Below are 128,721 nucleotides of genomic sequence, written 5' to 3' on the forward strand. Positions count from 1 at the left end.
TTATGGAAGGGCCCCCAAAATTGCTTTGCCCCAGGCCCCCTGAATCCTCTGGGCAGCCCTGGCGCTAGGCATGAGCCGACTAAGACGCTCCCACGCTACATCAGCGCAGCTGCAGCGCATCTCCTGTCGGCGTAATTACTCCGGCGTGAAACTTGCATTGCTGGGGGGGCTTTTCACATCCCTGAGCGAGGTAAGTTAGATCGACTTAAGCGATAGCGCAGACCTGCCCTAAGCAGCTCCAGGGCCCCCCATTTGCTTTTTATTATAAGAACTTGCCTGGTTTAATATTGGGGAGGGGGCAAAGTGTTCCTGCTTAGGGCCACCAATGGGTTAGCCCTGGCTGTGCCCGGCAGCACGTCAGGGGGGCCTCACGGGGGCAGAAGCAGAACCACTCCCTTCTCTAGCGCTTAGGCCACTCCGGTTCTCAGCACCCGTTCCCTTGGTGATGGTTTTCACAGCCTGGCCGCATGTGGCTTCTGGCTAGTGCCCATGTGAAAGCCCCCCGGGAGGACGGCTGGAGGGAAAGGACTTACTTCGTCTGGCTGAGCCGGCTCCCCCAGGGAAGGAAGCCACCGAACGCCGGAGCTCCCGTGCTATTTCCCTAGTTCACCCTTTCGCTCTCCCGTGCCCAGTGCCTCTGCTTTCATTCTGCACAAGCCCCACCCCGAGCCTGGGGGTCACGGCTCACATTGGCGGAGAATCTGAGTGCAGCTGCTGGAGGAGAGAGGGCTTTGTGTGCAAGGCAGCTGTGTCTGGGCTGTCCCATCCCCACTCCAGCATAGGCCAGGGCCTGCTCAGCAGAGGGACAGCTCCCTGCTTGGACTGGAGGAGAGGGACCCGGGGTGAGGCTTGGCTGTGGGGAAGCCAAGGCTATTTGTGTAACTGCCCCGGCAGGATCTGGCCCTAGGCTGGCAGCCGCCAGCAGGACAGAGGGTAACCCACTGGTGAGTGTGTGTTACGGGGGTGCCCCTCGGTGCTGATCCACAGAGGATGGGGGTGCTACAGCCCCCTGCCAAGGGAGGCTTGATTCTTTAGCTCCATTCTTAGGCTCCAGTACACTGCGGAGCTTACAGCGATGCAGCTGCTCATGCAGGCTCTAAGCCAGTCGCTCTCAAACTTTTTTACTGGTGACACCTTTCACACAGCAAGCCTCTGAGTGCGACCCTCCTTATACATTAAAAACACTTTTTGATATATTTTACACCATTATAAATGCTGGAGGCAAAGCGGGCTTTGGGGTGGAGGCTGACAGCTCGTGACCCCCCATATAATAACGTCGTGACCCCTGAGGGATCCCGCCCCCCAGTTTGAGAACCCCTGCTCTAAGCGGACGGGAGAGAGCTCGCCCGTCAACTTCATTACTCCAGCCCCGCGAGCGGCGGTAGCTCTCCTGCCGACATAGCACTGGCTACCCCGGCACTTAGGTCACTGTAACTTGCGTTGCTCAGGGGGGAGGGGGGTTATTCACCCCCCTGAGCGACGGTTATACCACAGTAAGTGGCAGTGTGTACATAGCCTTCAGTCCCTGGTGCGTCGGCCAAGATAGCAGACTTCCTAGGAGCGCAGCTGGGGCCAGCCTCCCCTGATGGCCCCCAGGGACTTGAAAATGCTGATGCGGGTGTGATGGTGACACTCGCTGGAAACCAGCCTGGGATGGCTGCCCTGCTCCCTCGCCTTCAGAGGGCAGCTCCACCAGAGGAGCACTTTGCTGGTACACTCCAGGGGCAAAGCCTGCCTCGTTCAGACACAGCTTATACCAGCAAACCGCACGTAGGGGATAGCTTATTCCAGTCCCCCCTGTATACTAGAGATATGCTGTGTGTATACTAGGGATAGACTGGTATAACTGTGTTTATACTAGGACTTCGGCCAGGTGGGGTCACCCCTCGACACCCCGTACCCGATGCAGCTAGGCCAGCAGCAGGTCATAGCGTAGACCTGAGCTGTCATCCCCTCCCTGGGGGGGGTGCCTGTGGCAGGCTGCTCAGAGCACTGGGCGAGGGGGGCAATGCCTGGCCTGCCCCCCCCGTAAGGATGGACTTTCAAGGTGGCTCAGCACCACAACTGGGGCCAAATTGTCCAGCGAGTTCCGGCCGCAGTGCTCCTTGGACAAGCGGTGTTTGGTGCCTACATGGGAGCTGAGTGCGCTTAAAAACTCTGCCCCTTAAAGGCCAAACACAAATACGAGGCGGCTTCCCCCTCCCACCTAGCGAGGCTCACTTCAGACAAAAGCCAGGGGACAATCTCCCCTCACCCACCAAGTCCCAGACAAACAGAGGGGCCCTGGGCCGCCAGCTCTCCCCTGGCTTTCCAGTGGGGTTGCAGACCAACACTCCCCCCCCCCCCCCCCGCAGCAGCTATTGCTGCTTTGCACTGTCCCCACCGAGGCCAGAAATCAGACTGCAAAGGTGCCTGGCTGCTTAAAGCCACCCCAGTGCCAGCCCCTTGGTGGTGTTCTGTCACCGCCGGCCAGCGGTCTCGCCCTGTTACTGCTGGAAGCTTTGACTCACCCAGAAAGGCTGTGCCGCTGCTCTCACGTTCATCCGACTTTGAACAGTGCACTCAGCATTGGAGCAGTTGCTTTCCCTGCCACTGGGTGGGCTGGAACTTCCTGGATTCAGTTTTTTGTGTGTGTGTGTGTGTGTGTGTGTGTGTGTGTGTGTGTGTGTCCGCTTTCAGTGCAGGACAGCAGCTGAATGTATTTTCACATCTGTGCAGTGCTGCATCTGCTCCTCAGGCCCCGGAGAGACCCCAGCCCGGGGGCTTGGAACATCTCTCCTCAGGAGCCCCAGCCACGGCCCCCTGACTGACCTGAGGGTCATGCCATAGAGTTGCCTCCCTGGAATTTCATAACTGTGGAACTCTGGGAAGGGCTTCTTTCCTGTGGGAAGCAGGTGGCTTCGGGCCCACTGGACCCAGAAGAGCCCCGAGGTGGCCATCTCTGCACGGGGCAGCCCTCCTTCCACACAGCCAGGGCTAGCAACAGTGTTCAATGAACAGCGAAAGCCTGGGGCGCAGTTCAGCAGAGGGTGACTGGCGCGCTGGACTGCAGAAGACACAGAGCCCGGCTTATAATCTGTCAGTAGGGGCTGAGCAAAAGGCAGGCCCACTGGTGCAGGCAGGGCAACTGGATACACAGGTGCAAACTGCCGCTGGCAGGGTTTTACCCTGTCCACACTGCGGGGTCTGCACTGGCGCAGCTATCCCAGTGGCTGAAATGGGGGCAGATCCCCGGTGTGGGCGAGGCCTGAGCCCAGCGTGTAATGTGTGTCACCTGAATCTAACGGAACTGCCGCATCCAGCAAACAGGTGGTTCCCACAAACCCCTTCCAGCTCCCCAGTCCGGGCTGGCTCCAGGCACCAGCGTAGCAAGCAGGTGCCTGGGGCGGCCAATGAAGAGGAGGGTGGCACGTTCGGCCATTTGGTGGTGGGGCCGTCACTCCCTCTCGGAGCAAAGGACCTGCTGCCAAATTGCCGCCGTAGAATGAAGCCGCGGTAGAGCTGCCGCCGATCGCGATCACGGCTTTTCTTTTCTTTTTTTTTCTGCTTGGGGCGGCAAAAAGCTAGAGCCGGCCCTGTCCCCAGTGCTGCTTTTCCTTTCATTGGATTTGGGGGGAGGGACCCAGGAATGGGCATGGCATAGACGCATGTGGGTGAGAGAGCCCCTCTTGAACACTGCCTGATCCTACGGAAATAGAGGCTTTGCATTTCTCTTGCCGTTTTAAAGCCAAGAAATGCCCCAGACCTGGAAGGCCAGAGAGCGAAGCTCTAATCAGGGAGACTCCACTGATGCCATAAAACCTCCAGCCCTTTTAGGGCCCCCATAAGCAGCCAGGAGCCAGCACCATGATGGACACACGGTGTGTGTTTCTAGGGCAAGGCAGTGGAACAAACTCATTTGGCATTGGTATTACTTTACAATGGAGCCATCGGACGACAGGTGGAGAGTGATGGTAACTGGTGTGGATTTCAATTTTAAAGGGACAACAGGCTTCTTTGAGAAGAGCTTTGGGGCCTGCTCCTGCTCTGTTGTGGCCGTGTAAACGCAGAATCATTTCACTGAACTAGGGCTTCACGCTGCTGGGATCCGGCCCGCAGCGCTGTATGGAGGTGCCCTTGGGCGTGCTTTAGCCTGAGCCTGAGTCCTGCTGCTCTCACCCTTCCGACCTGCCAGTTCCGTTCAAGTCACTGAACATCTACACAGGTCCCCTGCCTCTGGGTGACCCGCAAGGGCAGGTAAAGAGTCCCCTGGATTGATGGAGCTGGAATTGCTCCATCATTAGCAACAGTGCGGAGAGCATGGACCCCAGGCAGAGACGGATCCCTGTGCCGGCGGCGCTGGGCAGGAGTCACTGCCCCAATCCAGCATTTGGCTCGAGGGGGAGATTCGCACCACAGGGGGGCAAATCTGATTTCCTCCCCCCGTCCCCGCTAATCGGATGTTTGATTTTTATCCCGTCTTCCTTCGCTTCCTATTTCTCTGCACTGAATCTCCCTTTATAGTTTCTCTCTCACATTTTCCTGGTGAGACAGATGTCTCATCCCGTCCTCTAAAGGCACTGGGAGTTCTCCCCGTACCCTGTGCTAATCCGTCAGTAACTCATCAGTGTTCAGACAAATGCCCACCATGAGAAGGCGTCCTGTCCCTTTAAACGCCAAAGGAAGGCAGACAGACGGCCAAATTCACATTAACTTGTGATCACTAGAACAAAAGCCCAGATCCTCCATGGTATTTAGGTGCCTAACTCCCATTGGTTCCATGGCCATTAGGAGTGCAAATACCTTTGGAGGCTCTGGCCCAAAGGTCCATTAGAGAGAAGCTGTGAAAGTGGCCAGGGAACAGGTGGGTGAGATCAAAGGGAGCAGCTCTTATAACTGAGTTCATGTCTACACAGCAAAAAAGCCCCACAGAAACGTGTCTCACCTGATTCACACTGGTGGGGCTAAAAATAGCAGTCTAGCCGGCTAGATGCTGACACCTGGTGAGCGGGAAGGGTCTCAGGGCCCAGGCTCCAGGCGAAGCCCAACCGTCTACACTGCCGTTCGATCCCGGCTCTGAGCCTTGCTGCAGCAGGCCTGTGCTTGCTGGGTGGCCGTACCCTGCATAGCCCCAGGCGGAGGATGACGCAGGTAGGGTGACCAGACAGCAAGTGTGAAAAATCGGGACGGGGGTTGGGGGTAATAGGAGCCTATATAAGAAAAAGACCCCAAAATCGGGACTGTCCTTATAAAATCGGGACATCTGGTCACCTTAGACACAGGACACCGGAAATGAGATGCGCCGAAGCTGCCTGCCAGTGGGGTCTGATCAGAGATGAGAGATGTGCCAGAGAAGTGTAAGATGATGTTCCGCTAAGGCCATGTATGGAGCTTAGCTAGCTTGGTGTTTACAGCGGGGCAGGGTAGCTGTTACGCAAGCCTTTCTTATCGCCTACCATGACATTCTCCTTCTAGTCAAACATCTTAGTGCTGTTGCTTAATGCCCGACTGCAAGGTGCTCAGGTACCAAGGGCATGCGGGCGGGCTGGAACCCGTGTAGCCTAGCATACTACTGCACCCATTCGCTGGGTAGGATTTCACATAGACCTCCCCAGGGACATGAACCAACCTGCAGCCTCTTCTGAGGGGCAGCCGGAGCCTGCGCAGCTCCAGAATCACGGTCAGAAAAGGCCCGTTCCAGGGACTCCCCCTGTAGGCTGAGCCATTGGCAGGGCGACAGACAGACAGACGCATGGCCATGCTTGGGGACCTCAGCCAAGAACCAGTTTTCAGGGCCGAAGGCAACATTCTCTTCCCTGGTCTCTCAATCCTGCCAGCCGGGCCCAGAACAGACCCCTGGGGGAGCCTTCTCGATTCCACCCCAACTGAGCCACCCAGTGTGAGTGCCTGTGGTTTTCAGGCAGTGTGGTAGTACTGGTGTCTCCACTGGCACTGGAGGTGGCGTTCCCAGCTCAGGCAGACATGCCTGCACTAGCTCTGAGTGCATTAGCGTGCTGAACTAACATTGGAGCCGGGGCAGTGTAAGAGGGGTGGACGGGGCTAGCCGCCCTGCCTACACTCCTGCCCGAGTCCCTAGGTACGTTCCCCAGTGGGTGCAAATTAGACTCACAATTGCGTGCGTCTATTTGCCCACATAACGGTGAGGTGGTTTGAAAATGAGGCCCTTCACCTGTCTGTGCCTCAGTTTCCCCATCTGAAAACAAGGACAGTGGGGTGGCAAGAGCGGCTAGCGGGGGCTACATTTTCACATGCAACGATGGCCGAGCCAATGTAGAGCCACGACCCTACGGGCAGCCCCCCGCGGCTGGGTGTAGGGAAATGCAGGCACAGTTAACCAGCAAGGTGACAGGTGCACTGGGAACGCACTGAGGTCAAAGCCCTTAGAACATGGACTATGCTGTAAGTCTCACCAGTACCTGGCATCTAGCTGGAACCTCTCATGCTTCAAGCATTGTCCAAACACCAGCGAACCCTCCCCGCTGGGAGGGGATTTGCTTTTCCTTTGCCTGGTGACTCATTCGCTCTTCAAAGCTGGACAGGAAGCGGCTCTCGGCTCTCGCAGACTTTGTTCTGAGCCGCCCCTGCTCTCTGTTGCCTTTCCCTGGGCTGTCTCGCCTACCAGGCCCCTGCTGTAGTGGGCCCCGCCATTCCCCATAGCGAGGGGGGAGCTGCTGGATTGCAAGCAGTGGGGCTGCTCTGTAATGCCAGGAATGGATCCCTCCCTCCTGGGACCCCGGCAGCCTCTGTGGAGCCATCCTCGGGCTGAATGCTCTTCTCCAGCTTGCCTGAACCCCCAGAGGTCTCGCACGCAGCTGCCTGTGCGCCCCACATCGGGCTCTCCTCTCTCCCCATGATCATGGAAGCCCAAGCGGGTGCCAGAGCCCGTCGCTCTGTGCTGTGGTGTCGGGGAGTCCTGCCCAGCTCTGCCCAGTGGGCTGAGCCCGGCCCCCACTGGCCTCTCGCTCTCACAGCGCAGGAGCTTGTTCTATTTGAGAGCCTGTGTTAAAGCGCCCAGGGCTCTTCCTGCCCTTGGGGACAGTTCCCTGCGCTTCCTGGGGGGGGTCAGCAAGGCCCAGCGGCTGGGACTGTGAGCGCAGCCTCTCAGCTCCGGGTCTCTGCTTTAACTCCGGCCCAGGTCACCAGGGAGGTACAAGAAGGTTAAAACCCCAGCCCGCCTCAGCCAGCTCCAACCCCAGCCCGGCCGCAGCCAGCTCCAACCCCAGCCCGGCCACAGCCAGCTCCCAACCCAGCCCAACCGCAGCCAGCTCCCAACCCAGCCACATCCCACAAGGCCCCTGCTCCTCCCAGAGGGTCCAGCTGACGTGGGCACAGAACCCAAGCCCTGCGGTCTCTCCCTCCCCCAAGCAATAGGGCAGCAGGCTCAGTCACATTCCCCGACCCTTGCAAAAGCCAGCCATTGGGGTGTGACATGCCAGGGTGCCAGCCAGACCGATGAGTCACCCCTGCCCTGCACCCTGGGGTGCCCTTTGCACTGTATTGCTCCTGTCGCCTCCAACAGGGAGCCTTCAGCGTGGAAATCACTCCCAGCCATGTCTGCATGTGCTGCAGGCAGCCAGCCACACCTGGGCTCTCACAGAGTGACCCCAACACACCCCCTGTCCCACAGTTCCCCCCAGAAATGCATGTCCTGTAGTGCCCAACCCCCTCCTGGCTGGGCAGTACTAATATACTAAGTCCGTTATTCCTTTAAGGGAAGAATATGCACCCGAGTTGTTACCCCAAATGGAGTTACCCAGACACGACTGGAACATGCTGGATTAGATCAAACAAGTGTATTACGTACAAAGAGAGATTCTAAGTGAGTACAAGCAATGAGGCAGAAAAGTCAGACACAGTTACAAGAAAAATAAAGATAAAACGCTTCTGGTGCCCAACTTAACAGTCTATTAGATTCAAAACCAAGTTTTCTCACCACGTGCTTTCCGCAGTCTGACTGACCAACCTCTTCAGGGCGGGACCCCTCCTCCAGATCCAACAAACGCTACCTTCGTCGCTTCAGGTGCAGTGAATGCAATGGGCAGGGAAAGAGAGAGGGGTGCCTGAGGGGGATCTGCCCCTTCCTTTTATAGTCCTGTCCCCCTTTGAGAAGCATTTCCCGCTGGGAGCGAGGCGCCAGGCAGGCTGTGTGGGCGGGAACTTCATGCCGGTTCTTTGCTAAGATGTCGATTTTTTGCCCCTGCTAAAGAATGGCCACTTAGTAGGTAGCGATCCATTGGTCTTGTTTACACCTGGCTGAGGCATCAGCTCGCTCTTTGTTTCCGAGGAACTGGTTCAACCACTCCCCAGACTTCTCTGGACAACATGCTTCTAGCCGTGAGCTCAGCTTGTGTTTAGCAGGTCACAGGTCACACCGCTCCGTGCACGTTGCCATCGGATTATTGATCAGCAAATTATGAGTTGTGAACTGACCCACCACAAGGCGTCCCTTGCACGGACATTAGTACAAAGTGAACACAGCCATTGTATTCTGTCACACCTGGTTAAGGCCAAGGACAGGGAGGTGAGCCCTGGGGCACCCACGCAGAGAGCCCAGCATGGCCCCACAGACCCGGGAGCTGGGCTCCGTCTGCCAGGCAAAGGCCACTCTGCTGTGATCGGGTCAGGGGCAATCAGAGCACGCCCTGGGATCCCAGCAGATGGCACCACTGTGTCCTTCCTCCTCACCCTGCCATACCCCGAGCTCCCCGGGCAGGGGAGAAAAGCTGGGAGGGAAGGGGCACGTCCCAGAGCCAAGCCCTCCCCACAGCCAGGGGCCACGGGGTTGGGGAGATGGGCCCAGAGGGGCTCGGGAACAAGTGCCAGGCTGTGCCCGCCAGGGTGCTTTGGTGGCGAACGGGAGCAGCGAGCCAGCCAAGGCCACTGCAGCCCAGGCGACTTTGTTCTGACCAAAACAAATAAAACCCGATCGCTTCTTGCACCGGCCCGGGATGGGAGCCTGGAATCTCACAAGAGGCCGACAGAGACAGGCAGCAGGGTGCTCCCCAGGCAAAGATCTCGCCCCAGGAGCACCTCCCTGCTCCTGCACCAGGGATAGATCCCAGGGGAGTCTTGGAGAGAGCCTCCTGGGAAAGGGAACCAGAGAAGCCAGGGATCAGTCAGCAGCCCCAGTCCCTGCCCCATGTCCCAGGTGTGCAACACGGAGCACGGGACATGCAGCCTCGGCCACAGCAACCACAGGAAGGGGTTAATGACAGTGTGTGGGCTGGGCCTGTTACCAGGGTTATGTGCTTGGCATTCTTCCCCCGCCTGCAGAGCCCCCCCGCCCCCCGCCTGCTACAGCCCCTCAAAGCACAGACCCCCCCCTGCCTGCTACACCCCAGCTCACTGCACAGCCTCTCCCACCTGCTACACCCCCTCACTGCACAGACCCCCCGCCTACTACACCCCATCTCACTGCACAGCCCCTCCCGCCTGCTACACTCCCTCACTGCACAGCCCCCTCTGCCACTGCACAGCCTCTCCTGCCTGCTACATCCCCTCTCTGCACATCCCCCCGCCTGCTACACCCCCTCACTGCACAGCCCCCTCTGCCACTGCACAGCCTCTCCTGCCTGCTACATCCCCTCACTGCACAGCCCCCCCTCTGCCCACTGCACAGCTCCTCCCACCTGCTACACCCCAGCTCACGGCAGACCCCCCCACCTACTACACCCCATCTCACTGCACAGCCCCTCCCGCCTGCTACACCCCAGCTCACTGCACAGCCCCCTCTGCCACTGCACAGCCTCTCCTGCCTGCTACATCCCCTCACTGCACAGCCCCCTCTGCCACTGCACAGCTCCTCCCACCTGCTACACCCCAGCTCACGGCAGACCCCCCCACCTACTACACCCCATCTCACTGCACAGCCCCTCCCGCCTGCTACACCCCAGCTCACTGCACAGCCCCCTCTGCCACTGCACAGCCTCTCCTGCCTGCTACATCCCACCACTGCACAGCCCCCTCTGCCACTGCACAGCCTCTCCTGCCTGCTACATTCCCTCTCTGCACATCCCCCCGCCTGCTACACCCCCTCACTGCACAGCCCCCTCTGCCACTGCACAGCCTCTCCTGCCTGCTACATCCCCTCACTGCAGATCCCCCCACCTGCTACACCCCATCTCACTGCACAGCCCCCTCTGCCACTGCACAGCCTCTCCTGCCTGCTACATCCCCCCGCCTGCTACACCCCCTCACTGCACAGCCCCCCTCTGCCCACTGCACAGCCCCTCCCACCTGCTACACCCCCTCACTGCACAGCCCCCTGCCCATTACACCCCATCTCACTGCACAGCCCCTCCCACCTGCTACATCCCAGCTCACTGCACAGCCCCCCGCCTGCTACACCCCCTCACTGTACAGCTCCTCCTGCCTCCTACACCCCATCTCACTGCACAGCCCCCTCTACCCTTCCACAGCCCCCTTGTCTGCTACACACCATCTCACTGCACAGCCCCCCTCTGCCCACTGCACACCCCATCCCGCTGAATTGCCCCTTTCCACTGCACACCCCACCCCTGCACAGCAGATCTCCCAGCTATTGGCTAGGCAGCAGCAGCAGATTCCTGGGTGGAGCTTTTGTCTGCACATCATTCCCGGGAACCCCGACCCCTCCCTTCCCCCCTTCTCTGTCCCCCCCACAGCACTCTGCTTGCCTCACCTCCCCCCTCTGCCCTTCCACCCCTCCCTTCATTCGCTCCCTTTCTCTCCCCTTCCTTGTCCCCGCTCCCCTCCCCGCCAGCCCCTAGCACTGTCTGGGTCTCACCAGCCTGCACTGGGTGTGGGAGCTGGCTGAGGGCTTTCATCCTCCCAGGAAATTGAGCTGCTGGCAGAGCAGCAAAGCAAACAGCTTTTCTCTCTCCCAGCTGCCAGCATGTCTCTGCAGGGTTAGCCCTAACGGGAGCTGTGCCGCGGGGGAGCCGGGCACCCTGCCGCGCTGCTGGGGAGAACTTGGCTCCTCAGGCCTCAGCCCGTCCTCTGGATGCCCCTCTGCCGGTCTAGGCCCTTCAGCAGCAGAACGCCACGGAGGAGGTGCAGAGAAAGAGCCAGGTGATGGAGGAGCTGAGTGAGGAAGGAGAATTGTTAGGCGCTAACTACACTGTGTAGGCTTGGCCGAAGGGCCGGGGGGAGGATGGCGACAAGCGGGTGACTGGCCCGGAGCAGAGGGCGGATGGAGGGCAGCCCGAGGGGCAGAGCCAGGAGGCCTGGGGTGGAGCGCAGGAGAGGCGAACGGCTGCTGAATTCCAGGGCAGTTGCTGAATCTGGAATGTAGGGGAGCCCCAGCGGCGGGTACATTGAGTCATGGAGGCTGGGGCCAGCCCACAGGACCCACTGGGATGGGCTAGGAACAAGGCTGGACAGTAGGGCATGGGCAGGGCCAGCCCTATCCCAGCCTGCTGTGGGATGGGGCCCAGCTCTGCAGCCTGTTGTCCACAGCACTCGGCCTTCCTGCCTGCTGTCCTGGCTCAGCATCACAGGGCAGGGCTGGAGCCTTGGACTGGGCAGGGAGCTGAATCTCACAGGTGGCCTCCCAGCGCTGGCCTGGGCGGTGGTGTGACGTTGTGCGGTCTATATGGTTTTATAAACATTTAATAAGTGAATATAATGTAACTGAGAGATGCTTCGTGCAAAAGGTCTCTTGTAAGGTATCATTACAAAGCTTATAATCTACTGAGTGTGATCATCCGATTTGTGTAAATGTACCACTCTTGTATCTGAAACTAGAAATATGAAATATAACTCTGAGGGCCTATTGTAATTATGCAAAGTGTGGGCCATTAATGGTGGTTTGGAATCTTGATGACTCCCATTAACTAGAACCATTGTCCGCAAATGGCTGTGTTTTACCTGTAAGTCTTCCTGTATACCTGTGTGCTGGCAAGTGGGTAATGAAGTCTTGCAGTGACATGTGATCATGTCACCTGAACTGGAATCCATCTTTAACCTGGTGTCTTTCCATTGAGAAGGAGGGGGTGGGAACTCAGAGAGGGACAAAAGGATTCCCGCCTTATGCAAAAGTTATATAAGGGGGTGGAAGAGAGGAAAGAGCCATCATGAGGAATCCCCTAGCTACCACCTGAGCTGGAACAAGAGCTGTACCAGGGGAAAGAATTGTGCCCAGGCCTGGAAGGTGTCCAGTCTGAGGAAAAAACTTACTGAAGCATCTCTGAGGGTGAGATTATCTGTATTCAGTTTGATTAGACATAGATTTGCGCATTTTATTTTATTTTGCTTGGTGACTTACTTTGTTCTGTTACTACTTGGAACTACTTAAATCCTACTTTCTGTATTTAATAAAATCACTTTTTACTTATTAATTAACTCAGAGTATGTATTAATACCTGGGGGAGCAAACAACTGTGCATCTCTCTCTATCAGTGTTCTAGAGGGTGAACAATTTATGAGTTTACCCTGCATTCGCTTTATACAGGGTAAAACGGATTTATTTGGGTTTAGACCCCATTGGGAGTTGGGCATCTGAATGCTAAAGACCAGCACACTTCTGTGAGCTGTTTTCAGGTAAACCTGCAGCTTTGGGGCAAGTAATTCAGACCCTGGGTCTGTGTTGGAGCAGACGGGAGTATCTGGCTCAGCAAGACAGGGTGCTGGGGCCCCGAGCTGGCAGGGAAAACAGGAGCAGAGGTAGTCTTGGCACATCAGTTGGCAGCTCCCAGGAGGGTTTCTGTGATCCAACCCGTCACAGTTGGCACCAGATAAAGTTGCACGTCTTGTTCCTGCTGCTGCCCGGCCGCTCTGCCCTCGTTCAAAGCTGCTGGGCAAACACCGGCTTTTTCCTACAGTTACGTAAATAAACATTAGCGATTCACCAGTCACTGAGCCTAGGTCGAGTCCAGCTCACTAGAGCCTTGTGGCCCCGCAAGGAACATTCCTTTATGTAAATGTTACATGAAATCTGATGGGCAGCTGGACAGAGAAATGGGTGAGAAAAGCCAGGGAGCGGAGCACAAGGGATGCAGCAGCTAGCCCTGGCTGGAGAACTTAGCCTTGACTCTGAACCTAAAGTTGGGCTCATGATCCGAGCACCATCGTCTCCACACGCTGGAGCCAGGCCAGGTGACCGTTCGCAGGGCAGGGGGCTGCTTCGGTAGGAACAGACATGGAAACGGGTTCTGAACGAAACCAGATCAGATCTTTTACTCCAACCAGCGGCTGAGTGTCTTTGCTGCTTCACCTCACACCCTCCTGGGACACAGCCAGCCCAAGGAGCCACACACTGCGCGCCTGCTGCTGCCGCCCCCCCCCCCCCCGCCCCGGTCATTCTGGCCCAGACAGACTCGGAAAGGAGCAACCATCTCATGATGAAACGAAACCTCGCAGGGTGGCCAGGCTGCTGCCGCCGAAGGAGCCCATGGATCGCTCTCGGAGTAAGGCAGCGAGCACTGAGGAAGGGGGCTCTAGGGATGACTCCAAACAAAGACATGAGAACTGTCGCCTCTGTGGGAAAATCTGCAGCGTCAGCATCTAATTCAGTATTTACGTACAGGCTACCAAAATCACCCTCCGGTACAGCGCTTAACGCCCCAGAACACAGCCCGGCAACCGCCGCTAGACTCAGCTGGGAAAGAGCTCTGCTTCAGACCTGGCACGATAGGAACGACAGCTGATGGTAGCAGCAGCAGGTAGGCACCCACTACACGCTGGGAATATGCCCACGAGAGGCAATACCCAGAGCAATATGGTAAATCTCATAGAATCCCAGGACTGGAAGGGACCTCGAGAGGTCATCTAGTCCAGTCGCCTGCCCTCATGGCAGGACTCAGTATTCTCTAGCCCGTCCCGGACAGGGGTTTGTCCGACCTGCTCTTAAAAATCAGAGACACAGAAGAAGAACTGCTCAGCTGGCTGCAGGGGCGGCTCTGTGGTTTTTGCCGCCCCAAGCACGGCAGTCAGGCGGCCGCCGGTGGCGGTCCCGCGGATTCGGCGGCGTTTCTGCGGGTCATCTGCCGGTCCCGCGGCTTCAGCCTACCTGCCGCCGAATTGCTGCCGAAACCGCGGGATCAGCGGAACTCCCGCAGGCATACCGCCGAAGGCCACCTGACTGCCGCCCTCACATCGACCAGCAGGCCGCCCCCTGTGGTGCTGCGAAGGGAATACAGTAGAACTCCGTTTATCCGACCCTCCATTATCCAACCACTCTCCGTATTAACCGAACAACCAGCTCCAGAAGTGGGCGAGCTCTCCTGTGGCCACAAGATGGCGCTGCAGCCTCACACTTTCCCATTCTCTGGATTATCCAAATTTTTGATTATCCGATCCGGCCCCGGTCCCTATTAGATCGGAGGACAAGCTCTCTCTTAAGATGGAGTCCAAGAACCCTCTGCACAACATGAAACCTATATTTTTTACTTCACTTAGGCCTGATCTATAGACAGATTTTGAATTGATACAACTATGTCAATTAGGGATGTGATTTAAAAAAAAAATAGTTACACTGATACAAACCCTAGTTATATTGGGATACAGCTGATGTATCAGTATAGCTTATTCTCCTTCCCCTGCCTCCGATTTTTCCTCAGCTACTTGAGCATGTCCAGAACTGGGAGAATGTTAGCAGGCTATCAATGGCTTGCATTGAAAAATCCAGTGTGCAAACATGAAAACACAGTCTAAGTTTTGCTGGATAGAAAATTTCCAACAAAGTTTTGCTGGAACATACCAATGCATTGAACCCAAAATGTTTTTCAGAAACATCTTGGGTTTGATTAACTTTCCTGGCAGGCTGCTGGAGACCATGCTCCAGGGCAGCACTGCCATGCCAGGGCTTCCAGGATCCCTGCTGCGGACCTGGGAACCTGAAAGCTCCGGGAGCTCCATCTCCATCTCTAATCAGCAAGGAGCCTGGAAGCTCTGTGCAGGGCCGGCTCCAGGCACCAGCCTTCCAAGCAGGTGCTTGGGGCGGCAATCTGCAAGGGGTGGCAGTCCGTGTGTTTTTGCAGCCCCAAGCGGCACGCGGAATTGCTGCCAGAGACGGCGGGGGCAGTCCGTGTGCCATTAGGACGGCACGCGAGTTTCCGCGGTGGTGGCAATTCAGCGGCAGCTTCTATGTTCAGCTGCCTGCGGCGGCAATTTGGTGGCAGCTTCTGTCTTCCGGCTGAAGACAGAAGCTGCCGCCGAATTGCGCCGCCGCGGAAATGTGTGTCCGGCCCTAACGGCACACGGACTGCCCCCGCCGTCCCCAGCGGCAATTCCGCGCGCTGCTTGAGGCAGCAAAAACAGTAGAGCTGGCCCTGGCTCTGTGAACCCCAGCTTCTGAGCTGGCAGCCCTGGGTGCCAGCTGGCCCAGGAGTCTGAAAGCCACAGACCCTGCATCTCTGGCAGCCCCTGCCTGAAACTGACAAGAATCAAGTCAGTTTCACTTAGCTGCTGCTGGGGTCCCAAGGAGCAGATTGTGTGTCCCTGTTTCTTTCAGAATTTCTGAGTTGTGGGAAATTTCAAAAAATTTGGTTTTGCTCCCATTCAGAAGGAAACAAATTCTAAAATACAGAAATTTCCCACAAACTAGAAATCCTGAATTTTGGCCAGCTCTAATCCTAAGCCCCTATAACATTGACACATCACAGCCAGTTTTCCTCCGAGCGCTGAAAGAGTCACTCGGAGGGGCTGGGATACCCATGTGCTATTTCACATCCGAACTACCAACCCTCCATGCCAATCGATGACAAAGCTGGAATGTATGGCCTGGTATCGATCTGCTGAAGATGTTAATTTGGACTACATTATTTTACATACGTAATGCTAGGTCCATTTCTCTTATCCTCACTCCTGGCTGGGGTAAGGCAAGTCCTCTCATTAAACACAGGGAGGTATACCTGCCTCTGGGAAGACATGTAGCGGGACAGCTCCGTGTATGCGCACATGTGCATTATACCTGGAAGATGGCTGATGGGTGCGTTCTCTGTGCTTTGCAGGGAAAGAGGAGAGCCTTGAGGCAATGGACTAGCTCCCTGCGGAAGGCAGTCTGGGTGCATGTTCACAGCTGAGTTGGTCAGTTCCAGCATAGTACCAAAGTGCACTGCAATGTTAATGGCCTTGGAGTAATCTTGTCTCTCTATGTCGTAATGGCAGGTCCTGAGAATAATCTGCGTGACGAACCTGGTGGCGCCCAGATAAGCGAACATCATCGAGACAGTCACAAGGAGGAGGATGGATTTCTTCTTCTGGTACCTGAATTGGGTCCCAGAGTTCATTCGGTGGAGCCCTCCGGCCATCACACAGTGCACTTTGTTGCTGAGGACGATCTGCCTGAGGATTAGGCTGTTCAAGGTGAAGATGATGATATAAGGGACAATGTTGACCAGTGAGGTCTGAAACCAAACCAGCCCCTCAACGTAGGAGTTGGGAAGGTCAGGATTAAACTTGCAGATCGCCCGCCCCGTCCCATTCACCCTTTCTGATCTGTTGGACCAATAATACGGGATAGCCACTAGGTAGCCGCAGATGTGAACCAAGGCGATCGTGTAGAGCATGCGTCTCGGGGAGCACAGCTTTGCCTTCAGCTTGAAGGTGTTGATAGCCACGAAGCGCTCGACGGTGAAGGAGACCACCAGCCAGACGGAGGCATTGACTGCACCATAATTGAAGACATCCCGGAGGGATAGTTCAGTGGTTTGAGCATTGGCCTGCTAAACCCAGTGTTGTGAGTTCAGTCCTTGAGGGGGCCACTTAGGGATCTGGAGCAAAAATCAGTACTTGGTCCTGCTAGTGAAGGCAGGGGGCTGGACTTGATGATCTTTCAAGGTCCCTTCCAGTTCTAGGAGATAGGATATCTCCATTAATTTATTTATTATTATTTATGCCCCCATCTGTTCTCCTGTTCCCTGAGCACCTTTATCTCCTGTTGCACTTAGAAACCCAGGGTTCAGTGTGGAACATGCTCAGAAGTGATCTTCCATTTTATAGCTAGAGCTAGAAAAATCCACCCCCCAACATTCAAAGTTGTTTCCCCAGGTTTGAAATAGTGTCTCCAGGTGTCCACATTTCAAAAAGGAAATTGAAACACTGGAAAGGGCTTAGAAAAAGGTTACTGGAATTAACTTAGGTCTGGAAAACCTGCCTTTCAGTTAGAGATTTCAGAAGCACAGTCTATTTAGGGTAGCAGAGGGAAGATTAAGAAACCACTTGATCAGGGTCTACAGGTACTATACATGAAAATGATTTCTGATAGTAGAGAGCTCTTTAACCTAGCAGACAAAGGCATGACAAAAATCCAGTGGCTGGAAGTTGAAGCTAGACAAATAGAGACTGAATATAAGGCACACCTTTTTGACAGTGAGGGTAACTCACCTAGGGACTTGGTGGATTCTCCATCATTAGAAGTCTTTAAGTCAAGACTGGGTGTGTCTCTCTAAAGCCCTGCTCCAGGGCAACCAGAAGCTATGAGATGGATGCAGGATCACAATTCTTCCTTTCAGCCTTAAAATGTAAGAAGAGGACTATCCAGCCACACCCCTCCTGCCCCGCATACTCACATGGGATCCCAATTATGGCCAGAAGCGGGTAAAACACTTTCTGCAGCGTTATCATCCAATGATCCTGAGTCATTATAGAGGACAGCTCTGCTTTCCCAAGGTCTCAAACAACTGCTAACTAGTTCGCCAGCTCCAGGACAAGGAGCAGGTCGTCTGTCACAGTTTTGTTCTCAGCTTATCTTTCTAATAAGCCCTCTTAAAACAAAATAACTGTCTTTTAATTTACTGCTGTGGCTAGAAACCCCACGTTAATGATTACCTGGCTGGAGAAAGAAAGGGGAACATGAAGAGGCAGATGGAACTGTTAGATCAGTACAAATTAAACAGGACCCATTACAGAGCCAGGCACATGGGCAGTGAGCACAGCCGCCCCCGACCTACCACTGGACGCCTGGGCCATGGTGGCCCCACCTGTACTTCGCCTCTTCCCGTCCCTGCTCTGCCCCTTCCCCAAGGCCCCCATTGGGCCCAGCTGCCTGGCTGAGTCCCTCCTCTCCTCTCCTCCACTCCACCCACCCTCTCCAGAGGTCCCCTCCGCTCCCACGTCCCACCTTTCCTTCACCCCCTCTCCCCTGCAAGCCCCACCACCATCTGCCACTCACCGCTCACTGTGTCCCTGTGGGCAGTGGGGTTCTCGCAGGGGAGGGGGTGGAGGAGAGGCAGGACATGGAGAGCACGAGCAGCGGGGGCTTTGGGGGAAGGGGTTTGTGGAGGAGAGATGCGGGGAGCAGTGGGGTTCTTGCAGGGGAGGGGGGGAGGGACACAGCAAGCGGTGGGGGCCTCACAGGGGTGGGAGGGGGAAGAGGAGGAATGCAGCAAGCAGTGAGGGGGGGGCGTGAGCGGTGGCGGGGTCTGGGGCCGAGTGCGGGCATGGCTGCAGGCAGGAGGGACAGGGAGCTGGCCTCCCCCAGGGGAAGCTTCACCAGCCGCCCATGGCCAGGAATAAGTAACAGTTGGGGTCCAAAGCCATACAGAAACTTCTCTCTCGAACAGCAGCAGAGCAGGAAGTAGGTCGGCCATTCAGACGGTTTTAGGTGCTTTGTGCCCTGGCCGGTACTGAGACAAAACCGGACGTGGTCTTGGCCGGTACCAGCCAGGGTACGCCGACTTGAAGAGTGCATCACTCCACTCCCGCCGGCGGGACCTGGCATGTGCCGTGCATGAGGGCATGCTGGCAGGGGCGGAGCAGGGTACACTTCAAAATGGCGTCCTGATGCAGCAAGCCCACTTGCCGGGAGGGGCAGGGTCACGCTGGCAGGGGTGGCCAGTATTCTGGGAATGCGGGAGTGGCCCCCCTAGCAGGCAGTACGGCCTTGTGCTTGAGAACTAGGGTGGGAGACCTGGCCCTTCACGTCTTGGCCAAAGGCATTTAGGCACCTAGTGGGATTTTCAAAACTGCCTCTGCAGGTCAGGTACCTAACTCCAATTGAGCGCAGAAGGGATTTAGGCACCTAACCTACTTAGTTATCTGTCACCTCAATGCCTCTGAACAGCTGGCCCTTTGTCTCTCCATCCGTAAAACAGGCTCAGTTGTGCTTCCTTCCTCCACCCACCCATTATCTGCATGTGCTCTTGGGGCAGAAATCACCTCTTTTCCCGTGTTCGTACCATGCGGGCAGAATGCTGCTATTGTAATATTAACTCCAGCTCCTGCTGTCATATTAACAGCAAAGTTGGGAAGGGGTGTCGTGGGCCTGGGGAGAGATGGACACCCCAGCTCATACCCTAAAGGGCTGTAGGCCTGGGATTCTTACTGATCTAGCCCACCTGCCCAAGGGGAGCAACTCTTAGGAACATCTTCAGGTTCTCGTCCTCCCACCATTACAGGGATTTTCAGGCAGGCAGTGGGGGGGGAGAGAAATGGAAAAGGGGGTTAGTGGTATAACACTTTGTTTACCAGGAGTGCCCTGATGTGCTAGGCACTGTATGCACTCAGAGGACAGCCCCTGCCCGAGTGCTCACAATCCAAGACACCAGTTCTGCTCCAACAAGCTGTTCAGTGCAAGCTTGTCTAGTGCTCCTTCTCCCCATCAGCCTGTTCTCTGGCATGCACCGACCTCTGCAGGCCAGCACCGTTACTGCCGTTGGGATCTCAAAGCCATTCAGCTCTGACGCATGGGGTAATCTGTCTCCCCCAGAACAGCAGGAAGGGCAACGTCTCTCCAGTCCCAGCACCGAGGGAATCTACTGCAGCAGCAAATGGTTAAGGGTCACCGAACAAATGCACTAAGTGTTCTATGAGAAAGCACCAGCAGGGGGAGGAAGAAGCTCCAGGACTGATGCCCTTGTGAGCACATTACACTGATATTTGGGGGTTTCTTGGCCTATAAACCAATTCCATTCATTTTGAGACCCAGACGAGGGCCACTTCGAGCAAGGAAAGGGGGCTTGGGGACCCATAGGCAGGTTACTGCCCCCTGTAGGGGATCCACGTATTCCCTGGCACAGGGACTCCTGTATCTTCCCTCTACTGTCAGTGCATACAGGGGGAGAGATGGACAACTGCTTTTTCCCCTCTAGCAGCTGGGTAAACCCTTCCACCTCTTCTGCTTCATTCCTCTGAGAGCAAGGGGAGCAGGACAGAGTGAGGGGTGCACAAGGCCTTGTGAGTGGAACACTGGTGGGCCCAGTGTCCCTGCAGCCCCCAGTGGGATGCGGCTGCATGGTCCATTCTTCTCATTGTACATCAAGGTGCTTTTACACACCTTCCTCTGCCTCATGCTGCTGATGGGCGCTCACCTGCCACTAGGGCAGTAGTTGGCATCTCATGTGACTTGGCCGCTGCATGATCCCATTGTGGGTGGATGAGTGCAGAGGAGAACAGAGCCCCAAATGCTGCTGCCTGGCTGTAGCTGCCGGGGGAGGTTTAGTGTCCCCCTAATGCAGTCCTGGCTGGTGGAGGGGGCAGGCTGGACTCCACACTCTGCCCCCTGCTGTTCAACCCTTGCACTTCAGCTGCCCTAGTTTTTAAGCTGTACATACTGCTGCTAATTCTGTGCCCTTCACAACCCGTATCCACTATCCCCGTGACAGGCTACGCAAGCTGGAAACTGAACCTAGAACTCCATTGCAGAGTCACATCTCAGCCCCGCTGTCGCTCCCAAAGAACCTGTCACATCCAAGGACTCGGCTATGCGCACACATTGAAACTATGGGCGATCCATTACGTCTTCCTCTGGTAACCGGTCCGAAGGACAATAGGCGCTGGACTGGCCACTGCTCACCCCTGCACCTCTTCCCAGCACAGCAGTCACACGACAATGATACTGGTTTTTCCTTTTGGTGAGAAAAACGTAACATTCCCATTTTAAGTCAACCCCAAATTAATTGTGAGAGAGTTTTTTTTGGTTTAACAACTGAAACAAAAAAAAAAAAAAAATCAATTATTTGCTCAGCTCTAAATAAACCCTCTTCAACTACCCAGCAGTGCACTGCAGTTTTGCAACCTACTTCCATTTTTCTTGCAATGGGAGCTAGTCCATAAAACTCATGTGCAACAGCCACCAGCCGGTGTTAGATGGGGATGCATCTCCAACTAACGAGAGCGCTTTCTATTTTGAGGACAGAGCTTCAGTCAGCAAGAAACATCTCCTCAATCAGCACGCACTCAGGGCTCTTTACATCTGGAAAGCTGCCATTTGTACCCTGCTAGACCAGCACCAGCTCCCAGGGGATACAGTAAAGAGCTGACAGCTAATAGCCTTTCAGTGAGTAACATCCTGGACAAGTCTCATGTCTTTGGGGAGCATTAATAAAGGAACAGGAAGTATTATCTAGAGAGCTCACAGAATGATAAAACAAACACTCCCCTTAGGAGAGGACACAGGGTGAGTTAGACATGTAGCTTGGCAGGATTCAATTTAAATTTTTAATCACTGGTAAACGTCAGTTTCGCTGACATACAGAAATTGATTAAAAGCTTTCCATTAATAACAGCTGGCAAGCGTTGTCTGCCCCGCACGTAGCACCTGTAGTGAGCTGCTGTCACTGGACCTGGGGCTGCCCGGGGAGCCCTCCGCAGCTCCACTGTCGTGCCCCACTCACTCACCCACTGACCGGGAGCGTGATGGCCATCCCTGGGCAGGAACCATTCAGCAGCGGTTGGCCTCCCTGTCGGCTGGAGGCTCCTCCTCCTCGTGGCCCTGTCCGGGGGTCTCTGCTCCACCAGGCGAGGACCGCAGCCTCCCTTCCACTCTGCGACTGAGTATCTTGGGCCCCTCGGTCGGGCAGGGAGCCCCCTGCAGCCCTGCTGTGGGGACTGCCCTAATTCAACTCCCCATTAATTTCCCACAACTGTGAAAATTAAATAGTTAAAAACTGAGGGGAAAAAAAGCTTAAAAATCTATATTAATTGCCAACATTTTAAAAAAAAGAATCCAATTCTGCCAAGCCTAGATGCGATTTGATGACGGGTCAGAGTGAGGCTCCATTGTCACAGTTACTAGCCTTCTGACTGTTGTTCTTTGAGATGTGTTGCACATGTGCATTCCACTCTCAGTGCGCAGGTGTCCTGCGTACACTCGTTGGAAATTTTCCCTCAGGGGTACCTGCCGGGGCAGCTCAAGTGTCCTCTGCCATGGCACACCACCATGTGCCAGTCTAAAGGGCCCCACTGGCCCAGAGCTCTGTCAGTTCCTTCTTGCTGGACAACTCCAAAACAAAGGAGGGCGGGTCGTAGAAGGAACATGTGCAACACACCTCATCGAATAACCGTTATGGGAGGTTAGTAACAGTTTTTTTTCTTCTTTAAGTGATTTCACATGTGCATTCCACTCGGTGTCTCTCAAGTCACAAAGCAGTGAAGGGATTGGAGTCTCTGTGCACACAGGCTCACACTTCGACACGTAAGTAGACCTGACGGAGGGCTTTCTACTATTTAACAAGACATCCTGAACTTGAGCCGAGCAAGACTCCTCTCTAGGATTTAGCCAGGGAGCCTCCAGGCTGTTAAACAAAGAACCCGCAGGTTTGGATGGAGCAGCTGACCAGGAACCTGTGAAATTACACGTGGGTCCAAAGGAAGCAATATCAGAGGCTCCATTGACAGATCCAACAGAATGGAGAACCAGTGCTGCCAAGGCTATGCTGGGCCCGGGCATGGTCCCGTTTGAGCTTTGCCAACACTCGATGTAGGACTGGAATTGGAGGAAAAGTGTAGCAGAGCTTATTCGACCAGGTTAGCAGGAAAGCGTCCATGATGGAACCTGGACTGTGACCTTGTAGGGAACAAAACTGGTGGCATTTCTCGGTGAGCTCTATCATCATCATCAGGAGCGGGTGAGATGCCTCCTGAAGAAACTACCAGTCAGGAGAGGAAGCGCACGAAGCCAGCACAGGTTGCGGCTGCCCCTTCTCCGTTAGCTGTCCAGCAGGCGGCTCCTGCTCAATACTGGAATCAGGAACGGGTAGTGCCTGGCGAATAGTCTCCCCACACCTCTCTGATGATACAGAGCAGGAACGTCTTGTGCAGGAGCGAGAAACAGGGGGGAACCCTATGGGTTCTGTGACGGGTTGGATCACAGAAACCCCCTTGGGAGCTGCCACCTAATGTGCAAAGACTACCCCTGCTTCTGTTTTCCCTGCCAGCTCAGGACTCCAGCACCCTGTCTTGCTGAGCCAGACACTCCAATCTGCTGTAACACCGACCCAGGGTCTGAATCACTTGTCCCAAAGCTGCAAGTTTACCTAAAAACAGCTCACAGGAGTGTGCTTGTCTTTAGCACTCAGATGCCCAACTCCCAATGGGGTCTAAACCCAGATAAATCCGTTTTACCCTGCATAAGGCTTATGCAGAGTAAACTCATAAATTGTTCGCCCTCTATAACACTGATAGAGAGATATGCACAGTTGTTTGCTCCCCCAGGTATTAATACATACTCTGAGTAAATTACTAAATAAAAAGTGATTTTATTAAATACAGACAGTAGGATTTAAGTAGTTCCAAGTAGTAACAGACAGAACAAAGTAAGTCACAAGCAAAATAAAATAAAATGCGCAAATCTATGCCTAATCAAACTAAATACAGATAATCTCACCCTCAGAGATGCTTCAGTAAGTTTCTCAGACTGGACACCTTCCAGGCCTGGGCACAATTCTTTCCCCTGGTACAGCTCTTGTTCCAGCTTAGATGTTAGCTAGGGGATTCTCCATGATGGCTCCTCTCTCCCTCTCTGTTCTCTTCCACCCCTTTATATATCTTTTGCATAAGGCGGGGACCCTTTGTCCCTCTGGGTTTCCACCCCCCCTCACTGGAAAAGCACCAGGTTAAAGATGGATTCCAGTTCAGGTGACATGATCACATGTCACTGCAAGACTTCAATACTCACTTGCCAGCACACACATATACAGGAAGACTCACGGGTAAACACAGTCATCTGCAGACAGTGGTCCTTGTTAATGGGAGTCATCAAGATTCCAAACCATCATTAATGGCCCACACTTTACATAATTACAATAGGCCCTCAGAGTTAGGTTTTTTGTATCTAAAACTAGAAATATGAGTGGTACATTTATACAAATCGGATGATCACACTCAGTAGATTATAAGCTTTGTAATGATACCTTACAAGAGACCTTTTGCATGAAGCATATCCCAGTACGTTATATTCACTTCTTACCATATTTTTCTAAAACTATCCCAGTTATGATAAGTGAATATAATGTGTTTTTATAAAACCATATAGACTGCACAACGTCACAGGTTCCAAAAGGGCCACTGGACCAGTGGCTGGCCCCAATGACATACCCAATCCCACTCCACCTGAAGGATCTTGAGGCAACCTGGATAGTAACTACCCAGGGGGGAGGAAGGGGAAGAGTAGCATGACTGGCTCAGATGCTGGGAATCATAGGCACCAATCTCCAATTCAGGAGAATGAGTCACCCTGTGCACACCAAGGGGGCAGCTCCTGAGGGCGTCGGAGAACAGCACCGAGTCGGCGAAAAGCGTAGAGCAGCCAACATCACAGGCTTCTCCTTCAACAGTACTGATGGGCATGAAGTCTAAAGCACAGGAGGTTGTCACAGCACCAACACCGGTGCCCCGCTGTCTGCTGGTACTGGGAACGCAGTATCCTGCACTGCCAGAGATACCAGCACCAGCAGGCTCAGCAGATCTCTCGTGGCTGCAAATGCCTTCAGCGTGGTTGGTACTGAGACAATCTCGGGTTGCTGCAGTACTGCAGATGTAGGTGCCACTTGGGGCCCTGGACTCAAAAAAAGATACCAGAAAGACATCAAAATTTGAAAGATCAACCAACTCTCTTCTAAAGAAGAAATAAATGTTATTTGGAGCTTTGATCTTACGGAAGTGCAAAGGTGAGAGAACTTGGACACTTTTTTCCAATTCTACCTTTAATACCCATAAGTTATCTAGGGTATTTTAGGTGCTGCTGACTAAGACTCCTAGGCACGGTGAGAATACAAATCCTCATCCTTCCTTCCCCCAGGAATGGAGCACATTTCGTTGAAGACAGCTGACAAACAGTCCCTTCTAGTTGGGCCTTGAGGGCTGGTGCCATGAATCTACACCAACCATCAGAGAGTTTAGTGACTTGCAGAAACTAAACTGAAGAGATCCTTGAGTGATGGCCCCAGTGCACTAGGGAAATGCATATTAATTAGTCTGCTGGTGCAGCAAGATTTACAGACATGCGGTAATAACCAGACCATTTTCTTAGCACATTTTTATGGTGCTTACGTGCAGATTTCTTAACACTTACCAAGGTAAATATCAGACCCATGACTACCGGCAGGAAGATGAAGTTGAGGGTGGTGATTTGCAGCAGACAGCAGTCCTGATCAGGATTTGTGTGAACATCCTCATACTGAACAGGTGGCTGAAGACCTTTGCAACAGTTACTCTTCAATCTGGGAGGCTTGACAGAACGAGACAGACCGGTTCATTCAACTAAACTGAAGCCAACCAGAAATTTCATTTCATGTCTAGAGACCATCCTGGCTCAGCAGCAGATTCCTGCCTAATGCCCAATTGTTTGGGCAAAAGGGTTCCATGTTCAATGAAAACCCTGGGATGGAGGGTTTGCAAGACTGTCTCTTTGAAGACAGACTCTGCAGGTCCTGATAGGGTGCTCGGTATTATACATTTATCCTGAGTCTGGTTAAAGGAGGGTTTCACAAAGATTACTGTCACCCCCTGATAAAAGGGTTGGTTAGCTTTGGAAAGGCTTTCCGTGTGAAGAGAGAAAAGACATTAATTCAACACATTTCAAACTTGGGTCCCTAACCGTAGGCCACTAAATCAAAGTGACTGGCTTTTCAGAGGAGCCGAGTCATCGCAACTCCCCACTGAAGGTATTTGGAGCTATAGATACTCAGCACGTTGGGTTAGGGGCAGGCAATCAGCAGCCTAAATATGGACATAGGGATCTAATCCTTTAGACACTCAAGACTGAAAACATTGGCCTGTTTTAAAGCAGTAAGAATTGCCTCCTGCTCTAGTTTTCCTACTCAGCAGCTCCACAAGTGCCTTACCTGCCCACCTCTGCATTTGGCAATATGTATTTCTTTTACCAGGAGATCGGATTTTAATTGATCTACTGCGCCCATCATAACAACTCTGGAAGAAAAATCATTATGGCTTCAAAACCTTACCGCCCTGACATTTCAATGGCAAGTGGTTAGCTTTCATACCTGTTTTTTGAATTTGAAGTTAAATTCCCACATAGGTTCTCGTCTGTTCCCTTCAATCTTTCTGCACCAGAAAAGCAAACACTGATATGGGGGGGGGGGGGAATACAGTAGTAGAGTTAATTATTTCATTTTTAGTGAATTTCAACACAGGCAAAGAGAGCTCAAACTACAAACCACAGGAGCAGCTGAAGAGATGGCAGCAGTCTGGTCCCATTAGTTACATTAATGCATACCTGAGAGACAAGGTGGGTGAAGTAATCTCTTTTACTGGACCACCCATCTTCTCTCCAATATCCAGGGACCGACACAGCTACAACTACACTGCAAACATTAATGCATACCTGGCATTTTCCATTTGCCAGTCAGCAGGTGGCAACCTCGCTATACCAGAGGGTGACACAGGACTTGGGCTCTAGCAGTGCTTCCTCTGTTCCACTCACCCATTCCACATAGAAGAGGAAAGCAGAATGGACTTTGCTCCTCTACATACTACATGGAATAACCAAATTAAATTGATAAAATCTCAGGTCAATGTATGCATTCAGCTCACACTCAGAACAGAGCAGGAGTGAGGGAGAGCAAACAGCAGATCAGGGAAGGAGAAATCAAAGAGGCAAATGTTAAAAGCGACTGGACAGAGCTGAAAAAGCGCGGGGGGGGGGGAGGGGGGAGAGGAGGCGCACCCAGAGGTCACACTCCCCTCCATTAGGCAACGTCCTAGTATTTCAAAATCACAAAGCAAAGCTTTGGCTGTACAGTTCAACTAGTGGCTCAGAACATTGCTTCTTTTCTAAAGGTGGATGAATACATGGGGTCCGATGCCTCAATGCCAGAGGCAACCAAAGCCTGGATCTGCTGGCAAAGGTCTCTCAGGTATTCTATAGTGTAATCTCTGACTGCCACACCTTTATACAGCTTTACAGCTGTGAGATTCTATGTCCTGGCATGCAATGCTCCATGAAATAGAGTCTTAGCAGAACTACTGTATTCAGGTGAGGGGGGAGGTTAAATAGAGCCCCATATCATATCGATAAGCTGACAGTGACTGGAAGTTGCAGTCATCTGACAGCCATTCAGTAGCCAATAAGGAGAGAGCCTGGCAAATCTCAGTCCAGTTGCCAGAGAGTAAGTGTCCACATCACAAGAGATACCTTCCATAACAACTGACCTGAAGTGGGCCTGCTAACAGCCTCAGCAGGAAGGGAAAGAATGGCATGCGTCATAGAGAAAACTCCCCTCTCACCCAGAGATGGTCTCTCTGGGTCAGAGTTAAGGCCTCTTCTGGGTCAATGTGGGGAAACTGATCTGCCAATGCTGTACCTGCAGTCACTAACACGGTCAAATCTGAGAGGCCGCACCAGCACTAATTGCTTTCATGGATGGAAAAAAAAAAAAAAAAAAAAAAGAGAACAAGGGCTGATGCAAACTGCACCTTTTCAATGCAATTTAATTCTAGTTGGGGTGAGGGACTCATGTAACCCCACTTAGCACCAAGCCTGGGTCACTCCTACTGTGTGGCTTTGCAGTGATACAAGGCCTTTCACTTCACTTCTAAATCATAGTCACAGGCAGGAGTGCTGAAAGGATCTCTGCAGTGGTGAATCCCCTAGAGGTGAAGCACAAAGCTGAAGAGCAGTTAAGCTCAGGAGCATGGGCTAAATGATCTCCCCTGTTGCAGGCACAGAGGCCCGAGGACAGCAACAGACGGGGGTTCGTTGCCCGGCGTGCTTCGCGCCAATAAACACACCGGGGTGGAGAAACAATCAAAGGTTTATTTGAGATCTCAAAGTGGTGCAAGGAGACAGGCAAATCTCAAATCGAGCACACCAGCAAAAACAGTTTCTCTCTTCTTATACTTTTCACAATTAAGCCCCCACCTCTTTCCCCCTGTATTACCCCCCCCCACTCCCCCTCCCTTCTCTACCGAAGACATGTTTATACATTTAAGCCGTTAAGTCATTCTAGGGCTATAAATCTAGCTTGTTAGTAACATTCCTCTAAACAATCATTTGGTTCTATTTACTTTTAGTTTACCACTCCTCCTCCAGCTAGAAACATGCAAACCTCATCATTATTGCTTAGGACCTGGTTATAAGCAAGGTTGTAATAGGTAACTGACTATTTACACATTCCAATTTCTGTCCTTGGCTTTTGAGGCCGCTTAGAGTTAAACATGGAAGGACAGAGTTTAAACATGGAAGAACTCTGGTTCATATATATAGGCCTAATGACGTCATCACCCCCCACCAGGCAGCAGCGGCAGCAAACAGTTCTAACCGATTACAATACTGACTGCTCCCTGGATTGTGCTTAGCGGGGGGCATGCAGCAGATACTGCTGGGCTTAATTCCATTTGCAGTGGAGTTTGCCGTTCACCTTCTGAGTACATCTACACTGCAGCTGGAGATGTAATTCCCAGGGTGGGCGGACCTACATGCACTCGCTGGAATTAAGTTAACATGCTGAAAATAATAGCGTGGCCATGGTGGCAGCTTAGGCTAGCTGTCCAAGTACCTTCCTACCACTTCTGACTGGGTTACACTCGGGCGGTTAGTCCCTCCTGCCACACGATGACACGACCACTCTATTTTAGCATGCCAGTTTGATCAGAGCTAGAGACCCAGAGCCAGTGCGTGCCCTTACAGACACAGCTTCATCTAACAGCTCATGTGATCATGGCAAGTAGTTAAGCACAAAACGGTAAGTACCTCCTAAGGGGCAGAGGATGTCATCCGCGTGTCAGCCGCCCTGCCCTTCAGACGTGCACCGTATGGCCTGCTGCTCCACCAAAAATAATGGGGGTGTCTTTAAAGGGCAAACACTTCTGCTGACACCACAACGGCTCCAGTGTCCCACACAAGCTACGCTAGGGAAAGAAGAAAGGAAATTAAAGAGGAAAAGCTGGATTCAGTAATATAGGGGTCTGAGTCTCCCTTCGCTGCATGCACAGTTTACAGGAGCATCTCCCATCAGTGTTAACAGACCCCTCGGGGTCTAACCAAAACCCATGAAAGCAAGGAATCGCAGAGGAAATGTAAGGTCCCATTCAATGTACACCACTGTGCCTAGGCATTGCAGCACATGGAACAAAGGACACAGTCTGGAGTCCAGACGTACAAGGGCATTTGTATGCTTCGATGGATTGAAGTCAGACCTCTCCTGTTATTCTAACAAAGGCTTATCGTCATTTAATTTCCTTTTTTAAGTGAATGGTAATAAAAAAGTATTACACGCAAGGAATCTTTACAAAACTATTAGTATGGTAGAAGCACCAGGAGTGGGCACCAAAGCCGTTATGATGTGAACGTGAATGAATCCCAGACACTGACCCTTCCACTGCGGGAGGAGGGGGGTCTACTAATCAGACCAATAGATGGATGGGGTTCAGGCTGCTCTGACAGGTGGTTAGATTCAGAGGGACTGAGACTGTAACAGGAGGTTAGTGGAACTGCAGGTTTTTTCCCTTCTTTTTAAGGAAGGCATTGCCTGAATGTGATATTCCCTATTAGGTCAGGGAGCAAACAGGTGCAGAGGACTTGTGCACAAAAGGCTGTAAATGCATCTTAATCCTGATCTGCAGCGCAACCTACCTGTTGCTGCTCGCTGTTCTCAGTCTTATCTCAGGGCAACTTGCCACTTTAGCAGTGTCTTCACGTGGGGAAGGACAGAAGCAGCAGAGATGTCGCACAGCGAAGAAATGGATTTGTTGTAGTTTGCATAGAGCAGTGATACTCAGATCTCAGGGGTTCAGGAGCCAAATCACCCATCAACATTACCCCAAAAAGCCACAGTCGTGGGAATTCACTGTTTTATTTACTCACAGCAAAATGACTGCGGGTATTCGACAATTGGTTAATAACACAGTAAAAGCATCCTGATTGGTTAATAATTAAATGATACAGTTTTTTTAACATCATGTGCTGCAAGAGACACATTAAAGAGCCACCTGTGGCTAGATACACAAGTGCTCCAAGCAAGGACTGCAGTTTGGTTTTGCCCAATGACACAGCAGACAATTTCTCCCCAGCTTCACAGCCACACCCCAAAGCAGGCACTTGCTTCGCACGCTAGCTCCGCACCTCATGACACTCCCCCCTTCAGAGAAACCAAAGGGGATGGTCTGCAGGAGCGCGGTGTGAAAGGACTCTCCTTTTAGAGGCTGTCAATGGCATTTGTGATCCTCTGCCACTGACCCAGAAGAAACATTCCAAAATAATATAGTTACAACAGTGCAAGTAGTAGGCAAAAATGCCTACCTAGCTCAAACTCCTTTTGGAACCTGGGTTGTGTAGAGGAGGGAAGGGGACAATTGTGGATTGTGTCAGTGACAGAGCTTCCATCACTGTAAAATGACATTTTCCTAATTTGTATTACTGGAGTGCTTAGGAGCTACAACGAGGACCCCATTGTGCTAGGGGCTGTACAAACACAGGTAATTGATAAAACTTCAGAAGTCAGACTCTTCCTAGCTTCCTATGTATATCACTGATCCAGTGCATTTATTTCACTAGGATCCATCTGAATCAGATTTATTTCTCTGAAAGGGGAATAACAAAAAGCAGAGAGAGTGTACCAGCTGAACACAGGTTAGTTCACTTCCCCAAACACTACTACTTACGTTGGAATTCTTTAAAGTGCTGTTCAGTAGCCTGTGTGGAGAGGGGCTCAGTGTAATTGCTGGTGGACAGGTCCCCCCTCACAAAACCCACCACTGGATTTGGAGCCCCTTTGTCAGCAAAAAGCCAGGCCTGACTTGGGGGACTCTGAACTCCCTTTCCCCTGGGATGAAGAGGAAAAGCTCAACTGGCTTTGTGGCTAAACGCCAGTCTCTAGGGCTGTTAATCCGTCACCTTTCACCAGCGCCAAACTCACTTAAATAATCCCATGCGTTTTCCTGCATGAAAGTGACAGACTGTTCTTGGGGAAGAGGCGGGCGTGGGTGCTGGACACCCTCAGAAATATGGCTGTAATGGTCAGTAATGATAAAAAGCGGAATCATGGACAACCGGACATTGTTTGATTTTTTTTAAAATAGTTGGGACTGAACCATTAAGCGCCTAGGGCAAAGTAATCATGCAAAACCCATTGTTAATATTGTGAATATTCCAGTTCTGTTAAAATTAAATGTTTAGATGTTTAAAACACTTACTGCTTGATCCTTCCCCTGAATCTGTGTCCGGGTTAAATGCTGGGGACGGTTGGTAGGGGATCTCTGTAAGGGTGATGAAGAGCTCCTGGCTGTCGGGGAAATCAGCTTGGTAAGCGCTGTCGACTGCCTCGTCCTCCTCATCTCCTTCCTCATCTTCCCCGTCCGCTACCATGTCCAAGGAACCGGCAGTGGACAATATCCCATCCTCAGAGTCCACGGTCAGTGGTGGGGTAGTGGTGGTGGCCGCACCTAGGATGGAATGCAGTGCCTCGTAGAAATGGGATGTGTGGGGCTGGGATCCGGATCGTCCGTTTGCCTCTTTGGTCTTCTGGTAGCCTTGTCTCAGCTCCTTGATTTTCACGCGGCACTGCGTTGCATCCCGGCTGTATCCTCTCTCTGCCATGGCTTTAGAGATCTTCTCATAGATCTTTGCGTTCCGTCTTTTGGAGCGCAGCTCGGAAAGCACGGACTCGTCGCCCCACACAGCGATGAGATCCAAGACTTCCCAATCAGTCCATGCTGGGGCCCTCTTTCTATTCTGGGATTGCACGGCCATCTCTGCTGGAGAGCTCTGCATCGTTGCCAGTGCTGCTGAGCTCGCCACAATGTCCAAACAGGAAATGAGATGCAAACTGCCCAGACAGGAAAAGGAATTCAAATTTTCCCGGGGCTTTTCCTGTGTGGCTGGTCAGAGCATCCGAGCTCGGACTGCTGTCCAGAGCGTCAACAGAGTGGTGCACTGTGGGATAGCTCCCGGAGCTATTAGCGTCGATTTCCATCCACACCAAGCCTAATTCGATATGGCCATGTCGAATTTAGCGCTACTCCCCTCGTTGGGGAGGAGTACAGAAGTCGAATTTAAGAGACCTCTATGTCAAACTAAATAGCCTCGTGGTGTGGACGGGTGCAGGGTTAATTCGATGTAACGGCGCTAAATTCGACATAAACGCCTAGTGTAGACCAGGCCTTAGTGTCTGCAGGATCAGGTCCCACAGTAGGCTACCCGAGAAGATGGCAGTAGATGAGTTAGAACAGTTACACCATGTTAGAGTGACAGGCCCTGGGGGGGTTCTACAGTAGGTGGAGGGTGTTGACATGGTAGGATCAGTGGGAGAGAAGATTTTAAGCTGTTGGAAGGGGATTTGGAGAGGAGCTGGAGGGCTGTAGTTTTCTTAACTGAGAGATAGAAGGAAACTAGTGCAAATGAAAAAGGGTAGATTGCAGTGTAGACAATCACAGTCAGAGGTGAATGTGTAGATGTATCTGAGGCAGTTTTGGCCTAGCCAGATCATGCTGTAGAACAGCAGCAGCACAGGCTACCCACTGGAGTACTACCTGAAGTCCCTGGTAGTCTTGTACAGTCCATGCTTCCAATACGGTTGTTTCAACTAGCTAGATGAAAGCTAGCACACAGACATAAATGAGCACTACAGCCACACTTTGGATTGCCCCATAGATATAGCTTAAGTGTCTAGAAGTAGAAGATACAAGTTATAGGGGAGATCCCAGCTGTAAGGCAGGATGCTTAAGGTCTTGAAGCATCAGGTTTCCCAGTCATTCACAATGGGGAAGTCTTCACCACCTCCTGTAAGCTAGTGACTGGCCACAGTCCCCCCAAGAAACAAGACACTAGAGTTTCTAGTTACCAGACTTAAGTTAGTCCTCTGGCTCACATTGGCTTCAGGTTAGGTTGGCAAGCACCAGTAGTTCTTACTGTGTGCCCAGCTGAGTTAGAATCCAGCTATTCACAGTAAAGTTAACCAAAAAGTCTCTAGTTGGGCTGAGTGGCTTTTCCCCTCTATAGGACCCCCCCCCCCCCGAAAACAAGAGAAAGCCATTTGATTTACCTTGTCTAGTGCTAGCTTGCAGTCTTCTTCCTGCCCTCTATGCCACATCCTATTCTGGATTCTATCCCTGCAGAGGTCTGTTCTGCTGCTGAATGGGGAAAAACTACAAGGCCAGTAGTAGACCCCTGGCCTCAGCAACTGCTGTTCCCTCCCCCAGAGGGACACATGCTATCACAAGACATTAGTGCAATCCAGAGATTTTATTTTTTCTCCTTATTTTACAATGATCTGCCATGGAATATTTGGGACCTTGTCATCCAGTTGCTTCTCCTACGGAAGAGTGTCACAGTAATGAGGGAAACCACAACCACCAGTGAGAGCATGGCCAGAAGCACCAGGGTCAGGTCCAGTCTGGAGACAGGGTCTGTAGGAGAAGAGGTTAAAATAATCCAGATTTTTGTAGGGTCTGAAGTGTGGCGATGACACCTAGACTTCCCTGTCCCAGTAGTTCTCCCCCTACCTGTTAGGTCAGCCTTCATCAGAAAGATACTTGATTTGTCAACTCACTTTTTACAGATTGTAAATCACCTAGGGTTACCATACGTCTGGTTTTTCCCCGGACATGTCTGGCTTTTCGGCAATCAAACCCCCGTCCGGGGGGGAATTGCCAAAAAGCCAAACATGTCCGGGAAAAATACCAGCCGGGCACTTCCTCTCCCGTGGCTGCTCTGCTCCTCCCCGGACTCAGACTTCGGTTCTGTTTAAGAGCCAAGCTGCCCGAGCCAGCGCTACCGGCTTCGGGCAGCCCCCGTGCCTCCGGACCCCAGCCGCTGGCCGGGCACTTCCCTTCCCGGGCTCCAGCTGCTCTGCTGCAGCGGCGCAGGGTCCGGAGGCAAGGGGGCTGCCCGAAGCCGGTAGCGCTGGCTCGGGCAGCTTGGCTCTTAAACAGAACCAAAGTCTGAGTCAGGGGAGGAGCAGAGCAGCTGGAGCCCAGGAGGGGAAGTGCCCGGCCGGGGGCGCAGGGTCCGGAGGCATGGGGGCCGCCCGAAGCCCGAGCGCTACCGGCTTCATGGTTTGCCGGGTAGCCTCCAGACCCTGCGCCCCCGGCTGGGCGCTTCCCCTCCCGGGCTCCAGCTGTGCTGGGGAAGCGCCGGCCGGGGGCGCAGGGTCTGGAGGCTGCCCGGCAAACCGTGAAGCCGGTAGCGCTCGGGCAGCCCTTTTCGCGTGGCTGGGAGGGAGGAGGGGGAGTTAGGGTGGGGCCAGGGCCCGTGGAGTGTCCTCTTTTTTTATTTTTTAAATATGGTAACCCTAAAATCACCATCCCATTGATAGCCATCCAATAGAGGGCAGAAGCAATGCTAGCCCCGTGCATTGAGTGCCAAGGAGGCTTGGGGCATACAAGTCACCATCAAGGTGCTAGTGCTCCTTAAGTGCTCTTGTTTAAGACATCCTAAATGTTGGGTTATTTCCTTATTCTTTGGACATTTGCCCACTCATGAGAAGCACTCAGGTATGGTTTCAGACAACATTAGCTTACATTATGGATAGTTGAGTGACTTCTGTATGTAGCCCCATGAACATTTAAGATTTAGATTAGCACCCCCTAGACAGCATTGACTTGCTGTATTCCAAGTTACTGTGCAAGATGTCAGTTCTGTAAAACCCTAGTAGGGCAGAACTCACCCTTGTTCTCATAGACTTGTTCTCTCCATGGCTTGGGGCTCTCCTGGAAGATCATGGGGCCATGAGAACGCACCAGGTCCTGGGGCTCTCCTGTCCCATTGTTGATATCCAGGAACCGGCGGCCTCCTGGGAGATGGAATGGAGAGTTAGGGAGCTGTCTGTCCAGGGCCCTCTGGTTGTGAGAGTGCATCATGTGAGACGATGCAGTATCACCATGGACTCAACCATGAGCCCTTACAGGCCTCCTGACAGGTTGTGGTACCAGGTATTAGATCATGAATTGCTTATTTGAAGTGTGGGAGAAGATGGGAAGAAAGGCCATTTCCTCAGGAGTAGCAGACACTAGAAATTGCCTCTGGAGAGCTCAGTGGAGCATGGCCTAATCTCCTACAACTGCCCTTTAACCTCTTCCTGTTAGCCCATCATACCCTAGCTAGCACTACAGTACATGGTAGAGGTACATAAGAAGCTGGGCTGAACTCATTGCAGTAAGTATATAGCAGGACAGACTGAGCTCTGTTCACCATGAGTCCTCTGGTATTTGGGATGGGAGCTTGTAGAAACCCACATGGATCTCAGACCACTGGTACACAGATGAAGCCACTCAGACTTACTTGTAGCAGCGCCTGATGGGCACATGGTCCTGCAGGGCTCCAGCCGGGAGGGGTAGCAAGTGGAGGCGCTACAGTAAATGTACACCTAAAATCCACACAAGTGAGAATTGAGTTAGTGAGTGATTGCCAGTGCTGCTAGGAGCCAGGAAGTAAATCCAGAGCTATCAGTTTGGTTGCATATATGCAGCACCTCAGAGACAATTTGCAGGTCAGTACCCAACTGAAATAGGAGCTCCTGCCCTCTGACTTCCCCCTCCTCACCCCCTTTATATGCAGACCCCTTCTCACCTGTCCATCAAGCACCACCTGGGAGGCAGAGTCCACAAAGGCAAAGGTGGAGAGGACGAAGCGCTGGTGATGAGTTGGGAAGGGCAGCTCAGATGAGGCAGGGACCATGGGCACAAGCTGGGTTCTGTAGTTGTCTCCCAGGAATGGGCACCTGGGAACAAGACACGAGAGAATGATGGACCAAGAAAACTCCCTTCTTCTCCAAGCCATGCTCCCCCTCCATCCCAGCCACTCACCCGTCCACCAGGATGGGCCACTGTGGCTGTTGCAGGGGGTTAGCGCTTGGGGTGGCCCAACATTGGTGCAGAACCAGAACCAGGGATCGGTCTGTTCTCTGCAGGATGCGAACCTCCACGAAGACAGGGTCCCTGAGCACCTTCACCACAGGGTAGTCTCTCTCTGTGAGATAGGATGTGTAGCTCACATCTGTGGGGAGAGGGCAGGAGGAGAGCAGAGCTGAGATGCCTGTGGCCCTTCAGGGGATGGGATCTCTGTGCTGGAGTGAGGGGTCACCTACCTGTGGCAACGCGCAGCTCAAGCCGGAGGGGTCCTGCCTGGGTGACTGGAGCAGGTGTGGGGGGCAAGAAGACTTCCACCTGGACTGGCAGGAAGTCACTGGCATTGTAGATGCAGCGAGCATGGAGGCTGCACAGGAGAGAGCAGAGGGAGGAGACAAGGGCTGATGCTCTGAATTCAGATTGAGGCCATACTGCTTCTGGCAGTGATGTTATTTGCACTTGGGACAAGCAGGGTCAGGCCTTATCAGTACTTGGACGCACTGGCATCCTTGGATGTCTCCCATCAACCCTTCTAGCAACTCAGATGTTCTTCCCTACAACTTGGACTCCGCAGGAGTGCCTGAGCATGGCCACATTGCGGAAGGGGGAGAAAAGGAGGAGAGAAGGCCTTCTCAGACAGGCTAGAAGCACCTGCTCATTTGTAGTCACATCTCTCCTGGCAGCACTCTCAATTTTGCCACCAACTGTTATCCAAGCTTTCTTCCTACCAACCCTGTAGTGAGTTATCAATCCCTCAGTGTGGCCTTCTCAGGTCAGACTGACTGTGCCTACTTGTCATTGGAGATCACATAGCAAGTGGCATTTAGAATCATAAGAGTAGGATTGGAAGAGGCCTCAGGTGGTCATTTAGTTCAACTCCCTTCTCATAGCAGGACCAACTCCAACTAAATCATCCCAGCCAGGGCTTTGTCAAGCTAGCCCTTTAAAACCTCTAAGGATGGAGATTCCACCACCTCCTTAGGTAACCCATTCCAGTGCTTCACCACCCTCCTAGTGAATTAGGGTTTCCTAATATCCAACCTAGACCTCCCACACTGCAACTTGAGACCATTGCTTCTCTTTGGTCATCTGCCACCATTGAGAATAGCCTAGCGCCATCCTCTTTGGAACCCCCCTTTCAGGTAGGGGAAGGCTGCTATCAAATCCCCCCCTCACTCTTCTCTTCTGCAGACTAAATAAACCTAGTTCCCTCAGCCTCACCTCATTAGTCATATGCCCCCTAATCATTTTCATTGCCCTCCACTGGACTCTCTCCAATTTGTTCACATCCTTTCTGTAGTGCCCCCCCCCCCCCCCAAAAAAACTGGATGCAATACTCCAGATGTGGCCTCACCAGTGCTGAATAGAGAGGAATAATCACTTCCCTCGATCTGCTGGCAATGCTCCTACTAATGCAGCCCAATAGGCTGTTAGCCTTCTTGGCAACAAGTGCACACTGTTGATTCATATCCAGCTTCTCATCCACTGTAACCCCAGGTCCTTTTCTGTAGGAACTTCCACTTAGCCAGTCAGTCCCCAGCCTGTAGCAGTACATGGGATTCTTCCGTCCTAAGTGCACTCTGCACTTGTCCTTTTAGCCCAATCCTTCAATTTTTCTAGATTACTACCCTCCAGCCTACCTCCCTCTTCTCTCTCCCCCCCGCCTCACTTAGGGTCATCCATGAACTTGCTGAGGGTGCAAGCCATCCCATCATCCAGATCATTAATGAAGATACTGAACAAAACCAGCCCCAGGACCAACCAATGGGGCATAGGTGCCAACTCCATGGGTGCTCCAGGGCTGGAGCACCCATAGGGAAAAATAAGTGGGTGCTCTGCACCCAAGCACCTCTCAACCCCTGCCCCATCTCCTCCTCCCCTGAGCACGCTGCGTCCCTGCTCCTCCGCCTACCTCCCAGTGCTTCCTGCCTGGCTGCTGCCAAACAGCTGTTTGGCAGCATTAGCATGCTCAGGGATGGGGAGGAGCAGGAATGCTCAGGGGAGGAGGCAGGGAAGGGGCAGGGAGGGGGCTGAGCACCCATGGGAAAGAGGGGAAGTCCATGCCTTTGCCCTGGGGCATACTGCTGGATACCAGCTGCCAACTAGACACTGATCACCACATGCTGAGCTTGACAATTTAGCCAGCTTTCTATCCACCTTATATAGTCCATTCATCCAATACATACTTGGACTTGCTGTGAAGAATACTGTGGGAGACTATCAAAAGCTTTGCTAAAGTCAAAGTGTATCATGTCCACTACTTTCCCCATATCCACAGAGCCAGTTCTCATCATAGAAGACAATCAGGTTGGCCAGGTTGCACTTGGTGAATCCATGTTTGCTGTTCCTGATCACCTTCCTCTCCTCCAAGTGCTTCAAAATGGATTCCTTGAGGACCTGCTCCATGATTTTTCCAGGGACTGAGGTGAGGCTCACCAATGTTAGCATTTGTCCAAGAGTGAGGGTTTTACATTGTGTCTGATCGGTCAGCTGCATAGGGGGTCCTTCACTTCACAATGCAAGATTTTGCCCCATGCTCTATTAGGGATCAGGTGCATTGCACCACACTCAGGAAAGGGGAGGTCAGTGACTGCAGGTAATCAATACCTGTAGTCCACCAAAGGACTTGGGAGATGTTCAGGAGAGGCTGTAGAAAATTGATGGATCAGATCTGGCCTCCCACTTCCACTGTGGAAGGGCTGACCATCACTTCCTTGCTAGTCAATAGAGCAGGCCAACTTACATGAAGGTGCTGTCCCGGGTGATGGAGCTGTCTGGCCCAGTCTGGATGTCAATCCCAGAGATCAGCTGGTTCTCATAGATCAGTTTGTCATGGATCACCTGGAAGAGTTGAGACATGGGGTGGGTTAGTCCCCCAAGACCCTGAGCAGAGCACTCACCCTTCCAGTGGGTGTGTCCTCACCTGGACTGTGGTGCCGCACTGCATGAGGGGGAAGCGGAAGATCACAAAAGCCTTTGTCATCCTGATGGGGTCACACCCTCTTCGGGCATAAGCTAGCCGGACACTGTCCAGGATGATGGGGTGATCAGACATGTCCCTGGAGACCACCAGAACGAAGTGACCATCCACGAGGCACTGAACAGTGACTGCAACACAAAGGAGCAGGATTAAGTATAGATGTTCCTGGTATAGGAATTAGGCAAGAGGTCCATGCCACACTAACCTATAATAAAAATGATAGATTGGAGAGGATTTGGAGAAGAGCCATGAGAAATAGAGAACATGCCTTGTAGTGACCAAATTCTGTCACTTTAGACTAAAAGAAGGTTAAGTATCTACACAGGGAACAAATATTTAATTAAGGTGTAGTTTTGACAGGGAGGGTAGTTAACCATTGGAATGGTTTGCTCAGGGTCAGTGATGGAGAATCCAAAACAGGATGTTTGCTAACAGATCTGCTCTAGGAATTTTCAGGGAAGTTCTATAGCTTGTGTTATATAGGAAGTCAGACTAATGATCAGTGGTCCCTTCTGGCTTTGGAATCTATCAAATGAAACCTCATGGGGGTAAGTGGGTTTGTCCGACACAGCATGGTTGCAGCTCATGTTGCGCAGGAACGAGACAAGCCGACAGTTATCCACCATCAGATCAATGGAGCACCAGCCTGTACTGTCTGATGGTTCTTCCTCTGCCATTTGGTGTTTCCTCTTAAGATCTGCCAGGCATTGGGCAACTGAGGAGAGAGACTGTCATGTAGGAAGGAATCCCTTTGCACACAACTAGTGCCAACTGCAGCCCAGAGTAAGAGATACAAAGAAGTTGTATCCAAGTCTAGTTCAGCATGCTAGTAGGTGGTGACCAAACTCATCTGAGAAGGATGGTGTCTCACCAAGCTTCCCAGGATAGAGATGGCAAAAGGCTCCATAAGCTGACATGAGGGCAGGTCTCCTACCTGTGTTGCCATAGTAGCAGGGGGTAGTTGGGTCAGTCTCATCATAACAACAACCAGCCTGGAAGCAAGCAGCTCGGCCTGGGGCATCTGCACAGGGGATCTTCCCAGCCACCACGCGGCACTGCTCCTGTGTGAGATGGGCACCTAGAACAGCAGGGTGTGGATTAAGGAGAGCTGGAGATCTTCTGAAGGGATCACAAGAGACCCTTCCCCAGAGACTTTTGAAAATCTGTAGCAACCTCTGGACAACTGGCTGACCTCAACACCAGTCCAACCCTCCTCCCCAAAGGGCTGCAAGAGCTCCCACAGTGGTCCTCCATCCCAGCTCACCCTACACCCCCCCCCCCCCCAATAGCCTCAAACCACATACCACCTCAGACAGCATTGTGCTCAGAGCCCCACCCCAGGCCTCCAGACATAGCATGTTGTCCTTCTTAGCATTAAGCCGGATACCAGCCTTAAAATGTCACATGGAAATTCAGGCTCCTGAGCTGCTGCATCAGAGGAGAGCCCCCACCCCCACCTCCCTCAACACAGCTAGTGTTGTCAACTCCAACTTATCAGTTAGCAGTTCAGGAATGGGTTTTTCTATCCCTCATGAAATGGTGAGTAGACTCTTACTCTATTAAAAAAGGAAAAAAATTCATAAAGTCACCATCTCCCATTACTGCTAATGGGACAGAAGCTAGCAGGATGGCCACCATTTCCCCAGAGCCTATCAGAGGAAGTGCCCCTCAAACATGGCTGCTAATTTCCACTTTCTTCAAAGAGACCGAAGCTGTACCTACAGGCAAAGTGGCTGCCACTCTGGTTTAGGGGGAGGGCTAGACAGGACACTATTAGTGCAGAGGGACTATGAGCTGTGGAGAGCCTGTGCGAGATGCATGGGGAGAATGAGGGGAGCAGGAGACCGATTGCAAGTGACTTCTGGGGGCAGGTTGATCTGGGTGGACCCAAGGCTGTGGGTCATAGAATCACAGAATATCAGGGTTGGAAGGGACCTCAGGAGATCTAGTCCAACCCCCTGCTCAAAGCAGGACCTATCCCCAACTAAATCATCCCAGCCAGGGCTTTGCTGTTATGGTCTGAACCAATACAACATCAGATCCCAAACCCTGGGATACTGGAGGAACAGGGGAGACCCCTCTGAGCAGCCAATCACAAGGACACATTGGTGCATGTGACTGAATTTTGCCCCAAAGAAACTCAGACTTTGAAGCAAGTGCCTTCCCCCTAAAGCTTTGAAAAACCAGAAGGCAAATAGCCACCCCTCCTCCCCTGAGTTTATTTGAAGGAACTGGATTTCTAAACTAATCTCATTTTTGAGCATGGATTACAACACTGTCAACCCCAGCTCTAAGATGGCAGCCACAAGCAAAAGACAAGGTGCAGCTCCCCTGAAGACTAACACAGGAGTCAGAAGTGGAGCATGAAGCCTTCCATTAGAGGGTACCCACACGCACTCAAACCAGTTAGAGGTCACACACACACACACCTATGCTGCTTGGTGGAGGATAGATGTGGGGCACCGGGCGCACCAGGCCCGGCTGCGGCTGGGGCACCGGGCGCACCAGGCCCGGCTGCGGCTGGGGCACCGGGCGCACCAGGCCCGGCTGCGGCTGGGGCACCGGGCGCACCAGGCCCGGCTGCGGCTGGGGCACCGGGCGCACCAGGCCCGGCTGCGGCTGGGGCACCGGGCGCACCAGGCCCGGCTGCGGCTGGGGCACCGGGCGCACCAGGCCCGGCTGCGGCTGGGGCACCGGGCGCACCAGGCCCGGCTGCGGCTGGGGCACCGGGCGCACCAGGCCCGGCTGCGGCTGGGGCACCGGGCGCACCAGGCCCGGCTGCGGCTGGGGCACCGGGCGCACCAGGCCCGGCTGCGGCATGTAGCGCATGGTCTCCTCTGGGGATAAGTCATGTTCAGTGGGTTTGGGGCAGGTCATGGTCACGTCACGGGTGGCAGCGATGGCCCCGGTGCTCAGTAGTTCCTCCACTCGGACCCTCAGGTGGTTACGGCCATCCTGCAATGAATGCAGAATGATTACTAAGATTGTGGTGCAATGGAGTGTCCATGGCTGCTCAGCCCAGACCCCCCTGCACAGGCTAGGGTTGCCAATTTTGGTTGGACATATCCCTGGAGGTTGTGTCGCATGACTGTCTTTAATTAAAGATTAATCATCAATTCCTGTAGACTCTAGGACAATCCAGGAGGGTTGGCAATCTTAGCACAGGCTGTGTGACAGTAGGTAGGGAAGAATCTACAGCACTGCAGCAGCCTGAGTACACTAGCTGGATCTCGTCAATAATGGGACAGTCAAGCGTCCTACATAGTAGGCCATGAACCTCTCCATGTTGATACATAGGGATTTAGAGGCAGGGATGGAGGCACTGGAGCCTCTTGTGCCAACTCACTCACCTGCTTGAGCACATGGCAGCCATTGTAGCCAGCTGAGAAGATCACCTCCCCTTTCTCGCCAGATGTGATCCAGTGGAGGCAGATGGAGCAGTTTGTAACTTCAAAGGGAGTCCCAAACTCATCTGTTGAGAGTGTCACACTCAGACAAACCTTCACCCATGGGTAAGGTTAAGTTAAGGCACTCTAGTGCAGAGACATAGGAAGGCTGCAACGTATGAAGCAGGGACTATGTCTTATTCCATCAGTGGTATCTTTGGGTAGCTGGATTTGGGTTACCAGCCATTATTTGACAAGTTTCTCTTAGATCCACCAAGGAGAGCAGAAGGGCCCCAAATCCTAGTAGTAGAAGGGCTGTCTTGCAGCGACGCATGGCAACAGCAATATTAGCATCTATTGCACAGTCAGGTGTGAGTCCTAGAGTGGAGAAGTTTCAGGGGGCCAAGCCAGAGTTTGGGAGGCCTTCCTGCATTGGGAGGCATCCCTTCAGAGCATTATCCTAGTCAGGCCCTTGTCTTACAGTCAGAAGAGGCACTATTGAAGTCAGCCAGATAACACCTACTGGCTTCCTCAGTCAGAAACACCTCCTAGGGCTAAGGACAGCAATTAAGCTAGAAAGAGTTATAGTAGACACTGAAAAGTTAGATGTACAATTAACAGAGGAAGGTAGTCCACATGAAAGGCTAGAGTTACCCATGGGAGACAGGGAAAATATCAATAGCCTCCAAGAAACCCTCCAGCATGTTCATTTAAAAGGGAACCCAAGCATAGATGGGGGTGTCCTTGGCTGCTTATTAAGCATACCCCACAGCTACTTACCCACAACTTTGAAGCGGACTGTGCGGTCCTGGCTGGGAAAGACCAGCAGTTGCATCCCATAGTCTCCGCAATCATACTCATATCCACGCTGCAAAACAGAAAAACTGACTCTGCGGAAGTCCCCCTGCCCGAGGGCTGTCCCCAGGGACCAGAGCAGCGCTAAGCCCACAAAATACCTACAGCCCAGCCCCATGGCTGAAGGTGTTAAGGCAGAAGTCCTACCCCACAGCCACTTCTCATAGCTAGGGAATCTGTGAGACTGGAGCTTTGTAAGGTGAGCGGAGGGGTGGGACTGGCATGTGAACCAGGTGAGCAGAGAGGCAGCACCTGGGGAGCTGTCGGCTGCTGTTGAGGGGCCGGGTAAAAAGTGCAAAGCTCAGGATGAAAGGGAAACGTAACCATTGAATCCCCCAACCAAAAACAAATAAACAAAACCTCCTCACAGTGAATCCTACTGTTACTCTGGCTTTTGGGATGTCCCCTCTCTGTCCCCCTCTCTTGCCCTGTCTTTCTCTCCCTTTCCTTGCCTGTGACTTTCACTCTCCCCCTTTTCTCTCTCTCACACTGTGGGGTGTCAGTGGGAGGGAAGGGGAACTCCTTCCAAGATTCACTCTCTTCCCAGTGGGTGAGGAGGAGCTAGAAGAAACTGCTATTCAGAGGGAATAATTGGAGTCCTGCCCCAAGCTTGGCCTTGTGTCCACCACTTCCAGTCCTCATCTATCCTGACCTGTAACCTCCCTTGTATCACCATAACAGCCATTCCTGGCCTGTGACCAATTCTGCAGTACATATAGGAATGGTGCAGCACACTAGCCCCAGCTTAGTACAGTGACTTCTGGGGGCAGGTTGATCTGGGTGGACCCAGGGGGTCATAGAATCACAGAATCATAGAATATCAGGGTTGGAAGGGACCTCAGGAGGTCATCTAGTCCAATCCCCTGCTCAAAGCAGGACCAATCCCCAACTAAATCATCCCAGTCAGGGCTTTGCTGTTATGATCTGAATTTGAATGTGGCTCTGCCACAGATTTTCCATGCCCTTGGGCAAGTCACTTGACTGTTATTATTATTTGTATTACAGTGGCACTCAGAGGCTCCAATCGAGATCAAGGCCCCATTGTGCTGGGTCCTGAACATACGCCTAGTAAGAAGCAGTTCCTGCCCCAAAGACATTATGGTCGAAGGGCCAGAGTCTACATCCCATCCCCATGTTGATTTAAATGGGACTGTTCCCAGAGCAAGTTACTGCTCAGCGTAAGTAAGGGTTAGAGCTGCTCTGCAAATGTTTTTTTCCCCCTGTAGAAACTTTTGACTATTTGGTGAAAAATCAAAAAACCCCAAATTTTCAGACTAAAACTGAAAAAATGTTGGTGAAAAACAAACATTTCTGGCCCCTACTTTTCAACTGAAAACATTTTGATCGGGAAATGCTGTCATGGTGTCTCGTGGAAGGTGTAGTTCAGGTGCCCCATGCTCCCATTCTCCTCTGTGGGCTGTGCTGTCCAGAAGGACTACATTTCCCATGATACACCACAGTCTTCTCTCTGCTGAGGTACCACATTGCACCATGGGAGATTGGGACCCGGGGACCTATTGGAGCCAACTGGCAGAGGGCAAAGTGGTGTAAAGGGTTACAGAGATCGCTGGGTCTGGTGTCAACATACTAGTTCACCAAAGGGTGTTATGGAAGGTCTTTCCTGAAAGCCTGTGTCCCATTGGTCCTCATATTCATTGCAAAATGTATGTATGGATAATGTGTAAGGAGATATGAATATATACTGAAAATTATGTTCTTCAGGTCTGTGACTTGGGGCTGGTCACCAGAAGGTGATAAAAAGTTTCTTTCAGACAAGAGATGCTTATCTATCAGTTTGACCACATGTAAATTAAAATCACAGTGGATGCCCAGCTTCAGTCTAAGCCTAATACTAGTGAAGGGAGTATGATATCTTCAAGAAAGGGAGTTTACTGGAAGAAATAAACAAGCAGGAGGCTACCCTATCTGCAAGTGAAGACAATGGCTCATTGGTACTTTATCTGGGGGTGCAGCGATACACCAGTTATCTTTCACAAGGGGACAAGGTAGGGTGACCAGATGTCCCGATTTTATAGGGACAGTCCCGATTTTTGGGTTTTCTTCTTATATAGGCTCCTATTACCCTCCGCCCCTGTCCCGATTTTTCACACTTGCTGTCTGGTCACCCTAGGACAAGGTGCCAGCTGGCTTGTTATGAACAGAAGATCACAGCTGGTTGATGCTGGGAGACAAACTTTGGCTGTGCTAATCTTTATAAGACAGAGGAATGTCTTGTCAGTTAAGTTTAGGCTCTAGACAGCATGCTCTGATTTTGTTTTATATGAAAGGTGTGGTGGGTCAGGCACACGATTCTGGCTCCAGTACCACTAAACCACTATGGCCCCTCCCCCTGAAATGAGGGGGTAGGGTTAAAGCAGCATGGGGGTAGGGTGAGAGGATCAGACCGGTGGGGGAACAGCAGACCACTGTTTGTAACCATTGGTTTCCATTAATTCTACTTGTTTCATCATGAATTTCTGATCTTTGTTAAATAAATTTCTTCTTGTTTTTACTATAAACATATCCAAGTGCGGTGTGTTAAGCAGAGCAGTGAGCAGAGGTGGAACTGGTAGGCTAGGGTGTACTTCTTTGGGAGTACCGGCTCTGAATTCTGTGAGCATCCAATGGAGCTGGGGCTGGATGCTCAGAGGTTGGAGTGTGCCTGTTAATCTGTACAGAGAGAAGGGGATCTGCAGAGGCCTGAAAGGCAGTGCTCATTTTGCCAGAAGCTGTTGACATTGGGGAGCTAACCTACTGCAGGCACAGACACAGCTGGCTCATGCTAAGGGCAGGTGGTAGCAAGGTCTCTCACAACCCTGGGTACCCCAGCAAGCATCACAATAGCATAGCATCACAAGATGTAGTCTGGCTGGAGAATGGGAAGTGCCTAGAAAGGCTGGGGGCTTTTTTTTTTATTTGTAGTAGGCAAACAGCAAGAAGAAAATAAAGAAAAATAAAGAAAACTCTCTAGCAGAGAGCTAGTGCATTAGTTAAGTGTCACTTAAGTTGTCACTCGAATAGTCATTTTACCATGTGTCTGGTCACACATGGCAAAATGACTATTAGATTGACAACTTAAGTGTTATTTCCTCTCTACTGCCTGCAGAGGAAGGTTGGTCTGGGAATCTGCATCCAATTTCTGGCACTGCAACCAATTTCCAGTGTGATCTTGGATGAGTCATTTAGTCTGATGATGGTGAAATCACAGGTCAGAGACCATGGACATCCTTGACAGCCTCTGATAGACATGGGACCACTTCAGTACCTCAGCTGATGATTAAAGTCTTTATGTAAATACACAGCTGGCTTCCCACATTACATGCAGCCCTCAAGCTCCCCCATTCTATCCACCTCTCTTTGCAGTAGATAGAGCTCATTTTCTTAGGGGAAGGGGGATTAAGCACCCCCTGGCTATGGGCCCCTCTCCCCTGGCCATGGCAGGTTGGGGCTGGGGCTGGGGAAGGGTCCCCCCCCCCCTCCTCCCCCCCCCCTCCCCCCTCCAGCAGGTCCCATCTGGACGGTTCCCTGAGTGCCTGCCTGACACTAAATAGGCTGCTGCACAGCTTACAGGGAACTTAGGTCAGGACCCCCAATTTGAGAAATGTTGGTCTTCCCCATGAAATTGTATAGTATAGGGTAAAAACAAAAGACCAGATTTCATGGTCCAGGATGCATTTTTCATGGCTGTGAAGTTGGTAGGACTTTAGTAATAAGGCCCCTTCCCTGTGCCCTGGAGAGCACACCAACCTTTTGGTAGGAGGATTGCACAGCAGAATTGGCTGTGCCTACCAATGGGTTAGTTGTTCAGTGGTCTGAACTTGCTTCAGTTGGTCCAGTCATTTTACCCAGGGATCTCTCAACCCAAAGCTTGAGGTAATTGTACTCTTTGAAAGGAAGAAGTCAAAGGGGGAACATAACATCTGTCGGATTAAAGATTGGCACAAACCCAAATTGCTTTAATAAAAAAAACAAAAAAAACTTTGAGGTCAAGGACTTACAGATATGCTAAAGGGTTAGAGCACCCCAAACAAGAGTTACCCATGGTCTGGAGGGAGGACCTCAAGTGGCCAGCTATCCACCCATCACTGGGGATTCCAAGAGATGTCCAGAAGGTTAAATCCAAAATTCCTCAGACCTGTCTAGCACCTTTATATTAGTAACTGCTGCAATTACATCAACACATTAAAGCAAGCATTTTTAATCTGTTACAGCTGCAGGACTATTCCTGCACCACAGTCTAAAGATTAGTTTGACTTCCTGTTTAAAAAAAAAAAAAGAAAGAAACCCACAAACAACCAGAGGCAGACTTAAGCTGTTTTGAAATTGCTGACCAAGGAAGGCAGCAGGGTCATGCTCACATCTCATGGTCAACCCCCTCCTGACTAGTTATGCTAAAGCTGCTTTTGGCAATAAACATAATACATTCCAATACTAGCAGTAGCCTAGGCATTTTGCTGGGCTGTCAAAATCTCCCCTTATAGTGACACTTAACCACTGGAGATGCATTGGTGGTGTAGGCACTGGTATAGCACATTGTTGCTACAGGCTCTCCCAACCCAGCAGTGTATGTGAAACACCCGGGCTCTCAGTTCTAGACAGGACTTTAGAGTGTCAGCTGTAGGCTGCTGCACACCTAGAATCTACTGCCCTGCATTTTTAACCTCTGCTTAGGAGGATCTGAATGCTTGTGCCATCTGGATACATCAGCTACCTTCACCCTCCACTCTCAGAGGACAAGTCTTGTGGATAGATCTAGTACATGGTGCTTCAGTCTTGGAATATTATGGGGGGGGGGAAGAGAGAGAGAGAGAGAGAGAGAGAGAGAGAGAGTGTGTGTGTAATGGAATTCTCCTAGGGAGCTCCTCTACTTTGGCCCTTAGGTGGTGTAGAGGGGAGCACCTCTTCTCATGGATGCTTGAAGGAGACACTTGCAACAGCGTGTTGCGATGCAGGAGAAACCTGTGCTGAGCATACACTTACCATAGTTGCAGATATGCAAGGCTTGCTTCTTGCTCTCCTTAGCAAATTGAGCTATGGAAAACTTGTGCTGGTTGAGGCAGCCTTGATGCAGTTAATATTTGCTTGGAGGGACTGGTACATGCATGAAGTCTATGTGAACTTGTGGGGCCCTAGTACCTTAGAAGGCTACACCTGGGGCAGTGGGGGAAGGATACCACCTTTGGTTTACAGAAAGTAATACAATCTACCTGCTGTTTGAGTACTGCATGTCCTGGCCCACCCCGAGAGAATAGGGGCCACAGGCCACCAGTAGAATACAACCAGTTTTATTGTTTTTTGTTACAATGTTCCTTCATGAGGGTTTTGGAACCTGGTCATCCAGCCTTTTCTCTTCCAAAGCATGATCACAGCAGTGAGGATGGAGACCACAACCACCAGCAAGAGCCCAGCCAGGAGCACAGGGGACAAGTCCAGTCTAGAGACAGGGTCTGTGGGAAAAGGAGATTATGGCTTAGATAGGTGGCCAGAGGAGATGAAGGATACCTAGATTCATCTACCCCACCAGGGATGGGATAAGACTGACTCCATCCCTACTCACTAATTCTAAACTGGAAGCAGGCAGCTGGTTCTTTGCATTACTCCCTGCCCCTTAGGGGACACTGCTATCCAGCAACTTAAATCCCAGCTACATGCTTTTGAATAGGACATCCTCACTTACTCTTGTCTCAGTCCTGTGTTCCCCACTCCCCAAACAGAGGCATGAGTAAGAGCCAGGCCAGATGGGAGTCCATGCATCCTCTGCTGCTAGCAAGCTGCTGTTACCAGCTCCCTCCTACAAGGCAGGTCATTGATTCAGTCTCTACCTCACCTCTTTACACATTGGCAGGAGACAGTGCCTCCTAATGAGACAGGACTGAAGTTGCCATGTGCCTGGCTGTGGTGTCTGACACCACTGAGTGGGGTATGTGAGATCTGAGAGGATAGTTACCTTCATTCCCATAGACTGGCTCTTTGAATGCCTCTGGGCTGTTCTGGAAAGTCACAGGCCCACGAGAGCTCACCACATTGAGAGGCTCTGTCTCATTTTGGATAGTCAGGAACCGACGGCCTCCTGGGGGGGGGGGAGGAGAAGAAGAGAGTAGAGAGAATTAGAGAATCTGGAGGCTCTTCGGGGCTGCCAATAGGATGCAGTCAGCAAGCTGAAGCAGAGCTCACTCAGAACCAGCTGCTGGCCTGACAAGGGGGTGATCTCTGCTCACACCTCCAGGCCTCAGGAATCAGGACTGTCCTGGAGGACAAGGAGTGTTTATTGGTTCCTACACAGCTACAGGAGACAGTCAGGCCATTGTTACATCATGGCTGCCACAAGGATGGGCAGGGGATCTGACCTAGTGGTCTGTGTCAGATGCATTGGCATGAAGTAACTCAGTACAGCTACGTGATGCTCTTAGAGGCTGTGGAGTACCTTACTCATGCAGTTGATCCACTGATCTGAGCTGGAGTTCACACTTCTTACCAACTGTTTCTATGCTGCAGAACATAGCTAATTGGACAGTTGAGAGCTCTGGCTGGGCTGCAGCCAGTGTGGGTCTGGAACCAGCAGCAGCATGCCACACCCATGCCTAGAACAGAGAGGCCAGACTTACTTGCAGTTACCCCTGATGGGCATATGGTCCTGCAGGACTCCAGCTGGGATGGTGAACAGGCAGCAGCACTACAGAAGATGTACACCTAAACCAGACATGGCAGGAACCCAAGTTACATAATGCACTGGCCAGTCATGCAAGTCAGCAAGTGCACAGCCTCAAACATGCTTCTCCAAAAAGGACTGGCCCTTTTAACCTTTGAGGTCAGATTAGTTACTGTAATACTAGGCTTGCATCTTCATTGGGGAAGTCTAGTCATGGTGTTCAGCAGAGGGCAATGCACCCTGGTACATCACCAGCCAAGGAGGTGCCAGTGTGTACAAGTCACTGGAGGATTTCCTCAGCTAATTTCTTGAGCAGGCAAAACCTATGAGTTTGCTATTCTTGGATTGAGAACTGGGGTGGGATTTGTCCACCCCAAGGAGGCCCTACTCCAGCAGCCAAAGCTTCATGCTATTTTCTAATTGGTGGAAGGCAAAGATGCAGGTTATATGCTAGAGCTGCTTCCACCCAAGGTCAGGCTTGTACCCAGGTCAGTAGTGACCAGAACCATGCAGTTCAGTGGTCATAGGGCGCAAGACCAGGTTCTTATGATAGAGGAGCACTGCTCCTGAAGAGAAGTGAGGCTGCAGAACATGTGAGCCAACTGGACCCACTCACCTACCACAATGTGACAAAGCTACCGGGATACAGAATAACTCCTCACAGGGGCTGCAGCTTGCAACACCCTCCAAATTGGAGCTTTACCAGTTGGATGGGCAAAGTTCCTCTTTAAGAGGAAGAGGCTGCTCAGGGGTCACTCCCCTGGCTGTAGTAGGAATGGCTACCAAGGATAGGCATTCAGCCCCCTCCCCCCCACCCTTACCAGTCCCTCGAGCACCATCTGGGAAGTAGAGTCCACAAAGGCAAAGGTGGAGAGGACAAAGCGCTGGTGATGAGTTGGGAAGGGCAGCTCAGATGAGGCAGGGCCCATGGGCACAAGCTGGGTTCTGTAGTTGTCTCCTAGGAATGGGCACCTAGGAATAAGGAGGGGTAGATTTAAGCAGGTTCCCAGGATTACCACTGCTTGAGAGACAGTAATACCTTTGCCCCCAGCCACTCACCCGTCCATCAGGATGGGCCACTGTGGCTGCTTCAGGGGGTTAGCACTTGGGGTGGCCCAGCACTGGTGCAGAACCAGAACCAGGGATGGGTCTGTTCTTTGCAGGATGCGAACCTCCACGTAGACTGGGTCCCGGAGCACCTTCACCACAGGATAGTCTCTCTCCGTGAGATAGGATGTGTAGCTCAGGTCTGTGGGGGAGAGCAAAGCTGAGATGCCTGTGGTCCTTCAGGGAATGGGTTTGCTGCCCTAGAGTGAGGCGTCACCTACCTGTGGCGATGCGCAGCTCAAACCGGAGGGGTCCTGCCTGGGTGACTGGTGCAGGTATAGGGGGCAAGAAGACCTTGACCTGGACTGGCAGGAAGTCACTGGCATTGTAGATGCAGCGAGCATGGAGGCTGCACAGGAGAGAGTAGAGGGTGGAGATTGGGCTGAGGTTTGTTAGCCAAGCTAAGGTGTTTTAGAGTCACATTTTGTGCATCTTCACCCTCCCCTGTTGCTATTTGTACCCATTAGTTTAAATGTCCACCACTGCTCAACATGGCAAGATCCAAGTGCCACTCACTGAGTGTATAAGATCCTACACAATTGCTCATTCCCAAGCTAATCTCAGGTTTTTGGCCTTACTGCCTCAAGCTGTGATCTAGTCAGACTGAACCTTGTTGGCGGATTTAAGTCAGCACTTGAATGGAAGAGATCCAAGGGAAGTCTCCAATGGACAGTTGACAATTCAGTCATTGACACTTGTTCTTTTGAGTCAGCACCAAGTTAGTGCCCTAGTATAGGGAGAGGTGGGCAGTCATTACTTAAGAGATTCAGAAAGAGGCTCTAGTAACTTGCCATTAATTGCATGGTGGTTTGCTACAGTAGAAGCCATCCCCCTAGTATCCCAGCCACATTTCAGTCTTGTTTTATTCTTCCTTGTCATTGGACTGGGACATGCATCAAAAGTGTCAGTTTTCCACATGATATTTTAGAAGGATTTTAATCAAAGTTAATCTTTGATGACAAATTCCAACAGACTAGAGTCCAGAATTTTGATTTCTGTTTTCCCCAGAAAGTCAGCTTTCCCTCCTACTGAAGTGTAGAGTTGTCAAGCTCTAGTATTTGTTAGCAGTCCTGAACTGCAAGGTAGTCTTGCTTGGTGGTACTGGAAAGTAAGCCGTCTACCATAGAGATGGCAGAATTAAGACTGACTCATAGCATTTTGAGATTCTTCTGTCCTGAAAAAACTAGAAACTAAGGGAGTTGACAGGTTATCTGTTAGATTCCTCAGAGAGGATTTGTCTCACACTGAAAGACTCTTGTCTATGCAGGACAGAAGTTGACCAACTTACATGAAGGTGCTGTCCCGAGTGATGGAGCCCTGTGGCCCAGTCTGTATGTCAATGCCAGAGATCAGCTGATTCTCATAGATCAATTTGTCCCCAATCACCTGGAGGGGAATGGGAAACAGGAGGTGTTTAGTCCCTTCTTGAGAAGCAGAAGAGTCTGTGCTACGTCAGGGGATGTATTGTCACCTGTACTGTGGTGCCACATTGTGTGACGGGGAAGCGGAAGAGCACAAAAGCTTCGGTCATCCTGATGGGATTGCACCCTGCCTGGGCATAGGCTAGCCGTATATTGTCCAGGATGATGGGGTGGTCAGACATGTCCCTGGAGACCACCAGAATAAAGTGACCATCCATGAGGCACTGAAGAGTGACTGCAACACAAAGGAGTAGGGTTAAGCACAGCAATTGCAGCCGAATGATGCTGAACATGTGGGGGCAGGAACCCCAACCCTTTATTACAAGCCAGAGTTAGGTTTGGGCATAGACATGCTGAGGGAAGAGGCCAATATTCACTGTGTCTCAGAACACAGGCTAGTATGCCCCCCCCCGCCCATTTCTCCTTCAGAAAGAGAGAAGGCTATGGAAAGGAGGGCTTGGGCCATGGTATTCCCTCAATGGAACCCCTGGAGATCAGATGGATTCTTTCTACTTACCTTGCAGTGGTAGAGCACACTCTGCGTAGGCCCTTCATAGACTGATTGAGGTTTCTCAGGTGTTGAGAGTTCAGGCTTGCATTCTTGAGCCATTTCCTCTCCACCTTTATGGTTGGGGCAATGGGAATCATTGTGGAGAGCTCCCATGCTTTAAGTGGGAAGGACCACAAACCTGGGTGTGAACATCTATGGATGTACTCCGTTTACATCAACTCTGGGCCCTGAATATGTGATCTGGGGACAATTTCCATCCCCTGCTTCTTCACCCTGCCCAGTGGAGATGGAACAAGACAGCAGCAGTTGCTGGCTCGGGGCTTAGCTCCTCCTCCAACTGAGTGTTAACATGTGAACATGCCCTGAGCTCTATGCGACAGAACTCCTTCAGCTGGTCCCTTACCTGTGTTTCCATAGTAGCAAGGAATAGTTGGGTCAGTCCCATCATAGCAGCAGCCAGCCTGGAAGCAGGCAGCTTGGTCAAGGGCATTTGCACAGGGGATCTTCCCAGCCACCACTTGGCACTGCTCTGGTGTCAGGCGGGCACCTGGAAGATTAGGTTACAGACCACTGAGCACAGAAGATGATTGGAGCACAGTACATGGCCACTTTGCTACCCCATTACACTTTTGGGTACCACTGATGGTGTGGAGAGGTCATCTGGATCCCTCTGGCCTGGTTAGGACATGCCTCAGGATTAGGGCAAAGAAAGTCCAGGGCCCCAGGAGACAGTGGGGTGGTAGCGATAATGGTGAAGCTTGCTCTAGTAGCCTTCATTTGTTCGGTCTTCCCCCACAACTACAGTCTTTAAGGACCCACAAGAAAACGATGGATAGACTAGCCCACCCCCTTATTATTAGGCCTCATTGGTAAACAAGTGTTCACTTGTTTCTGGTTCCACATCTGTTTTTACTGAGTATGGTTTCAACTTGGTCCTTGAGTTATACCAGTAGGCCTTTTCATTTAGACTAATTCAGTCTGTCTCCTTTATACCTCCCCTGCATCCCTGCCCACCATCACCACTTCGTGACATTTTTATGAACTTTCACATTTTACAGTGAATCTCACAATTAGAGTAAATGTGCAGACCCAATCACCACAACAGATCCCCCTACACAGGTGTTACTCAATACCCATGGACCAGACACCACATGCTCAGATCCACACTCCCAAAGCACATTAGTACAAGAAAGGTCATAGTTCTGTTTTTATCATCCAGCCCCAGTTGCTGACACAAGCCATGATAGTTCTCGGTAGAGGCCTCAGAGTCAGGATGGGCTAAGTTCTGAATTTGAAGGTGTTCTGCAGTGTCCTGGGCAAGGGTGAAGAGTAGGGCTACCATATGTCCGGGTTTCCCCGGACATGTCCAGCTTTTCGCTCTTTAAATAGCCATCTGGGGGGATTCCTAAAAATCTAAAAATGTCCAGGATTTCCCCCCAGTCGGCTATTTATCGACCGAAAAGTGGCTGACAGGGCGGCCGAGCGCCGCTCGCATTGGGGCCTCGGCAGCCAAAGCCCCTTCCCGGCTCCCCCCATCCCCTGAAGCCTTAGCACACCGCCCAGCAGCACTGGGGGGCAGGGCTGTGTGCCTGTGAGGGAACGCGGCGGCCACAGCCCCTCCCCCGCTTCCCCCCTCCTCCACAGCCTCAGCACACCGCTTGGGCTGGGCGCTCAGCCAGACACCTGCTCTAAGCCGAGTGACACGGTAGGGGGCCGGGGAGTTGGAGAAGGGGGGCAGTCGGGACAGGGAGCGGGGGGGGGGGTTGGGAATTCAGGGGGGCTGTCAGGGGGGCAGGGGTGTGGAGAGGGGTTGGGACAGGGAGCGGGGGGTTAGATGGGTTGGGGGTTCTGGGGGGCAGGGGTGTGGAGAGGGGTTGGGACAGTCAGGGACAGGGAGCAGGGGGGGTTAGATGGGTCAGAGGTTCGGGGGGGGGGCAGTCAGAGGACAGGCAGCGGTTGGATAGGTGTGGGAGTCCCGGGAATCTGGCGGGGGCGGGGGTGTGGAGAAGGGTCAGAACAGTCAGGGGACAGGTAGGGAGTGGGTTCCTAGGGGGGGCAGTTAGGGACAAGGAGAAGGGAGGCTTAGATACGAGTGGGGTCCTGGGGGGTGGTTAGGGGCAGGGGTCCCGGGAGGAGGCAATCAGGGGACAAGGAGCAGGGGGGGTTGGATGGGTTGGGGGTTCTGTGGGGGGCAGTCAGGGGGTGGGAAGTGGGAGGGAGTGGCTAGGGGGCGGGGCTACCCCCCCCCCCCAATGGAGTATCCTCTTTTTTGAAAGTTCAGATATGGTAACCCTAGTGAAGGGCAAAGACAGCTTACCGGAATCCCAGTAGTGGAGACACAGGAGAACGTACCTATATTACTTAGTGGAGGATAGATGTGCGGCACCAGGCCCGGCTGCGGCTGAGGCACCGGGCGCACCAGGCCCGGCTGCGGCTGGGGCACCGGGCGCACCAGGCCCGGCTGCGGCTGGGGCACCGGGCGCACCAGGCCCGGCTGCGGCTGGGGCACCGGGCGCACCAGGCCCGGCTGCGGCTGGGGCACCGGGCGCACCAGGCCCGGCTGCGGCTGCGGCACCGGGCGCACCAGGCCCGGCTGCGGCTGCGGCACCGGGCGCACCAGGCCCGGCTGCGGCTGCGGCACCGGGCGCACCAGGCCCGGCTGCGGCTGCGGCACCGGGCGCACCAGGCCCGGCTGCGGCTGGGGCACCGGGCGCACCAGGCCCGGCTGCGGCTGGGGCACCGGGCGCACCAGGCCCGGCTGCGGCTGGGGCACCGGGCGCACCAGGCCCGGCTGCGGCTGCGGCACCGGGCGCACCAGGCCCGGCTGCGGCACCGGGTGCACCAGGCCCGGCTGCGGCTGCGGCACCGGGCGCACCAGGCCCGGCTGCGGCACGTAGCGCATGGTCTCCTCTGGGGTTAAGTCATGTTCAGTGGGCTTGGGGCAGGTCATGTTCACGTCACGGGTGGCAGCGACAGCCCTGGTGCTCAGCAGTTCTTCTACACGGACCCGCAGGTGATTACGGCCATCCTGTACAAAAAAGAAAGTGCAAGTATTAGGTGTGTCAATCAACCCTGAGGCATTAATAGAAATAGGTGCAGGGAGACTAGTAGGGAGCCAACAGCTTTACCTCTCTGCTGGGGGTTATGGGAGAGGTCAATAAGGTTAGTTGGACAGCCCACAGTAAACTTCATTGTTGTGATGCTCAGTGACACTTTCTGCACCAGAGTCAAGGACTGTGCATTGCTGGGATGCAGGCACAGGTCTTCGTAACAGGAGCACAGAGGATGCCATGGAGGTCAGAGGTGCAGAAACTCACCTTCTTCAGCACATGACAGCCATTGTAGCCTGCTGAGAAGATCACCGCCCCTTCCTGGGGAGATGTGACCCAGTGGAGGCAGATGGAGCAGTTAGTAACCTCAAAGACTGTCCCAAACTCATCTGTGGAGATAGCATGGAGGTGGCAGGAGAAATTTGACGTGAGACAGTTCCTTCAGCACCCTCCCCCCACCCCAGTAGTGCAGAAGACCAATGTCCCTTAAGTACTCCTATTTGGAGCAGGGACAGTCGTCCACTACATTGTGCAGTCTCAGTGCAGCTCAGGTAGGCCTGATCCTAAATAGGAAGATTCCCCATTTATAAGGGATCAGCTGATTCCAAAGTGAGGTTTTGGGACATAGCCCTATTACAACACTGCAGTGACTCCAATGTAAAGTTATCCCACAAGACAAGCCTATGCCGCATAAGCAGCTGAGAACTCAAAGCCAATCCTTTGGGAGGTTACAAGAATTTTAAATTAAATTAATGGAGATATCCTATCTCCTAGAACTGGAAGGGACCAAAGGTCATCGAGTCCAGCCCCCTGCCTTCACTAGCAGGACCAAGTACTGATTTTTTTGCCTCAGATCCCTAAGTGGCCCCCTCAAGGATTGAACTCACAACGCTGGGTTTAGCAGGCCAATGCTCAAACCACTGAGCTATCCCTCCCCCCTTGCCACTGAGGTAAGAAGGCTCGTGTCCTCTGCCTTCTATCCAGGACTTGCAACTGACAGGCTTATTTTGGAGCAGGAACATGTGCAATAACATAAGCTAGAAGGAAGAGTTAGGTCTGGCACCAGCCTGTTTAGGCCATCCAGATACATCCTAGGAGCAGTGACTCACAGGATGTGCTGTGAGGCATAAAGGATAGTGTCAGCTCAGAGTAACTGCACCTGTATTCCCTCCTTGTGGTCCCTTGAGGACATCTACTCTAGGCCCTCAGTTCCTTGGCCATCACCTCTCTTGGGCAGAAGCCTGCACCTCTTTACCTCCTGACCAGTGTGTTCCCTGCCTATACTGCAGTATCCCCAGCAAGCCAGACTGCCTAAATGGCCAGCACCTGCACTTTGCTTTCTCTCCAAATCCACAGCCATGAAAAATGAGTCACCAACCATGAAATCTGGTCTTGTGTGCTTTTACCCTATACTATGTAGATTTCATGGGGGATACTAGCATGTCTCAAATTGGGGGTCCTGACCCAAAAGGAAGTTGCAGGGGGTCACAAGGTTATTTTAGGGGGGGGGGCATGGTATTGCCACCCTTAGTTCTGCACTGCCTTCAGAGCTGGGCAGCCAGCGAGCAGCAGCTGTTATAATAGAATATCAGGGTTGAAAGGGCCCTCAAGCAGGACCAATCCCTAACTAAATCATCCCAGCCAGTGCTTTGTCAAGCCTGACCTTAAAGGAAGGAGATTCCACCACCTCCCTAGGGAACCCATTCCAGTGCTTCACCACCCTCCTAGTTAAAGAGTTTTTCCTAATATCCAATCTAAACCTCCCCCACTGCAACTTGAGACCATTACTCCTTGTTCTGTCATCTGCTACCACTGAGAACAGTCTAGATCCATCCTCTTTGAGGTGCCCAGCACCCCACCAGCAGCACAGAAGTAAGAGTAGCAGTACTGCAATTCCCCCCCCCCCTCGCCTCCTTTTTGGGTCAGGACCCCTACAATTTCAGATTTAAATAGCTGAAATCATGAAATTTACAGTTTAAATCCTGTGACTATGAATTTGGTAGGGCCCTAGGTATGACCAGTGTATTGCCAGCTGCTGTAAGTTACCACTCAGCATCTTCTAAGCAAGCACATTTATTCTTAAGACAGAGGAGATGTTAAAAAAGAAGATCCTAAATGCATGCTAAGAAGCTGACCAGAGGGCACCACAATGGCCAACTCAAGCTCTGGTAGGTGTTACTCCTTCCAACCTTTCCCCAAGCATTGCCCCCCCAACCCTTGGTGAGACAGGTCTGTCCCTTTGCTGAGTCAGTTTAAACTCAGGCTCATTTTCCAGGAGTCCTTTCTTGGTCTGTTGGTTCCCAGAGAGTCCAGTTTGAACTAGTGTATGGGATCCTCTCCAGGAGGTGGTACCTCTCTGGGGGTTAAGGCAAAACAGCCAGATTGCATAATGGCCATTCACTGTTTTTAGTTCCTGGAGGAGCTGCAGTCGCCACTCCCCCATAAAGGGGAGCACAAGTTAGCTCTAGACCAGTCATTAGGACAATGGATACTTATATTTAATTCAACAACAAGGCCTCCCAAGGATATGCAGGAAATTACCCCTTCAGTCAGACTAGCCCAGGAGTTTACGATCTAAGGTTAACAGGCAGGCCAGCTGAGATCATGGCAAAAGGAAGGAGGTCACCTCACAACTGAAGGTTAAGAGATCACATCCCTTCTCCAGCCTACCCAACAGAAGTAATTAAGTCAGAAGCTCCCAGTTAACACTATTAGCAGATGGAAAGGCATAGGACCCCAACAGGCAGCCACTTACCCACAACTTTGAAGCGGACAGTGCGGCCTGGACTGGGAAAGACCAGCAGCTGCATCCCATAGTCTCCACAATCATACTCATACCCACGCTGCAAGACAGAGAAACTGATCCCAAGGAAGTCCCCCTGCCCAAGGGCTGTCCCCAGGGACCAGAGCAGCACTAAGCTCACAAAATACCTACAGCCCAGTCCCATGGTTTCAGGAGCTGCTAGCAAAACCCTGCCCAGCAGCCACTTCCCATACAAGGAAGAGGAAGCTATGGGACTGGGGCAGTGTGGGAAGGGGCGGGGTGTGAACCATGAGAGCAGAGAGGCTGCGTCTGGGGAGCTCTCTGCTGCTGCTGAGGGGCCGGGTCACAAGTGCAAAGCTCAGGGTGAAAGGGAAATGTCAGCAAAGCTCCTACCCCCATCTTCAAATGCAACCCCAGCTTCCTGCCCTCCTCCCAGTTCTTGTTTTGATATTGTGATGGCAATTGAAGCTTCCCTCTCCACATGATCTTCTTTTCCCCTCTATTTCTCTGTGTTCCTCTTTCATGTAGTGGTGCAGATCTCTGCCTGCCATGCAAGAGACTGGGGGTTGATCGCCTGGTGAGGAGGCAGCATGTTTGATGGGGTTGCCTGCGATAGCAAGGGACTGCACTTGATGTCCCACAGTTTCCTTTCCAGTCATGTATTTCCCTCCCTTGTCTACATTTATTCTCTTTCCCTCCTCCACATCCTCATCCCTCCAAGCTGCTCAGAGTTCTTGGTACACATTCATTGAGCTTCACTACACCTCTGGTGAGAGAAATAAGTATCATTATCCCCATTATACAGATGGGAAAACTGAGGCACAGGTCGGCACAGCGACATGCCCAAGGTCACAGCGGGGGATTAGCGTCAGGCTTGAGATTAGAACCCAGGGGTCCTGATTGCATATGCTGTGCACAGACCAGGAGTTCATGCTGCCCCTCTTTCAACATGAAAGTCTGAAAACCTCCTCTGAGGGGAGCATGACCAGAATTGAAAACAAAAAGGTGAACAGAAGACACAGGAGAAAAGAAACTCAGCTGGTTTGCTAATATTCTTCTTAGTTTATTTCCATTTTCCACCCAAGGGTTGTATTTTGAAAAAACCATTGAGACACAGTCTTTTAAATGACACTTTTCAAACCTACATAGTATGAAAAGCTCGACACAGCAACCAATGCCTAGATGTGATGTTGATTGGTGCCCTAGAAGTGCCTGGGAGAAATACAGGCAGTTTCTTTCAAATGCAAACAACCTCCTGCTCTAATGATAAGGGACCTCTCCCCATCCTTTTCCTGCTTCCCCTTCCTCTCCCTCTCCTCCCGCACATCTGAACAAGATGACCAGGTTGGCCTGGTTCTTCACTCCCTGCTGCTCCATTTTGTCTAGGCCCTTCAGTTCCCAGCCTTCATACAGCAGAGCAATGGACCCCAAGTCACCAAACTTCGTCTTCTGCATGATCCGCTTCTTGAGCTGATTAACTGTGTCACAGAGATCAGCTTCCAGGCACAGTGTTCTCTGGTCTATGAAGATGATGTTCGTCGAGGGTCGCTCAGGTGTTGGTTGATGGTTCTGGGCTGATGGTGAAGGGTTGTGGGTGGGCGGCCTTTTCCAAGAGAGCCTTGCAAACACAGGTGGGACAGTCCTGCAGCGCTGCTGAGCAGCCATCCTTCTGATTAACCTAACATGACAGTGAAGAACAGAAGAATTGGAGACATTATCACCAGAAAATGCCTATTAGGGTGTTGTGCCCAACTACTGCACCCATCATGCTCACCTGCTACCCCCACACATTCCACCTACTGGACCCATTGTGTGTCCCTAACCCAGCCATTATCATTACTTATTATTTTGTAGTGCCCAAAAGTGTGTTTTGCACTTCCCTGAAACAAGTACAGACACAGACCTTGCCCCAAGGAGCTACTGAACCTAGCCCTTGTCTACACTAGGGATTTCTCTTGGTTCCAACCATTGGTGTCTTTCACTACCATGTTTTCCTTTTGACAGACTTGAAGCATTTCTCAGCATGGATCCGTGTAGGGTATGTCTACACTGCACACTAAGCCTGGGTCTGTGGGATCCAGTGTTTCCAAGCCTGCACTTGAGCATCCATACTGCACTGTAAACCTGGGTTTATAATTGCTGGACCCGGGTTTCTCAGCCATGCTAACACATCCATACCACACTACACAGACCTTCTTACTCGAGCCTGCGGCTTGAGCTGTGTCTACACTGCAAAATGACAGGACTTGGACCTGAGTTGCAGTAGGACTTGGGCAGGCAGTACCGGATTTACCATGGCACTGGGCCCACGGTCCAAAGGGGCCCCGGCCCGGCCCGCTCTTCTCCGCCCCACCCCAGTGGGGGCAGAAGCTTAGTGCTGCCGGCTCCTGCTGTAGCAGGGCAGGCTCTGCTGGCAGCCAAGCTCCTCCCCCGCCTCTTTCCCCAGCGTGCTACGTTCCCTCCCCCGCCCCACCGCCGATCAGCTGCTTGCCGGCAGGAGGGAGGAGGAGGAGCGGCGCCTCAGCACTCTCGCTGCTCCAGGGAGGAGGCGGAGAAGAGGTGGGGGTGGGGCTTTGGGGAAGGGGCTGGAATCGGGGCATACCCCCTCCAGCCCCCTGCCGTGAGCACCCCCATGACCCCAGCCCACACCCACAGCCCTCTGCCCACACTGACCCCTGCACTCCCCTCACACACCCCCAACCCCCTGCCCTGACCCCTGCACCCCCACACCCAGCCCCCTGCACCCCCTCACACACACCCAGCCCCCTGTCCTGACCCCTGCACTCCCCTCACACCTCCCCAGCCCCCTGCCCTGACTCCTGCACCCCCCACACATCCCCAGCCCCCCACATCCCATGCCCTGACTCCTGAACCCCCCACATCCCCACCCCCATCCTGAGCATCAAACATGAGCTCCTGCACCCCCCTGCATTCCCACCTGCACCCCTCGCACCAAACAGGAGCTGCCCCAGGTAAGCGCTCCACACCCCAACCTCCTGCCCCAACCCTGAGCCCCCTCCCTCACCCTAGCTCCTGGCCAGACCTCGCACCCCAATGTTTTTTTACAATATTTGGAAAGATCATTAAGTGGTCCGTCGAGACCCTCCGCAATTTTCAAGGGGTCTGTGGAAAAATAAGTTAGGCTACAAGAACAATCAAGGTACCTCACTTTATTTTCATTTACTTGCTATTACTTATAGGAGGAGGATGAAGAAAAAACAATGAAAAAACGGGGGCGGGGGAGATAAGAGAGAATGTTCTTTTTCTTGGCTGGGTCCCAAGGAGGGGCCCCAAAAATGAAGCTGAGCACAGGGCCGGGGGGTCCCACTAACTCTAAATCCACCACTGGCTGTCACGTCACCTGGGCTGGGGATACTGTGTCAGCTGATCCCCACAGTCTCCAACCTACCTGGGCAATACAGCAGGCATGGCCCTGCCCACTAGCTCCTCTCCACTCCCTAGCCCACCCACCCCTTGCTTCCCACTGCTTAAGGCTTAGCCCTCTCACTTTTAAAAATGATTGCTTGCCCCTTTCCCCCCCTTCCCTCCCCCAGGCTTTTCTGGCACCCCTGTTGCCAGGTATCCAGTTTTAGACTGGAAACTCCAGTAGAAAATGGGACCTGGGTGTCCGGTTAGCAGTGCTGACTGGAAACTAGAAGTCCGGTTATAGGAGTAACCACATTACCCTCCGCTCCTCCCACTCCCAACACCCACCCCAGAGGGCTGGAAGAGAACCTGTCCTGCTGCTGCTGGATGTCACGGACTGTGGGGGAGTCAGGGTCCTGCACCCCGCACTTCCTGCGATTCACCGTGACTCTCAGCCAGCCAGTAAAACAGAAGGTTTATTAGACGACAGGAACATAGTCAAAGCAGAGCTTGTAGGTATGGAAAACAGGACCCCACAGTCAGGTCCGTCTTGTGGGGTAGGGAGCCCAGACACCAGTGTTGGGCCTCCCTCCATTTCCCCAGCCAGCTCCAAACTGCAACCCCCTCCAGCCCCTCCTCTGTCCTTTGTCTCTTTCCCCAGGCCAGGTGGCCACCTGATCTCTTTGTTCTCCAACACCTTCAGTTGGCAACTTGCAGGGGAGGGGCCCAGGCCATCAGTTGCCATGAGACAGTGTGTCAGCCGTTCTCTGTGCAGACAGCATCACACCTGCCCTCTAGGGCTCTGCAACAATCACACAGCCTTATCCCACCACCTAGATACTTAAGAAATGCATAGGGGAAACTGAGGCACCCACACAGTATTCAGAGAAAACATTAAGAACATTCCCACTTTGTCACACTGGAGGAGGGCCAGCTCAGTGCAGAGAGAGACGAAGAGAATGGTCTAGAACCAGGGAGAAGGTAGGTACCCGCTCTATGTGGGTAGGGGCGGGGGGGGGGATCCTGTTTACCCCCTCTCCAGCCCTGCTGTGCTTGCAGTTTACCCCTGGCCCCTCCCTTGCTCCAGGAACCAACCCTAGCTCCCGCCCCACTGTGCTTTTGCCCCCGGCCCCTTTTACAATCATTCCTGGGGGGCCCACAAATACGTTTGGAGCCGGGCCCACAAAAAGTTAATCCGGCCCTGCTAGCAGGGTCCTAGGACCCGGGTCCTGAGTGCTTGCTGACCTGAGTCAGACTGATTTGTGTGTGGACAGGAGTGGGGCTTGGACTCAAACCCAAGTAAGACATACCGAAAGTCTCACCACACTTGTCCTATCACTGAGGCAATACTGACCTTGAGGATTTGAATCCAGAAATAACATTACAGAAACAACTGCCTATGGGAGAGAACAAGCCAATATGATCTGTGCGCTGCTGGGGAGGGATGTTTGAAGTCATGAGATTTTAAAAAATAATACATTTGGGGTTGTTTTTAATTGCCTTCTTGATTTGAAGCCTTTAAGGTCTATATTTTCAGGCTTTTCTCTGTACCCCTGAAAGCTAGAAAAAAAATTTTTTTCCTTACTAAAACCTGAGATTCTCTTAATCGTGTGCTTCCAGGAATTGGAGCAGAAAAACACCCAATATCATGAGACTTATAATAAAGTCATGAGGGTTGCCAATACTGCGTTTTATTTTGTTCTTCTCTAAATTCCCTCCTGTTGGTCAGTGTCTTTTGGTGATAAGGTGTGTGTGTGCGCGCGCACACACACACACACACACAAAATTTTTGAAAGTTTTCATCTGGCAATGCTGGGAAGGATTAAAGGGCTGCAGGGATAAAATTATGGAATCAAAAGTGAGATGAGTTTTGAGAGAACAATCACAGGAGAACGACGCAGGTTCATAAGTCCTTTTAGATGTATAAGATGCCCCCTTCTATATGGAAAAGGAATATGTTAGCAATTCAAACAAATCTTACTGGGGTGGGGTGGGGTGGGGGGAAGAATCCTAAACATTCGCAAGGTGAGGATTTTAGACCTGATTGAAAATCAAGTGGCTCCTTTTACCTTATTTTTGGCAACCCAAAGGCACAGAGGCACACAGATCATCCCAAGGACTGATAAAAAACAGGCTCAGGGATAAGAGAAAAAGAGGGGGAAATGGTGAGAATGGTGAGAATGTGAAAAGGGAGAAAGAGGAGAGAAAAACAAAGACTGATAAAGAAAGAGAAAAGCTGGGTTGTTGGGGTGGCAAGTTTGCAAAATTAAATAAACTCAACTTTATTTTATCCTTTCTTTTGCACTGTTGTTCTTGTTCCTCCTTCACCCCTTTCTTTCAGGCTGTCCTTGTTAGCCAGCAGAACCACCTCGCCCACTTCTCTTAGGTAGCAGCTGACCCATATCCACAGTTTATTATTTCGATGGCTCTAGCCTGTAGGGTGACCAGACAGCAAGCGTAAAAAATCGGGACGGGGGTGGGGGTGGGTAATAGGTACCTATATAAGAAAAAGCCCCCCAAATTGGGACTGTCCCTATAAAATCGGGACATCTGGTCACCCTACTAGCCTGGCAGCTCTGCTGTGCAGCTCTGTTGGTCCTAGGGCATTCCCTCGGGGGATGTTTGGGTTATCACCATGGAAAACCCCTGGAATTCAGACTAAAATGCCCCAGCCTGCAGAAACTGAAAGCAAAAGATGTTGTCTCAGGGTACAGCAGCCAGGACTTCAGAAAGTCTGCAAGTGACAAACAGGAATGCAGGGGGAGGGGACTTGATCCATTTACTGTGCTTAAGAAAAAAGATCACTGAGATGGGTCCTAACCAAATCCTCACATCCAGTGTGTGTTTGAAATTGAAAACATTTGCTGCTGGCGTGGGGATTTCCAGCTCCCCTCCCTGTGCAGTGTATAGGAATTGGGCAATACCCTCTTGTAACACTCACTGTGTTTATTCAGCCTGGGCATGTGTGTATTTATTAGTAACAGGGTTACGTGGCCCCAGTGGGGTGGAGAGTGCCTGGTAGCTCCTTGCCCATTGGGATGATGGAAGGGTTGCCCTCGTTCTAGCTCGGCCCCTCCGGGGTGAGGGTGGGAGTAGCTGAGTGCTCTGGCTGGGGGTGCTCTGTCCCTCCATTCCCCCTTGTCCTTGTGATTTTCTCCCCCTTCCTACTGTAAAATGGAGGAGAGAAAACAGGCTGGGTAAAAAATGTGGCGAGCAATTAAAGGGGTGGGGGATGGAAGAGGCAATTTCTCACTAATCCAATTTAAATCTTTCCCCCACCCCCTCATCCTTCCCTGGCCAAAGCAATACGTTCTACCCCCCACAAAACATGGAGCAGCTAATTCCATAGACTTTGTACAACATTGGCCCTACCTCTCATCCACCAGTTACTTCTGCCCCCACCAATTAATGATGGGAAGGTATCCAACCACCATAGAGCTGCCCTGATATGTAGATTTTAAGGCCAGAAAAGGGACCATTTGATCATTGTGTCTGATTTCCTGCGTACCAGAGAATGTCACCCTGTTACCCCTGTATCTTGCTCAATAACTTGTGCAATAACTAAAGCAAGCATGGTAGTTATGCCGTGAAGGAAAAGAATCAGTGCCTGACTCCCATAGAGCAGGAATCTGAGCCACCAAACTCCTCTGCTGCATGATCTGCTCCTTGCTCTGATTTGACAGTGTCATGGAAGCTGACTTGCAGGCACAGGATTCCTTGGCTGTGGGATATGATCACGGGCAATCTGGTCCCAGTCGGAGGGTCCAGCCTGATGACCAGGGGATGCAACTAGGTGGCCTCTTGCTATGGAGCATCATACCCACGGGTGGGACAAGTCAGCTGCCTAGGTGAGCAGCCACCCTTCAGATTAACCTAATGTGCCAGGTAGCAAGAGAAGCAAGAGAATCTGAGACATTACAGCCAGATGGGACTTCTTAAGTTATCATGTTCACATCCTGTCCCCACCCACTGGACTGATCTTCTGGAGCAGGAGGACCCCCTATTCTGTCCTCGCTGTCAGTGTGAGATCCCGAAGAGATCAGACATTCAGGAGTCCTAAGGGGCCATGGGTTTGTTATGCTACTTCCCTCCTTACTCTGAGCTCAAGGAAACCACTGGTAGTTAACAAAGACCCTGAGATCAGGCAGGTCTAGACAGATTTCCATACTGCATGGAGATGTCTGCTCAGACCCCTGGCTTCATTGGATCCCACCACTGAGATTTCCACTATCCCCACTGATCCCAGGCTGTGCTTCTGAGAGTCCTGTCCCGCCCATTGCTGCTTTGCTGCTGTCGTTCCTTCTTCCCATTCCCTGGCCTGAGGCCTTTCAGTGGCTGGGCTGGGTAGCCGGGATATTTTCCTACGTTTCTCCTCTGGGCTGTGTTTTGCCCTCCATTGGTGGCAGTTCCATTGACCACCCCCTGCCTTTATATGGCCATGATGCATTTTGTCAGACTCTGCCCTCTGCTAGCTCCACACATACCACTGGTTGAACCCCAAGTGGGGTGATTGTCTTGTATCCTCTCTTCCTAGTGTAATGGACAGGGCTGGGAGTACACCTGCATGTGCTTGCATTATGTATTGTATTGTGTGCGTGTGGATTGTTTGTCTGCTGAGTTGTCTCATTAGCTCCTTTAGTGCTGCTTTTAGCACATTGTTTCACTAACATATTTTTGGGGTGATACTTGCCCCCACTCTCCCGCCCCGATCCATCCAAAATGCTGCTGTTAAAATCAGTGACCTGGCTCGTTGCTTCAGGAATCTCACGTGCACCTCACTGGAGTCTCTGGCTTCCAGTCGTGCTGCGCGGCCAAGCCAAGCGTCTGGTCCTTGCCTTTGAGGCCCTGTGTCACACAGTGTCCACCAGCATGTTCTGCAGGGTCACCTCTCCCCTGCTCCCCTGACAGGGAGGCCAACCTCCAACCTCCCTCCTTTCCTTCCCCCGCAGACTTTGTGCCTCCTTCAAGGGTGCTCCTTGCTGCCAGCATAGAAAACAAGCGCTAGAACAAAGGGAGAGGAACAGTGAGAGAGGGAGATCAAGAGAGAAATGGAGGAGGGTGGTGAGAGAGTTCCTCTCTCTATCTTCCTCTTTTTCTATCTATTTGCATGCGGTTTCTCTCTGTAGCTGTCAGTGTCCCACCCAGCGCTGCTCCGACCTGCCTGTCTGCTCACCCTAGCAGTCAAAAGCCCCTGCAAGACCAAAAAGGAAACTGTTCGCTCTGCAGCCAGGCCTGGGAAAGCCCCTGAGATCAAACCCGGGGGAAGAGGACAGGAAGGGGAGATGGGGGAGGTGACTGGAGTGCTTTCTGCTGCCCAGGATCAAACATCACTAGAGACAGGCCTGCCTCAGACACCCAGATTCAAACTTCGAGGGTGTCTGAAATCGGAACCCATTTCTGGATCTGCATTTCACCAGTGGCCCCTGGCTCCATAATAGCCTGGACCAACCCAGGAGGCCCAGTTTCCCCCCTGCAGTGTACATATAACTCCCAATGAAGTCAAAAGGCATCACTGCTTCTCTGTAAAGCATTGGGTCCTTGGATTGCCGCACCCCCGCCTCTGAGAGGTCTGAAATCTGGATGTGGTGTTGGACTGGGGCTTTGCAGCTTGAGCCCGTTTCTGAACATCGCGCGGGATCCTGCCTGGAGCTATTCAGTCTCCATGACACTCCCTTGCAATGCTCTGCAGAGCCAGGAAGATGAGGCTACATCTTTTTAGCTAGTGCTTGTAAAGCGCTGTAGAGACATACAGCCAAATCTATCCCTGATTTGTTAGGGTGACCAGATGTCCCGATTTTATGGGGACAGTCCCGATTTTGGGGTCTTTTTCTTATATAATCTCCTATTACCCCCCACCCCCTGTCCCGATTTTTCACACTTGCTGTCTGGTCACCCACTCACCCTAGATGTAATCCACCTGACAGGCAGGGCCATCCTTAGGCATACACAGCATACAAGGCTGCCAGCTGCGTAGGGCACCCGAAAATTTGGGGCATGCCTGGGTCTAAGGGTGTCCACCTTTCTGCCTCTTCTTATCCTTGTTCTAATCTGACCCTTCCTGCAGGCTCCCACCACAGCTGGCTGCTGCAGCCTGGTGAGTCTTCCTCCAGAAGGGATCTAGTACTTAAAAGTGAAAAAGCCTCCAGCCTGCCAGACCTATTAGCACAACACAGAAACTGTTAAAGAGCTATTCAAGTGGTAATGAAGCCATTTAACAGGCATTTGCCAACCCCCAGGTATATACTGTCAGTTTCTGAATTACTGACAAAAACAGTTGTGCATTACTGTAATATTTACTCAGAACATGTTAGTCTACAGGACCTTAGTTTAAAATTTGCTTTAAAATATTTAATTAGTGTGTTGCTGAAGATTATAAAATCACATCTCTAAAAAATTGTTGCATAAATTTTTAGATGCACAATCTGAGTATTCATTTTTAGCCTTAAATGCTTGGATCTTCAGACATATAGTTTTTTAAATAAATCCTTCAGAAGACCACACTTATCTAAAATACACATGTGAGCCTGGGATGCTGTCGGGCATAGGGGCACCAGTTTAATAATACTGCATAGGGCCCCATAAATCCTCAGGACAGCCCTGCTGACAGGGGTGAAGTTACACCACGGAGGCAGTGGTCCAGAAGTGCCATGGAAGCGCTGAATATGATGAAGACCATGGGAATGCTCAGGAGAAACAAACCAGGGCACTAGAGCACCCATTCAAAACCACGGCCAATGTATTGGCCTCCGAGTTGATTTTCCTCACATTGTTGCCCTCCCACTCACTCGATAGCCAATTGCAACAGTCCTTGTGACAACCGTCACCTGTCACCAGCCAAACTGGAGCTGCAGGGTTTGCAAGAGAAGATTAAAGCCATCAGCCACGTTTGAATGTCAATACAGTAGAACTTCAGAGTTAGGAACATCAGAGTTACCAGTCAATCACACACCTCATTTGGAACCGGAAGTAGGCAGTCAGGCAGCAGCAGAGACCAAAAAAAAAAAAAGCAAATACAGCCTGGTGTTAAATGTAAACTACTAAAAAAAAAAGGGAAAGTTTAAAAAACAAAGATTTGGCAAGGTAAGGAAACTGTTTCTTTGCTTGTTTCGTTTAAATTAAGATGGTTAAAAAGCAGCATTTTTCTTTTGCATAGTAAAATTTCAAAATTGTATTAGGTCAATGTTCAGTTGTAAACTTTTGAAAGAACCACCATAACAGTTTGTTCAGAGTTATGAACAACCTCCAGTCCCAAAGTGTTCGTAACTCTGAGGTTCTAGTGTATCACTATTCAAAGATGTGAGTTTCCTGGAAATGGGCCAAAGTATTATAAGTGGAGTAAGGAGTGACGCCCTGTAACTGCCTAGCACCTCACTTGCTTTCTGTGGCTTATAAGTTTGCCAAACTTTAACTGTTTAGGATCAAATATTCCTTGGTTGCTCCCTGCCTAAGGCTTAATATTTTGGCCAACTTTCCCCAGAAACAGCTCAGCCATCGCTCACAACACTGTTAGGGAAAATAGTACTTTTGCCAGTTCCAGACACATTTCCAAGTCTTCTTTTAAGAAGTGTAGTTCCTTTCCTTCCTCTTCCCCTTCCCCCCCCCCCCAAGGTACAGGTAGGGGATGAGCGCTAGGGTCACAGAGGCACATTTTGCTGTCCCTGAGTTATAATTGTGCCCCCTTATGCATTTGCATTATGCTGGTCTTTAATTGAATCATCACATGCTCTTCTTTTCCACTCCCTCATTCAGTGCACCAGTCACATTTATGACAGAGGCATAATACTTCTTTTTATCCTCATTCAATGTGTGTGGCCTCATGCCTTGTTTACTGACCACTAGCCAAACCCTGCACTGAGTGCAGAATAAATTATTTACTTCCTGGGCTTTAATATGGTAGACATCATCCCAGCACCCGAGTGCTCCACCAGCATCAATGGGTTTATCGGCATAGCACCTCTGGTAGGTAAGGAGTACTGTTGTCCCCATTTTGCAGATGGGGAATGGAGGCACGGAGAGGGCCAGGGAAACATTCATCCACTAGTTGTGAGAGTCTCAGGAACCCAGTGCCCCACCTGAGAAGCCTAGAATCTGATTTTTCAGAGCTGTTGAGCATCCACACTCCCACTGGCTCAGTCTGCAAGTGCATGGGTGGTGGGTCTAATAGGCAAGGGGAGGCGTTGCCTCCCCTAGCACAGCCATCCCTGCTGCCCGACACCTGGGCCATGGTCCCCCCCCTCGCCTCTTCCCCTCCCTGCTCTAACCCTTCCCCAAAGCTCCCACGGCTTGCTGCTGCTGCCTGGGGTGAGTCTTCTTCCTCTCTTCTACCCCATCCCCTTCCCCCTTCGGAGGTCCCTGCAGCTGCCAGCCCGTGTCTCTCCTCAAACCCCCCTCCATGCAGGGCACGGTGTGTGTGTGTGTGTGTGTGAGTGAGAGAATGCCAGTGGGGAGTGAGGAGGCGAGCGGAGGGGATCCCTGAGTAACTTTACACAGTGAAAAAGCCTTCCAGAGACCTAGTAGCAGAGATCGCTGAAACTGTTAAAGAGCCATTAAAGTGGTAATGAAGCCATTTGACAGGCATTTGCCAATGCCCAGGAAGCCTTTGGCCACATTCAGCTGGCTTTTCTATTGTAGGAAACTGTGTTATTGGGGTTAAAAACAGTTTCCAAATGACGACCCTTCTGTTAATCTCATACCCTGAAGAAGTAACTGCTGACCTGGCTCAAGGAGGAGCTGACAGAGCCAGTGAGTTTATTTCTTGATCTAGTCATTTTATTCAAACTCAGTTTAAGTAAACGTGTCTGGCAGGGAATTCTGTGTAAGAAAGGTGATTAATGCAGGCTGTCAATGACAAGCGCTTTTTCAAAAGGAGAGATTAGGCTTCAGGTTGGCGCAGGTAGCCTGGCTTTTCGTCTTTCTCTATACAGCGTACACCGAACTCCCTGCCACGCAGAGGAGAATCTATCTGGCAACTGAGCTATACCTGTTGCCTGTTCAGTTTCCTTGGGGAATGTTATTAGTGCTTTAAGGTGAAAAGGGGAGAGGGTGTCACAGTGGGGCGTGGCAGCAGGGTGAGTGACTATAATGGGGGTCCAAAAAGAACTAGATAAGTTCATGGAGGATAGATCCATCAATGGCTATGGATGGGCAGGGATGGTGTCCCTAGCCTCTGTTTGCCAGAAGCTGGGAATGAGCGACAGGGGATGGATCACATGAAGATTACCTGTTCTGTTCATTCCCTCTGGGGCACCCGGCATTGGCCACTGTCGAAAGACAGGATACTGGGCTAAATGGACTTTTGCTCTGACCCAATATAGCCATTCTTATGTTCTTATGTGAGGAGGTGAGCAGCGAGCCAGCTGCACAGCAGGTGGTGGTGGTGGGGGTCTCGTAGTGAGCGGGAAAAGGGTCTGGCGGGGGGTTGAGGAGGTGAGCAGCAGGTGGGTGAGCAGCAGGCAGGAAAGGAGATGAGCGGAGGAGGGGATCTTGGGGGGGGTGAAGAGGTGAATGGCGAGTCAGCAGCGGGTGGGGGCAGGGCCTGGGGCAGAGCAGGTGTGGAGTGCGGGCGGGGCTGTGGACGGAAGAGGCAGGACTAGGAGCTCGCCTCCCCCAGGGGAAGTTTCACTCACCACCCATGTGCAAGTGTGAGTGCCCAGCACGCGAAATGTGAGTGCTTGTACAGAATTTAAAGTAGGAGTGCAGTGGCAGAGTGGGTCCAGGATTATGACAGTGGCGGGGAGGGATGCAGGTCAGGATTGAGACTCATTGGCAGAGTTATGTTGAATAGCAGCAGAGCTGCCAGGTGGGTGGAGGTGAATCAGCAGAACTGTGTGAAACCCAGGACTGGAGTAGCCAAGCAGTGGGTCAGTGTCAGACTTGGAATTGGAACCCAGGAGTCCTGGCTCCTTTTTCAGTGCTCAAATCAGATCGCCCTGCCCCTCCTTCAGCGAGAGTGTGTGAGGGAGAGAGACCAGGAGTCAAAAACAAAGAGAAAAGAAATCCAGCTGCGTGGTTAATTTTTATGATCTTTATTTGCATTTCTCTGAATTGTGCAATTACAGCTGGAGTTCACGGGCAGCCTAGCATTTCACATTTATTAGATTTATTTGGATTTCAGTAAGAAAAATTAACTAAAGAAACTGGCTCAGCCAGTTGTCTACAAAAATTCAGTTCCAGCCTTTCATGCCTTAGCCCTCTGACATCCTTTAGCCCACTCAAGCAGGTGGCTTTTACAGCATGGAAATGATACTTTATGAAGCAAAAATGATCATTTGGATTTGTTACCAAGGCAGCTGGTGCCTGTGCATAGCAAGCAGATAGATCGATAAGTAGAAACAAGCAATTAGCATGCGTTCTGTCTAACGCATGCTTCTCCTTGTGACTCTTTAATCCCATTTATCCCCCATTGCATCTGTGGACGATGAACAGCGTGTCCTGGTTCTTCACATTCTGCCGCCCCAGGATCTCTGAGCCCTGCAGTTCCCGATTCCCATACAACAGGCTGATGGACCCTAAGCCACCAAATTTCCTCTCCTGCATGATCTGCTTCTTGATCTGATCGACCGTGTCACGGAGATCGGCTTCCAGTTGCAGGGTTTTCGGGCCGTTGCTGATGGTCAGGGACACTCTGGTGTCAGTTGCTGGGCCGATGAGGAAGGGGTGGAGGTGGGTGACATCTTGGAAGGTTCCATCGCAACCCTTGGTGGGAAGAGCTACCTGCACTGGTGAGCAGCCATTCCTCTGCTGCAACTAACACGCAAGGGAGAGAAGTGAAAGAGTCAGACATGGCCGCCAGAAAGGAACAATTGTGTTATCCGGCTCATGTAATATGCCATAGAATCATAGAATATCAGGGTTGGAAGGGACCTCAGGAGGTCATCTAGTCCAACCCTCTGCTCAAAGCAGAACCAACATCCATCCGTCCCACAAAATGCACCTTTGACCCCATGTGATGCTCCCTAAGGGTATCTCGAGCTGTGAGGCACCGCCGCACCCCCTGCCCTTAGCATGAAGCAGGCTTGTCTCTGCCTGCTGCGGATCAGCTTCCTGAGACCAATAGCTTCTGGCAATACAAACGCTGCCTTCCAGGCCTCGGCAGGCCTCACTCCAGTGGCAGATTTAGAGTTAGTGGGGCCCTGTGCTCAGCTTCATTTTTGGGGGCCCTCCTTGGGACCCAGCCAAGAAAAATAACATTCTCTCTTATCTCCCCCCCACCCCCCTTTTTCTTTCTTTTTTTCTTCATCCTCCTCCTATAAGTAATAGGAAGTAAATGAAAATAAAGTGAGGTACCTTGATTGTTTTTGTAGTCTAACTTATTTTTCCACAGACCACTTGAAAATCGCTGAGGGTCTCGACGGACCACTTAATGATCTTTCCAAATATTGTTTGTACCGTTAGTTAACTATTGTAAAGCGCTTTGGATAAGAGCGCTTTATAAAAAAAAATGTAAAAAAGCATTGGGGTGCGGGGTCTGGCCAGGACTTAGGGTGCGGGAGGGGGCTCAGGGCTGGGGGTGCAGGGTCTGGGAGGGAGTTAGGGTGCAGGAGCAGGCTGGGGGTTGGGGTGCAGGGTCTGGCCAGGAGTTAGGATGTGGGAGGGGGCTCAGGGCTGGGGCTTGAGGTGTGGAGTGCTTACCTGGGGCAGCTCCCGTTTGGTGGGAGGGGTGCAGGTGGGGGGGTGCAGGAGTCAGGGTGGGCAGGGGGCTGGGGATGTCAGGGGGCATAGGGTGTGGGGGGTTGCAGGAGTCAGGGAGGCAGGGGGCTGGGTGTGTGTGAGGGGGTGCAGGAGTCATGGCTGGGAGTGTGTGTGGGGGGTGCAGGAGTCAGGGCTGGGGGTGCAGGGTCTGGGAGGGAATTAGGGTGCAGGAGCAGGCTGTGGCCCCGCCCCTCCCCCAAGCGCCCGGAGCACCAGCAAACAACTGTTCGGCGGCGGGGGAAGCTCTGGGAGGGAGGGGGAGGGCCGGGAACGCGGCAGGCTTGGGGGAGGAGGCGGGGAAGAGGGGAGCTTGGCTGCTGGTGGGGGTGGAGCCTGCAGCAGGAGCCGGCAGGACCAAGCTTCTGCCCCTGCAGCTGCCCGGCCCTGGGGCCCCCTCTCGTTGGGGGGCCCCATGCCAGGGCACCCTGTGTTTTACTGTAAATCTGCTTCTGCCTCACTCACTCTATATAGGTAGCAATAGGTGCACACCAACCGCTGAGTCCTCTAACTATTCCCAGCAGCGTCCAGCCCCTTATGCCCCCAGCACTGACAGAACCATCAGTCCCGCTCTTCCCAATGGAACAGAGCACACCAGCTTGTAAATTTCAGCTCAGGACCAGCCCTTTGCTGACCTCCACAGCACTCAGAGATATTTATAGTGAAAGCAGGAATGTTTGTCATCAGAGATTCAAATAACAGGAGTAAGAATATTGGAAACAAATGGATACATATAAAACAAAGTCATAACATGCTTTCTAGAGACTAAACCTGCAGTTTTCTCTCATCCAACATTCTCTGCAGCCCCTTCAAGCAAGCCTGGCTGAGACCCCTTTCTCATGAAGCAAAACCACTGTCTCTTTATTTCCTCCATGAAGAGATAGGGTGTCTCCTTTAACCTCTAGAGATACCCCCAAAGTACATTGTCTTTGCTCATAGACAGGATAACACCCCCCCCCCCGCCCCCAGGGCTGTTTTTTCCTGTTGATTTCACATCTCTTCATTAACATTTGACTTTGTATGTATACGGGCCTTTGTGTTATCTCACAATGCTTAATTTACATCCCCACTGAAGATAAATGTTTCCTAGCTCCTATCTGGAGGAACTGGTCTAGGGCATGTCACCTTTTGGTGACCCACTTTTAACAGACATGCCTAAGAACATAAGTTTCTGGTACAGATACACAGCTCCTTGCAAAGTACTGTACCTGTACGTATATTTCACAGTGATATCGATGACCAGCGAGTCATTTAAGACCTCATGTGACATTCTTTGGTGAATCAGAATGTGCATCCCAGAATCAGGAGCTTCTCATAATCCCTCGGCACTCCCTTGCCAATTGGCATTAAGAGGTGCTGGGGTCACACCTTGGCAAAATGTTTCATTTTTCATGAAAAATGAAATTGTTGCTTTCTAAGCTTCTTTTTGGTATCCCCCCACATCTCTATCACAAAAAACATTAAAGAGTTTACATTTACTGGAAACCGGGTTTTAAATGAGTGGGTTTAACACCAGCAGCGGGTTTGGCCTTATAGCTGCATCCCAGATCCACAAGCTCCACATTGCCTCTGGATGAGACAGGGCTGAAGGAGACTGTACTGCTGTTGCCACCTCTTGGCATGGTCTGTCTAGTGGGGGAGGGTGTCTCACCTTCTCCTAACCAGGGGCAGCTCCAGGCACCAGCGCACCAAGCGCGTGCCGGGGGCGGCAAGTCGCGGGGGGCGGCCTGCCGGTCACTGTGGGGGCGGCAGTCAGGGAGCCTTCGGCGGCATGCCTGCGGGAGGTCCTCTGGTCCCGCGGCTTCAGCGGCAATTCGGCGGCGGAACGCCGAAGGCACGGGACCGGCAGACCTCCCACAGGCATGCTGCCGAATCTGCGTTACCAGCGGACCTCCCACAGGCGCACCGCCGAAAGCCACCTGCCTGCCGTGCTTGGGGCGGCAAAATACATAGAGCCGCCCCTGCTCCTAACTGACCCTCCTGAGTTTGTTCTCAATCAGATCAGTTCTTGGACCCTCACCTCCAAATAAGTCTATTAGCCCTTCCGTTTTAGGGCTTGCAGTCTCCTGGCTGCTTTCCTGGAGGCAGCCTGGTGCAGGGCTGTCACCATCTTACTATCCCAGGCCTTTCTACCTCCTTTTCCTTCTCTGTGCTCTCCCCTTTATAGCAGGCCTGGTTTCCTCTCCTGATTGCAGCTGTGGGCGCTTGCCTCCATGACTGGCTATTCTGGGGGTGTGATCAGGTGCTTGATTGTAAATAGGAAAGACTCTCCTCTCTGTCTATGCTCAGGACGGGGTCTTAAACCCCAGGACAATTGCTCAGAGCCACATTGAGAAACGGACACGGACTCATCAGGATGGAAGGAAAGAGTTTTGGCTTCAGACCAGCAGGGCAGGGGCTGGCAGCCCTTAGTTACTATTTGTTATTTGCACTGTTGTAGTGCTTACAAACAACAGTCAGGATCAGGACCCCACGATGCTAGACGCAGAACAAAAAGATTAACATAAACCCAAGTCTGAGTTCACAATTAGTCCACAGGAGAGCGACGCAGATTCGTGGGTCCATTTACATTGATAATGTGAGTCCATCCGTGTGGAAAGGGGGCACTTGATACCTCTAAATCAGCTGATCCGTGGCCCCTTCTAAAGCCATCAGCATTGTCAAGAGGAGCATTTCAGACCTGATGTGGAAGCAAGTGACTTTTTTCTCCCGATTTGGGTGCACAGGTGCTGGCACCACGGAGATTGTCTCCAGAGAGAGAGAATGATGCGAGGGAGAGAAATAGAGAGGGAGACTGAGAAAGAAATGGGGGGAGTGGAGGGGGAGGGAAGAGGCTGGGAGAGGAACAGTGGAGAGAAAGAAAGATGGGTGAGGGGGGAGGAGGGGTTGCGTGGTGGCAGGTTTGCAACAGTGAAAATTAAAATAACATATTTTCCCTCTGTCTGTCCTGGTTAGCTAGCAGATCCTGCCCCTCACCCACTTACCTGGGGTGGGCTTTTCACGTCCATGGTTATCTTGGCTCTGCTGCCTGGCCGGGAGCTCCGATCTGTCTCTTCTTAGCCCCTAGGCTGTTATCTGGGGTTCTTTATACTCTCCCCCTGAAACTGAAAGCAAAAGATACACTGCAGGCAACAAGGGGACGGCACCGTACAGCTGTCACGTCCAAAAGCACCTGGCAGGGTTCCCAGCTGAAATCCTAGGGCGAGAAGGGGACAGGAACGGCAGCGGGGTGAGGTAGATTGAGCCCTCTACCCTGGCCAAGCTAAAACCCAGCTAGTGAGCCCAAGCCAAAGACCCAGATCTCAACACCCCTGAACGTGGAGGGTGATTGAGATCTGAACCCAGGTCTGGAGCTGAATTTCATCAATGGCCCCCATCTTCATAACGAGCTGGAGCAAACCGCAGGGAGGTTTCATTCTCCTACTTCAGGATACCAGTAACTGCAAGTGAAGCTGCTCGGATCCCACTGCTTGAGAACTGGGCCTGGGGGGTTCAAAATCTGGTTGGGAGTCCAACCCATTTCGGAGCATCGCTCTGTATCTGGCCTGGAGCTTTTCACTGTCCATGAACCCACCTCTCAGTGCTCAGCCAATCCAGGGCTCATTGGCTAGTGTTTGTAAAGTGCAGTGAAGACACAGGGACAAATCTAGCCCTGTTACCACACAGCTCCATCAGTGACGTTACACCAGGGCTGAAATGCTGAGTATGGGACTGATCAAGAGAAAGAACCCCAGAGACCCGAGCTCTCATTCAAAAACCAAGGCTAATTTGTCACTGCCTTGATTTTGCTTGTATTGTTTCCCTCTCACCCGCTCTGTAGCCAACATCAGGCATCACAAGGCACATTGGAGTTCCGGGGATTTCGAGAGATGATTCAAATTGTCACCTTTGATCACAGCTGCTTGCCAACAGCATTACTCTAAGCCGTGGGTTTCCTGTAAATGGGCTGAACGTCGAATTCAGGGTGAGGCCCTATAGGTTGCCTAGAACTTCATTTGTTTTCAGTGGCTTATAACTGCCAAATTTTAACCCTTTGGAATAAAATATTCCATGCTTGTTCCCAGCCTTGCAGAGGGGGCACACGGGCTTCATGCAGGGTCACATGCCCCCCCCCCCAATTTATTGCTCGCTTGGCTTGTACTGAGCATGATCTATAACACTGCTGAAGCTGCCTGCCCTCACTCTGCTCCTCCCTCGCTCCCCCCCCCCCCAATCGGCAGGCACAGAAACTGATACCAAAGTGACCCTGAACTTCTTCAGTGGCCAGAAATTCCTGTGCCTGGAAGCCGATCTCCACAACACGGTTGATCAGATCAAGAAGTGGATTGTGCTGGAGGGGAAGTTTGGTGGCCCTCTGCGTCGTCGTCCCCCCACCCCCACCCCACCATCGGCAGGCACAGGTTGTCTCTGCTGCCTTGGGTTAAACTGGTTTGGAAACATTTACCAGCCATTTCGGAGAACAAGAGCTGAGACAAAAAGTGGCTTTGCCACTTGTAATCCAGTTTTCCAATTGTTTTTGTTTTTAAGCGCTCTAGCACCTTAGGGGTTTGGAGCAGGAACTAGAAATTTGGCAGAAGGTTAGCCCTGGGGTCAAGCAGGTACTTTTGGTTGTCCCTCTGAAAAAACCCCAACCCAGATTGGGGTGAGTAATAAGCCACAGCACTAAAGTCTGCCCCCTTGTGCATGTGTGTTTTGATCCAGTCCTTAATTACGTGATCACGCGCTATTTTCTCAACAGGCCCCCGTCTCATTCAGTGCACAGGATGGAAGGTGAACAAAGCAGGGCTGTGTAGGGATGAGGGCATTCTCCGTAGGCCCCTTGCCTCATTTCCAGCTGAAGGTGGAAGGTGCATGGTGAATGAGGTGGAGGTGCACACAAAGTGAAAGGATGGTTTTACTATTAAGGCTCTGTATTAAGACCTAGAAAGCCTGCAGGGATAGGAATATTACAGCTGGATGGGAAATGGTTTTCCCATCCTGGGAACATTTTCAAGTTTTTGAAAAAATGGTCCCATCTCAAACTGGAACAAAATGTCGAAGTCTTGAGAATGTTTGTGAACTGAAAATCCAAAAAAGTGGTTTGGGTCAATGAAAATGTTTTGATAATTTCAAAACCATTTTTTCCATTTCAACCCTTTAAACTTAAAATAAAAAGTCATTTCAACACCCCAAAATTGGAACTTTTTGTTGCAAAAATGTCACACTGGGACATTTCCACTATTTCAAAGCTTTTTAATTTTTTTTTTGTCCAATGTTTTTTCAAAAGTACAAAATGTTTTCCCACAAAAAGTTTCCATTTGGACCAATCAGCATTTATCAGTGGACAAGTGTTTTGTTGGTGAGTCCCCAACTAGCTCTAAGCAATACCTCCCTGCCTCGCACAGGTGTTGTGAAGAGAAACCCATTAATCCTGGTGGAGCACTCAGCAGCCCTGGAGGAAATTCAAAATTCTGCATTTAGCGCAGAGTTTGGCTGGTAGACATGAGGCCACATGTTAAATGGAGAAAGATAAACAGAAATCTCGACCAGCTGCTTCATTCAGTGAGTGTTGTCCATCTGGTGCACTGAATGGGGCAGGCGTCCCATAAAAAAAAATGTGATCATGTAATCAAAGACTGTATCATATGCAGAGGGGGGCAGAATTAATTCTGGCACTTCCCAATTTGGTTGTGCCCGATCTGACACCTTTACTGTTCCTTTATTGCAGTTCTATTTGGTATACAGGTACAATAAATATCACCCTTTCACCAGCAGCATCATTCTTGACAAGGCAAGAATTCTGCATCATCACAGACCAGCCTTTTGCTCCATTTTGTTTCTTCCCTAAATATAAGTGCTTGTGTATAATTTAAAATAGAAATGCAATGGTACAGTGGGCCCAGGTGATAACAGTGAAGGGGGTGGCAGGTCAGGACTGATATATATAGGGGCGTGTCATAACTATAAAGGGAAGGTTGACAGCTCTCCTGTGTACAGTGCTATGGAATCCCTCCTAGCCAGAGACTCCAAAATCCTTTTACCTGTAAAGGGTTAAGAAGCTCGGGTAACCTGGCTGACACCTGACCCCAAGGACCAATAAGGGGACAAGATACTTTCAAATCTTGGGGGGGGGAAAGGTTTTTTTGTGTGTCCTTTGTTTAAGGGGTTGTTCGCTCTTGGGACTGAGAGGGACCAGACATCAATCCAGGTTCTCCCCATCTTTCTAAACAAGTCTCTCTTATTTCAAAATTGTAAGTAAAAGCCAGGCAAGGCGTCTTAGATTTACTTTGTTTTCTCAACTTGTAAATGTACCTTTTACCAGAGTGCTTATCTTGTTTGCTATACTTTGAACCTAAGACAGAGGGGATTCCTCTGAGCTCTTTAAGTTTGATTACCCTGTAAAGTTATTTTCCATACTGATTTTGCAGAGATGATTTTTACCTTTTGCTTTAATTAAAAGCCTTCTTTTTAAGAACCTGATTGATTTCTCCTTGTTTTAAGATCCAAAGGGGGTTTGGATCTGTATTCACCAGGAGTTGGTGAAAGGAAGGAGGGGGGAAGGGTCAATTTCTCCTTGTTTAAAATCCAAGGAGTTTGGATCTGTATTCACCAGGGAATTGGTGAAAGGTTTCTCAAGGCTTCCCAGGGAGGGAATTCTTAAGATGGTGGCAGCGGACCAGAGCTAAGCTGGTAGATAAGCTTAGAAGTTTTCATGCAGGCCCCTACATTTGTACCCTAAAGTTCAAAGTAGGGATACAGCCTTGACAGGGCGTTAGACTGGAATAGCAGCAGGGGTGGGTAGAAGTCACCCAACAGAACCATGCGGGGCCCAGGACTGGATAAGCCCAGAAAAGGTTAAGGAATTGAAAACTAGATCATGAATGGAAGAAAATAAATCCAGCCTCTTGAAAAATCCTTTATTTATTGTTTGTGTCTTTTAATGCTCATACAGCTGCTCAACTTCTAAAACTAAGAACAATCACTGGCGCTAAAATAAGAACACAGATTAATTTAAGGAAACAAACAATTTGCATTAATTTAATCAACTGCTCTCTCCCATGTTGCCTTTAACATGCTGTGGTGGCTTATCCCCCAGTGCATTTGTGGGCGATGACCAGGGTGGCTGGGCTCTTCACTCCGTGCTGGCCCAGGGTCTTTGGGCCCTGCAGTTCCTGGTTCCCATACAGCAGGGTGATGGACTCTGAGTCACCAAACTTCCTCTCCTGGATGATCCACTCCTTGATCTGATCAACCGTGTTACAGGGATTGACTTCCAGGCACAGGGATTTCTGACCACTGACGATGTTCAGGGTCACGTTGGTGTCAGTTTCTGGGCCAATGACGAGGGTTTGTAGGTGGGTGGCCTTCTCCAAGGGAGCCTTCCAGACACTGGTGGGAGAATCCCGCAGCACTGCTGAGCAGCCAGGCTTCTGAATTACCTAACATGACAGGTGAGGAACAGAAGAATCAGACATTACAGACAGAAGAGACCTATTAGGTTATTGTGCCCACCTACCCTTCCCTTCATGTCCACACGTCAGCTCCTGCACCCACCATCTCTGCCTAAACCAGCCAGTCTCACTTCATTTAGCACCCGAAAGTGTGCTGTGGACTTCCCTGAAACAAGACACAGACCCTGCCCCATATTGCTCCTTTGTCTACACTGGGGATTTGCCCCCATTCCAACCCTCAGTGTCGTTCACTACCCTGTTTTCCTTTGGACTTCACCCTCACACCACCCCTAACTCCAGCCCGGCTTTGCTGCTGCCGCTGCCGAGATCAGCTCTCTTGTTCATTGCTTCAAAAACCGCACCCCATGCCAGCTGGGTCACATCACTGGCTCTCAGTTGTGCCACCCACTGAGTTCAAACTCCTGGTGTCTGCCTTTCAGGGTGTGTATCATACAGCTCACGGCTATGCTTTGGATTTGGTCTCCTCTCATCTCCCCCACCCTCGCTGCTGTATCAGCCTTAGCACCCCGGCCCTCTCCTCCTCTGACAGGCATCCCCAGGCCTCATGTCCCCAGGCACCTCCATCTGCTAGTTCTAAGCCCCCCCTCAAAGCCCCATTTCTAGCCTAGCTGGTAAAAAAAAAAAGGGGGGGGGATTTAATAGAGCCATCAAGATTGTGCCTCACGGAGCATCTGCCTGGTCTGATTCTGGTCCCTATGGACAGGAATTGCATGATGTTAGAATTGGTCCTGTTATCCTCCCCTAGCCTTTGCTTCTGACCTTCACTCAGGTCCTGGACACTCCCTTTGTGCGAGGAGCTTCGCAGAATTGGCTTCCTCCCCAAAGCCCATTGAGGTCTCTTGCTCTGTACTCTCTAATCCATCCCTCCAGCCCTTCCATTGGTTTGTTTAGTTCTCCCTGAATCCTCTTCAGGTTGTCAACCCCTGCCTGAGGGGAGAGGTCCAGAACTGAACTCTGTATTCAACGTACAGTCCACCAGTGCTGCCCTGGAAAGAAAGGCCTAAACCCCTGAGGGTCTGTGTACCCTGGACACTGAACCTGGGCACTGACTCAGTTTGAGCCTGAGCCTCCCTTCCATCCACACACAAATCAGTCTGATGTGGGAAGCACACAGGACCCGAGTCCTAGGTTGGCTGTGAGTGAGGAGGGTCTCAGAGCCCAGGTTCCAGACCAAGCCTGAATGCCTATACAGCAATTTTTAACCCCACATCCCAAGCCCTGCAAGCCTGAGTCAACTGGCCCTGGCTCTGAGACTTGGTGGTGCAGGTTTTTTATTGCAGTGTAGGCTCCAGCCCTGCAACATATCTCAAAGGCCTGTTCTTCCCAGTCCACCAAAGGGCAATTATTTCTGTGTCAAGATCCATACCTCCTCAGGGAGGAGATGGGGAGGCAAGATTTTATTACAGCAGGTTGAGATTTGGTTGGCAATTTTTTGCAAAAAATGTATATCCTAAGCTATTTTTAGTTCATTCAGAACCTTGCACTTTCCCCCTGTTTTTCAAAAAAAATAATAATTCACATTGAGAATTTTCATTTTGTTTTGAAAATTTGGTTTTTCCCCCTGCCTTTCTCTGTCACTGTTTATTTTCTTCCACTGGAACTGTGTGAATTCTTTTAAAAGTGTGAAAACAGTGAGGGAAACAGCTCTCTCTCTTCACACGTTTCCAGTGGAAAAAGGTCAGACGGAGAAAAAACATTCTCTCACACTTCTCTATTAAGTGAGAGAAAACGGTGTGTTTTCTTTCATTTTCTCTTAACATAGTTTCCCCCCCCCCCCCCCCGCCTTTCCAATGGTGAAAAAGGAGGGGAATATTTAAAAAAAATAGAGTGGGAATTTGGAAAACTTCAACTTTCCCCCCCCGAAAATTTGTCATTTCAATTAGTAGTAGAAAAATGAACAAATTTAATTTTTACAAAAACCCATTTTTCAACTAAAAAAACCTTACTCAAGACAATGCCAACTAGCCCCTGTCCCCACAGTCTCAATAATGTCAATAGCTGATTTACTGGAATGTAGAGAAACATCTGAGCTTGATTCTTATTTATATCAAGGCTACTGTGCTGTGGTCACACACTGGCAAAAGATTTTTTTCATTACAAATGAAATTGTTCCTTTTTAAGCTTCTTTTTGGTATCTTCCCTCCCCTCCCCCTGCAATCTCTATTGCAAAAAACATTAAAGAGTTGACATCTCCTGGAAACTGGGATTTAAGTGAGGGGGTTTAACACCAGCAGAGGATTTGGCCTTACTTCTGTATCCCAGATTCACAAGCTCCACATTGCCTCTGGATGCGATAGGCCTGAGGGAGACTATTGGTGCGGTTACTGCCTCTTGGCACGGTGTGTGTGTGTGTGTGTGTGTGTCTGTCTCACCTTCTCTTTACTGACCCTCCTGAGTTTCATAGAATCATAGGACTGGAAGGGACCTCAAGAGGTCATCTAGTCCAGTCCCCTGCACTCATGGCAGGACCAGCACCATCTAGACCGGGGTCGACAACCTTTCAGAAGTGGTGTGCCGAGTCTTCATTTATTCACTCTAATTTAAGGTTTCCCGTGCCAGTAATACATTTTAACGTTTTTAGAAGGTCTCTTTCTATAAGTGTATAACATACAACTATTGTTGTATGTAAAGTAAATAAGGTTTTTAAAATGTTTAAGAATCTTCATTTAAAATTAAATTAAAATGCAGAGCCCCCCCGGACCGGTGGCCAGGACCCGGGCAGTGTGAGTGCCACTGAAAATCAGCTCGCATGCTGCCCTTGGCAGGCGTGCCATAGGTTGCCTACCCCTGATCTAGACCATCCCTGACAGGTGTTTGTCTAACCTGCTCTTAAAAATTTCCAATGATGGAGACTCCACAACCTCCCTAGGCAATTTATTTCAGTGCTTAACTATCCTGACTGTTAGGAAATTTTTCCTAATGTCCAATCTAAATCTCCGTTGCTACAATTTAAGCCCATTGCTTCTTGTCCTATCCTCAGAGGTTAAGAAAAAAAATAATTCTTCCTCTTCCTTGTTACATATTTGAAAACTGTTATGTCTCCTCTCAGTCTTCTCTTTTCCAGAAGAAACAAACCCAGTTTTTTCAACCTTCCCTTATAGATCATGTTTTCTAGACCAGTGGTTCTCAAACTTTTTTTTCTGCGGACCACTTGAAAATTGTGAGGGTCTCGGCGGACCACTTAATGATCTTTCCAAATGTTGTTTGTACCGTTAGCTAACTACTGTAAAACACTTTGGATAAAAGCACCATATTAAAAAAACCTTAATAATAAACTGTCCCTCTTGCATGCATATTATCTGCACACATAGCTCAGCTTTAAGATGCTAAACAAATCTATGAGTCATTGCAAATATTAATATAATATTTTCTGATACTGGAAAGGAGAGTAAAAGGTATTTATCCTACAAAACACCTAGCAGCACCCCCACCAAACCTAGTGCTGCTTGCTACTTAAGAGTCAATGGGAGTCCTCTTAGGCTTAGAGGGACCTATCCGCGGACCACCTGAATGGAGCTCGCAAACCCTGGTGGTCCACGGACCACAGTTTGAGAACCTCTGTTCTAGACCTTTAATCATTTTTGTTGCTCTTCTCTGGACTCTCTCCAATTTGTCCACATCCTTCCTGAAATGTGGCACCTAGAACTGGATACAATACTCCAGTTGAGGCCTAATCAGTACAGAGTAGAGCGGAAGAAAATTTCTTCTCGTGTCTTGCTCCTGCTAATACATCCCAGAATGATGTTTGCTTTTTTTGCAATAGCATTACACTGTTGACTCATTTAGCTTACGGTCCACTATGACCCCCAGATCCCTTTCTGCAGTACTCCTTCCTAGGCAGTCATTTCCCATTTTGTATGTGTGCAACTGATTGTTCTTTCCTAAGTGGAGTACTTTGCATTTGTCCTTATTGAATTTCAACCTATTTACTTCAGACCATTTCTCCAGTTTGTCCAGATCATTTTGAATTTTAATTCTATCCTCCAAAGCACTTGCAACCCCTCCCAGCTTGGTATCATCCACAAACTTTATAAGTGTACTCTTTATGCCATTATCTAAATCAATGATGAATGTATTGAACAGAACTGGACCTAGAACTGATCCCTGCGAGATCCCACTCGATATGCCCTTCCAGCATGACTGTGAACCACCAATAACTACTCTCTGGGAATGGTTTTCCAACCAGTTTTGCACTCACCTTATAGTAGCTCCATCTAGGTTGCATTTCCCATTTGTTCTCAGTCAGATGAGTTCTTGGACCCTCACCTCCAAATGAGTCTATCAGCCCTTCCTTTTTAGGGCTTGCAGTCTCCTGACTGTTTTCTTGCTAACCCAGGACTTTCTGCCTCCTTTTCCTTCTCTGTGCTCTCCCCTTTATAGCAGGCCTGGTTTCTTCTATTAATTGCAGCTGTGGGAGCTTGCCTCCATGACTGGCCATTCTGGGGGTGTGATCAAGGTGCCTGCTTGTAAATAGGAAAGACTCTTCTCTCTGTCTATGCTCAGTATAGGGTCTGTAAACCCCAGAATAATTGCTCAGAGCCACATTGAGAAATATTGGACATGGGCTCATCGGAACAGAAAGAAAGAGTTCTGGCTTCAGATCAGCAGGGCAGGGGCTGGCAGCCCTTAGTTACTATTTGTTATTTGCACTGTTGTAGTGCTTACAAACAACAGACAGGATCAGGACCCCACGATGCTAGACACAGAACGAAAAGATTAACATAAGCCCAAGTCTGAGTTCACAATTAGTCCACAGGAGAGTGACGCAGATTCATGGGTCCATTTACATTAGTAAGGTGAGTCCATTGGTGTGGAAAGGGGGCATTTGATACCTCTAAATCAGCTGATCCGTTGCCCCTTCTGAAGATGTCAGCATTGCCAAGGGGAGCGTTTCAGACCTGATGTGGAAACAAGTTAGTCTTTCCCCCCGATTTGGTTGCACAGGTCGCTGGCACCACAAAGATTGTCTCCAGAGAGAGAGAGAATGAAGCGAGAGGGAGGCCAAGAAAGAAATGGGGCGAGTGGAGAGGAGAAGCTGGGAGAGAGAAAGAGAGAGGAACAACAAAGAGAAAGAAAGATGGTGGTGGTGGTGGTGGGGTTGCGGTGGTGGCAGGTTTGGAAGAGTGAAAATTAAAATAACATATTTTCCCTGTCTGTCCTGCTTAGCTAGCAGATCCTGCCCCTCACCCACTTACCTGGGGTGGGCTTTTCACGTCCATGGTTATCTTGGCTCTGCTGCCTGGCTGGGAGGCTCTGATCTGTCTCTTCTTAGCCCCTAGGCTGTTATCTGGGGTTCTTTATATGCTCCCCCGAAACTGAAAGCAAAAGATACACTGCAGGCAACAAGGGGACGGCACCGTACAGCTGTCACGTCCAAAAGCACCTGGCAGGGTTCCCAGCTGAAAGCCTAGGGCGAGAAGGGGACAGGAACGGCAGCAGGGTGAGGGAGATTGAGCCCTCTACCCTGGCCAAGCTAAAACCTAGCTAGTGAGCCCAAGCCAAAGACCCAGATCTCAACACCCCTGAACGTGGAGGGTGATTGAGATCTGAACCCAGGTCTGGAGCTGAATTTCATCAATGGCCCCCATCTTCATAACGAGCTGGAGCAAACCGCAGGGAGGTTTCATTCTCCTACTTCAGGATACCAGTAACTGCAAGTGAAGCTGCTCGGATCCCACTGCTTGAGAACTGGGCCTGGGGGGTTCAAAATCTGGTTGGGAGTCCAGCCCATTTCAGAGCATCACTGTGTATCTGGCCTGGAGCTTTTCACTGTCCACGAATCCACCCTCTCAGTGCTCAGCCAGTCCAGGGCTCATTGGCTAGTGTTTGTAAAGTGCAGTGAAGACACAGGACAAATCTAGCGCTGTTACCACCCAGCTCCATCAGTGACGTTACACCAGGGCTGCATTTGACACACAAGTGCTGCCGGGCAGAGTGTGGGACTGATCAAGAGAAAGAACCCCAGAGACCCGAGCTCTCATTTGAAAGCCAAAGCTAACTTATCACTGCCTTGACTGTTTGTATTGTTTCCCTCTCACCCGCTCTGTGGCTAACTGCAGGCGTCACCATGGACATTGGAGCTCTGGGGATTTCAGATGATTCAAATTGTCACCTTTGATCACAGCTACTTGCCAACCAGCATTACTCTAAGCTGTGGGCTGAAAGTCAAATCTAGCGTGCGGCCCTATCGATTGCCTAGCACTTCATTTGTTTTCAGTGGCTTATAACTTTGCCAAATTTTAACTCTTTGGGATAAAATATTCCATGCTTGTTCCCGGCCTCGCATATGGGCTGCATGGTGGGGGAAAGGGGGGCATACAGGGTCACATCCCCCCCCCCCCATTTGCTGCTTGGCTTGTACTGAGCATGTGGTATAACACTGCTGAAGCTGGCTGCCCTCTGCCCCCTCCCCCCCACTATCTGCAGGGATTGGTCGTCTCTGCTGCCTCAGGCTAAACTGGTTTGGAAACATTTACCTCCCATTTCGGAGAACATGAGCTGAGACAAAAAGTGGCTTTGCCACTTGTAATCCAGTTTTCCAATTGTTTTTTATAAGCTCTAGCACCTTTGGGGTTTTGAGCAGGAACTAGACATTTGGCAGCAGGTTAGCCCTGGGGTCAAGCAGGTACCTTTTGCTGTCCCTCTGAAAAAAATCTACCCAGATTGGGGTGAGTAATAAGCCACGGCACTAAACTCTGCCCCCTTGTGCATGTGCATCGTGATCCAGTCTTTTGTTACGTGATCACGTGCTATTTTTTCAACAGGCCCCCGTCTCATTCGGTGCACAGGATGGAAAGTGAAAGAAGCAGGGCTGTGTAGTGATGAGGGCATTCTCTGTAGGCCCCTTGCCTCATTTCCAGCTGAAGGTGGAAGGTGCATGGTGAATAAGGTGGAGGTGTACACGAAGAGAAAGGATAGTTTTACGGTTAAGGCACTGCACTAAGACCTAGAAAAACTGTGGGGATAGCAATATTACACCGGGGTGGGGAATGGTTTGCCTATCCTGGGAACATTTTCAAGATTTCGAAAAAATGGTTCCATCCCAAACTGGGATGAAAAGTCAAAGTCTTGAGAATGTTTGTGAACTGAAAATCCAAAAAAATGGCTAGGGTCAATTAAAGCGTTTTGTTTTGATAATTTCAAAACCATTTTTTCCCATTTCAACCCTTTAAAATAAAAAAATTTTTTTTTTTGAAATGAAAGTAATTTCAACCCGCAAAATTGGAACATTCTGTTGCAAAAATGTCACAACAGGACATTTCCACTATTTCAAGGCTTTTAAAAAAAAAAATTGTCCAATGTTTTTTTCAAAAGCACAAAATGCTTTCCCACAAAAAAGTTTCCATTTCGACCAATCAGCATTTATCAGTGGAAAAGTGTTTTGTTGATGAGTTCCGACCAGCTCTAAAGAATACTTCCCTGCCTCGCATAGGTGTTGTGAAGAGAAACCCATTAATGCTGATGGAGCACTCAGGCGCTAGGCTTGGAGGAAATTCAAAATTCTGCATTTAGCGCAGGGTTTGGCTGATAGACATGAGGCCACATGCTAAACAGGGCAAGATGAACAGAAATCTCGATCAGCTGCTTCATTCAGTGAGCGTTGTCCATCTGCTGCATTGAATGAGGTAGGGGTCCCATAGGAAAAAATATGTGATCATGTAATCAAAGACTGTATCATATGGGGGGGGGGGGCAGAATTAAATTCTGGCACTTCCCAATTTTGGAGTGCCTGATCTGACACCCTTACTGTTCCTTTAATGCAGTTCTATTTGGTCTACAATAAATATCACCCTTTCACCAGCATTGTTGGCAAGAAATGGCGAGAATTCTGCATCATCACAGACCAGTCTTTTGCTCCACTTTGTTTCTTTCCTAAATATAAGTGCTTGTGTATAATTTAAAATAGAAATGCAGTGGTACAGTGGGCCCAGGGTGATAACAGTGAGGGGGGTGGCAGGTCAGGACTGAGGTCCAATGGCAGAGTTATGTAGGGGCATAAGACTGTAATAGCAGTAGGGGTGGGTAGAGGTCAATCAACAGAACCATGTGGGGCCCAGGACTGGACAAGCCCAGAAAAGGTTAGTGTCAGACCCGAGATTAGAACGCCGGGAATTGTGACTCCTTGTGCTGCGCTCAGGTCACACTGCCGGTCTTTCAACCAGCAGCTGAAAAGCCACTCCGAGGGGTAGGGACACGGAACTGAAAGCCAGAGTGTGAATGGAAAAAAAGAAATCCAGCCCCTTGAAAACCCTTTTATTCTTTGTCTTTTAATGCGCAGGACTAACACAGCTGCTCAACTTCTAAAACTAAGCACAATCATTGGAATTAACATCAGAAAACAGAGATTAATTTAAGGAAACAAGCAATTTGCATTAATTTAATCAACTGCACTCTCCCATGTTGCCTTTAACATGCTGTGGTGGCTTATCCCCCAGTGCATTTGTGGGCGATGACCAGGGTGGCTGGGCTCGTCACTCTGTGCTGGCCCAGGGTCTTTGGGCCCTGCAGTTCCTGGTTCCCATACAGCAGGCGGACGGACCCTGAGCCACCAAACTTCCCCTCCAGCATGATCCACTTCTTGATCTGATCGACCGTGTTGTGGAGATTGGCTTCCAGGCACAGGGATTTCTGGCCACTGACGATGTTCAGGGTCACGGTGGTGTCAGTTTCTGGGCCGATGACGAGGGTTTGTAGGTGGGTGGCCTTCTCCAAGAGAGCCTTCCAGACACTGGTGGGAGAATTCTGCAGCACTGCTGAGCAGCCAGGCTTCTGAATTACCTAACATGACAGGTGAGGAACAGAAGAAGCAGAGACATTACAGACAAAAGAGGCCTATTAGGTTATTGTGCCCATCTACCATACCCTTCATGTCCACACATTCCAGCTCCTGCACCCACCATCTCTACCTAAACCAGCCAGTCTCATTTCATTTAGCCCCAAAAGTGTGCTGTGGACTTCCCTGAAACAAGACACAGACCCTGCCTCATAAAGCTCCTTTGTCTATACTGGGGATTTGCCCCAATTCCAACCCTTGGTGTCTTTCACTACTCTGTTTTCCTTTGGACTTCACCCTCACACCACCCCTAACTCCAGCCCAGCCCTGCTGCTGCCACCGCCACCACCGCCAAGATCAGCTCTCTTGTTCAATGCTTCAAAATATCACCCCTGTGCCAGCTGGGTCACGTCACTGGCTCTCAGTTGTGCCGCCCACTGAGTTCAATCTCCCAGGCCCTGCCTCTGAGGGCATGTATCACACAGCTCTTGCCTATGCCTTGGGCTTGGTGTCCTCTCTCATCTCCCCCACCCCCGCTGCTGTATCAGCCTCGGTGCCCCATTCCTCTCCTCCTCTGACAGGCATCCCCAGGCACCAAGACACCTCTAGTTCTGCTAGTTCTAATCTCCCCTCAAAGCCCCATTCCTAGCCTTGATGGTGGAAAGAGAGGGGGAGATTTAATAGAGCCATCAAGGTTGTGCCTCACAGAGTTTCTCCTTGGCCTGATTCTGGTCCCTATGGACAGGAACTGCATGATGTTAGAACTGGCCCTGTTGTCCTCCCCCAGCCTTCACCTCTGACCTTCACTCAGGTCCTGGACACTCCCTTTAGAATCAATCATAGATTGACACTCCCTTTGTGTGAGGAGCTTCGCAGGTTTGGCTTCCTCCCCAAGGCCCATTGAGATCTCTTGCTCTGTCCCTCCAGCTCCTCCATTGGTTTGTTTAGTTCTCCCTGAATCGTCTCCAGCTTGTCAACCCCTGCCAGAACTGAGCTCAGTATTCAACGCACAGTCCACCAGTGCTGCCTTGGAAAGAAAGACCTAAACCCCTTAGGGTCTGTCTACCCTGGACACTAAACCTGGGCACTGACTCAGGTTTGAGCCTGAGCTTCCCTTCCATCCACACACAAATCAGTCTGACCTGGGAAGCACTCAGGACCCAAGTCCTAGGACCCTATGACTTAGGTCCAAGCCCTGTCATTGTGCCGTGTGGATATAGCTCAAGCCAGAGATCTGAGTCAGGAGGTCTGCGTCGTGCAGCACGGAGACATTAGCATGGCTGTGAGACCCGGTCTAGCCGTTGTAAGCCCAGGTTTACAATGCAGCGTGGGCTTGGAAACATGGAGTCCACAAGCCTGGGTCCCGCAGACCTGGGTTTGGTGGCTGTGAATGGGGAGGGTCTCAGAGCCCAGGCTCCAGACCAAGCCTGAATGCCTATTCAGCAATTTTTAGCCCCACAGCCCAAGACCTGCAAGCCTGAGTCAACTGACCCCAGCTCTGAGACTTGGTGGCACAGGTTTTTTATTGCAGTGTAGGCTCTAGGCCAGAGAGATAACACATCCAGCCCTGCAACATGATGCCACTGTACATACAGTCTCAGAGACTTGTTCCTCCCAGTCCACCAAAGGGCAATTATTTCTGTATCAAGATCCATACCACGTCAGGGAGGAGAAGGGGAGGCAAGCTTTTATTACAGCTGGTTGAGATTTGGTTGGCAATTTTTTGCAAAAAATTTACATCCTAAACTATTTTAATTTTCATTTTGTTTTGAAAAATTTCACGTAGAATATTTGTTTTTTTTCCCCTGCCTTTCTCTGCCATTGTTTATTTTCTTCCACTGGAAAAGTGTGAATTCTTTTAAAAGTGTGAAAAAAGTGAGGGAAACAGCTCTCTCTCTTCACACGTTTCCAGTGGGAAAAGGTCAGATGTGAGAAATGTTTTTTCTCCACTTCCTCTCACTTAATTTTTCCTACTCTATTAAGTGAGAGAAAAGAGTGTGTTTTCTTTCATTTTCTCTTAACATAGTTACACATTCCCCCCTTTTTCCAATGGTGAAAAAGGAGGGGAATATTTTAAAAAAATAGAGATGGAATTTGTAAAACTTCAACTTTCCCCCCCCCAAAATTTGTCATTCCAATTAGTAGTAGAAAAATGAACAATTTCATTTTTATAAAAACCCATTTTTCAACTAAAAAAAACTAGCTCAAGGGAATGCCAACTAGCCCCTTACACAGACTCTATAATTTCAATAGTTGATTCACTGGAATGTAGAGAAACATCTGAGCTTGATTCTTATTTATACTAAGGCCAGTTTACATTGCTCCAGTCATTATAAAGGTGACAAAGTAGTTATAAATATAAAGTGCTCCCACTTTAAGGCTATGTCTTCACTGCCAAAATCTGGTGTGTTTTTACATCAAGACGGCTATCGCAGTGTAAAAACATCCCTTCTTGCAGGGCAGACATAGCTGAAGGCTCTGTTACATTGCAAGAATGGTGTAAAAGGGCTTTGGTGTAAATGAGAATTAAGACCGTCTGTGTTTAAAACAACAACTAAGGGGAAGAAGGGTTAGAATGAAGTAATTTATGAGTGAACAGCTGATCATGGACGAGCAAGAGGTTTTTAGATTTATAACCTAAGATTGTCATGAGGAAAGTCAGCATTCGATGCGTCAAGAGCAATCTATGAGTATTTATTTCAAAGAAAAATGGCTAAAGTGAGAATTCCAGGCCCTATTTAGAACCTTGTGTTTGGATATGGCAGATCAGAACCAGTTATAAACACAGAGATCATCTCAGTGAAAGAAAGAAAAGTTGTGATGGTGGCAGGCTTGTAAAACTGAAATAAAAACAAAGATACATCGTTCTTTCTTTCTTTAGCTGACTCATTCACACTTGCTTACCTTTGGCAGTGGCTGCACAGTCGTAGTCATGATTTCTCCTTGTGCCTCCTCGGATCCTGACAGCACTTGGTCGATCTGTCTTGGGACTCTCAGCCCAGGGCGGCTCTTAAAGATGTTTATAGAGAGGGGCTGCTGGAAAATCCCTCTAGAAACTGAAAGCAAGAGCAGGTACCATCGCTATTTACAAGAGACTTGGTCAGAGTGTACCTCATCCAGCCTTTGAAACTCCCCTGGGAAAGTTCCCAACTGAAAAAATAAGTCACCAACCCCCAGATCCAAACAGCCCGTTGAGGCTGTTGGAAAGCCAAACCCAGCTCCATGTCACCAATGGCCCCATCTTCATAATGTGCCAGAGCAACCCAAGGAGGCCCCATTTCCATGCTGGAGGATGTGTGTAACTCCCACTGGAGTCAAAGGGAAATCACTTCCCATGTATGAGAACTGGGGCCTTAGATCCCCACCCCCCCACCTCTGGGAAGCTTGAAATCTGCGTGTAAATCTGGATCAGTGTGCTGAGGGTTGAGCTTGTTTCTGAACATAGCCCTGTACCCTGCCTCCAGTCCTTTAGTCTCTGTGAATCATAGACTATCAGGGTTGGAAGGGACCTCAGGAGGTCATCTAGTCCAACCCCCTGCTCAAAGCAGGACCAATCCCCAGCTAAATCATCCCAGCCAGGGCAATGCGCTGCAAAGCTGGGAAGATGAAGCCACTGCTTATTCGTTCATGGTTTAAAGTGCTGTGAAGACACAGGGCCCAATTCACCCTGACAGCAGTGGAGTTACTCCAGGGATGCCTTTGGTGCCATGGAAGCACTGCCTGTAATATGGGTTAATGCACATCTAGATGATGGGACACTCAGGAGAATGGAGCTCGGAGGCTCAAAGCCAACTCAGTCCTTTGCTGTGTTAATTTGGCTTGCTTCATTCAACCCTGTCTCTGCAAGCCAGGTTTGGTGCATGGCCAAGGGCTCAGGAAGCAATGTGCAGGCATCCGTCACCTGTTACTAGGCAGATTGGCAGCCCAGAGATTGCAAGCGATTATTAAAAGCCATCAGTGACTGCCGGGCACGTCTGCTCATTATAAAAAGCTCTGGGCTTCCCGTAAATGGGTTGATTTGTAAGCAGTGACGGATTTAGAGTTAATGGGGCCCTGTGTTCACCTTCATTTTTGGGGGCCCTCCTTGGGACCCAGCCAAGAAAAAGAACATTCTCTCTTATCTCCCCCTGCCCCTGTTTTTCATTCTTTTTTTCTTCATCCTCCTCCTATAAGTAATAGGAAGTAATTGTTTTTGCTTTATAAAAAAAATGTGAAAAAGCGTTGGGGTGCGGGGTCTGGCCAGGAGTTAGGGTGCAGGAGGGTGCTCAGGGCTGGGGGTGCAGGGTCTGGGAGGAAGTTAGGGTGCAGGAGCAGGCTGGGGGTTGGGGTGCAGGGTCTGGCCAGGAGTTAGGGTGTGGGAGGGGACTCAGGGCTGGAGAAGGGGGCTGGGGTGTAGAGCGCTTACTTGGGGCAGCTCCCATTTGGTGCGAGGGGTGCAGGTGGGGATGTGGGGGTGCAGGGGGTTGGGGGTGTGGGCTGGGGTCATGGGGGTGCCCCCAGCCCCCTGCCCTGAGCAGCTCACGGCAAGGAGCCGGGGGGGGGGTATGTGTAGGGGGAGTGTGGGGGCCCCGCCTTTGCTTCGCCCTGCCCTGATTCCACCCCCTTCCCCAAGTCCCCGCCTCCTACCCCGAACATGCTGCGGCACTGGTCCTACCCCTCCCTCCCGGAGCGACCTGAGCATTGGCAAACAGCTGTTTGGCGGCAGGGGAAGTGCTGGGAGGGAGAGGGAGGGGCGGGAACTTGGCGCACGCGGGGGAAGAGGCGGGGGAGTGGGGAGCTGTCGGTGGGTGCAGAGCCTGCAGCATGAGCTCCAGGAGCCGGCAGGACCAAGCTTCTGCCCCCACAGCTGCCCGGCCCTGGGGCCCCCGTTGTTGGAGGGCCCCGTGCCAGGGCACCCTGTGTTTTACTGTAAATCCGCCTCTGTTTGTAAGATCTGGAGTATTGCGTCCAGTTTTGGGCCCCCCACTACAGAAAGGATGTGGACAAATTGGAGAGAGTCCAGTGGAGGGCAACAAAAATGATTAGGGTGCTGGGGCACATGACTTATGAGGAGAAGCTGAGGGAACTGGGCTTATTTAGTCTGCAGAAAAGAAGAGTGAGGGGGGATTTGATAGCAGCCTTCAACTATCTGAAGAGGGGTTCCAAAGAGGATGGATCTAGGTTGGGGTGGGCAAACTTTTTGGCCCGAGGGCCACATTTGGGTGGGGAAATTGTATGCAGGGCCATGAATGTAGGGCTGGGGTAGGGGGTTGGGGTGTGGGAGGGAGTGCGGGCTGTAGGAGGAGGTGCAATGTGCAGGAAGGGGCTCAGGACAAGGGTTTGGGGTGCAGGAGGGGTGTGGGGTGCAGGAGGGGGCTCAGGGCAGGGTGTTGGGGTGCAGGAGGGGTGCAGCAGGAGGCTCAAGTCAGGGGGTTGGGGGCTCAGGGCAGGGGGTTGGGGTACAGGAGGGGCACGGAATGTGGCAGGGGGCTCAGGGCAGAAGGCTGGGGTGCAGGAGGGGTGTGGCAGGGGGCTCTGGGAAGGGGGTTGGGGTGCGGGGTGCAGGAGGGGTTTGGGGTGTGGGCTCCGGCCCAGTGCCGTTTACCTCGAGCAGCTCTGGGGTGGCTGCAGCGCGCAGTGGGGCTAAGGCAGGCTCCCTGCCTGCCCTTGCCCTGCGCCACTCCCGGAAGTGGCCAGCATGTCCAGCAGTGGCTCCTGGGGATGGGGTGGGGCAGGCAGCTCCACTGTGTGCTGCCCTAGCCTGTGGGGTACCACCCCTGAAGCTCCCATTGGCCGTGGTTTACTGTTCCCGGCCAATGGGAGCTGCGGGGGGCGGTGCCTGTAGGCGAGGGCAGCGCTTGGAGCCCTCTGCCCCCCCCGCCCGGGGGCCGCAGGGACGTGGTGCCGCCCGCTTCTGGGAGCGGCACAAGGCCAGGGCATACAGGGAGCTGGCCTTAGCCCTGCTGCGCCACAAGGCTGGCAATCCCGTGGTCCGTAGTTTGCCCTCCCCTGAGCTCAGCTGTTCTGAGTGGTGGCAGATGACAGAACAAGGAGTCTCAGGTTGCAGTGGGGGAGGTCTAGGTTGGATATTTAGAAAAACTATTTCACTGGCTGGGATGATTTAGTTGGGGTTAGTCCTGCTTTGAGCAGGGGTGTGGACTAGATCAGTGGTTTTCAAACTTTTTTTCTGGGGACCCAGTTGAAGAAAATTGTTGATGCCCATGACCCAGTGGAGCTGGGGATGAGGGGTTTGGGGTGTGGGAGAGGCTCAGGGCTGGTGCAGAGGGTTGGGATGCGGAGGTGAGGGCTGTGGGGGCGAGGGCTGCGGGGTGGGGCCGGGAATGAGGGGTTCAGGGTGTGGGAGGGGGTCAGGGCTCTGGGCTGGGGGTGCAGGCTCTGGGGTGCGGCTGTGGATGAGGGCTTTGGGGTACAAGAGGGGGTTCTGGGTTTGGGGGGACTCAGGGCTGGGGTGGGGGATTGGGACATGGGGTTGGGGCACGGACTTATCTCCGGCGGCTCCCGGTCAGCGTTACAGCCTTCCTGTCTGTCCTGGCACCGCGGACTGTGCTGCGCCCCGGAAGCGGCCAGCAGCAGGTCTTGTGCACCTCCAGCAGGTGGAGGTGCACAAGCGGGAACCAGCCAATGGGAATGCGGAGCTGGTGCTTGGGGCGGGGGCAGCACATGGAGCTCTGTGGACCCCTGCTTGGAAGCCGGACCCGCTGCTGGCCGCTTCCGGGGCGAAGCGAGGTGTCAGAGCAGGTAGGCATTAGCCTGCCTTAGCCGGCCAGCACCGCCAATGGGACTTTTAACGTCCCGGTCAGCAATGCTGACCAGAGCCGCTGGGTCACTGAGCAAGGTGACCCAGTGCCTTGCATGCTGCGACTCGAACTTTGAAAAACACTGGACTCTTCCAACCCTAATCTTCTATGATTCTGTGATCTTAGGATGCTGACAAAAGCCTGTCTCGAGGGTAGGGCGGGAGGAGTCCAGCATTATCTGAGACCTGCCTATGGCTCCAGTTTGGGATTTCCCCCGTAAACGTAAGTGCTTATAGGAAACATAAAATAGAAGTCCATTGGCAGAGCTGTGAGAGGCCCAGGACTAGAAGCGTAGTGTAGGACTCAGATTCTTCATCAAGGCTTTGTGGGGGTCCAGGACTTGCATAGAAAGGGGCATTACAGGGTGGATTGAGGGGCATCAACAGAGCTTGGGGAGCGGGGCAGGAATGGAATAGCAGAGGGCTGTGGGTCAGGATTGAGGGCCATCAGCAGAGCTGGCTGTGAGCATGGGGAGCCCAGGGCTGCAATAGCAGGGGGCTGCAGTTTGGGACTGAGGGACCTCAGTAGAGCTGGTGGCTGGGGAGAGCTCAGGGCTGCTATAGCAGGTGGCTGTGAGTCAGGATTGAGTGGCATTGGCAGAGCTGGCTGTGGAACGCCAGGGCTGGAATAGCAGAGGGGCAGGGGAAGGGAGGTGGCGCTGGATTTAGGGGCATTGAACAGGGCTGCCCGGGGGGGGGCAAGTGGGGCAATTTGCCCCAGGCCCCGGGCCCCGCAGGGGCCCCCACGAGTATGTCAGACGCTCCCCCCGCCTCCGTCTTCCTCCATCCCCCAGTGTCTCAGCCGGTAAGGGGGCGGGGCTGTGAGCTGCGGCCGAGCGGCGGGAGCTCAGGCCCCTGGAGACACCACGCCGCTGCAGGCGGCGCACTGAGGCCCCGGGAGAGAGGGTAAGCAGCATGGTAAGGGGCCGGGGCTGGGGCCGGGCACCCCCCCGACCCCATCCCCCACAGCCCTGACCCCCAGCTCCGAGCCGGACACCCCCTGACCCCATCCCCCACAGCCCTGACCCCCAGCTCCGAGCCGGACACCCCCCGACCCCATCCCCCACAGCCCTGACCCCCAGCTCCGAGCCTAGCCCCTCTGAGCTGGGCACCCCCTGACCCCATCCCCCCACAGCCCTGACCCCCAGCTCCGAGCCCAGCCCCTCTGAGCCAGGCACCCACGACCCCATCCCCCCACAGCCCTGACCCCCAGCTCTGAGCCCAGCCCCTCTGAGCCACCCACCCCCCGACCCCATCCCCCAGAGCCCTGACCCCCAGCTCCGAGCCCAGCCCCTCTGAGCCGGGCACCCCCCCGACCCCATCCCCCCCACAGCCCAGCCCCCCAGCCCCTCTGAGCCGGGCACCCCCTGTCCCCATCCCCTGCAGCCCTGACCCCCAGCTCCGAGCCCAGCCCCTCTGAGCTGGACACCTCCCCGACCCCATCTCCCCCACAGCTCTGACCCCTAGCTCCGAGCCCAGCCCCTCTGAGCCAGGCACCCCCGACCCCATCCCCCGCAGCCCTGACCCCCAGCTCCGAGCCCAGCCCCTCTGAGCTGGGCACCTCCCTGACCCCATCCCCCACAGCTCTGACCCTCAGCTCCGAGCCCAGCCCCTCTGAGCCGGGCACCCCCCTGACCCCATCCCCCACAGCCCTGACCCCCAGCTCCGAGTCCAGCCCCTCTGAGCTGGACACCCCCTGACCCCATGCCCCCCACAGCCCTGACCCCCAGCTCCGAGCCCAGCCCCTCTGAGCCGGACACCCCCCTGACCCCATCTCCCCACAGCCCTGAGTCCAGCCCCTGTGAGCCGGGCACCCCCCAACCCAGAGCCCAGCTCCCCACCCAGCCCTGGGCAACAGCAGCACCACCCCCAGGCAGCGACAGCCCATTGGCACCAACCATCACCATCACCCAGCAACAGCCCATTATGTAATTGCAAATGTATACATACCATTAAAGCATTTAATGTTTTTAAATAATGTATTTCGTGTATTTTCAAATTATTACAAATTAATTTTTGAATGTATTTCACTAGTTATTTTTTACATTTCCAAATACATGTTACTATAGTATTGCAACTTTTTTTTATGGAAGGGGCCTCCGAAATTGCTTTGCCCCAGGCCCCCTGAATCCTCTGGGCGACCCTGGCATTGAACATCTGGGTAGAACAATTAGATTTAAGCTGTAACTGACAATTGGCCTGACCTCCAGCCTGTTGCTACCGAGGGAAAGGCTGCTGTGGGTGTCAGCGGGCTTTGGATCAGGCTCGAAGTCTGGAAAGTGAAAGTGCTGAGTTCCTGCTAATCTCCAGGCAGAACTGGGCATAGTCACCATCCCTTTCCCTCCCCTCCCACCCCTCCAGTGACAAGCACCTCTACCCTCCCAGCGGCCAATGCACCTCCCCTCCCCCACCCCCGATAACCCTGCAGCCACCCAAACCCTCCCATATTCATTGCTTCCGATAAAAGGCCCCTCTGAGGCCTTGTCTTCGCCGCACAGGTCACCCAGGTGATTGGTGCAGATAAGGGGCAGGAGGGCGGTGGATCGTGCCTCTGGCTGGCGGAAGGCGAGATAGCGTGGCCACGGAGCGCACGGTGCGTGAGTGGACGAAGGGGAGCACGATGGCCAAGAGAGGGCGGAAGATGGTTCTTGTTGCTATGTCCTGTACAGCCAGCCGGAAAGTGCGACTGACGGCTGGGGCTGGGTGCGGGTCAATGAAGGAAACAAGGGGAGCCGCGAGTGCCCACGTCCTTGATTTGGAGGGGGAAAGCCCCACTTGGCCCCGTAAGACTCCCACCTTACCTGGCTGAGATGCTGGTTTCTCTGCTGTGTCCTCTCTGGTCTGTTCCTCCCCAGTCCGTTCCTCCGTCTCCCCCCCGAACAGGTCCTAGGGCTGGAGCTGGTCGGGAATTTTTCGACTGAACGTTGTTTTCAATCAGTTGGCTGAAATGGAAACTTTTCACAGAAACGTGTTGGATTCTCAGGCCCAGGGTGGAATTTCTGGTCAACACCAGAGGTTCGGGTCCCCCCGCAGTGAAGCCACGGCAGTGTGGGCTGTACAAACCCGCCTAGGATCCTGGGTAATTACTCTCAGGGCTGCCGCAGCTTCACTGCGCTGGTACCTGAGCTGGCTAGAGCAAAGTGAGCTCACATACGTCTAGTCAAGCTGCAATCACACCCCATGAGCACAGTACAGAGGTACCCACACAGATAGGACCCCCCACCCCCGCAATAGAAGCGCGCATCATCACAGGCACTCACATGCACCGTCCCTCCTCCCCTCCCAAGAGGCACATGCTCGTCTCACACCCACCAGGAATAAAGATGCCCCCATTTCCCATTGTTAAAATCTGAGCTTCCCTGGACTTGACTTCAGGGGTGAAATCCTGGCCCCACTGAACTCCAGGGGATCCTTGCCATTGATTTCAATAGGGCCAGAATTTCACCCTCGGCCTTTTCATCACTCCATGTCTCTGAGCACAGACAACTTTGCGATCGCCTTGAAAAGTGAAAGTGACAAGTTTGCATGGAACCTTAGGAAACCCCTCCCCCCCCTCCCCCCGGGTTATATCGTTCCTGAGTCGTAACTGCTCAAACAAAATGGGATGACATCACAAACCTGGAATGCAGACTTATTTTCTTGATCATAAAGGAATGTTCCCCTGCCCTTTACATCTTCCAAAGCCTTTATTTACACTGTGTACAGATATCCACCGATGGCTAACGATTTTCAAAAGTCCCAGCTGCTGACAGTCACGTCTTCTCGTTAATGGAAAGCTCTGGGCTTCCTGCAAATACGCTGAACTATAAAGATCAGGTAGCTAATGAAGGGGGAACAGGAGCAGCTAACAGGGGAGTTTTGTGGGGGAGTTTAGAGAGGGAATGGGAGAGCCAGATACACCTGATGAACATTCTCTAGACTTAGACCGATAAACACCCCCACTCCCAAACCAAAACCCAACAAAAATGCAGGCAGAAGTCCAGTAGCAGAATGGGGACTATCCAGTTTATTAACATTTGGGGGGAGGGGTGCAGCCCCAGGCCAGCCCCCACAGGGGGCAGGGAGGGAATGCCACCCAGCCCCTCTCTGCCCCCACCTCTGCTCCTGCCCCAGCTCCCAGCCCCACCCCCAGCCGTGGCTCCGCTTCTGGCCCGGCCCTGCCTGCATCCCCTGGCCCCCACCTGTGGCACCCCAGCCCTGTTCCTGGCCCCGGCTCCCAACCACAGCTGGGGGAGGGGTTTGGCCAAAGACAAGGGTAACGTTAAAAAGTTTTGGAAACCACTGCCATAGAATTTCTATGGATAGAGATTCTATGTGTGAATAGTAAGAGCCTGTACTTGGTCTCTGAGGGCCAGGAGCTCCTTGCACCGAATGCACACGTACGCCACCTGTCCCCAAGGCTGGTAATCAGACATGCTGCATTCAGTGCTGGAACTCCAGAAACTCTGTGACTTGCTTAAAACAACATTTAGGGTGAGAAATTACATTTTGTAACCTGTTTCTTGAATGTATTAAGCTTAGTTTGTGTGTTTTGTTTGATTTGCTCAGTAATCTGCTTTGTACTGTTTGCTATCCCTTATAATCACTTAAAATTTACCTTTTGTAGTTATTAAACTTATTTCTTGTTTATAACATAACCCAGTTTGTGCAATTCATGTCTGGGGCAGGGGGCAAGAAGCTGTGCATATCTCTCTCCACATTGAGGGAGAGGGCAATTTTTATGAGCTTGCGCTGTGCAGATTTTTCCATATAGTGCAAGACAATATTATTTTGGGTTTAGTCCCCAAAGGGGGTGTGCACGTGCGTGCTGGGTGAATCTCCGAGCTGAATCCTCTCACACAGAGCTGACTTCAGTCTGTGTCTGCAGCTGGGTGTGGCCTTACTGGTGTGTGTGTTCTAGAGAAGGCTTGAGGGCCTGGCACAGCATAGACAGGGTGAGGAAGCCCAAGCTGGTGGAACGGGTGGGCTCAGTGAGACCCCAGCACATCAGGTGGCATCCCGGATGGGGGGTCCAACCCATCACAGGCTAATAGCCAGGATGGTCAGGGCCACAGCCTCTGACTGCCAGAAGCTGGAAGTGGGTGACAGGGGATGGATCGCTTGATGATTGACTGTTCTGTTCATTTCCTCTGAAGCACCTGGCATTGGCCACTGTCCGAAGACAGGATACTGGGCTAGAGGGACCATTGGTCTGACCCAGTATGGCTGTTCTTATGGGGGATTTGCAACAGGGGCAGGAGGTAATCTTGCCCCATCCAGGAATTTTCAGTGGCTCCACTTCCCACCCCAAACATAACAAGTGCTTATGTAAAACTCAAAATAGCACTGAATTCCCAGAGCCCTGAGAGGGCCCCAGAGCAGAACAGCAGGACCCAAGCTGTATTGGGGTCCAGAACTGGGATAGCTGGGGGTGCATGGGGCAGCAATGAGACTGGTTGGCACAGCGTGGCCTAGTGGATAGCGCACTGGCTCAGGAGACCTGGTTTCTATTCCCAGCTCTGCTGCTGGCCTGCAGGTGATCCTGGGCAAGTTACTCTAGCTCAGATCCTCAAAGGTATTTAGGCACCAAACTCCCAATCGGGGCCTTCACCTCCTGGTGCCTCAATTTCCCCATCTGTGCAATGAGAATAATGCTCCTGGCCTTTTTTGTAAAGTAGGGTTACCATCCGTCCGGGTTTTTCAGCTTTAAATGGCTGTCCGGGGGGGGGGGGGGGGGGGGGGTTTCTAATCAAGTAGAAATGTCCGGGATTTCCCTTCCCTTCATGCAGAGTGCGGTGTGGCTGATTGGACGCCTGGCCTGATTGAAAGCCGCTCGCAGCCACTAGGGCCTCTAGCAGCCAGAGTCCCTCCCCCTCCCCCACAGAGCAGCACGGCAGTGTTTGAGTCCACCTGGAGCCTGCAGCTCTCCCTCTACCTGATGAGCGGGGGGAGCAGGGCAGGCGGCGGGGGGGTGTAGAGGCTGCAGGGGCAGGGCAGGCAGGGGGTGCAGAGGCTGCAGGGCGAGTGGGGAGCAGGGGGCACAGAGGCTGCAGGGGCGGGGGGGTGCAGAGGCTGCAGGGCGAGGAGGAGCAGGGCAGGCAGGGGCATAGAGGCTGCAGGGGCAGGGCAGGCAGGGGGCGCAGAGGTTGCAGGGGCGAGGGGGTGCAGGGGGTGCAGGGCGAGTGGGGAGCAGGGGGCACAGACGCTGCAGGGGTGGGGGGGTGCAGAGGCTACAGGGCAAGGAGGAGCAGGGCAGGCAGGGGCATAGAGGCTGCAGGGGCAGGGGAGTGCAGGGGCAGGGCAGGCGGGGGGGGGGTGCAGAGGCTGCAGGGCGAGGAGGAGCAGGGCAGGCAGGGGCATAGAGGCTGCAGGGCGAGTGGGGAGCAGGGAAGCACTTAGCAACCCCCAACCAAGATCAGAGCGGGAGGGAGGAGGGGGAATGCAGGGTACTCAGAGGAGGGGGCAGAGTTGGGGCAGGGACTTTGGGGAAGGGGTTGGAATGGGGGCGGAGAAGGGGCGGGGAAGGGGCGGAGTTGGGGCAGGGCCGGGGGCGGGACCGGGGCCCCGTGGAGTGTCCTCTTTTTTAAATGTTTGAATATGGTAACCCTATGTAAAGTGCTTTGAGATGAAGAGCTCTAGACAAGAGCTAGGGAATATCATTAAATGAGAACCAGGCTCTGCATCTGGAAGTCTACAGAACACACAGAGACATCCAGTGGCCAAATGACATATTGCCAGAAAACGTATCACTTCCCAGCTGCTGCTGCATTAGCTGGGGCATGCAGTTGAATTGGACACAGAGCATGCTTTACAGCTCAAGCCAACATCTTAAACGCCTGCTGGAAATTGATGGGAAGCCAGCAGGGGTCACAGAGCTCATGTCAGGAGCTGACTACGGGAAACCCCTTTTGGGCCAGGAGCCAATAAAATGCATAAGCACATGCTTGACTTGAAGCACGAGTTGTGCCACTGAAATCGATGCTTATGGTTAAGTGTTTGCCAGGCTTGGGTCCTTGTTCAGAAAACAGCTGCCGTCTACACTAGCTTCAGTTTCAGAATGAGGGAAGGCTCACTTCGCGGCAGAGAGGAATTTTTCCTTAAGGAAAGCAGGAGTTGAGATTAACCATGTTTATTCCCATTATCCTGCCTAGGGTTTTGGTCTGACATGGGACGGGAGCAACACAGACTTTCTGGGACAGCCACCGGACTAGCCTAGACTATATGATAGAAGATAACAGTGTGTCAGTGGTTTTGTCAGGGGTCTTTGGCAACGCCCAGCTCAGAGCTACACCAGCTTGGGATCTGATGGGCCCAGAAGTTTCCTCCAGGACCTCAGATCCCATGGGCCATGTTCAGAGCAGAATCCAACTGACCTCAATGGGATCAGGTGGGCTGCGAGCCATGTGAACTGGGATCAGCTCATTCCCTGACTCTGCTGTCTTGCCCATAGCTCTGTTATTATGTGGGGAATTTCCACCTGCACTCTTGGGAAAGGCATTACTGGTTGTGCTTGTTCGGAATCCATCTCCCACATAGATTATATCAGAATAGCCATACTGGTCAGACCAATGGTCCATCTAGCCCAGTACCCTTTCTTCTGACAGTGGCCGGTGCCAGGTGCTAAGAAGGGAATGAACAGAACAGGCAATTTATCGAGTGAGCCATCCCCTCAGGCCCACCGACAGCAATTCTGGGCCCCAGGGCAGAACAGTCAATGGTTCCCCGCTGGTGCTCAGCGAGCTGCTACCGGCTGCTCTGCTGGGCCTGCTCTTCTGGCACGGCCAGGGCTTCCACATGCCTGCCTGGCAGCCTTCGCCACCGCCGGTACCACCCTGCATATGCCTAGGAGCATAGGCACCAACTTCCAGATTTCCCGGGGGGTGCTTGATCCCCCGCTCTGTCCTAGGCCCCTTCCCCCAATGCCCCACCCCGATCCCACCTCTTCCCACCCCTGTTCCGCCCCGTCCCCCGAGGGCGCCCCATATATAACTGCTGCCTCCCTATAGTGGGGGGGGGCACAATCTAAAGGGCAGGCCATGTGTCTACTCCCTGCCCAGCCCAGGGGCACCGTGCTCTCCCCACCCCATGTTACCTGCGGGGGGGGCACTTTGTCCTCCCGCTGCGCCTACCCCACCCCCCTGGCACGTTCTGCCGCTCACCCTGGTGGGCAGGAGTCCCAGCGGGGAGCAGGAGGGAGCCCCTTAAAACCCCGGACCCTCCCGGTCGCTGCTCTGCAGCCCTGCCCCGCAGCTGCCTGAGATACCTGGCTGGGGAGGAGGCGGCTTCCACTCCCCGCCCGGCTCCTGGGGACCCCGGCACCCAAGCCTGGGCAGGAAATGGAAGTGACCTCCCCAGTCAGGCTCTCTAAGGCAGCCGCCGCGCAGGGCTGCAGAGGAGTGTCTCAGCGGCTGGAAGGGGCTGATCCCGCCCCTTCCACTCCTGGCATCTGAGCCATAAGTCGCCCAGGCCCACCCCTGCTCCTCTCCTTCCGCCCAGCGCCTTCCGCACGCCGCCAAACAGCTGATGGTGGCGGGCGGGAGGTACTGGGTGGAACGGGGACAAGCTGATTGGTGGGGCTGCCGCTGGTGGGAGGCTTGGGGGGGGGCCCGCCGGTGGGTGCTCAGCACCCACTTGGTGCCTATGCCTAGGAGCCCTGTGGCCCTGGGCCCTTTTAAATCACCCGGGCCCCTGGGCAATTGCCCCTTTTGCCCCCTCACGCCCCCATTGGTGGGCCTGCCTGGCATCCACTCAGAGTCTGGCAGTCAGAGGCTAGGAACACCCAGAGCATGGGGTTGTATCCCTGCCCATCCTGGCTAACAGCCATTGATGGACCTATCCTCTATGAACTTTTCTAATTCTTTTTTGACCCATTAGTTTTGGCCTTCACAACATCCCCCGCCAAGGAGTTCCACACCTTGACTGTGCGTCATTTGAAATACTTCCTTTTGTTGGTTTTAAACCTGCTGCCTATTGATTGCATTGGGTGACCCCCTGGCTCATGTGTTAGGTGAAGGTGTAAATAACACTTCATGGTTATTGCTTTGAACTCATGCTACCCTTCTCCCCAGCATGGAGTGGGTACATTCATAGTACATAAGAATATAAGAACAGCCATACTGAGTCAGATCAAAGGTCCATCTAGCCCAGTATCCTGTCTTCCGACAGTGGCCAATGCCAGGTGCCCCAGAGGGAATGAACAGAACAGGTAATCTTCATGTGATCCCTTTCCTGTCGCCCATTCCCAGCTTCTGGCAAACAGAGGCTAGGGACACCATCCCTGCCCTTCCTGGCTAGTGGCCATTGATGGAACATAGTGCACTGTGTTTCAACAATCCATGGCTGGCATAGCAGGCCCTTGGGGATCGTACCAAGCCAGCAGAACTTAAGAGCTGTCCTGAGATTGCTCCAAATTATGCCAGGGGTCAAATCTGCCCTTGGCAGCTCTGAGGGCCGGCAGAATGCAAAGGTGGCTTAAAGCCAGCTTGCCCCACCCCTTCTCAGCTGTGTCATGCACAGCTCTGTGCCCCTGGAACTGGGTTAAACCCTGAGACTGTACTATCATCAGCCCAGATCCAAGGTCACATTTAAATGTTAAAGGTGCTTTAAGCTGGTCCCCCGACTTTTGCAGTTATAACTGAGTCAGGCTTTGTGCTAGCACAAGAGAGGGACATGAAATTGACCAGACACTGACAACCCACAGCCCTGAAGCTGATGAGCCTATTCTCATTTAGCAAAAGGACAGAAAAAGTAAGTAAGTCAACGTCCTGTTGCTGAATCAGTTAAATGCTTAAAAAAAATTTCTGTCAGAAGAACTAACGTGAACATAGCGAAGGATATTTGTGTGGCTTTTCAGGTAGGATTTTTTTCAACAGGATGATGCCCCTTTAACAAATGCTCCTTTCTAATCAGCCCCAAGGCTCATTAATTTGCTCCCCCCACAGCAGAATAGCTCATCACTGTTTGAGCCTAATCCACCCCAGGGGCACGACTGGATGTGAGGAGTAATGTTAGGCGCTACTTAGCGAAGGGTGAAGTGACATGAACAGTCTGTGTCACCCTTCTATGGTGAAAGCCTGGGCTGGGGCCTTTAAAACACAAGGATTATTCCCCTAATCCTCCTCGATCAGTATCACGCCCAACCTGGAGCACAGTCTGTGTCTTGTGGATTTATGTTGCAGCAAAAGCTCATGGCTTACGGATATGAAGAAGGACAACGAGAAAGGCTGCCCCTTTGTACAAGGGTATATGGCCCCCTCAGCCTAGACATAGCCCATTATTCACTGAGTATGACACCCCCGCACTCCCCTTTGTGCTTGATTGTCTGAGGCTCCATCTCAGTTACAGCAAGGAACTCAAGCCATTCAGGTTCCTGCTCTTAGCTCTGCAGGGCCGGCGTTTAGCCGCAGGAGACAACGATGGCCGTTCCCCAGGCTAGCGTGGCAGTTAATTCACAGCCATGATGATGAGATTGTTTTCTGTAAATTATCATGGCACAATGGGGCAGTCTCACTTTAACGTCATTTTCAGTGAATCACCTTGGAAACCAAGCAGCCGTGGATGTGCAGTAACCAAGCTTTTCTCTGGGAGCTAAGAGGGCAGGGTGAGGACATCAGAAGATCCAACGTAATATCTGGTGCAATGGCTGCAGTTTAATCCACTTTGAACTTGTTATAACTAAGGCTACGAAGACCTCCGTGACTTTAGCCCAAGGTGGCTGGGAGCTGACGAGTCCCACTGCCACCCAGAGTGGCAAGGAGCTGCAGGGTACCCCCGCCACCGAAGGCAGCGGGGCCCCATAGCTCCGAGGCAGTGGGGGTACGCTGCAGCTTCCAGCTGCCGTGGGTGGTGGGGGACCCCGCAGCTCCCGGCCACCACAGGTGGCAGGGGAGACCCAGCTGCTCCCAGCCACCGTGGGAGGCTGTGTCCCTGCAGCTACTGGCTGTCGCGGGCGGTGGGGGGACCCTCACAGCTCCCTGCAACACCCGCCTGCCGCTGGGCACAGGGTACCCTGCAGCTCCTCGCCACCATGGGCGCAGGGGAGCTCCAAATGAGTGAGGGGGGACCTTGCAGCTTCTGGCTGGCCCCCACAGCTCTCAGCCTCTGGCAGTGGGGAAGCCCACAGCTCAGAGGTGCGGAGGAGAGGGACCCTGGAACTCTGAGCCCCCATGGATGGTGGGGGCCCCCAGAGCTCCCCGCCAGGCCCCTGCAGCTGCGTAGCGGTTCCCCATTTTGTGATGGATAGTTTTAGTAAAAGTCAGGGACAGGTCACAGGCTTCTGTGAATTTTTCTTTATTGGCTGTGACCGGGCTGTGATTTTTACTAAAAATATCTGTGAAAAAATCTTAGCCTTAGTTATAACCTAATGGGGGATACCTGTTCCCTTGTATCTAAACTAATTATCTCCTGTGGATTCCCCTGCCTATAAATGCAGGGTGTCCCCTCCTCCCTTCAAAGTGGTGCCCTCCCCTACATAGCCCTCTTTACCAGCTAGATTCCAGTAGCACTTCAGACTCTGAGCCAGGCTCCGTGAGCTGGGCACCACACACACACTAAGAGCTGCTCATTCCATCGATGAGCTTGCTGTGTACGCAGACAAGGGAGAAGCATTATCCCCATTTTACAGACAGGGAACAGAGGCTTAGAAAGATTCAGTGACCCACCCACGGTGTCAGCAGCAGGGCTGAGACTTGAGCCTAGGTCTCCCAAATCCAGGGCAGTGCCTTAAGCAGCAGGCCAGCCTGCTTCCTTGTGTGGGCACTTGCCCTTGCCCCCACCCCCATCCCCAGTGCTCCCCTGGAAGCTTCCCACAGATTCTTTCTATGTTCTCAGTATTTATTATGTTGATCAGGCTGGGGGGATGGGAGGAGCTCTCCCAGCCTGGCAGGAGGGGGTCCCCCTTGTCCCCCACTCCCTTGGCTGTTACAGGTTGCTGGTGGTTACGAGACAGCGGTCAAGGAAGTTCAGGATCTCCTGCCAGGAATGCTCCTGAGCTTTGGCATGGGGCTCTGGCTCACCCCCCCAGTGCACAGGTTTGGGGCTCCCCCGGATCAGAGAGATGCTGCACAATGGGGACCCCGGCGGTTCGATCAGGTGCCCGGCCCCGGGGTAAGAGAGCAGGGTATAGTTCTTCTTCCCATGGCTCTTCATCCTCTCTATGGCCATCTCAGCAAACAGTTTGCTGTTAAAATTGCGGTCGGCTTCTCCCACCACGAAGAGCACCTCCCCTTGAGCCTTCTCCACAGGGATGGCGGCAGCCGCGTGGGCCGGGTCCCGGGGGTCCTTGAAGACGTGGTAGTTGTCCAGGACCCCCATCTCTGTGATGAGCAGCCGCTCAGGGCAGTAGGGGATGTGGGGGATGTGGACCCCTTTGTAATGCAGTGGCGTGCCATTCAGGAATCCTGTGCCATTGATCCAGACGGCGGCCACCACCTGCTCTAAGAAGGCAGCCATGGCCAGCGTGACCTCAGCCCCTTTGGACACCCCGATCACTCCGAGGCCTGGGCCTCTCACCTGAAAAACCCATGAGGAGCCACATTGGAACAATCATGCCAACAGCCTTGGAATCGGCAATTTGGAGCCAGCACAGGATGGGACCAGGAGGAGCCTGCAGGGGGCGCTGTGACACAGAAGAAGATGGAGCCTGCACTAGCCAATCCCAGCACTATGACCCTGGGGCAGGAACCTGCACTGCCCAGCCCTGTCCTCCCCAGTGGTGGTGCTGTGACACCAGGGTGGGGCAGGAACTTGTATTACCCAGCCCCATCCTCCCCAGCAGGGGGCGCTGTGACACCATGGAGGGGGAGGAGCCTGCACTGCCCAGCTCCATCTTCCCCAGCAGGGGGCGCTGTGACACCAGGGAGGGGTAGATCCCATGGGCGAGAGTTGTAGCCAGGACCTGCTACATGTCCGATATCTAGGCTGGAGCCCCTCATCCAGTGGCTGTGAAGGGACCCTAGTGAAAGAGTGGGACATACCTTGGGGTGTTTCAAGAGCAGGTTGGCTGCTTCCTCGAAATACTCCAGGTCCACCTCTGCCAGCACCCGTGGCAGGTCGTCATAGCCAAAGAACGCCAGCGCCAGTACGGCGTAGCCCCGGCTGGCGAGCAGGCTGGCTCGGAACTCAATGAGCCCACCGGCCCCGCCAAACATGTCGATCACCCCCGGAAAGGGGCCTGGACCTGCAGAGAACGGGGGAGAGAGGCATTGTGGGGAAAGGGAAAAACACAGCAGTTAGTTATGGCGACCCCAGGGCTAAGGGCTTAGCTTGTTTTCCAAGGCAAACTAGGGCTCAATAGAGAGGGAGGATCACAGGAACAGGAATCTATTTCACTTGTGCAAAAGTCTTCCATTGAACTGGATATCAATGGAAGTTAGAGGCCTAAATACCTTTGTTGATCTGGGCCACTGCCTCTTAAGGAACTCCATATTCCTGTCGTTCATGTGTTGAAGCCAACACCACAGGACTATTGCCAACTTTCACCATTTCATCTTGAGGTCTCGTGAGATTTGGGGATTTTCTTTAATGCTCCTGAGGATCTCAGCTTTCATTTTCTTTAAAAAATAGTTTCTAGCTCCCATTGTTGGAGAAATGTTAAATGTGACCCATAGATGCTCAGAAAGCAGATGTCCAACAGAAAGAACCCTATAGTTATTATTTTTCAAATCTCAAGATTTTTAAGCCAATCTGGTGATTTTTGAACACCTGGGGTTGGCAATCTCTGTTTTTTCTGAGGGGCCGAGCGATTAGTTTGGAAGTTTTCGTTGTATTTGATCCTCTGAGAATTGGCTCTAAAGAGAATTAACTTCTTGATGAGCCTTGAAGCTGTTATAAGTGGCGGGGTGGGGGGGGGAGAATTCTTTTTTATAATTTCAATAGATAATATTGATGTTTATTTTTAAGCATTTTTTCTATTTTTATTGATTTAAATTTTCACAGTTGTGCAAAAATTATGGATTTCAAGCATGTTTAAAAAAATTTATCGATCAAAATGTTCAATGTTGTGGAAAATTATGGGGGCAGGGGTCAGACAATAATTATTTAACGGTGGCAGATATTGAGATTTAAAAAGTTAAAACTTTACAACCGTTAAAATACAAACTATCAACACGACATCAGAATATACAGTCGCTATCCTTTAATCAAACTCTACAGTTCTCAGCCAGCATTTTTCTTACTTTGTTTATCAGCAAATTTGGATTATTATCGATGGAAATAATTTTCTGTCAGTTTGTATGTGTCTGGTGAAATCAATGTTTACTAATGTTTACCGATAAAAAGCTAAGTGCATTTATAAGCTCCACCTAAATCCAATCTTTGGTCCAGGGAAACCAACAGCCTGTGATCGCTGCAGGGCTGTGCAGCCGAACTAGCTGAGCTAAAAGCAACGATATACTCCCCCAACCAGGCCTGCGGAATGGACGGCCTCCAGATGAGCTTGTTGCAGTGGGACCCCAGACATCTGCTTCAGCAACCGGGAAGGGCTTGTTATTCACTATGGCAGGGAATCAGGGTGATTTAGGAAGAGAACAGGGAGAGTCTGGCTTTATGCTGAATACAAATGTTGATGTGTCAGTGGGTGGCATTTCTGTGACACCATGGAGGGGAGGGAGCCTGCAGCTGTCCCAACCCGCCCTCTCCAGCAGGGGGTGCTGTGACAGAGGGAAGGGGGACAAGCTGTTGGCCCTGCTGGGACACCGGGGAGGAGGACAAAGTCCGCAGTGAGCTTACCTGATGGTCTTGCCCTTTTGCAGGGAGACTGACCCTTTGGGGTGGGGGGTACAAGAGGATCTTGTGCATGGCAAACAGGGCAAGACAAGCACCAGAGAGAGGTGGGAAGGGGACGCCAGGCTGGGCTGGGAAGGGAGAACAGGGATAAGGGTTGCAAGAGGCAGGGATGCGATGAGCCAGTTTCCTCACCAGGGGGCAGGAATAGGGTCCCTCGGATCCGGCCCTCCTTGATCGGGACACGCTCCACTCCGGGGCCCACGTACCACCTCTCCACGGTGCAAGTGGCCAGGGGCACCACCTGGGGTGAGGGAAGAAGCTGGCAGGAGTCAAAGAGGTCAAGCTGGAAGCAAAAGGGGCCGCTCATCACATCCCGTTTCATCAGCCTGTGGAAGAGCTTCTCCGGCTTGAGGAACCAGAAGAGGCCCATGGGCCAGACACCCACGTAGTCGCCCCCCGTGGCAGCCGCCCGCTCCACGTCCACCTCCCCAGCCTCGTCTGCCCGGTAGAAGGCTCGGGCCTGGAAGTGCACCCCCCTCTCGTCCGTCAGCGACGACTGCAGGGTCACCAGCTGGGTGGGCGCTAGGCCGGAGACGTGGATCCTCACCGGCGTGTCGGCCAGCGACGTCTCAGGAGTGACCCGGAGCTGGATCATGGCTAATGGGTGCCGGGCTTGGAACCTGGGAAAGGGGGAGTCTGGGGAGCAGAGAGGGGGGAGGGAAACGGAGGAAAGGGAAATGGGGGGATGGACTGTTTTCAATGGGAGAAGCTAGGAAAGGTTTGAGGGGGGCAGGGAAAATACCAGCAGCACTAAGCTGTCCCTCCTCTGTGCCCTGGTTTCCCTGCCTCCCGGGGGCAGTGAAAATGGGGTGGCTGAGCTTGGGGCGGGGAACTGATTGCAAGACCAGAACCTCCCCCGGTGACACTGGCAGGGAGTAGTTAAAGCCAGTACCCTCATACCCCTGCCCCTAGCTCCCTGACCCCCCAAAAATGCACAGGGTCTGACTTTCCAAGGCTGGCGCCATTACAGGAGCTTTGAGTCCCGCACCCGGGCACTCGGGTCAGCCTAAAAACTAGGCTCCCTGTCCCCCCACGAGTCCCTTCAGTGTCCCCAACTCTTCCTCCAGCCCTGGGGCCCCTCGGTGCCCCCGCCTCTCCCCTCATGGCCAGGGGCCGGCCAGGCCCCCCAGAGCTCCCAGCTGCGCAGATAGCCAGCCGGGCCCTCTGTCATGTGACCTGCCCCTCACGTGATCCTGCAGTCTCCCCGCCCCTCCGCCCAATGTGCGTGATCCTCCCCCCAGCCCGGCGCTGGGCTGTTCCCCTGCCCCTCTCAATACGGGGATCCCGAGTGACATGGGGTGAGGCAGGGCTATTTCCTGCCCTTCCAGTACTGAGCGGGTGAGGCACAGTCCCCACAACCCCCTGCCTCCACTCCGGCTTCAAACTCCTCTCTAGCTACTCACCCTCCTTTGTGAAGCGCTTTGAGATCCGCTGACGGGAAGCGCTGGGTAAGAGGGTTACCTTCCCCTGAAGGATCAGGTGCTGGCCTGGCCCCCATCAGGCTACTGGGCTAGATGGACCCCCTTGCCTCTGATCCATTCCAGTCTGGCAGTTCCTGTGGCCCCCCCCCCCCCCCGTCTAGGGTGAAATCAGGCTCCACTGGCTGGCATGGAGCCTGGAGAGCTGAGTGACGGTCACCTGCAGCCCTGAGGCCCCCTTGCTTCTGCCCAATGGCACTGTGCTAACCCTGAACATAGGCACATGTGGATCTATCTTAGGTACTTACATTGCTTCCATTGCTGTAGTATCGGAGCACCTCACAGTCTTTATTGTACCATTATCCCCATAATACAGATGGGGAAACTGAGGCACAGTGAGGCTAAGTGCTGGATTCACAAAGAGACTTAGGTGTCTAAAAAAAACCCTCATATACTCCCCACCTGAGCCAAAGGACCAACTCTGCAGATTGTCACTAAGTAATCGGCTATCACAGCTGCTAAAGGAGACCCGATTCCCTGTGCTAAGCCAGCGCATGTCATCCCCCGCCCCCCGTGACTCCCGCCTTCCTCAGCTCTCTCTCCCTCACACCCACCTCCACCACTTCCCCAGAGTCTAAACTCAGAAGACAGGGAGGGCAGTACATAGGTGCTGGAATTAGGGGTACTACCGCAGTCCATGGCTGGAAGTGGTTTCCATCATATACAGGTTTTACAGTTTGGTTCAATGGCTCTCAGCAGCACATTCACTACACAAATTGTTTGGGCACCTCTGGGGAAGTAGGGAGGGAAATCTGCTGTGGGAGGCCCATGATCCCATTCAAAATCAGCCTGCTCCCTTCCCAGCCCAACTCAAGGGAATGGATGCTCCCCACTGCTTGAGAACTCCAGCTACCAGACAGCTCAGATACCGCTGTGATGTGCTCCAGAATCTAGCCCCGGGTAAGAGCATTTCCTGAGCCCAGGAGGAAAATCAAGGTCTTTTTACCAGACAGGAAGGAATGAAGGTGAGCTCCTTGAGTCTGCTGGAAATCTCCAGGGCTCCCACTGAGATAGAGCAGTTTTCAGGGTTCCCCCCTGGTGTGTCTGCAATGAGCCAGAGTGGCAGGAGAGAGAAGGGTGTGAGAGATCCAGGCCTTTGCTCTTCATCTGACCCCACAAACCTCTTGTTCTTGCTTTATATCTCCCCACCCTCCTGGGATGCCCTTTGTGCTCAATAGTGGAAATAATCATTAACCCAGAGGGACAATCAAAGCTGGAGATACTTTCCTGACTCAGAGGGCACTGCAGTGTGACTGAGGGGCCAATGAACCTCAAACTTGCCCCTCTTGGCCCCCTCCTATCCCAGCCCTGTGTTCCCCCCAGCTCTGCCAACACCCCTTAATCCCAACCTATAGCCCCCGCTGCTGTCCCAGCCCTGGACTGCCCACACTCAGCACTGCCAGTGCCCCTCAATCCTGACCCACAGCTACCTGCTATCTCAGCGTGGGGTTACCCCCCACCCCCAATCCCCTGCTGCCCCTGGGCTTGGCCGCCAATGCCTCTCAATCCCAGCTCACAGCCCCTCAGTGCCTCCTGCCATTCTGGTCTCATCCTTTCTCTGGCTGTTCAGGGCAGGCTCTGTCTCCCACTAGGTGCGTATCCAGCACCCAGCATGTTGTGGCATTTAACGGCTACCCTCATCCAAAAATAAAGATGAATTAGGCACCACATTTTCCAAGGTCTTAGGTGCTTACAATTGCAGCCAGGCATTTGGTGGGATTGGCAAAACCCGCTTGCCCCACCTAACCCCTTGAGCCCACCACGAAGGGGTTAGGCTGAGAGCAATCACATCTGTGCTCTGCAGCCAGCCAGCTCCAGGGTGAAGTTCAAGGCCCTAATGGTGGAAGGACCTGGCTACTTCAGAGCCTGCCGCTCTCCCCCGCCCCAGCCTGGCCTGAAGCATTTATAACCCAGCGCTCCTCTATCTAATCTCTCTATCCATCCAGGTACTTTATACTGTGCTTATCTCCATGGGATCTGAGCACTATAGGAAGGCAATAAAGTCTGCTGCACTGTCACAGGGCCCTGTCTGTCCCGGTTCCTAGGGCTCATTAGTAGGCAAGAGTTTCCTTACTGAGGGAAAGCAAGGGCAGAGGAGAAGGTGCTGTGTTGCAAGGTAGTGTGGCCTAGCAGACAAAGCACAGGACTGGGCATCAGACCAAGACTCACGCTTCTATTCCCACCACTGCAACTGACCTGCGGTGTGATTTCGGCCAAGGCCCTTGCCTTGTTCCCCAGTTCTCCCTCCCACTTTTTGTCTGTGTGATAATACCTAGCTCTTATAGCGCACACAAAGATGGTCAGTATCATGCCCATTTTACAGCTGGAGAAAGTGAGGCACGAGGCAGTGAAGTGACTTACCCAAGGTAAGGCAGAGACAGATGCATCATGGAGGTGAATGCCTGGCTGCGAAGATGGTGTCGCCAGGAGGGCTTTGGCTTCCTAGACCACGGGATGCTATTTGAGGAAGGACTGCTAGGCAGAGATGGCGTTCACCTTTTGAGGAGGGGAAAGACCCTATTTGGACACAGACTGGCTAACCTAGTGAGGAGGGCTTTAAACTAGGTTCGACGGGGACAGGTGAGCAAAGCCTGCAGGTAAGTGGGGAACATGGAGACCTGGGAGATGGGTCGGAAACGAGAGGGAATGTGGGCTATATTGGGAGAGAGAAAGGAGGGTCAGGACAAAACTGGGAGGCAAGATCAAACCAGTATCTTAGATGCCTATATACAAATGCGAGAAGTATGGGTAATAAGCAGGAAGAACTGGAAGTGCTAATAAATAAATACAACTATGACATTGTTGGCATCACTGAAACTTGGTGGGATAATACACATGATTGGAATGTTGGTGTGGATGGATACAGCTTGCTCAGGAAGGATAGACAGGGGGAAAAGGGAGGAGGTGTTGCCTTATATATTAAAAATGTACACACTTGGACTGAGGTAGAGATGGACATAGGAGATGGAAGTGTTGAGAGTCTCTGGGTTAGGCTAAAAGGGGTAAAAAACAAGGGTGATGTCATGCTAGGAGTCTACTACAGGCCACCTAACTAGGTGGAAGAGGTGGATGAGGCTTTTTTTAAACAACTAACAAAATCATCCAAAGCCCAAGATTTGGTGGTGATGGGGGACTTCAACTATCCGGATATATGTTGGGAAAATAACACAGCGGGGCACAGACTATCCAACAAATTATTGGACTGCATTGCAGACAACTTTTTATTTCAGAAGGTTGAAAAAGCTACTAGGGGGGAAGCTGTTCTAGACTTGATTTTAACTCGTTGAGAATTTGAAAGTAGAAGGCAGCTTGGGTGAAAGTGATCATGAAATCATAGAGTTTGCAATTCTAAGGAAGGGTAGAAGGGAGAACAGCAAAATAGAGACAATGGATTTCAGGAAGGCGGATTTTGGTAAGCTCAGAGAGCTGATAGGTAAGGTCCCATGGGAATCAAGACTGAGGGGAAAAACAACTGAGGAGAGTTGGCAGTTTTTCAAAGGGACACTATTAAGGGCCCAAAAGCAAGCTATTCCGCTGGTTAGGAAAGATAGAAAATGTGGTAAAAGACCACCTTGGCTTAACCACGAGATCTTGCATGATCTAAAAAATAAAAAGGAGTCATATAAAAAATGGAAACTAGGACAGATTACAAAGGATGAATATAGGCAAACAACACAGGAATGCAGGGGCAAGATTAGAAAGGCAAAGGCACAAAATGAGCTCAAACTAGCTACGGGAATAAAGGGGAACAAGAAGACTTTTTATCAATACATTAGAAGCAAGAGGAAGACCAAAGACAGGGTAGGCCCACTGCTTAGTGAAGAGGGAGAAACAGTAACAGGAAACTTGGAAATGGCAGAGATGCTTAAGGACTTCTTTGTTTCGGTCTTCACCGAGAAGTCTGAAGGAATGCCTAACATAGTGAATGCTAATGGGAAGGGGGTAGGTTTAGCAGATAAAATAAAAAAAGAACAAGTTAAAAATCACTTAGAAAAGTTAGATGCCTGCAAGTCACCAGGGCCTGATGAAATGCATCCTAGAATACTCAAGGAGCTAATAGAGGAGGTATCTGAGCCTCTAGCTATTATCTTTGGAAAATCATGGGAGACGGGAGAGATTCCAGAAGACTGGAAAAGGGCAAATATAGTGCCCATCTATAAAAAGGGAAATAAAAACAACCCAGGAAACTACAGACCAGTTAGTTTAACTTCTGTGCCAGGGAAGATAATGGAGCAAGTAATTAAGGAAATAATCTGCAAACACTTGGAAGGTGGTAAGGTGATAGGGAACAGCCAGCATGGATTTGTAAAGAACAAATCAAACAAACAAAACAAATGTCAAACCAATCTGATAGCTTTCTTCGATAGGATAACGGGTCTTGTGGATAAGGGAGAAGCTGTGGATGTGGTATACCTAGACTTTAGTAAGGCATTTGATACGGTCTCGCATGATATTCTTATCGACAAACTAGGCAAATACAATTTAGATGGGGCTACTATAAGGTGGGTGCATAACTGGCTGGATAACCGTACTCAGAGAGTTGTTATTAATGGTTCCCAATCCTGCTGGAAAGGCATAATGAGTGGGGTTCCGCAGGGGTCTGTTTTGGGACCGGCTCTGTTCAATATCTTCATTAACGACTTAGATATTGGCATAAAAAGTACGCTTATTAAGTTTGCGGATGATACCAAACTGGGAGGGATTGCAACTGCTTTGGAGGACAGGGTCATAATTCAAAATGATCTGGACAAATTGGAGAAATGGTCTGAGTTAAACAGGATGAAGTTTAACAAAGACAAATGCAAAGTGCTCCACTTAGGAAGAAAAAATCAGTTTCACACATACAGAATGGGAAGAGACTGTCTAGGAAGGAGTACGGCAGAAAGGGATCTAGGCGTTATAGTGGACCACAAGCTAAGTATGAGTCAACAGTGTGATGCTGTTGCAAAAAAAGCAAACATGATTCTGGGATGTATTAACAGGTGTGTTGTGAGCAAGACACGAGAAGTCATTCTTCCGCTCTACTCTGCTCTGGTTAGGCCTCAGCTGGAGTATTGTGTCCAGTTCTGGGCACCGCATTTCAAGAAAGATGTGGAGAAATTGGAAAGGGTCCAGAGAAGAGCAACAAGAATGATTAAAGGTCTTGAGAACATGACCTATGAAGGAAGGCTGAAAGAACTGGGTGTGTTTAGTTTGGAAAAGAGAAGACTGAGAGGGGACATGATAGCAGTTTTCAGGTATCTAAAAGGGTGTCATAAGGAGGAGGGAGAAAACTTGTTCACCTTATCCTCTGAGGATAGAACAAGAAGCAATGGGCTTAAACTGCAGCAAGGGAGGTCTAGGTTGGACATTAGGAAAAAGTTCCTAACTGTCAGGGTGGTTAAACACTGGAATAAATTGCCTAGGGAGGTTGTGGAAGCTCCATCTCTGGAGATATTTAAGAGTAGGTTAGATAAATGTCTATCAGGGATGGTCTAGACAGTATTTGGTCCTGCCATGCGGGCAGGGGACTGGACTCGATGACCTCTCGAGGTCCCTTCCAGTCCTAGAATCTATGAATCTATGAATCTATAAGGTCACGCAACAGGCCAGTGGCAGAGCCAAGAATGGACTCCAGGTCTCGAGTCCTAGTCTAGTGAGCTATTGACTTGGCCACACTAGCTTTTCACAGCAGGGACTGTCGTCTCTTGTGTGTACCCTGATCTCAGGCAGGATCCCTATAGGCTCCTGTGCTGACAGTGGATCTGGAGCGGCATGAACTGAAAGTGGTGATCATCCCAAGCAGGGAGCTACATGACCACAGGCTGGTTCCTGAGAAAGCCCTGCCTCTAGCCCACCAGCCTCTTGTTACAGGCAGCTCCATTGTTCCTGCCGAGCACAGCCTTGGGCCTGGCTTGCCACGAGCACTGAAGATCGGGGTGAAATCCTGACTCTAGCAAGATCAATGGCAAAACCCTCATTGACTTTAACACAGTTGAAGTTTTTTACCCCAGGTCTATTACCACAGACTTGATTCACTGCCCATTGCAGAGCCAATGCAGGGCTTGGAGCAGCTGCAGGTTGTTCAGGGCTGAGGCCTTCACAAGACTTTTCTCCAAAACATTTGTTAGTTGTCAGAGTTCAGCATTAACAGCAGCAAACAAAGCCCAGACTCTAAACAGCTTCTCTAAACCTTCCCAGTTGTTCAACCTTCACTTCCTTCCCACTCCAGCTGTCCTTTGGTTTAAACTTCCAATTGTTACTGCTGGCTGGGTGGTGCTGCTTTGGTCTCCCTGTATGGCTGGGCTTTTAAACTATGCCCAGGTGCCTAGAACCTAGGAGGGGGACTTTCCTTCCACAATCTATACATCTAAATCTACATAAACCCATAATAAATCACTGGTGGCTCCAAAGCCTGTTCCTGATAAGCCACAGTGGCTGCCCTAGAGTCTGCAGCAATGGATGTTTTTTTGTTGTTGAATTACTGCTTATTTAAACACAATATTTCCTAATACAGTAAATTTAAAAAACATAATATTCAGAAAACAGCAAATCTAAAATCTATTAAAAGAAATAGAATGTTATGCCTTTTTTAAGAAAATGTGACTTTATTAGCACAGATGCACATTAAAGTACTCAAAATTGCAATATCCTACAACTGGAAGATAGCTTTAAGTGGTTACATTCTATATGCAATAGCTAATCGGCTATAGGATGCTGACAGCAAGTTCTTAAACATTAAAATAATCAACATACATACACAAATATCCAGCTTTATTATCCCATACACACCCATTCACTCACTTTATTTCTTATTATTAGCTTCCTTTCCTGTTAGCTTCCTTCCCTCTACTCTAGGTCCTTCTGATCTGTCAGACCTAATGTTGTCACTGCTACTTCTTCTTTGCTTCTACCCTCTTTCTTCATATGATTTCAACTCTTTTAGTTGTCTTTCTTCTTCTTCTTCTACTTCTCCCACTCATCCTAGCTCCTTCTACTCACACTAAGGCTACGTCTTCACTGGGGGGTGGGGGGGAATCGATTTAAGATATGCAAATTCAGCTATTCGCGCATATTAAGATATTCAGCTATTCGCGTAGCTGAATTCGACGTATCCGAGCCGACTTACCCCGCTGTGAGGATGGCGGCAAATTGACCTCCGCGGCTCCCCCGTCGACGGCGTTTACTCCTACCTGCGCTGGTGGAGTACAAGCGTCGATTCGGGGATCGATTGTCGCGTCCCGACGAGACGCGATAATTCGATCCCCGAGAGATCGATTTCTACCCGCCGATTCAGGTGGGTAGAGAAGACGTAGCCTAAGACTGACAGACTAACTAAAGACTATTAGCTCTCTGCCTTATATACAGACGTAGCTTATCCTGATTGGTTCTCTTGTCAATCCCTATCATTATCAGCCAATCAGCTTCAAGACCGTCACCTGTCAATCAAAGCTGGATCTGGTTGAAAACCTGTGTTCTTCTCTCCTCAGGTTTTTGGACTGACCTTTATTTCACCCCCAACCTGCCTGCTTGCCATTGGCCAGATCATTTTAAGACCTCCAGTTTGGTTTTCCCAGCTTTGATTTCTTGCGGCCGCCATCGTTTTCCCTAGCTGTAACCACTTAAAACCATCTTTATTAACTATTTAAATCCTTATGATTATTAAACAAATTATACACTTATCTGTACCTTAACATTATGTTTCACTGTCACCACGCCAATTTCACTAATTCAAACAAGCTCAAATCTTACAGTGCTTCTGGTGCTGTATTTCCACACAGAATAGAGCAGCCAGAAAAATCTCATGTATCAGTCCCCTCCTTGTTGTGTGATATACTTTTTTTTAACCAACCCAACACCTATTAGTGAGTTCAGTGGATGTTCAGTTTTGTTCAGCATTGGCTCAAGGCTCTCCTTGAAACCAAACAGATATTTCTTCTTGCTGGCACAATATCTCGTCATCCCTGATTCTGCCTCACTAAGGCTGCATACCTTGTGCACCATTATAGCTCTTTTAATACTTGTGGACTGTACATGCTTCAGCTGCTTAAATTTCTGCTTGGGCAAGCACACCAAAATGATAAATGTAATTGCCACCAAAACCTGAAACGCCAAAATCATTACTAAAGGATATAGAATAGCATTAAAGAATCCTGTTGCTGTGGGAGACCATTCCAAAAATATCCTCCACCACCACGTATCTTTTTGTATTTGTTCCATAACTTGTTCAATTTCATCATTAGAGTGGTGTACAATGATCATGACTTTTTGTGTACTTTCCTGAGCTTTCTGTAATTGTTTTTGTAAGTCAGGATGCCTTAATAGCTGCCTAACTAAACATATGTTCATTCCCAATGGTACTGGGTTAACCTTGCTATATATCTGAAACTGATCCTTAACTTCACTTTTTATTTCAGACAATGAAAAATTAAAATCACATCCTATTATAGTAGTTATATTACATAGACATTGGTTTTCCTGAGGATCATGTGTTATGATAAACAAACGATTAACTTCAAACCAGTTACACCAACTTCAAAACCATACACATTTATTTCCTATATACACAACTACAGATCCATTAAGTGAAAAAGGATCTAGTTGGTAATGACATCTTCTCTTTTCTGAATTTAAACATATATCATATGGTTGTATAGCATCATAACTGCAAACATATCCAATACCACACTCTTCCATGCAGGCTTCAAATTCCACAGTTTTCCATACAAAGCTTTGTTTCATGCCCCACAATTTATGTTCCACTGGCTGCATTACACTATCATTAACATTTAATCCCAATGCCACAATCAGTTCTATCTGAGCATCAGACATCACTATATAGGTGGTAATTTGATTTAATTGTACATCATATGTAAAATTTATCATTTTCCACTAAGAATACAATTTTTGTTCAGCGATAGTAGCATATTTCCACATAATGCTTCTTATTTCTAAAGGCAAAATCCCACTCATTCCATCCCTTATGATGTCCTTTACCACATCATTAGTCCATGTTTGTGCTTGTATACAAGCTAATGCCATAGATACATTGCTCTGTAATACCTCCACTGTTTGTAATACTGCTAAGTGATCCACTTCTTGTAGCTTCTCCTATCCAGGGAGCAAACTAGCTATCAGCTGATGGCTAGTGCTTATCTCATTTAAAGTTATTTTAAGGGATTTAGACAAAGCTTCTCCTTGCTGTCCTACTGCATTTAATTAACACGCCAAGACCTGTTCCTGCCCCTCCTAGAGCTCTGTCTAGCAGATCTCTTTTTACTTTGTTAGCAGGGATTCCTGTTAAAAGTTGGTTCCCAGCCATCTCTTCAATCCTATAAACAGGGGTTCTATGTATCTAGCACACTGTGGTTGTATAAATGAGATATTCATGGGAGTTAAATCTACTACCACCGTTTTCAAGGAGTAGGGGGGATTTATGATCAATTGCCTTCTAACATCCTCTTTTATTATGCAAGGACCAATTCTAACTTTCTCAGGTGTGGATACCATAATATGGTGAAGATGTTACTGAAATTGTTAGGGCCAACAATCCTCCATATTCCACTTCCATGTTTTCTTGTTATATGTCTGCTACTTTCACACCAATAGGAAAACAGGACTTGACTCTTCTTAACCTTTCTACATCCATTATTCTGCTCTATCTGTTTGTACTAGGGTGCTTGTAAACTTAACTGATCTCTTGATATGATTTCCTGTTGAGGCACACACTGAATCATTATTCCACTGTGCCCTCATTATGGATCAATAATATTAAATAAGATGTTATTTATTTCAACATTGTTATGGGCCCATTTTAACACTATGGTTTCCCTTTCTTCTTTTTCCATTTAGGGGCATATCATGCTATAAAAGCACATGAGGGTTTTCCCCTTGGAATGATGTACAGTTACTTAATCTACCATATTTCCAGATGCAGACCCCACCTCCTCTAAACCATAACATAGGCTTATCTTTTCCATTATTTATAATCGTCATATTTCAGCCAGTGATGTTATGTCAGTTACGTGTGCCCATCTGTCTTCCCTTTGTATCCAGACCCATTTACATTTTTGCCCACTTAAGATTACAGAGATCTGTATACTCTCTCCTTCATCCCATGGGTTGGGTGGAGTTAGCTATGGCGTGTCTTATTGCTGGCTACCTTTCATATTTATTACGTCAGTTTGGTGGATTACATGCCATCCTTCCTTATTCATGCCGATGAACCATTTACATATCATTGTGATATTATTCTTTTCTTCTGTTGCCTGGATACTACTGATTGGTGTTGCAGCTACAAGAGGAGGGATGTTTGGGATATTTTCGGAGCTACTAGGAGACTGTTGGACCATGCAAATACTCCAGATCCATTTACTAGAGTACATTGCCATTGTCCAATTTTAACCACCCTTCCCCATGTTATTCCTCTCCTTTCCTCAGCTGTCCATTTATATCCTGCTGGTCCTGGTAAGGAAAAATTGTGGGGACCCACAATACCCTGACCATTGGCGTGGACAAATGAAATAAGACATTTGTGTGAGTTTTGCATCATTATATCTCCTACTGGTCCCATAGTGACCCAAAATTACCCAATTCTCAACATTTTTATTATTTAGTTTTGGAAATGTAAAGAGGCAGCTCACATTACTGTCAGCGACAGCAGTTTGGTTAGGTTTACGCCACTGGATCTTTGCTGTTTTCACAATTTCTGAATTCACACCACCATAGCAGAAACCAGTAACCACTGATACCCAGAAGAGCCAAGATGAATAGAACTGCATCATTCACACCTTCTGGACTCTTTCTTTCTGCAAAACATAACAGAAGACTATTTTTCTCTCTGATGAGTGTTTTAATTCTAACAATCTTTATTAAATAATTGTATTAAAAATATATTATTTTAAAACAATTTAATCATTAACTATATACAATAAACACTAACAATTATAAATGCTTTTTATTATATGATCATTTTTAACTATTTGCAACAACAATTATTTTTCAATTAATGGCCCATACAACTCCATTGACAAAATCAACTATGCATTGCATTTGTGCAAGAAATTATTATTCCAAAACTGATTAGTCCTATTTCCATGAGTACCCATCTAATTCCTGCTATTCTGTTTCCTATTTCCACCATTACAGGGATGCTTAATGGGATTGAACCCTCTGTTCTGTGAATGCCCCGAATCACTTTTTTGTCAGATGAAATATATGGTATAAATTCTATGGGATTTCCAATGGTATTCAAGATGGAGCATGTGGATCCAGTATCCACATAACAAACCCGTCAAATTCTCTCCCTGTCTATACTGACATCAGTTAGGGGTCTCTCCTGGCTGTCGTTTAATAGTTTTTCTATACTCTGTGGGGTTTTGGTCCGCTGGCTGAAATGGATCCTCCACCTGTACTGCTACTAATGACAAAAACCTTGACTACATCCTGTGACTTTAGTTCTGGCAGAAATTTGTACCATTCTCTTTCTTGCTGCACTGGTTGCATTTTAATTATAATTTATAAACTAGTTCCTTTCTCTCCCTATTAAACAAAGTAAAACAAATGACTACTTATGCAGTAATTTAAACTTTATTTTACAGCCTCTCCCCTCCATTTCTTTAGTTGAGATGAATGGAACCACTTTGTTACTTTTCTCTTTCCTTGACGAATATTTAGTTGGTATATTGTAGGATTGGCCTTGTCCACAATTCTTACTGGTCCCATCCATATTGGACTATATATGTGGCCCTTTTCTGTAATATGCCTGTACATAACCATATCACCTATTTGCTATTTCTGTGGGTGCAGGATTGGTCCCATCTTCTTATCCATTTGTTCGATATTTGCCTTAAGAGCAATTGCTTCCTGTTTATGCGTTTCAGCAATGTATTTTAATAACTGTTGCATCCACTGATCTGTTAATACCCTAGGTTGTAATTCGTCTGGAGGCATTCCAACCACCCATCGTTGTTCAGGCAATCTCATGTTTTGCCCAGTCATGGCTTTAAACAGAGTTACTCCATGTGAAGCTACTTTTCCTCTGATGGCCATTAATATTAAAGGAAGCTTTTGGTCCCAATCCTTACTCTGATGATTCACTACTTTTCTTAAGGCTGTTTTTAGCATTGTTTGTTCTTTCCACTTGTCCCAAACTCTGAGGATGTCCAGCTTCCTAATTTCTCCTATAAAGTGTGACCCTTGATCTGAATCAATTTCCTTAGTGATACCCCACCTAGTGATTACATAATATACCAAGACTTAAGCTGTGGTTAAAGCTGTTATTTCTCATAGGGATAGCCTCTACACATTTTATAAAAGGATCCAATACTACCAGGCAATACTGTTTTCCTCTTGCAGTTTTCGCAAGCAGACCAATCTGTAACCTGACCCATTGGCCTTCTATTCTTTGATGTCCCAATGGCCCTTTTACTATCTTGGTATTTGCATTATTGGCAGCGCATATTCTTCATTACATATTCTTCCACATCTGTTCTGATACTTGGCCACATCCTATAGCCTGCTAAGAGTTTTATCTATCCCTAATGTTTATTATTATGAACTAAGGCTATAATTTCAGATCTAACTTCTGTTGGAACAACCCCATACAAACATGTCATCTTCTGTTTTGGTAGCTAACACTAATCCTGTTTCATTCTGCCAAATCTTTCATCCCTGATATTTTTCTTTTGTTACCAATTTCCTTATTTCAGGATCTCTTTTCTGTAGCACTACTAAATCAATTTGTTCTATCTTTTTTTCTTCTTCTATTTTTGCCATTGGGGTTGATTGGAATTGTGGCTGCCATACTATCCCCTCCTTGGTACCCTTCTTAGCCTGTTCATCTGCCTTGCTATTCTACTGAGCTCTTTCAATGTTTCTCCTATGAGCATTCACTTTGCCCATTAGTACTAGTTGGCTACTATTATTCAACATATCTATTCCTATTATTCTATTGCCATCCAAATTTATCAGGCCAAATTGTCCTATTCCTTGATTTGTTCCTAACCAAAAACATATTGGCTAGCTAAATGGCACTTTACTTTCTGTTTCATTAAATCCTTGCAATCTTTTTATTGCTACTGGTGGTCCAAATAAATTCTTTTTACCAGTACCAAAAGTGGCACTTGTGTCTACTAACATATTTTGTTTGAAGGCTCTGGTGTTAATCACCACATGTACTGTTGGTCTTCCCCATTCATCACGTTTTAAATGTGCCACTAGGTCAGCATGATCATTTGCTGACACTGGGGAGATAGGGAGGCCTATACTTGGTCTTTGGAGCATGGGGGAGCCGTAGGTATGCTCTTCTCATGACTTGCCCATCTCAGAAGCAATTCTTCAGTGGGTAGCCTATCAATCTGATCCCTAGGCTCATACTGTAGCAATTTTCTCCAAAGCCAATTTCTACCCAGATCAGAAATTCTCTTCTTTTCACAAGGGGCAAGATTTTTATCTTTGCCGTCTTCTTTCCTTGGTTCCCCTTTATTTTGCTGGTTCCTTTTTTCCTTCTGGCCCATTGTTGGGGAAAGTTATCAGCAATGCCCCTTGAGGTTTTTTTCTTTGGGGGTGGCCATCCTTTCTGTATTTCACCTACAACTTTTCCTAGATTGTTTAAAGCAGTATATGAATTATTAAACATTCTGCTGTTTTCACTGTTAAGCCAAATTGTGACACTAATGTTCCTTCAGATTGTGTTATATCACACTCTACGGTACCTTCCCATCCCGAGTCAATTCAGGATTTCCATGCACTAATTTCCAAGTCATACATGACTCTGGTTTTTCTATTACCCATTGTTTCTCTACAGAATCAGAAAAACTTCACTTCTTTTCAATATTACTTCCATAGGGAAGTCCAGAAAAGTTTTCTGAACTTGTATGAGAGCTAACTCTATTCTTTTCCTCTAATTTTCTGCACACAACTTTCTTAATGCTCACTACAGCACTGCTTCCCTTAGCTGCACTGTTTACTACCTTCATAGCCTGCAGCTCTTCCTATAAGCAAGCTGCTTCCTATTGGCAATATGCATGGTTAGCCAGAGTCTGCTGGTTCTGAGAGTTCAGAACCACATTTACTGCCTGCTGCCTTTGTGGCCATTTTCCTTAAACAGCAATCTTGCTCCCTTAATATTTCAAGCCATTGCTTATCACAAGTGCATTACAGCTTTTTAATCTTCAGCTCATCCTTTAAACTTTTCTCTTGTAATGTGGAGTTCTCAAGCTGAACCTTCTCCCTAAGTCAAAATTCCAGTTGCTACTGGAGCAACTGCTGAACCTGGTCTCAGGAATCTTCTAACCTTTTAGATTCCACAGCTCAAACATGCAAGGGTTATTTAGTTCTTTTGCAACCACGGTTGAGACATCTGTTCCTGTTGTCCCAGATATATCAGACATTTTAGCCAACCAACTGGATATTGTACTCCTAGTTAGAGGACCTGTGGACTTGCCCAATACCCTAATTTGTTCCATGGTGCAAGGTCCATGAGGGAACTTCTCGGGGTTGTCTCGTGTATCACTCCCACTCAACCCTTCTAGACTGTCAGAGCATCACCTCATTAACCCCTCCTGGGCCTTGGAGGTGGCCTGTTTTACAGACCTTCCAGGCACAGGGAGATAATGAGCGGCTCAGTGGCAGGACTGGGAATAAAACCCAGCTCTGGTGCTTCCTGCCCCATATTCATTCCCAGAGAGCGCCCCAATGCTCCTGCCCACCCATTCCTACCCAAGGGCAGGGGAGTCAGATCCCTGGCAGTGCAGCATCTACTGGGGACAGAGGCACCCACGCAATTGCCAAACACACCCTATCACGTAAATGCCTGATGAGAGAGGGACTGACGCAAACCCTGGTTACTGGCATGGCTGGGCAGAACTCCGTGGCTGCTGCCACATCCACCCTACGCCCACTGGAGAAGGAGCAGCTCAGCCTCAGTGGGCATCCTGCCCCTCTGCTATGGGCTCCACCATTTACCCTAGTGAACCTGGCCAGGCAGACTCTTCCACACGGGCCTGTTATTACGGCAATTGCAAGACTCACCTTGTGGGATGGATGCAGCAGCTCAGCGGGTTGCTACGCCTGCTGGTGCCGCGAGGTGACAGGATGTGCCCGGCAGGGCTGGAGGCAGAAGTCCAGCAGCTGAAAGCTGCCAACTGCAGGTGATGGGGTGATCTATTGCTACAGGCATCGGCCTGGCAGGAGGGATCAATCAAAGGCCCTGTTATCAGATACACGTCTGGCCACCCCTCTAAGTGTCCCTCATGCCCAGCCTTAATCCTCACTACCATCCCCTTTCCTTTCACCTCAGGCCCACCTCACCACTCTATTCCTTTCTTTTTACAGATCTACCCCCCACTCAACTCCATGCTGCCCCCTCCCAGCAATTCACTCTTCATACAGGTTCCCCCATTCTTCTCTAGCCCCCCTGCTTCCTTGTGTCCCCTTAGAATTTACCTAGAGCAGTGGTGTCCATTTTTTTTTACGCACAAGATCACTTTCTGAATTTAAGATCAACCCAGGATCTACCCTGCCCCTCTCACTCCATCCCCTCCCCCCACTCACTGGGCTGGGGTAAAGGTGCAGGCTCTGGCCTGAGGCTGAGGGGTTTGGAGTGTGGGAGGGGTCTCTGGGATGAGCCTGGGGCAGGGGGTTGGGGTGCAGGAGGGGGTGAGGAGTGCAAGCTCTGGGAGGGAGTTTCGGTGTAGGCTCAGGACTGAGGCAGGAGCTTGGGGTGCAGACTCTGGACTGGGGTTTGGGGTGCAGGAGGGGGT

At 51.0% G+C, this 128,721-nt stretch overlaps 2 protein-coding genes, 1 long non-coding RNA gene and 1 pseudogene across 4 annotated transcripts; all 4 read right to left on the minus strand.

Moving 5' to 3' along the window:
- Positions 1-15,883: 15,883 nt before the first annotated feature.
- LOC135877824 (probable G-protein coupled receptor 142) lies at positions 15,884-24,486 on the minus strand (annotated as a pseudogene).
- Positions 24,487-25,234: 748 nt separating this feature from the next.
- On the minus strand, positions 25,235-30,781 carry LOC135877005 (uncharacterized). Of its 2 annotated transcripts, none has more exons than XR_010561349.1 (3): positions 30,760-30,781; positions 26,142-26,222; positions 25,235-25,366 (listed from the first exon to the last, which is right to left on the minus strand). It is a non-coding gene; the product is annotated as an uncharacterized LOC135877005 (long non-coding RNA). The 2 variants fall into 2 exon arrangements; XR_010561350.1 differs by lacking the exon at positions 30,760-30,781 and adding an exon at positions 28,850-28,886.
- Positions 30,782-33,355: 2,574 nt separating this feature from the next.
- LOC135877825 (uncharacterized) lies at positions 33,356-58,847 on the minus strand. The gene is made up of 26 exons (XM_065403368.1): positions 58,655-58,847; positions 56,167-56,288; positions 55,725-55,877; positions 55,202-55,343; positions 53,253-53,396; positions 52,389-52,573; positions 52,206-52,303; positions 51,139-51,266; positions 50,870-51,059; positions 50,632-50,782; positions 49,767-49,851; positions 49,109-49,231; positions 48,464-48,608; positions 43,087-43,328; positions 42,271-42,392; positions 41,690-41,875; positions 41,350-41,407; positions 39,855-39,998; positions 38,864-39,048; positions 38,684-38,781; positions 36,180-36,307; positions 35,899-36,088; positions 35,663-35,813; positions 35,375-35,459; positions 34,761-34,886; positions 33,356-33,501 (listed from the first exon to the last, which is right to left on the minus strand). Exons 1-26 carry the CDS (start codon positions 58,845-58,847, stop codon positions 33,356-33,358), a joined length of 3,720 nt encoding a protein of 1,239 aa, XP_065259440.1.
- A 49,788-nt stretch (positions 58,848-108,635) lies between these two features.
- Positions 108,636-112,095, minus strand: LOC135878425 (acyl-coenzyme A amino acid N-acyltransferase 1-like). The gene is made up of 3 exons (XM_065404094.1): positions 111,633-112,095; positions 109,691-109,893; positions 108,636-109,226 (listed from the first exon to the last, which is right to left on the minus strand). Exons 1-3 carry the CDS (start codon positions 112,093-112,095, stop codon positions 108,636-108,638), a joined length of 1,257 nt encoding a protein of 418 aa, XP_065260166.1.
- Positions 112,096-128,721: the final 16,626 nt, after the last annotated feature.

This window comes from Emys orbicularis, chromosome 4, assembly GCF_028017835.1.
Source record: "Emys orbicularis isolate rEmyOrb1 chromosome 4, rEmyOrb1.hap1, whole genome shotgun sequence".
In the NCBI taxonomy this organism is placed as follows: domain Eukaryota; kingdom Metazoa; phylum Chordata; order Testudines; family Emydidae; genus Emys; species Emys orbicularis.

Bases quoted from the DNA above. Each gene is read 5' to 3' on its own strand.
- LOC135877825 (XM_065403368.1), bottom strand. From the start codon at position 58,847: ATGGGACTGGGCTGTAGGTATTTTGTGAGCTTAGTGCTGCTCTGGTCC. The intron at 52,574-53,252 runs GTAAGGGACCAG...TTTGTGTTGCAG, and splicing joins TTGCTACTATGGAAACACAG to TCACTCTTCAGTGCCTCATG. The intron at 51,060-51,138 runs GTAGGTGACGCC...TCTCCCCCACAG, and splicing joins TGAGCTGCGCATCGCCACAG to ACCTGAGCTACACATCCTAT.
- LOC135878425 (XM_065404094.1), bottom strand. From the start codon at position 112,095: ATGATCCAGCTCCGGGTCACTCCTGAGACGTCGCTGGCCGACACGCCG. The intron at 109,894-111,632 runs GTGAGGAAACTG...CGTTCTCTGCAG, and splicing joins GACCCTATTCCTGCCCCCTG to GTCCAGGCCCCTTTCCGGGG. The intron at 109,227-109,690 runs GTATGTCCCACT...TGGGTTTTTCAG, and splicing joins TGCTCTTGAAACACCCCAAG to GTGAGAGGCCCAGGCCTCGG.